The sequence below is a fragment of the Pezoporus occidentalis genome, unplaced genomic scaffold (genome assembly GCF_034315485.1).
Source record: "Pezoporus occidentalis ecotype Australia unplaced genomic scaffold, CSIRO_AGI_Poc_V1 ctg76, whole genome shotgun sequence".
NCBI classification, from domain to species: domain Eukaryota; kingdom Metazoa; phylum Chordata; class Aves; order Psittaciformes; family Psittacidae; genus Pezoporus; species Pezoporus occidentalis.
Window position 1 is genome coordinate 1941665 of NW_026916115.1, and position 104114 is coordinate 2045778.

Consider the following 104114-nt stretch of genomic DNA (forward strand, 5'->3'; position numbering starts at 1 on the left):
TACAAACAGGGACCTGCTAAGCACGAGAAACATGACCTGAGCTGCTCTGGGGAGGGAAATGCTGCCGCACAGATGGGAAAGATCAGCCCAGGTCACCCTGGAGCAGGGGAGCAGCTCCAGGTGGGTTTTCTGTCCCTTGGGTGCTGGGGGGCTGTCCAGGCTCAGGGTTAAAGGACAGTTCTTCACACACCTTTTGTCTTGAAAGGGTGTGGAAAACTAGTCAAGCACCTGCAGATGACTCATGACTGGCAAAAACTCATGGGAAAAAATATATCCTGATCAGTTAAGCACCAGCATGGAATAGCAGCAAAGCCCTGCACCCCACCTCCAACAGGTACCTCGGAAGAACACACAAAAAGTGCAGTGGTTAACAGCACAGAATATGCTCACTTTCTGCACACATGTAAGCTCCCAGTGTTCACACACACCCCTACCAGACCCCCACTGCATCCATCCCCGAAAGTCCCCAGTTACATCTCCAGGCACTCCCAGCCAGGAACGGGGATGCTGCCCACCCAGCAGGATCTTCTTCAGCTCCTCACCTCCCTCCCCCCCCCCGCCCCTCGCCGTTTTAGGCTGAAGGGAGCACAGAGGTAGCCTCTGCTGCCACCTAGCAGTGATCTGGCAGGGACACGGGGACAGCTCCTCCAGCCCGCTGCAGCTTGGTGACAGGCAGGGGAAGATGGGGGGGGTGTCTCCTCAGGACTTATCAACAGTTCTCACCTCCCTCCAGCCAAAAGAGGCCTCCTGCGGCGGAGAGGGTGGTGCTGGAAGCAAGCAGCCCAAGGCCAGACAGCTGTGAGCAATCTCAGCTCCATTTCAGTCACACCCTATGCAAGATAACTGAAGCAGGCCCCCAGCTTGAACATGGGACCACAGAAGTCAGGAACCTCTGAACCTCCTCGCAGGGTTGTACAGCCCCTGCTCAAGGCACAGCTCCTTACATCTCTGCTTCAGTCTCCTTCATTAGCTTTCTGCATGGTCATTTTCCAATGGGCCCCAGATTTCCTTTCTCTACTTGTTTTTGGCCCTTTCACATCCAAAACCACCCCTAAATGCTGAAATTAGAACAAAATAGTCTAGAATGGTTTGGGTTGGAAAAGAGCTTTAAAGATAAATCCAAACAATAAACTTCTTTTGCTGGTCTTTTATCCACTGCAATATTAATGTTAAACCCTATCTTGAGGTTTACTTGCTGGTCTGCAGTGAAGCATACCTCTGGCACATTTGCAGGTGGGTACAGAACGGCCCTTGAAACCCCTGAAGCCCTGAGGAACAGTCTGGGCACCAGCAAATCAGCTGAACACCAGCATGCGCAACCAGGGTACTTTTATTTTCACAGCTCTCCTTTGCATTAACAAACTCAAGCCCAAAAGGATTTCTTGCCACAGGCAAGGATCCACATAAACATGGCCAACATAAGCTTCCTTTCTCTGGATTCTTCAGAGATCTCATTCAGTATCGGTGACATGGGATTCCTGATGCTTCGTATAAGCGGCATCACAATTTAACAACAAATCAGAGCATTTTCTTCTTGCAAGTTAACAGCACCTCCATGGACTGAGGCGTGAGCTGGGATACAACCAGTTCTTCTAACAGCAAAGAGGGCATAGAGCATCCGCTATGCTAAAAACCAAAACCAGCTCTTCACACAATGTCAAACTGCTCCTGCACTGAAGGAGGGATGGACAAGTTGTCAGTTTCCCTCTCCTAAACTTAAAGGATATATAACAATGTGACACTTACATGTTCTCCTGAACCATTAAAGAGCAATAAACCAGCACAACAAAACCAAACTATTTTCCTAACAGTAAAAGCAACATTTATCACATGTACCAGGCACATATGGAAAGATGAAAGACTCCAAGTTCTTCCAAGCGATTAAACATTTCTGAACAAAGAAAGTAACAGCAAGGTCACAGAGAGGACCTCTGCTGCCCCCGGCAGCTGCTCCAGCATCTCCCCTCTTCTCACACCTTTTTTCTCAGGCTGGGGAGCCAGTGGAAGTAGTTACTGGAAGAGGCTAAGCGTGCAGCTGCCAACACTGCAGGTAGCGTGGTAGGAGGGAGGAAAAGTTTCCGGGATAGCCCCTGGTCAGGCAGCCCACTGTCAAAGCACAGGCTAACTGCAAGATTCCCAGGATGGTCTTTGCTCCTCATTTGCTCTTCATCTGCATAAGGAGGGACACAGAAAAGAAAGATGGTATTGACATTGGAAACTCTAAACTGAAGCTCCAGTTTAGACTGAAATATATTTTGCCTGGACCTTACCAGGTCATGGCAAGAGGACTTGCTACTGCCCACGTATTTGATGAGCCCAACACTGTATAATCCAAGAGTCTGTCACCCACTCCCCTCTCAGTGTTTCCCCCAGTTTCCCCAGAGGTGGGAAATCAGCTGTGAATTGAGTGCTCCTGCCTGGAGAACTGGGTCTCCACTCCAGACAGACAGCTCAGCTCCAAGGCACAAACAGGCACTGCCTTTAGTGAGTCATTAATCTACCTCATAAATTGGGCAAACTCTCATATGGGTGTTGTAAATTTCTTCATCATTTGGAAGATGGAAAAAGAACACCCAGACAGGGACCTTATAAGGGTTTAAAAAAACCCTTTTGTCCCTTACAGTTGAGAGATTGAGAGACTCAGTATGAAACAAACAGACCAAGGTATGAAGTGGAGAAACAAAGACTTCTGCAGGAAAGCAGCAGAAAGTCTAAAAAAGACAACAAAAAAAATCAGAGGGAGAAATAAACCTCAATTCATTTGTTCCCATTAAAAATTTAGGAATCCATTTTGCTACACAAAGGTCAAACCGATGCGTTGCACCCAGCCATTCATTACTTTCACATCTCCATCCTGCAGAAAGACCAACACTTTCATCTAGCAAAGAAGCAGCACCAGTCCTAAAATACCCAGTAGTGACTGCAAGACTCACAGCACAGTAACAGACTGCTCGGCTTTCCGCCGTGTTAACTTTAACTGACAAATCTATTCGTACTGTTATGGTTGTCCATAAATGGCATTGCCATAAGGAGAACAGAGGGATGCACAGCTTCACGAAGTTGGAGATTGTTGGAAAATCTTTCTATCTGATCAGGCTTATCTTGGCTTATTCCTCCTGGTTCCTTGGAGCACATATAGGAGGTGTAAGAGTCTTCCACTGACTTGAATAAGACAACAGGCATTGAGGACTCTTCAAGCCAATGAGGTGTCTGCAAATGTATATAAAAAACTCAGGAGAGGATGTGATTATGCATGCTTGGTTCATTAGCTGCCCTAATCTTTATTACCTCTCAAAGTCTGCAAATGGATGATTTGAAAAAACAAACCAAACAAACCCCAAAACCCACCCCAACAAAGACCCCTAGTTCCTCACAACCTTGGCTAAAAGGTAGCTTTTCATACACAGCAAGCTGAAGAGTGACAGATCATCACAAGATACAAATCACCATGTCTTAGCAAGAAATTAACATCTGTTTCACCTATCAGCAGCCCCACGCAGAACAAATGATGGCAATGACACAGGGAGTTTCTGCAAGCGAGTGGGAGCTGAGTCAGAAGAAATCCCTCTGCATTTTTGCTGAAGAATACAAATTAAAGTTTCAGGGATTGTCACACGTCTCAGCACTAGACAAGGACTAGAGCCAATGTCTGGTTTTGTTAACTCAGTACAGATGAGAAAAGTAGTGAAACTACAGACAAGCAGCAATTCACCTTGCCAACCACAGCTGTTCAAAACTAAGGTGCTTGCTGTACAGGGTTCTTCTGTTGCCAAGGCAGAAGAAAGGCATCCACCTTCAGAGGGGTGGATCACCGTTCAGAGGTGCTTCACCCATTGGTGAGAATGCACTCAGAGGATTAGCCCAGAACAACACATTTTTTTTTACACAAGCAGATTTAAGCAATTTAAATTGTCGCCCACAAGGCACTCCTGACAGACTTCTGAAGTATCCAGGAGACCTACAGTGGTTGGGTAGCAGAAATTCAGTGCCAAGAGAGAATAATTTGGGTAACAGGCATCAACAGAGTCCATTTAACCAACGACTCAGCTTGATACCTCCAGCCCACTGAAAACCTCTGCCTAACATGCAGAAAGAACAAGGTTAAAAGATAATAATTATCTCCTCTTGTTACCCATGCTATCCTTGTTGCAGTGCAGGCAGTGTCACTGACATTCCAAGGCAAAGCAGAAACAGACAGGGTGTAAGGGTGGACAATAAAAACATCTGCTCGCACTGGAAAAAGCTGGGATGGACATAATTAAAACAGGAAGCTGTTCAGTTTACAGAAGAGGCAAACCAGAGAGGATACCCTAGAAAGTGCTGTGAGGGGCAGGACGCAAGGCAGTACCTACTCTTCCTCCTGAATAACACAATTAAGAACACTACCACTGAAAAGGAAAACATGAGCAGTGAAAACTGAAAGGGAGAAAATGCCACTTGGTGATGTTGCCACAAAACCCTATGACCAAGAGATGAGCATGAATCAGAGAAACAAGGTCCTCCCATCTATCCTCATAAGCAGCTGACTGGTGCATTTTACTCCCCCTAATGGCTATAGGTAGGATTATTTTTTCCATTCCACTGTCTTCCTCAATATAAATTCTTGTCACTGCTTCTAAAGACTGTAACAGAGATCACAGCCAGGGACAGAAAATGTGCCCAGGACCTCTCCATTCCAGTTAGAAAGATAGAATCACAGAATAGTTAGGGTTGGAAAGGACCTTAATATCATCCAGTTCCAACCCCCTGCCATGGGCAGGGACACCTCACACTAAACCATGTCACCCAAGGCTCTGTCCAACCTGGCCTTGAACACTGCCAGGGATGGAGCATTCACAACTTCCCTGGGGAGCCCACTCCAGTGCCTCACCACCACAGTAAAGAACTTCCTCCTTATATCCAATCTAAATTTCCCCTGTTTAAGTTTTAACCTGTTACCTCTTGTCCTATCAATACAGTCCCTAATGAAGAATCCTTGCCCAGCATTCTTATAGCCCCTCTGTCAGATACTGGAAGGCTGCTATGAGGTCTCTACGCAGCCTTCTCTTCTCCAGGCTGAACAGCCCCAACTTTCTCAGCCTGTCTTCATATGGGAGGTGCTCCAGTCCCCTGATCATCCTCATGGCCCTTCTCTGGACTTGTTCCAACAGTTCCATGTCCTTTTTATGTTGAGGACACCAGAACTGCACACAATACTTCAAGTGAGGTCACATGAGAGCAGAGTAGAGGGGCAGGATCACCTCCTTCGACCTGCTGGTCACGCTCCTTTTGATGCGGCCCAGGACGCAGTTGGCTTTCTGGGCTGCAAGCCCACACTGCAGTCGGCTCATGTTCAGTTTCTCATTGACCAACACCCCTAAGTCCTTCTCCTCAGGGCTGCTCTGAATCTCTTCTCTGCCAAACCTGTAGCTGTGCCTGGGATTGCTCCGACCCAGGTGTAGGACCTTGCACTTGTCATGGTTAAACTTCATAAGGTTGGCATCAGCCCACCTCACAAGCACGTCGAGGTCCCTCTGGATGGCATTCCTTCCCTCCAGTGTATCAACCGAACCACACAGCTTGGTGTCATCAAGAAATTTGCTGAGGGCACACTCAATCCCACTGTCCATGTCAGCCATGAAGATGTTAAACAAGACCGGTCCCAACACCGATCCATGAGGGACACCACTCATTACTGGTCTCCAGCCAGACACTGAACCACTGAACACAACTCTTTGTGTGTGGCCATCCAGCCAGTTCTTTATCCACCGAGTGGCCCATCCATCAAATTGATGTCTCTCCAATTTAGAGACAAGGATGTCGTGTGGGACAGTGTCGAACGCTTTGCACAAGTCCAGGTAGATGACATCAACTGCTCTACCCCTGTCCATCAGTTCCACAGCCCTACCATAGAAGGCCACCAAATTGGTCAGGCAGGATTTCCCCTTAGTGAAGCCATGCTGGCTGTCACCAAACACCTTGTTGTTTTTTTGTGTGCCTTAGCATGCCTTCCAGGAGAATCTGCTCCAAGATTTTGCCAGGCAGAGAGGTGAGACTGACTGGTCTGTAGTTCCCCGGGTCATCCATTTTCCCTTTCTTGAAAATGGGGGTTTTATTTCCCCTTTTTCCAGTCATCAGGAAATTCACCTGTCTGCCACGATTTTTCAAATATGATGGACAGTGGCTTAGCAACTTTATTCACCAGCTCCTTCAGGACCTACAAATGGATTTCATCAGGTCCCATGGACTTGTGCGTGTTCAGGTTCTTAAGGTGGTCTCAAACCAGATGCTCTCCTACAGTGGGCCTACGGTCTTCATTCTCACGGTTCCTGTGTCTGCCTTCCAAGGTGATCCTATGCTTTGAAACTCACACAGTTTAGTACTTGCAGGGGACCCTACTGCTATCTACCCACCTGCCTCTATCTCACTGTACTTTAGCCCTGCACATGCTACCAGAATCTCTTCTCTCATTCTCTCAAGGTCCCTTTTCCCAGCTTGCTTTCTCTCATTCCCTTTCATGTAATAACCCTGACACTCTGATTCTTCCAGCTCTGCTCTAGACTGAGAGAACCAACTGAGAACTGACAGAACTGACTCTCCCCCTCACCCTTTTAGAAAGATTTTTGTCTCAGCCACTATCAACCTGTAGATGTGTAAGGAGCTGTGGTTATCCAAAACCATGTAGGCACATTCCCATTTCCAGCTCTGCAATGCTTTCTGCAGCTCAACAAACCTTGAGCAATACTGGCTCCTTGCTGAACCCAGAGCAGAGAATATTCTGCAAAACATCATGCTGCAGGCCCTTTTAGACTCATCATTAACCACTACTAAAGAAGCAACACCAGTGCCTCAAAGCACAGCCCAAACCACAACCTTCCCAAATCCACTCTCCTAAGGAGACATGAGCGATGCAGCCCCACAGTAACCCCCAGTTACTCCTAGCAACCTTCGAGACTGTTAATGGAGGGGAAGTAGAGCAATGAAGAAGGGCCAGGTTTGACCTATAAAGTGCTGAAACAGCCTTGCTCCCACAATACTTTCATGTGCTAGTGGAGCACTAGTGCATCAATAGCATCAGAAACAACAGCAAAGAAGAAAATGTATAGCTCTGAGTTCATGCTAACAGCCAGTCATAATTTGGCAGTCACTTAAAAAAAAGGAATACATGTTAAAGCAATCAAAGGGTTATTAAAATAATCTAAAACCAAGAATAACCCCTCTCAACAGCAACAGCTGTGAAAAACACCCTTACCTTAAACACTGCCACAAGATCTGTAGAAGTTTCACCTGTATCCTTCTGTGCAAGTTCAGTGTCTTGGTGTGTTGTTCCTGGGACACTCACTTCATACAAAAGTGGCTGCACATCATCCTGTGTCTCCTCATTATCAGACAGATGCCACTGCTAAGGAGTTGGACAAAGCAAGAAAAGGTAAAGCCAGTGTGGGTAGAAGAAAGCTGCATGCACTGGAGCAAATTACAGAACAATCAAGATCATACCACTAAAGAGTAACTGAGAGAGAAATGCAAAGGAGCTCATCTGTTCTACTCAGAAGTTTTAACATTTCTATGTGGAGAGCTTGGGCTACTTCTAAGGGGCAGAAATAACATGGAAGGACAGGAAGTTATGTGAACAAGAAATTAACTCTCACTTGAACTTTGCCATAGTAAAACTTATCACTTGGAAAGTACAGTTTTATTCAAGCAATGTTTTCTGCTTATTGCTTGCTGCCTTCCAAAAAATTTTACCACGGAGAAGTGTCCCAGCATAACAGAGCTGATACAACACAGTGTCCAGATGTTTTGCACTTAAGGAGGGTGGGAGGTAAAAAGAAAGTTGTTAATCCTGATGAGGCAAATCTAAGATCAGACAATGCAAAGGGAGTTTCCCACAGCTTAAGAGGAGTTACCAGAAAACACTAGCTAAGCAGTTAACAAGTGTCATATTAGACACATTTCATTCCAGTTCGAAATATTTTGAACTACTGAACTGCCACTGATGATCATGTTAATGATGCACCAAGGAAGAAAAGGAAACATTATGGAGAGCTAAACAGCAGACAAGGAAATGTTTAAGGTCCTACACAAAGGGAGATCTAGAGGACTGACTGCTATTTCTGGAAATGGATTCTAATAAGACCCTTGAAATCAGACATGACAAAACCACCTGAATGCATTTACATTCCTCTAGTCTTGAAATCACCAGCTATGTCTGACATTTACACAAATGGATCTTGCTATAGTTAACTAGTTAGGGTACTCTCTGTATTTTTCCATTAATGCCCCCCAAACACAATGAACTCAGATGTGCAGCCTATGTCATGTTAATTTCTTGCAAATACATATGTAAGACACTGGTTTGCGTCCTTCAGTTCAGATAATACAGCAACTGTGCAAGGCCATTAATATCTAAGATACATAGCTTTCATGGTTTCTCTAGAACAGAAACACAGTTGGCTAAAACAAAGCCTAGTTAAATGACTGCTTTACAAGTCACTAACATTACAGTAGCTTTTACTCTTATTTCAGAGAAATGTCGGAAAACAGCCATGGAGCAGGCCCACTGCTGAATGCTTCAAACAGCTGACATTTACTCAGAGGTGCTTTGGCCCCTGCAGTAAAATGTGTCATGAAAATACTACAATTTAAATAACACAGAAAAGTAGAGAGAGTCACCTGTAGCTAAGTGTTCCTGGCATTTCTAGCATTTAGTACTACATCTAGTATCTAGTACTACATTTGACTGCACTCAAGACCTGGGTTTTACTCCCTCCTTAAGCCCTCTGTTCACCAGTTTCTTCACCTGCTAAACACAAAAGGGCTTCTCTTTTAGCATGCTCTGAAATAAAAGGTGTAAAGTAGCACCAACATCTAGAGATCATTCACTTTTAGAGTTATCTTTTTAATAAAACTGTAGTTGTACGACCTTACCTACTGCATCAACCAGGACTGCAAATTGCTTCTTTCAAGTAAGTTTGGAATGAGTAAGACCCTTAATTGAAATAATATACCACTAATTCTTATGGTCTTTTTCTACATTTAAACAACACCCCAAGTTATTACACATCCTTTGCCAAACCCCAGAGATGCGAGAGGAAAATACACCACTTCTTAGCACTTTCATGTTTTGCACCGCTGGGGGCCAAGTCAAACTGATCTCAAGAATCTAGTACTGGAGTTCTCAGAGTCCATTCCCCCCCAACTGAAAAAATGTGGTGCATATGAGAGGTTGGTGAAATCACTGGCACACAGACTCCCTGAAGTCTGCAAAATGATCAGAGGACAAGCAACTAGAGATGTATTTATGGTCCACATGTAACTGTTTTTATATTATGGTTCTGCCTGCTTTTTATAAAAGCAAAACACCAACTCCACAAAAAAACTGCATGGGACTAAACGATACATGTCTACTGACCCCTGGAGCTGGTTTTACTGAGTGATAGCTACACCATAGCCAAACTCCCACCTGATCACACAGTTCATTCCCATCCAGCTTTGAAGTTGCTGTTGCGTTATCTGCATCTAGAGACTCCTGCTGCAAGCAAAGGTCTGGCTCCACCAGTTCAGCATTCTCCCAGTTCTCACGGGGCTGAACATACAAGGCCAAAGGATTCAGTTCCTTGAATCCCTAGTAGTAAACAAACAAACAAAAACCAATATAGTCAAGAAAAACATTTTGTAACTGTCACAAAGAATAAAAAAATCAGATTTCTAACAGGTTTTATGAAGAAGCATACCACCCACAAGTTAGCTCCAAATCCTTGCAGAAACTGTCTTCCTACAAATATCAGCTCCTCTCCTCTGAGCAACAAAATTACTCAGCAGTGGTCCACTCCCCCCAAAATCAGACATACACATGCAAAAACACAATCATAGCAATCCTGCCAAAACACACATTCTTTATCTGTTCATTAAAACAAAAAATAGAAGTACAGCAGACTCTAAAGCCTGACTTTCTGCTGAGATACAAAATTGTGGCAGTACCTTTTTAAGGGTTTTCATATCCACACAGTTCTTACTGAAACTGAGCTGAGAGATTTAGTGTGAGGTGTCCCTGCCCATGGCAGCGGGGTTGGAACTAGATGATCTTAAGGTCCTTTCCAACCCTAACTATTCTATGATTCTATGATTCAGACAACGACACAAATAGACCCAAATCATAAATGTTCTCACACTGGCTTACAACCTGTTGGTCCAAGGGACAATGTGCAATCTACGTGGTTACAGTGTCTAACATCGTACATTTCACTGGCAAAGTAAGAGACTTTTTAAACCAAGACCAGTTCCATAATTCAGCTTATTAATGTCAAAACCAGTCTTCAGTGCCTACAAGTAGAGGAGACCAAAATAATTTAACTATCTTGTTCCTCACTCAACTGCCTCTGCCACTATGTAGCACTACTTTAAGTTAGACAATAAAACTTAATTAACGTTCTCTGACTGACTGGATAAATCAGGGGCCTCAACTTATGGCTAACCAAACTGGCTGGAATTAACAATGGGTAGTGAAGTAACTAACACATCTCTTAACAACCTCTCAATTCCATCTCAGTTTGGCCTTATGCACAGAACATTTACAGCTATTTTACTTTTCCATTTATTTATATGAGAAGTGTGTCAATTCCAGGTGAATCTGCAATCCTAACAAGGTAATCAACTTAAAAAAAATAAAAACCTTCTAATCCACTGTTAGAAGACAGGGTAAAAATAATTAGTTCTATTAAATCAGAACATCACTGCTATACCATCAGATTCCACCTCAACCAAAACACAAGCTCTCATCATTGTTAGACACCATGGGATGCAGTCACAAAATGTTAAGTTACAAAAAAGCAGGGAATATCAGTCTTCTCTTCACAAAACTACTTGCTTCAAGCTAAAGATCTTCCCATTAGAGGCGCCCAACTGGTGTTTTTGTTTGTTTGGGTGCCTTCCAGCAGCACATGCCTCCCTCCTGACCTCAGAGGGGATGTTCTTTCCGCAGATGTCAGCATATCCTTTATCCTCCAAGACACAGTGGAAGTAGACATCCTCCTTAGTGGATGTGTCACACAGGAAAAGATGCAAAATGCCATTGACATATTCATCCACAATGCCCACAAGTAGCTTGGAATGACACAGGTTCTTGAACAGGAGAGTTGCTGCACTGGACCATGTACCCTAAAGAAGAAACAAGAATATAAAAATACTATAAACAGACCAATATCCACCACCTGAGACTTCCCCCTGAAGGCACTTGTCAAAAAGGCAGTTAAGCTAGGTCAGGCTAGGGACAAATATAGGAAAGTCAAGCAGACTGGCTTCCCAGCACTGAATACATCAAATTACCCCAAAGCCTTTAATGCTAGTTATGCTGGGAATGCCCTTTCACCCTAATACCTATTTCCAAATATGGTTTGAGGGCCAGTGATTTTATCACAATTGCTTAAAATAGATTTTTAGGTTTTGCTTTTTTTGTTTGTTTGGTTGTTGTTTTTTTTTTTTTTTAATTCCTGGGATCCTGTGATTATAAATGTTAGAAGTGTGGTTAAGTTTTCAAGAGGCTGCTAAGCCTCACTGCAATAAGCACTGTGATTCTTTAACCCTCAAAAAACCCAAAAGAAATAACTTTTAAAAGATAATATCTTTAAAAGACAGAAGCTTTCCTTCAGAGATTTTATTTCTCAGGCTTCTTGACCAAGGCTTCCCAGCACACAGGAATTTTCTTATGACCTCTATAATTCCTTGGGTATGCTGACTGCATCAAAGCAACTCACTTGAAGCTCTGTCACTGACAGAAATTTTAAAACAGAGGACTGGAGCTACCAAGGCTTCAGAAGGACCCTGGAGAATTACTGGCAGGGAAAGAAACAAGTTTCATAGAATCACAGAATGGTTTGGGTTGGAAGGGACCTTAAAGCTCATCTAGTTCCATCCACCCTGCCACAGGCAGGGACACCTTCCACTAGACCAGTGTACTCAAAATCTCATCCAAGTTCCTGGCCTTGAACATTTCCAGGGATGGGGCAGTCACAACTTCTCTGGGCAACCTGTGCCAGTGTCTCACCACCAGCTTAACAGTAGCTATCTGTTTCTGCAACAATATAAGGAAGAATATTCTGATCATAAAGAAAACAGACAGAGGAAGGCAGAGAGAGAAAGACACTTAAGCAGTCATATTCTGCTGAACTTAACAGCAGCAATTCTGCTGTAAACATCAACAGGACCTGAATTAACCTGCGTTTGCCCTCTATTTGAGGGCAACTTTTACTCGGTAGCTCTCATACGTGTCAAGAAACAAAACTGCCTGTGAACACATACCTCCACGGGTTTTACCCATGCCAAGGAACACGGGATGGCCTGAGCAGGGAGCTTCAAGTAGCACCACCTACAATACAAAGCAAAGCCATCACCATTACATCAAAGTCAGAGCAAAGCCAGGCAAAGAGAAGAACTTCCTCCTCTTCTAGGTTTTAAAATCAGCTTAGGAATACAGAGGTCCATATTGGATTTTGTACTTAAGACTAAAGCCCAGCAGCGGTTTTGGAAAACGCTTCATATCCAAGAATGGGACAGCAAAAACAGCAGTAACAATTGGTCCCCTATGCCTTCCCTTGCCCAAGCACCTTCCCATCAAACCCCCTTATGATTACCAAGTTAGGGACAGAGAACAATGATTTTTGAACCAAAGAATGCCTGTGGGCAGGCATAAATTGAAGCAAATCATAGGGAAGAAGGAAATGGGGAAAAGGTACTGAATTACAGAGGAAAACAAGTACCCCTGACACTGCAAATGTGTCCAACTTCAACTGATGTCCGTTCAGAAGGATGTTCACATCCATCCACGGAACCCAGGAAGGAAGATTAGGGAGCTTGTCCCGAAGTAACAGAAAGCAGCAAGAGGAAAGACTGAGGAGGGAAGACAGAAAGAGGAAAGGATTTAGCCCAAAGTCACAGTGAGGGAGGGATGGACAGGGCTTGTGAGCAAAGGACCTAGAGTTATCAGAAAAACAGGTCTTAAATAATGTTGCTTACATTAGCATGTAAGCAAGGAAATGCCTCAGAGACACAATTATGGAATAAAAGCCCAGATTTTTTTCTAGGCAATCCACATTCTGGGATGTCTTTCTGAAGAAAGACAAGCCAGTCAGCCTTACCTCAATACCTTTGAAGGCAGCAGAACAACTAACCCTGGGAACCATTACAGGGACATGAAGGACAAAGTGACTGGGAATGGCCAGTGTGGATTCACCAAGGGGAAGTAATGTTTAACCCACCTGACAACCTTCTATGATGAAATGACTGGCTTGGTAGGTGAGGGAAGAGAAGTGGGTATTACTTACCCTGATTTCTATCAGGCTTTTGACACCATGTCCTGTAAGATACTCATAGGAAAGCTAATGAAATCTGGGCTGGAGGAGCAGGCAGTGAGGTGGACTGAGAACTGGCTGAAGGGCCAGGTTCAGAGAGCAGTAATCAGTGGTACAAATCTGGAGGGCAGGAACTAGCAATGTTACCCTGGGGGTCATGACTGGGTCCAATACTGTTCAACATCTTCATTAATTATGTGGGTGATGGGCCAAGACTACCCTCAGCAAATCTGCAAGTAAAAACCATCTCAACATGATCCTGGGCAGCCCGCCCTATATGGCCCTGCTTGAGTGGGAAGGCTGGACAGGATGACCTCCAGAGATCTCTTCCAACCTCAACCATTCTGCAGTCCTGGATCATTCTACAGTTCTGTGATTTACTTACTTGAGGAATCTCAGCCAAGACTTTCGGACAACTTCGAGGTTTCCGTAATCAGGGTAGAACACCTCCACATCTTTGTCATTGATCACACGGTGGATGATAACACGGTACCACCATTTCGAGATCATTACACAGCAAAGCTGTCCAGGCTGTACTGAAGACTCAGGCATGATATAACGATCAGAAACAAGTTTATTTGAGTAACAGTGTCTGCAAAAGATCAGAATGAGAAACCATGCTTTGTAGAATGCAGGAGATGAATACAGAGAAATATACAGGGCTTCAGAAGAATCCAGATTTCTCAAAGTGCTCATGACATGAATTTTCAGGACTTGTTTTAATAGATCATTTACCTCTCAGTTCTGACACACTCAAACTGAAATGGCAATTAAAAATGCAAACCCAAACTTCTAACATTTTAACTGTATTCTTGGGTTCCAACAAGAAGTTAATTAATGAGGATTAATCAGAAGCTACATACAACTATTCTAGTCATTAATGACATTACTTTGACATGACAATGCTTCCCATGAACCAGGTCCCGGTGTACTGGCTCACATACACAGTACGTCTGCAGACTCTAATCACATTTACACGTGCCCCACAGACATCAAGCATTTGCTTTGGCACACAATTAACAGCACTGTTGTGGTGGAACAGAATTCTAAATGCATAATGTAGCTGACACAAAGGCACTGACAGGATTTTGCTTTCAAATATAGGTCGGACAAAGGCCTGTTACCTGTTGCTTTTGGTAAGTGTTGGAGATGGGAGTAAAAGCCTTAACTGAGTACATTAACCATAGCAGCACAGACAACAGAGAGGTGCAAAGGAACCTTAATGTTCCTTTCCAGGCTTTTGAAGTTTAGAACTGTCTAGGACACAGCCAAAATACAGTGAATTGCTATTAACCATATTTATTGCTTGCAAGTTAAAAGGAATGGGTAGGCATTAACAGCATATGTTTCAGTACAGCACTGGCATCTCTCTATTAAGTAATCAAGCCACCAGTGACCATAACCAACATCTGGGTGCCATTTTCCTTCAGTACAAGCACACACACGAGTAGCAGTACTGAATCAGGATAGCATGCTCGCACCTCATGTCAAACATCATATCCTGCAGTTTATCAGATGTTTCCTCGCTGCATACGTGAACGTAGAACTGGCCAGGAGAGACAATTACTTCCACAAAGACTCCCACCAAACACCTTCTCTCCAGTGGTGGTAAACTGCAAAGACTTCTGTCCTGCACAGCATCTGGGGGTATTTCTGGAGTCATTATCAATTTGTCTAGTAGGGACTGCTCCAAATACTGAGTCTACAAAGGAATAAAAGGAGGGTGGCACTCAAATGTCTTGTCATGCACTGAACACACATAATTGTCCTTTCCACTTCAAAAAAAAAAAAAAACCAAAACAAACAACAGTTCTGCTTTTCTGGGGAAGTTACCGAGTATCAGATAATCCCAACAAACTGCACAAACTGGGATTAAAACTTCCCCTGTGACAGAAGCATTAATTTTCACATTCTCCATCTTTCCTCCTTCTTTCTTCCCTCTAGTTTAAAGAGGGGCGCAACAAAAAAACCCTTGCTTGAATTCCTGCAAGGAATAAAAGAGAAGAATTGAAGTCATGTAACATATTTAGAAAAAAAGTATTGAATAGGTATTGCTAGAAAAGCAAAACCAACCAAGTATCTACACCAAAAAACCCCAACAAAAACCAACAACAAAACAACCCACAAACAAAACATGGCAGTTTGTTGGATTTTACCCCAAAGGTGCTATTCCTATGTTCCATGACCATGAAAGAGTACATGACTGAATTAGCAAAACTACCTGAAAACAATTCAAAAGTGACAAAAGGCACAAATGCATCCCACTTTCACACTAAAGCTATTTTCCAAGGATAAAAACAAACAAAAAAGAAAAACCAATCCTACAAATTCTGTTCTTTTCTCACTCTTGACAATTGTACCTGAATGAGCCATTAGCCCAGCTTACAATTCTGTGTTAATTCTTTTACTCCCGAAAACATTATTTCATTTGAACTAATGTGTGGATGGGAACCTTAATTAGACATCAGCTGCTTTCACTGCTTCAAAAGCTTTCTCTTGTGCAAAAAAACAGCACTCATCCAATGATCAGAAGTCAAAATTATTTCAATTTTACTCACCTTGAACATGTTACAAGTTACCACTGCATTATACACCAGGCAAGGTATGGTAAATCTGTCTTCCAGCACACACACCATTGCGTGTATGGCTACATTCAATCGCAAACAATGGGGTTTTGCAATACAAGTTCTTTCAACCATTTTTTGAAGAAGAAGCAGACGAGTTTTCTGCAGACTGAGCAAGGGCTAACATCCTTGAATTTGAGTTAAAAGTTTTGACTAAAACACTGACTTAAACAGTGAGTTAACATTTTTGAGTTAAAGAGCAAGTGAGGGAATCCTTGCCTGAGCAGCAGCATCATCTCTAGAAAATACCCTTACATTTCACCCCATCCAGAAAGGGACATTTTTTCTCCGAAAATGCTCTTCATATCAGACTGTTAAAAGCACACATGATCTTCATAACCTAGCTCATACACTGGTAGCAACAACACACATTTCTTTGAAAGATGTATTTAAAAACATGCTCACAAAAAAGGAACAAATTTGTAAAAAGATAAACCAACAGAACACACTGCAAAACTAGGCTTACAAGAGGCATGGCCCGTGAGATAAACTCCTTGCCTTGTGCTGGACTGGAAACTGCCAAGATTGGTGCAGATGACACATTCTGCACAGGGCAGCGAGAAAAAGATGCCAAGAGCAAGAGCAATATATACTTTACCCTTCTCAGGGCCAAGGAGATTGACTCAGCCCTTGTTCCTCATTTGACCCTTACAACACTTCCATTATCAGTCTCTCATGACTGGATATTTGGACACCTTGCAGCATGACAGGAATGAGGTCTCATCTTTCCCCCTCCACCTTGCAGCATCCCAACAAACAAGTGTTCACTGCATACCCAAAATAACACATTTCAACCTGCTTTCCTCCTTTTTTAGGGCATTTAAAAACAACAAACAAAAAACCTCCACAAAAACACACACCCAAAAAAACAAACAAACAAAACCACAAAAAAACAACCCAACAAAACCAAAACCTAGCAAACTTGGTGTTTCACGACAAATACTGGTTGGACAAACATCTTCCAAGACTGCTCCTGCTAGGATCCTTAAACCGGTTCCTTTGCAAAAAAATCTGAAGCTACCTGGACCATAACCCCCATTTTTTCACCCTGCCCACTATCAGACTTTGTTTGATCTTGGGCAATTCCCTAGACTTCCTTATTCTCTGGACTTCATCACACCAAACTAAAATTTCTTTAAAGGATCAGAACAGCCTGCCAAAAACCTCTATAAAGGGTATGCTTTATGAAGTGCCACACAAAGTCCAAGTCATAGTCCCAGACTCCTAGGTTCATTCATACACAAAACACCAAAGCAGGAAGAACACCTAGGACCCTTTCCTGACCTATGTGCTCCAACTGTACAGGTGCATACAGCCATAAGATGAGCTTGGCTGACAACGCTCATTATTTCCTTTACTTTCATTACCCTTCTTTTGACAGTAGGATGATTTTCCTCAAGAAAAAGAAGGCTTAAAGATACTTAAAGGGAAAAAATAGAGAGGACACAAACAAATTCCTCCAATGAGGTCTGGCAGTTCAGACCCTATGTACTGTTCCTTCTCCATCCCCTTCTAAACATATACTGCTATAAAAAAATCCACAAAACCAAAGCAAACAAACAAACAAACCACTCAAAGTTTCCCAAGTCCCATCAAATAGGAGAGTTGAGACTGCAGGAATTAAGGTCTCTGAGGGCCAAAGACTGTTGGTTAATATTCAAGGATCACCTACTGCAAGCATCCCAACTAGAAGGAAGTGCAGCAGGAGGGCCAGGAGACCTCTCTGGATAGATAAGGAGCTGCTGAGGAAAATGCAAAGGAAAAAAGAGGCTTATAAAAGCTAGAAGCAAGGACAGGCCACCTGCCTGGGTGTTGTCTGGGAAGCTAGGGACCAGGTTAGGAAAGCTAAGGCCCGGTTAGAATTAAACTTGGCTAGGGATGTTAACAGGGATTCTATAGGTATGTAGCAAATAAAAGACTAGGGACAACATGGGTCCTCTCCAGAAGCTATTGGGAGAACTGGCTACCCTGGATTTGGAGAAACCTGAGGTTCTTAATGACTTTGCCTCAGTCTTCACTGGCAAAGGCTCTGACCACACCACCCAACTCTTGGAAGGCAGACACAGGGACCATGAGAATGAAGACCGTAGACCCACTGTAGAAGAGCATCTGGTTTGAGACCATCTTAAGAACCTGAACATGCACAAGTCCATGGGACCTGATGAAATCTATCTGCGGGTGCTGAATGAGCTGGCAAATGAAGTTGCTAAAGGCACTGGCCATCATATTTGAAAGATCGTGGCAGACAGGTGAAGTTCCTGATGACTGGAAAAAGGGAAATATAACCCCCATTTTCAAGAAGGGGAAAATGGATGACCTGGGGAACTACAGACCAGTCAGTCTCACCTCTCTGCCTGGCAAAATCTTGGAGCAGATTCTCCTGGAAGGCATGCTAAGGCACATGAAAATCAACAAGGTGCTTGGTGACAGCCAGAATGGCTTCACTAAGGGGAAATCCTGCCTGACCAATTTGGTGGCCTTCTATGATAGGGCTGTGGAACTGATGGACAGGGGTAGAGCAGTTGATGTCATCTACCTGGACTTGTGCAAAGCGTTCGACACTGTCCCACACGACATCCTTGTCTCTAAATTGGAGAGACATCAATTTGATGGATGGACCACTCGGTGGATTAAGAACTGGCTGGATGGCCACACGCAAAGAGTTGTGGTCAGTGGTTCAGTGTCCAGCTGGAAACCAGTAATGAGTGGTGTCCCTCAGGGACTGGTGTCAGGACCGGTCTTGTTTAACATGTTCGTCGCTGACATGGACAGTGGGATTGAGTGCGCCCTCAGCAAGTTTCTTGATGACACCAAGCTGTGTGGTTCGGTTGATACACTGGAGGGAAGGAATGCCATCCAGGGGGACCTTGACGCGCTTGTGAGGTGGGCTGATGCCAACCTTATGAAGTTTAACCATGACAAGTGCAAGGTCCTACACCTGGGTCGGAGCAATCCCAGGCACAGCTACAGGTTGGTCAGAGAAGACATTCAGAGCAGCCCTGTAGAGAAGGACTTAGGGGTGCTGGGTAATGAGAAAATGAACATGAGCCAGGTAACGGGTTCAAACTTTAACAGGGGAAGTTTAGATTGGATATAAGGAAGAAGTTCTTTACTGTAAGAGTGGTGAGGCACTGCAATGGGTTGCCCAAAGAAGTTGTGAATGCTCCATCCCTGACGGTGTTCAAGACCAGGCTGGACAGAGCCTTGGGTGAGATGGTTTAGTGTGAGGTGTTCCTGCCCATAGCTGGGGGGTTGGAACTAGATTATCTTAAGGTCCTTTCCAACCCTAACTATTCTATGATTCCCCACCTCTGTCACACAGCTGCTTGACACTTAAGCCATACCTACTGCAGCACGGGAGATTCCACACAGCTAGTCTCAGAACAAAATTACTGAGGTCCAGTTACAATAAAGTACACCAAAAGGTATAACGACTATTATCATGGAGCAAGATGATGCTTAATTGACCCCAGATGATATACAACACGGATCTCAAGACCAGAAAGAGACCCAGTTTGTATGGCATATAAAGCTATATACCAGATCAGTATGAGTTTAGTCACCTCCAGGCTCATCCAAAACAGGTACAAAACTCTTTGGAAGCAGCAGCGCATCAACAATGCAAACTTAACAGAAACAAGAGCAGAAAAATAAAGAGTATCACTCCCTGGATTAAGACATGAAAGAACTACAGATCGCTTGTCCAGCCACTTACTTGTTTGAGGCCATCACCCAAATCTACTGCTTGTGTTTTCACTGGCTCTGACTTCTCTTCTGCTGCTAGATAACAGCTCTCTGTCTCACAGATGGGTTCCAAAGGAGACATCCTAACTGCAGTTGCTCCTGCAAAGATAATAATTTAGCTGTTATTCTTTGTTGGAGTGATGCAGTGCTCCGTATTAAGCAGAAAGAGAAGACAAATGAAAAGTCTGAAAGCACTGGTGCTGTTTCCCTCACCTCTGGTACCATTCACAGCCACCAGTCATGAGTATTCACTTCAGAGGCACCATTCACTATGCTAATACATCAAAAGAAAACAAAACACACTTGCTTATGTAGGCATACTAACGGTTAAATCACTTACTAGAATGATGCACAGACAGAACAGTTGAGAATTTGACAGGAACTATATGTGATTTTCTGCCTTCTCTCGTGCTGACGACATCTGCAGTCTCTTGTTTTGTGGAATATTGCAGCTGTGCCTTTCAAACTAGTGCTAAACTTTCACTCTGAAAAACTGCATTGGAAAGGCTTTATCAGCCTGCAGAGCAGACGTTCAGGAGATCCTTCTATGTTTGCTACCTGTTGCTTGGAATTACTAGAAATTCCAGTCCTACACACACAAGCAGAAAGTCCATAGTTTGAATGAGCTAAACATCCCTTCTTTCACCTCATACCAAAAAAAAGTGGTAACCTACAGAAAACTTCCAGTTGAGCTCTCTGCTACCAAAACAACTCCCCTGTGACAGCTGCTTCTGCAGTACCCCACAATCCTTCTGTGCTAAAACCTACGGGAACCAGGACTACAGCAACTGGAAATGCAGTAACGCCCTCTTGAAACACAGTTGCTTGGCGACAACGCTTGTGAGACACCACCACCTCATCTTGAAGAATCTCTTCCTGCGTCTCACCTTGTGGCATCTCTTCCCGGGTCTCACCCTGTGGCATCTCTTCCCACGTCTCACCGTGCGGCATCTCTTCCCACGTCTCACCCTGCGGCATCTCTTCCCACGTCTCACCCTGCGGCATCTCTTCCCACGTCTCACCCTGCGGCATCTCTTCCTTCTTTATCTCACTTGCCAGATGCTTCTCCAGGGTCAGCAAGGAACCTGCTTTTGTCTGCTCAACCACAATGATATCAGACACACTTTTCAGGACTTCAGACATGGAGAAAAATCCATATTGTGTGTACTCAAACACCCGGCCAAAGCGTCTAAAGAAGGCATTATGAAAGTCCAAGAGCAGAAGCGGTGAGGAACTCAGCAGATCCTGCAACTCAGCCTTCACCGTTGCTGGCAGGGTGGGAGCCTTGCCCCTCCGAGGGAAACTCTGTGGATTCTTATGGGAAGAAATAGCATCTGTCCTCACAGCAGCACTCTTCCGCTCCTTAGCACTTCTCCTCTGTCTAGCAACCAGTTTGGCAATTGCTTTGGTGGTCTCATCTGCAATGGCTACAACAGAAAGAAATAAACTATTAGACTACCAAAACAGCAAACCATTAAAAGCTCTACAAAGGCAAAACTCCTTTTCATTCCTAATCCCTCCACCTTTTCCAGAAGCAGGTGTCTCCTTCAAAAGCAATCACACTAAACTGTGGCTGATTTACAGCAGGGAAACCACTTTTCCTCTTGCTTTCAAAACTGGACTGAACCACTTTTAACAGACAACAGCCAAACTGCACCCTTATCCCTATAAACCTAGATCCAGGTAAGAGGGCAATCAAATCCTTAACAAAGGATCAGAAGAGGAGATCCAGCTGCTTGCAAGTTTTGGTGGGAAAACAGTAAATGGCTCATTGCTCCCCTCAGCCAGAATCACAGTAAACCCTCACAGCATTTGCCCAGGCAAGGTCTCCCTGGACTTACTATAGCAACCAACAATTTCCACCTACCACTTGTTTCCCAACAAAAAGGAAATGAAAATTAAAAACATTCTCTGATATAGACTAAACCTCCCATGGGGTCAGGTAGGGAAATGTGTCTGAGAGGCCTCATCCCTGGCTTTGGCTCCTGCTGTACTATGCATTTACAGGAACAGTGAAGCTTACCCATTCTAGTGTACCCATAAGAAACGTTACTGCAGTTTCTAAACTAAGTGCATAATGCAAAACGTACAAAAGTAACTGGAAGCTGCTGTGATTTTTCTGAGGAAGAAAAAGCAGACAGGAAGAAAAAGCAGATAAAAAATATACGAAAAAACATTAATGAAAATAAATAGACCTATAGGAGAAAAAAAAAATACAGAGATATGTGACTTAAAGCTAGCTTTAGGAATTCATCCTGCACATCCCTGCTTTGGAGCATCACTTCATACCAGTATGTGGTCCCAAATAATTCCTCCACCCATAAGGAAACAATATCTCACCTTTGAGGATAAAAGTGCCTTTCCCACAAGTATAGATTCTGACAACTTCAGGCATATCTGCCACCAGCTCCAAAGTGGACTGGAAACCCAGGTCATGTACAGGAAGTGGCTTGCCAATCATGGCCATGTACTCGTGCTCCAGCTGAGCTGGGGTTAAGCCCTCCTTGGCAGCCATTAGCAGCGATCTCACCTCCTTTTTCAGCAGCTCCATAAGCTGTCCCTTCTTTGACACGTCTGGCCTAAAGGGGAAACAAAAGCAAGCAGAAGACAAGTCAAACCACAGCAACAGCAGCACAGGCAAAAGACTTTTTATCACTTAGCATCTGAAAGCTGGGGAGGGGAGAACAGTACAAGCAGCCAGGGTCACCAACAAACACTACCTCCCTGTATTTCCTTGCTCACACCCCTGGAGCTGCCGCCCTCCAGCACCCTCGTACTCAAGCTGGCTCCTCCTGCACTCACTGCCTCCTCCCATGTGATTTCCCCTAAACCCGGGCCTGCAGATTCCCCCTCTGCTTCACAGGGTCGCTGTCCGACGGGACAACAGCGATTCCTGCAGCCCTAAAACACAACTCGAGAACCCCCAAGGCACAACGCCAACGCCAACGCCAACGCCAACGCCACACCGCCCGCACCCGCCGCCTCGCCCACCACACTCCTCTGCGCCTGCGCGCTCCTTTTCCCGCCCTTCCGGGGCGCGAGGGCGAGGCGGGTCCTCCCGTTTGCAGCGGGGCCGTGAGGGCGCCACCGGTGGAGTGGTCGGTGGCCGGGTGGCCTGTGCCCAGCGGCCCGCCGGGGGCTTGCACGGAGCTGCAGCCCCTGCTTTCTGAGTTTAAACGTCAGGTGTGTCTCCCTGCTGACAGGAAACGTTAGCACATTGCTAAAGAGCCACGCACAGAAAGGGAGCAGTCCCTTTAAGGTGGATACTTAAACCCCAACGCTATTAAGAGTGTTTTCTGGTCCCGTTTAAGAGGAAAAGGTACAGCAGAGACGCTGGGTGACTTTCCCAAGGCCAAAGAGCCTGGTAAACTGTCGTGCAGTATCTGAAGGTGGGCTATAGGGATGCTGGGGAGGGACTCATTAGGGACTGTAGTGACAGGACAAGGGGTAACGGGTTCAAACTTTAACAGGGGAAGTTTAGATTGGATATAAGGAAGAAGTTCTTTACTGTAAGAGTGGTGAGGCACTGGAATGGGTTGCCCAAAGAAGTTGTGAATGCTCCATCCCTGACGGAGTTCAAGACCAGGCTGGACAGAGCCTTGGGTGGCATGGTTTAGTGTGAGGTGTCCCTGCCCATGGCAGGGGGGTTGGAACTAGATGATCTTAAGGTCCTTTCCAACCCTAACTATTCTGATTCTATGCAGTGGCTGTTCCCTGAGGGCTCATGGTCATGTGAGAAACCCACTCAACCGTGCAGTTAATTTCCAAACAGGTATGCTTCAAAATGACAAGGGCCTGAGGCTGTGGCTTTCGGGATGGCAAAGGTTGCAAACCCGTTAGCACATGCTCTCAAAGTATTTCCCCTGTGTGGAGGTAGTGGCCAAAATCATTCCCTGGGGCTTGAGGAGTCGGGACCCACTGGTCCATTTAAACATCAGGCAAAACCAGAAAGCTGCAGGTGTGTAGGTGTCAAATATGTCAGAGTGCTTTTGCCAAGGAATCAACCAGAGTCCATGCTGCCCAGACAAAACCAGACCGGAGGTGCTGTTGACTGCTGCTGCTGAACATACCACCTGCCCTTTCAGTAGCTGAAGAGCATCTCCCCCTGTCCCATGTGGGCTGAGTGATAAGCACAAGGTGAAAAAGCTTTCTGCAGCATTTCCAGTGCAACTGCAGACACTGTGTAAATTTATTAATTACACTCCATTTCCACCCAACTTTTCTCTGCCGTTAGCCTTCTCCATCCATCGCTTCCCCGGTGACCTGCTGATGAGGCACGCAGCATTGACAGAGCAGGTGCTCTTGCCCTCCCTGCCTGCAATATCCTGACTCTGCACAGTCCACAGGTCTCCAATAAAGCAGGAATCCATGAAAAAACAAGAGCAGCACTTCCCTGGCCGGCTTCCTGTCTCCCTCCAGCTGCTCCTCCACACCAGAGACTGGGCAACCCTGAGCTCAGCACTGCCTGTTGACAGAGAAGTTATTGCCTTGTCTTGCTGCAGCATTATTATTTCTAGCCAGGTGCTGGTTTCTTTAATATGATAAGTGACTTTAAAACACTTTAAGAGTGTTTCTTCCAGAGTTTTCTACAGATGTCAACACAGACTGAGCATCATGAAAAGAAAAAGCTCCTATGCTTGCTCTGCCATGCTCTTGCTTTGGAAAGCCAGAAAGGCATTTAGACACAGGAATTTAGATTACACAGCTCTAACTCTTCAATGGATTCCATGCTTTGCACCCGTTCGGAAAAGTTCATGGTTGAAATAGGACCAGCTGATTTCCCTCCCTTCAATAATATGAGGTGACCCTACAGAGAGGGAGTTTGTTGCCAATGTCCCTCCATTGTACTAGCCAAAGGGTTTCTAGGGAACAGACCAGTGAGATGCTACTCACCTAACTGTTCTCTGCAACACCCCCTCCAAACACCCCTGAGTAAGCAACTGCTCTCACTAGTAAAGGTTTTTCGCCCTGCTGTTTATTGTTCTGGACCACCCCACCATTTGAGGTCTTTGCAGCTGCGCGTCTGACAATTACTTTTAGGTTGCTTTTCAACAGCTTTGCAGAAACCACCTACTAAAAATCATCTGAGTGCTTCTGATTGTAGTTTATTTTGAAAGGCAGGAAGATGCAAACAGAATGTCCTTCTGGAGTCCAGGGTCTAACTTTAAATCTCATCTCCACAGCTGTGTGTGAAGAGAGCAGAGCAGCTGGGAAACAGCTTGATCACTTCACTGTCCACTGTGTCTGACAAGCCTGTGATAAACTTGAAACAAGACTCCTTGATCTGACACTTTCCCATTCTCTCCTCCCCTGCCTGGTTTTCCTGCCTGAAGCAATAAATTCAAGCACAAATTCATCCCACTCTCACAGGCAGCTGCATGCTCCTCAGCACACATGAGGATGGATAAGAGGTCTCGGAGCAATTCCAGGGAGTCTCACAGGAGACGCAGAGAGTCCCCAGCTACACAGAGCAAACGAGAGAAGAGAGAGAGCAGCAGAGAAGCCAGCAAGCGAAGGGGAGACATAAAGCAGGAGAAACCGAAGGAGATCAAGAGCACCACAGGGACAGCTGGTAGGGTGCACACATCCACAGTGGTGGATGTGGATGATGTGGTATCTGATGAAGAAATGGAGGCAATGGCATTGCTGGACAGCGAGCAGCAAGAGGAAGGTATGTTTTATACAAGGGAAGGGGCTCTTTGACCATGTATGGGTCACTATGTGACTCTGCTGTCTGCATGGTGTCTTCACACCCACCTTGCACAGATTCTCAGGACAGCATATGGGAGATTCCAGCCAGCCTCTGCAGTCAGTTCTGCAGGCTGAGCAGCACTGTGTCACAAAGCAAATAACTTTGCAAAAAGCAGCTACATCCCCAGCATCCTTCATGCTTCAGCTCATTACTCCCCAGTTCTAGTCATGCTCTGTTCTCTCTCTTTTCCTGCTTGCTCTTCTTTAGGTGCAGAAAGTTAGCCTTAAGGCCAGTTCATAGTCAGAAGGACTGAGCTGCAGGGAGGAACTGTGCTTGAGGTGCATACTCATAGCTCCGTGTCTGGATAACCTTTAAGAGCAGCTACTCTCCAGGCTGTGTGTTTCTTAAGCAGATTCCCAGCTACTCTCCAGGCTGTGTGTTTCTTAAGCAGATTCCCAGCCTGCCATGGTTAGAGGGAGAATCGTGGGTTGTTTGGCAAGATGACTGGGCCTCTTTCAACCCACCATCACCACAGGAATGACAGATGTGTATTACAGAACCAGCATCACTTCCATGTGAAGCCACTATCTGCTTCCATGCCAGCGGCTCTGCTGCCGTAGAGTGACATAAAGGTTCAGACTTGCTCCTGTCTGTCTGGGAACTAAGTTTTTCACCTCTGTCTCTTTTCCGCCTCAATTACAGGAATTCTAGCTAGTGAGCAGTGCTGTGGAGCTCTAGTCATCACACAGGTTCTTGGAATGTGAACCTCCTTCAGGACCTGGTGGCTCTGCAGAGAGCTCCAAGGGCAAAAGGGCAGGGATGGAAGGGCTAGAAGGTATTTAAAATAGAAGGGGTGCAAGAATGCTAACTTTACTAATGGAAAACATGCTACACTCTCTGGGTGAGGTGCACCCAGAAGTTATCTATTTTCATGCCATATGTGCAGATTTTCCCTCGGGCAGGAGCACAACAAAGAGCAGCCAGAGCAAGATGACCCACACTCTCTTTGGGAAGATGTAGAAGGTAATATTCATCTGGGGCTGACCACCCCAGCCAGCTTTCAGCATCTTGATTTCACTGCTGTAGAGCACAGAGATTTCCGCAGCACCAGTGGCTTGGTCCTACTGCATTAGGGAGCTGGGTAAAACTAAAATCCTATTCTAAAACAACCTGAGATACTCTGATAGGGATGGGCACTTCAAGTTGTGCATGTTGAGAGCTACCTCTTATTTACAATATTTCTCTTTGCCATTAGCTTATCTTTCCAGATAAGCTTCTGAGATGCCGGCTCAGCCAGCAAGTTGCCCATTCCAAGCCTTGAACTCTGCTTGGTAGCAACAGGTCTTCAAGCCAAAGGCTTCTCTCATTGAGGTACCATGGGGAAGCATGGCTCAATATCTGCCAGTAAAGCAGAGACAAAATCTGTCAGTCCATCCTAGCAGTTCCTGTCCACCTGGGGCAGGGACTATTCTTTAACACAAGACCAGAGAAGGCCAAATGCTTCACATACAATGAGTCTAGGTAGAGGACAATAGTGAAGCTGAGCTGTGCAGGTACTTCTCAGGCAATCAGTATTTAGAGAGCAGTCCTCTCTTAACAGTGTCATGTTGAATTTCTCCCTAGGTGTAAAGTCTCCGGGTATGGGCATCTGCGAGTGGCTTCTGACCATCTTGTCTTTCCTGTTCATCATAATGACCTTCCCCATTTCTGTCTGGTTCTGCATGAAGGTGAGAACAGTCATGGGTCCTTTCTGGGTTTAGTATTTGGTGTCTGATGTGGATTGTAACTTACTGGTTCAGCATGTTTCAGACATGAGCATGAAGATTTTTTGGTGTAAGGCCCCACTTCTTCAACTCAGCCTACCTAGCCCACGGATTGCCGCATTGCAGCAGCAGGTTAAATAGGGTTTGAATTAAAAATTCTAAGAGAGATTGATCTCTCAGTTAATAGCATATTTTCTCCTCTTCCTCCCCTTTTCTCAGTATGGCTACTGGTAGACATATTTTGATTCCCACTTCTCAGGAAATTTCACATACATCTTGTTATCAACAAGAGTGTCAGCATTATAGCTCAGATCTTGTGCATGAGCACATACACACATGATTCCCTTGGAGGCAGACAACCAACACAGAAAATTTTAGCTCAGGGTATTCAAGTTTGGCCAGGCTACAAGGAAGCAGCAGAAGGCTGGCCTCATCCTGGGAAACCCTGGGCTGCTCTCACCAAATCTTTGGCTGTCATAGGGCTGCTTATATGTTGCTCTCACACAAGGTCAGCCAGCAGCTCTGGGCAGGTTCTCAGTTTAGGCTAAAGGGACTCAGCAACTCAGCTGATGCCACTAGCTCGTATCTGCTGAAATCCTCGCTTTGCAAGGCTTTCTCAGAAGACTTCTTATCATACTGTTGAGACCCCATTCCCTAGTCCTATGCCTTCTTCTCCAGCCTATCTTTTGTTTCCCTCTATAGGTAGTGCGGGAGTATGAGAGAGCCATTGTCTTCCGCCTTGGGCATCTCCTTCCTGGAAGAGCCAAAGGGCCTGGTAAGGTGTTTACTGAGCACCCCACAGCCACATTGCTCTGCTTCGTGCTCTGACAAAGCTCACATACTGGTGCCCTCCAAGCAGGCAGAGCTGGACAGGAGACGGGATGTCTTTGCTCCCTTCCTTTAAAGGGCTGGTATCTTCTAATGGCTTTTCTCATCACAGAAGCAGCCTCAGAATTTGAGCCTATGTATTGCTGTTCCTTTGTAGTTCTGCATGCCAAACCCTCCCCTGTTCTCCAAAGCAGGAGGGACAATTTCTGTGGTTCTGATGATCACCAGCTGCACTTCTTCCCACAGGCCTTTTCTTTTTCCTTCCCTGTCTGGACACATATCACAAGATAGACCTCCGCCTCAAAACACTAGAGATCCCCTTCCATCAGGTATTCCCTCTCATTTGGATCACTTTAACATTACACCTCAGGCTTCCAGCCTTTATTCCTGCATAGAAAAGTTTGAAAAAACTCCCATTCGGTTGGACATGCTTGGATACCCCAATAGGGAGTGGCTGGGCTAAAGATACTGGCCCATGGGCTTTCTACCCACCACACTGAGGAGTGCATGCAGCAGGGACTCAGACTAAGATCTTACAACAATGTAAAGATGGTACTCAGCTTATGTATAAGCCTGGGAGGAAGAAAGGGCTGAATGCTTGTTTCTAACCATTAAACCTGCAACCTCCCTAGCCACAGCCCGTCTTCTCCTTCTGGGGTGTATTGTCTGTGCTGCTGCATTGCCAGTGGGACGGGCCTTGTCTGGTGGCATCTCCTGGTTGAGCAAATCTTCTGGAGATACAATAACTGAGCACATACTTCAGGACACAGTCTATGTTCTCAGAACAGGAATGGACCAGGCAGCAGTGGGCAGGGAAACACAGCACAGGATGACAACCTACTTACAGTCCCTAGCTCAGCAGCTGTATTGAGGAGACAGGTGCAAAGATGCTTCTCAGGGAACTGAAGTCCAGAGGTTGTATAGTTTGTTCAAGGTCAGTCATCAGCAGAGGTGGAAACTACAAAGACTTAACCATCCAGCTACTCTTCATCATTCTTTTAATTGTGTGCTTTTATGTGCTACCTTAGAGTTGTCAGAACCAGCTCCATCTCTCTTAATGTCTTCTGCTTAGGTGGTGACCAAGGACATGGTTACCTTGGAGATAGATGCTGTCTGCTACTACCGGTTGGAAAATGCCTCTCTTCTCCTTACTACCCTGACCAGCATTTCCAGTGCCATCCAGCTGCTGGTGCAAACCACCACAAAGCGCCTCCTGGCACATCGAGCCTTCTCTGAACTTCTCCTAGAGAGGAAGAGCATTAGCCAGGAGATAAAGGTGCTTCCAGAGGGGGAGACAGCAGAGCAAGGGGTGAAATGAGGTTCCACAAAGCAGCTCAGGTGATCAGTCCCTCAAAATCACAAACACTGGTTTGCAGAAGGGTACAATAACAACATGTCTCTCCTTCACAGAAAAAATGGGTGATTTTTCTTCTGTTTGTTTTTTGACTTGGATCACTTTAGAGGAAGAACATACACTGTGGGCCCCACAGGCAGCCATGGTGAATAATGGAGCATGGAGGAACTACTTAGACAAGCTCCATCAGTGCTTTGTGATAGCCCGCCTTCATTCCTTACCCCAGAGAGGAAATTCTTACAAGAAATGTGACAGTGCCCCTGAGTCAGTTGCCATAAACCCAGCATACGTGGGCTTTCCAGGAGCAGTTCTCTGTGGCCATGACACAGGTACATGATGATACCAAGTCAGGAGCCGAATGCTTCCAAAGGAACTGAATTGATTGCACACTTGAACTAGTATGGACTGGTTAAACTGTGCTAAACCCCAGGGGCAAACACACATTGGAAGTGAGGGAAGTAGTTTTATTTCTGAGGGGCCTTACACAATAGCACAAAACCTTAATAAATCTGCCTTATGGTCCTGCATTTAACTGCCTTGAATTAATGTCCCTGCACTGTCTTACTTCCCTGTAAAAGGCCTAGGCCAGGGCTGGTGTTTCCCTCATGCTCTAAAAATATTCCTCTTCACAGGTGGCTTTGGATGCAGTCACAGGCTGCTGGGGGATCAAAGTGGAGAGAACAGAAATGTAAGTAGAAAATGCTGGCAGAGGGGACTTCCCTGGCCCTTTGCAAGTACCTCTCCTGCTGTGTTCACTGCTGCATGCCTCTTCCTCCTTTGTCTCTGTCTCTCTCCCTGTAGCTATTCTGGAGAAGATAGAGCCCCACCTCCCACCTTCCTATTTTCCCTGTACTTTTCAGCCTCTGCCTCATGTAAAACTTCTACATGTGAAGACTGCTTGCTCCAGCACTAACAGCCAGGGCAGGATCCTTAGCTGGGATCTCATCACCATTTCACTGCTGCTACAGGCAGAGTTTGCACCTAATTCTGCAGCAAGCACTAAACCCTCTGTGTCCCATTCTAGATCAAAGGCCGCAGGGAATTAGCACTTGTAGGGATGGGCTCATCATTCAAGAATCCCATGCAGAAAGGTGAGACTCACTCCTCCTGTAGAGGGCCATGGAAGAGAGAGACAATGGTGAATGAGTAAATCTGTGTATGAACGGAAGGAAAATCCTGTGCTTGTCTCCCAGTGGATTCTCTGCAGTCTCACAAGGAGTGATCTTAGACTTCAGGCAGCAGAGGCACAGAGAGGAGAGGTCTCTGCTGTCAAGTGATAATGCAAGTCTAATCATTAGAAAACTAGGCAGGAAAAGAAAGATAGGTATGGAGGTAGAAGGCTGAAGTGAGACACACAAAGGACACTGAGAGCAAAGAACATGAGTGAACTGCTCTGCAGAGACTGACTCATGAGCCCATTCCAAGCCTCAGATTGATCATCTAGTGCCGGCAGGAAAGTCTAGAGCCCAGCTAATCCCTGTCCTTCACTACCACAGCAACAACGTGCAACTGCCTGCTGAAATTCGCCAGTCCCTGGCTGTGGAAGCGGAGGCCCAAAGACAGGCCAAAGTGCGGGTATGCCAACTCTGAACACTTCCCATCTCTTTCCAAAGCATTCCTTGTTTATGATCCCTGGGAAATGCCACACAAGGATACAGCTCTGGAAAGATACGTTTTCTTTAATTCCTGTTCAAGAGCTGTGTCTAGCAAGGGGAGATGCAGCAAGAGTGTGGGCCAGCCCAGTGGAGTGCCAGATCTGGTACCTGGCTTACAGGTAGGACAGAAAGACATGCAAAGGAGGTCTGGGGTTATCACTGGGCCCATGGTGATCCCCATGGGGATCTTCTCCTCAGGGTTTCATTCTCCTCTATGAGCCCAGTGCAGGGCTGTCACCACTGTAACATACCCTGCACCTTGCTCAGTGAGTGCTGGTCTCCCTCTCTTGCTCTGCGCTACACGAGAGCCTGAATAAGGTTTGTGTCCAGCACCCCTCCCACAAGCCTAGGCTGGGGGCTGCCCTCTCCCATGCTGTTACAGCAAGAGTATGCTTAGTTGTGGGCCCTGGCAGGCCTAGTAAAAACAAGTTAGACATGAGCTCCCGAACTTTTGGGAGCATCAAGAGGTCTAATACATACTGTGATCTCCAGAGAACAGGAATGTTACAATCACTTTGGCCCTGGGAATTTCATGGTGGCAAACTCCCTCTGTAATGAGCAGTCCATGTTCCCTTACTCCCAGCCTCACAGAAATCTTTATTCTCCTGCTTGGTAGGTGATCGCTGCTGAGGGGGAAAAGGCTGCTTCGGAGTCACTGCGGATGGCAGCTGAGATTCTGTCCAGTGCCCCTGCTGCTGCTCAGCTCCGTTACCTCCATGCACTGCACACCCTTACTGCAGAGAAACCTACTGCTTTCATCTTGCCCTTGCCTTTGGAGGCCATGAATGTGGTCTCTCCAGCTACCCAGAGTCCTCTGACAGCGAGCAGCCTCCTTACAGGCACCACAAAGCTCCCAGAAAGCCCAAAAGACAAGGACTCACCCATGCTCTAAAAGCTGTTCCATGTCCCATGGTTGCTACACTGCCCCCAGTCAGTCCTGCCCAGAGAGGAGCTGAAGGCTGGCCTATTGGCAGGTCTGGAGGCAGGAGGGAGGGCAGCCCAGGCTGTAATACAAAGTGGATTGTACATGGAAGAAGCCTCTGCTTGTTTTGGGAAGGGAAAAATAGAGAGCACAAGGAGCAGGGGTGGCATGTGTGTGAGCAGGGGGTGGAGGGAAGAGGGGTGTCATCCCTTTCTCTTCACAGGGCCAGATGCACCTTGACACCTTAGGGCCTGGCCCCTAGGGTCTGATCCATCTTGCAAGACATGGACACCTTGGCAAGAAAGACAGACTTGGCCCTGTGTACTTAGTGCCCCAAACTGAACAGCCAGCCAGGCAGAGGTGGGAGCCCAGCAATTGGTGGGGGAACAGGCAGGGACTGCAGCACACCTGCAGGTTGTTGGGTGCTGCCAGCCTCGTGGTTCAGGAACGAAGGAATGAGCTGGGTCCCATGGTGTAGTCCTGGATACGGGATTTCAGTCACCACCCATGTGGACATACATACATACATACATACACCCACAGCCAACCAAGGTGTTTAGCCATAGTTTTAAAATAGAAGGAAAAGGCTGCCTTTATTTGCACTTCCCTGCAAGGCACGTCAGGGATGCAGAGAAAAGGCAGGCTGTACTGCCGCTCGCTTCCACTGGTGGGTGCGAAAGGACAAGTTCTGAGCCTGTGGGCATCTAAAACTTTTATAAGTGATCCATTTAATCAACTCTGACTGAGCTGACAAAGGAGAATCCAGCACCACTGAGGAAGAACCAGCTGAGAACCTAGAGAACAGCAATACTTTCGCATGGTGCAGCTGCCTTGGTAACCTACACACACAGGGAAGGAACAGAGAAAGTCCTCAATGTCCTATAAGCCTCAAAACACCTATACATCTTTCCTGACAAAAACTATTTGGAATGACCAGGAACCTACAGATCCCTTGCCAAAGATATGGAGCACTGTCAAATACCACTGCACTTTGTTTCTCTGATCCTGGCACTCTTTGGGTGGATGTCAGTTCTCCTCCTGCCCTTTTACTTGACCTGCAGCATCTCTCTTTGCCTCCCCTGCACAGCCATTCCCAGGACCAATGTTCTGCTGCTGGTGGCCTGTAGAGGCCAAGACAGGGGACTTCATGGCCCTTTTCTTAATTGCCCACACAGTTGTTGGCCATCATGCACATGCCTAGCAGGAGTTACCCAGCCAGTCACTCACTCTTGTATTTTTACCCATTTTTTCAGTCCCTCTGTCTCTTGGTAACACTCACACACATTGGCATATATAAGCAGTAATACTTGTGTTAAATGCAGCTATGTCATGAGGACTGGCTTAATACTGCTGTGGAGGACAAGGATCCCACTTCTATGAAGTTAAATACATATTCTGCATTTAAACTGCCCTTCAGCTACCTAGACACCCCTTCTCAACACTCTGTGCTCCCATAATACTCACTCTACAAGTATTTGCTGGCCTTTGTAACAGCAAGGACACTCAGGAACCAGTCCCCTTATGGGTGGCTGGGAAGTGGGAAAAATCCACCTGTGAACTTCTTGGTGATCTCATGAGCTTGTCTGGCTGCATTTCCAACTCTGTGTAAAATGATCCATCCAGGCCAAGATTCTCTGGCACATCAAGGACCAACACCTCTACAGATAACATCTCAAAGGAACAACACTTAGCCTGAGAAATGACTGTCAGGAGACACGCAGCACTACGTCAGGGCACACACATTTTGCATGCATATCTGCAGAAGTCAGGCATAGCTTTTTCAAACATGTAACTTTTCTGTAGCTAAAGACAAGATAAATTATAGCCAAGAGCATCCTCAGTTCCAAAGAGCATGTCTTGTTCCAGCAGTATCTTGTCTCTTACATATACAGCTGGCAGAAACTTCTTATTTTACCTTCAGGAGATATTACATTCCAAAAACTCGCAGAAGAAAAACATCATTTAAAAATGTACTTTGGGATTAGTGATATATGATGTTTCTAAAATGAAATCTACTCTGAGTTGGCAGGGGTTGTCTGAGTCAATGTGATTCCAGGCAGTTTCACTGCCTGCTCTTCCAAGCTGAGACTGGGTCAAATTGCATGCCGAACCAAGGCAGCAATGTTGGCCTTGCAGAGCCTTAGAACTGTACAGACTATCCCAGGTTGGGGACCAGAGGCAGAAGTCTGGGTGGCCACCTCACTAGGCAGTTTCGCCTGTTAAGGCTGTAGACAGGGGCCTCAGATGTCAAGCAGAAATCACAGAGAGATGGAGCATTTAAATGCCATCTCAGTGCACTGAGTGGGTGAGCTGGCATCATCTGAAGTCTGATTTTGTGACTGGCTACAGGCAGTTCTCCTGTGGCAGCAATTTGAGAAAGGCCTTCAGGATCATGCACAGCTTCAGGCTTTTTCATGCTTTCTGAAAAAAGGACAAAAATGTCAAGATGAAGATTCAAAGACACAAAAATTTGCGTCTGTACAATTTTTTGTACAATTCTGTGCAAAAACCAGTCAGCTGGTAACCGAATCATCTGAAACCTACAGGATGAAGGAGGTACCCATTATCAGATGGGTATCTGATACCTCCACACTAAGAAAAAGATAATCCTTGATATGAAAGAGGTGCAAATGACTTACTTGCATAATCCAACAGGGATGAGGCAGAATGAGATACAGCAACAAGAGACTGATGAACGCAAACAGAAGGCAAGCATAAAGCAAGGGGAGGGGAGGAGGGTGCATAAGGAGAGATGTGGGTAAGAGAAAGTCAAGGTAGCAATGGTATTACAAGGAAGATGAGCTATAAAGATATTAAAGCTTTGGGATGAGGTAGAGGACAAACAAAGCATATGTGGAAGTGGCAGAGCCAGCTAAAAGAACAGTGTAAATGCTGAGATGGGACTGAGGTACTGGGATACTAGGTAAGGAGTAACAGCAGTGGATTGGGGGTGAACCACTGCTATGAACAGGTACTATGAAACTACTGGGGCATTGCTATTCTTTAATGTTGTTCTTTTCCGGAGCCCTTGAACTGGCCAGAGGTAGAAGCTTTGAGACTTGAGCAGGCCTTGACTTCTGAGATGCCTTCTTGGAGACATTCTTCTGAAAGAAAAACAAACCAACAAACCAAAGTTATTAAAAATACCATGGAGTTAAAATGTGCCCAAGGGATCGCCTCCTTAACAACCAATTAGCCTCTCCTTCCACTTTGATGTCAGTCAATAGGATACACTGAAGGACTACGGGAAGATATTTTAATTCCCAATTTTTCCTCCTTCTCCACATCTTATATCCATGTGGATCTAGATGAGAAAGGGCACAAGGAAATGTTTTCATCCACAACAAACATGCAACCTAAGGAACTCACTGCCAAACTGTATGGGCAAGATAAGTATGTCAGCTGTGTTCAAACAGCTCTTGGAGACAGCAAGATTGTCCTGTGATAGAAGAAAAGGTCTGTGGCTTCTGAGAGTGAAGGGACCTGGAATATTATTTCTTTTCGACCCTAAAATCAGTGATCCTAAACAGACCTTCTTGACTGTAACAGGGAACACTCACAGGAAGATGAAGTCAATTATAGTGATCTCCTAGATACCGACACTGGTGTCCTATGTCAAGCAAAGTTACTTTCTCTCTAAACCAGACCACATTCAGCAGTTCTTTTTGCCATGATCTACAATCATGTTAAAAGTCTCCTTGCTTGGTTTGTGATAAAGAGTCTTAACAAAGCCCTAGGATGTGCCCAGGAGAAGACGGTCCTGCACTAAACAGGAGATGAATAAGGTGTCCTCAAAGATTGCTTCTCTCTCTGAGTCTGGAAAAGGGTTTGAAATACTGGTTCTCCTGATCTTGCCCTTCTTTGTGTGTTACTTCTGGGATGACTTTCACCTCTTTCTCCAACTCACCCTCTAGGTCTTAGATTCTCTGCAGAGCTGCTTCCAGCTTTTCTTCAAGACCTTCAGATCTCTCCTCTGCATTTTGAGCACGTATCTCTCTTTCTCTGAAACACAGAAGCAAAGGTAACGCTGAAATCTGAAATATAAGCAGCTGCTGGTAGCATACCTAAAAGAAAGATTTAGAAAGCTGAAACTTTCGGTGGGACTGTATAAAACACATATATGGTTTCAGAGAAGGGCATTGTTAACAGATCACTAAAGGAGTTCATGGCACATCTGTTTAAACCCTGCAAGCTGAATTAGTTTCAAAACTCAGTGTTTGCTAGCAAAGAGTGAGATGCTGATCTTCACTGTGCAAGGATAAATACAGAGCACAGTCAATTCTATTAGCAAAGCTGATGAGATGGAGTTATCCCAGGTAAATCAAGCTCACAGACAAAACAAGAAATATGAGGGAATGTAGTTCTGTCCTGCATTCAGCAGTAGCAGTCATTTTTCTCCTTCTTAGTAGCTGGTGCAGCGCTGTTTTGACTTTCTGCCTGGGAACAGAGCTGCTAACACTGATGTTTTAGTCTGACCGAGGACTTTCTGAGCCTCATGCTCTGCCAGGGAGGAGGAGAAGCCGGGAGGAAGCAGAGACAGGACACCTGACCCAAACTGACCAAAGAGGTATTCCATACCACAGCATGTCATGCCCAGGATGTAACTGAGAGTTACCCGGAAGGGCTAGGAGTGGGGTTGGAGGAGGTATCGGTCAGTGCTTGGTTGGGCTGGGGGGGGCAAGTTATTGGTCAGCTGGTGGTGAGGTGTTGTATTCTCTTCCCTTGTTATTTCCTTTATCATTGTTATTATTGGTGGTAGCAGTAGTGATTTGTGTTATACCTTAGTTACTAAACTGTTCTTATCTCAACCCGTGGGAGTTGCATTCTTTTTGATTCTTTCCGGGAGTAGGGGGAGGGAAAGAAGGGGGGGAGTGAGTGAACGAGCTGCCTGACTGGTTTTAAACCACGACAAGTTCAAAGTGCCCAAGCCTGCTTAAACATGGAAGAAGTCCTTACCAAACACAAACCTTGATGTGATTCTGCATGAAGACACTGGGGTGTCACTTTATTGTGTTCCCCATACTTAGGTACAAAATTGCATGTCTGTACTTGCCAAGCTCCTGGGCACTAAGCAGGCCCTGGAAGAGCTCAGCTGCATTCACACGACACCCTGCAAGTGCTAACAGGACCAGAAGTGTTAAGAAGTTTCACAGAAAACCATCCTGAGTACCTTTGCAATGTACCTCATGAGTACACAAAACAGAAAATCTCCACAGAAATGAAGGGGAGCCAATATAGAACTGTCGTGGTTTAAACGTTCGCTCACTTGCCCCCCCTTTTCTTGCCCTCCCCCTGCTTGCAATGAATGCAACTCCCACTAAGAACATAAGGTATAACACAAATCACTACTGCTACCACCAATGATAATAATGATAAAGGAAATAACAAGGGAAGAGAATACATCATCTCACCACCACAACCGATAATCGCCCCCCCCAGCCCGACCAAGTCTGACCGATACCTCCTCCAACCCTGCATCTCCCAGCCCTTCCGGCTAACTCCCAGTTACCTCCTGGGCATGACGTGCTGTGGTATGGAATAAGGTGTCCTGTCTCTGCTTCCTCCTGGCTCCCCCTCCTCCCTGGCAGAGCATGAGCCTCACAGAGTCCTTGGCCAAACCAAAACATCGCTTGTTATCAGCTCTGTTCCCGAGCTGAAAGTCAAAACACTGCACTACACCAGCTACCAAGGAGGAGAAAAATGACTGCTACTGCTGAACCCAGGACAGGGTCATATCTTCAGCTAACATAAAACATACTCAATCACCCAAGACAATCAAAATGGAAGGAAACCCAAAATTAAGCCAACAGATATTGGATAAAGCAGAACATTATCAGAGAGCAAAATAGGCACTTGCCTGGCATGAAACCCTTCCCCACTCATGCCTCCAGCAGAGTACTCACAGGAGTTGCGCTTGCAGATATTCCATCATTGCTAGGGCTTCAAACTTTTTCTGAGAAAAGGGACTTGATGGCATGGAGGCAGTCATCTCTCTCTGATTGGGAAAACCTTTTGTTAAGTGAATGCGGAAACAACAATGCTGCATTCTACCTGTAGCATGTGCCTGGTTTGGTGCTGGTGTGTCAGTGCACAGTCACAACACAGACAAGAGCTCTATATCAGCAAAACATGTAAAACCAGAGACTAGTTTAGGGACTGAACTGATCTTGGCATTAAAAATAGACTGAAATGATTTTCTGACTCAGACACGAAATTCTCACTGGCTCATAGTCTTGGGTTGCTGGTGCATTCCTTGGGTTACTGAGGTTGAAGGTGGCTGTAGCCTGGTTAGGAGCAAAAATCCCAACAAAACAATGTTTGAAGAACAGAAAGAGGCAGCTCTTCACATTGTCCAACAGGCATAAGTCAGCTTTCATCTTGAAAAGACAACTTGGGTTTTTCTGTAAAACTAACTGTTGAAAGGCTCTCACTCTAAGCTTTGGAAGGTAATTATGATTTCCAGGGGTTCATTTCTATAAAACAAATCAGAGTCCATAAAGACAGACTCCTGCACTGTCACTCTTAACTAGCTGATCACTTCTAAAGCCTGAAGGGCAAGGCACATTTAGCAATGCAGCATGCTTAAAGAGTGGCACCATCCAGTGACAGTTTGCTAGAGATCCACACTTCCAGTACCTCTAGGCTCTACTCTGGATGACTGACTAACTAAGGAATAACAGGCCCTATGACTTATGAAGAGCAACTTTACTGAAGAGCACTATCTCAAAGGCAAACGGAGGCCAAAACCAACTGGAACTCCTTAATTCCCAGTTGTTGTGGGATCTCCCTGAATCTCTGAACCCCCTTCAACTCCTCCCATGTGCTCAGCATCAAACCACTTTCACCATCCCAGTCTCAGCAGATAGTCCTGGATCATGAAGCCACGGCAGTAATGCATGGATGAGAAGGACAAATTGCAGCTGTGGTAACTGTTCTAATGATTAAAGTTGCTAGAGGAGAGGAATCTGAGAGAACACCGGCACCTTGCACTGCCCCAGGAAGTCTGATGCAAGTGTTAAATGGGGTCTCATAACAGAGTCTGAGTATACACCTAGAACCCAGCTCCAAATCTCTGCAGAAGGCTAAAAAACACTGGTGTGGTGGAGACTCCTACCCCTGTAACTGTAATGATGCCTGATTTCAGAGGCTTCAGGTGGATGCTGGAGTCATGCCCTAAATATCTGATCACGTCTGCAGTAGCTTCATTGTCCTCAATCAGAAAATCCATACCAGCACATGGATGCTGCTCAAGAGAGAAAAGGAACAAGAAATAGGAGATACCACTAGCCTCTTGGCATTCAAGGCCACTGTAAGGCCATGTTTCACATCACATACTCTGAGCAATAAATAAAAAGGCCCTGCTGTAAAGCAGCATATTGCTGCTACTACAGTCACCTGCATGATGGCTGTTTCCTCCTTTACTTTTAATGGTTTGTCCTTTGTTAGGGGTTTCGTTTTGCTGATGGCATTTTCAGATTCAGACTCTTCCTGAGTTGAAGAAATGACGGTGTCCTTAAGCTTAAGTTTCAATTGCAATTCCTGTAAGGCACCATAAGGATCAGGTTAATAGCCTGCTCTCTTTGGCCTAACCTAGGCAAAGGTAGCTGGTCTCTGTGCACATATTTAGACTGGGACTTCAACCACTGAGGAGGTCCTTAGCATGAATATGTTTCAGATCACAATGAGTATGCTAGTTACTGAATGCTTAGACCATGACAATTACACAGGCAGGACTCACTGTGGCATATCTGCTTTGTGGAGGCCATGGCAAGGAGAAAAAGAGGCAGCATGAGAGCTACAGCACTGGCTGTAGACTGGAAGTCAGGAACAATGTCATTCTGCTTGGGGGTGAAGTTCAGAATTGAAGCTAACAGATCATTCAAGACAATAAACCTAAATCAATTTTCTCATTATCTGAATCTAACCTGTTTTGCATGAAAGTAGACCAATGCCAGGCCAACCAGCTATAAAATACATCTAATTGTTATAGGCAGTCTCAGGCATCCATCTAACTACACAAGGAATTAAACTACAAGTTCAGCTTAATCTCCTGGGTAAGGCAACCACAAGAATTCCAGCCAAAGTCCACCCCAATAGGTGAAGGAAAAACTATCACACCCCACGGGGAGCTGGTCTACCCATGGGGTAAATTCCCCAACTCCACTGAAGCTCTGGTTTTGCCTTAGACCTGTGCTCACAAGCAGCACTGTGATTTTTAACCAATTTGCAGTCATAACACCTCATAGTTCTAGCTGCCACTTTGAGTGCATGCAGGTCTTCATGTGAAACCTTCCTGCAAATGGAACTGTAGCTGCTTTCTTAAGGAAAAGTTTTGAAGCAGACCTTCATTCAAATTGGTTCAACCTAGAACGGCAAATGCAGTCTATATATACCTCTGATCCAAAGAGATTTCTCAGTTCTTCTAAATCCAGAAAGGAGACTGGAGTGCCTTTGATCTCTGAAAGAAGATGACTACACACTTGAATCCAATTACAGTGCTCAGTCTGGGGAGACAACAGAAAATGATTATTCAGGGCTTATTGAGCAGGAAAAAAACCAACTTATCATATTCAGTCAATCAGTTAAGTAACTCCAGCTTTCTGTCTTTATTTATAGGAAGGGGACTACCTGGAACCTTCCATTCTCACCCTACAAGGAAGACACATTTCTCCAAGCTTTCAGACACGGCATATGTCACCAGCTAATCACTTCCACCAACTCATTCCTTCAACAAGCTCCTCCTCAGGCCAGCACAGAACATATGTCATAGACACTGCCCCAGCCTATGTGGAGAGAAATGAGTGTAAATCCCAGGGGTTAATTTTTCACTCATTAAAGTAATGCAGAACAGAAACACAAGTATTTTCAACCCCTGCAGGGAGGCTTCTTGCATTTCTTGAAACCTTCTGTTCAGGGTAGCCTCAGCCTTCAGGAAGGGTCTACTCTCACATTCCTAAAGCACAGGCAAAGCTAAGCTAAACACTGGTGATGATAATGGTAGCAATTAAGAGCTTTATATGCCAGTGTAGAATAAGGGGGAGTCAGGTATGTCAGTTGACTGCAAAAACTTTCAACTGCATCTCTATAAAGGCACCAAGCACCTCCAAGAACCTCTAAGCACCGCTCAAGTCTGGATGTGCATGGCTCTGACAAGCTTTGGACCAGAGGTGAATCTACTGCCACTCATACAGAATAAATCTCACAGGAGAGGCCTTACATACGCACCCTGAAACAGGGCAAGGAAAATATTGAAAGTGAACATGACCTGACCCAGTTTTATCTGCAGTCCAGGACTGCAAAGTCAGTAGGTAACTTGGGGAACCAGGGTAATCCATTGAAACAGCAGTCTTCCTCCTCCTTGAAACCTCACATATATTTTTATCTAGCTTTTACAAAGCAAATACAGTCTAATCTGGAAAACTATCTAGGTTTCCAGACCTAGATAGCTGGCAACACAGGCACCTTTTACCTTGATCTTATTCAGCTCCTCCAGCTCAAAATCAGCTTCTAAATCTTTCTCTGACCGTTTCTTTTGAACAATTTGACTGTCTCGCGACAGCAGCTGCAAAGATGTAGAACATTACCAGGCCTGCAGAAGTACCTTCAAATGCTTAGAATCATAGAATCATTTAGGTGGAAAAGATGATTCAGTCATGAGCCCATTGCTGTCAGCAAGGTACAGGAACTATCTGTAGAACTCTGCGCTACTAGAGAAGTCTGCAGAAGAGCAGTCCTCACCAGCTCCTCTCACACAGTGACCTCCCAGAAAGCTTCTCCATGCCAGTGCTTATTAACCCACACAGGATGTGTGAGCACAGATCCTGAATCAGGTGGAGGCATTGCTCCAAGTGATCTGTAGACTCACTGCCTGTAGTGGCCTCGTTCCTCCAAAGGTCATTCTCAGAAGGATGGGCAGAGCCCTCACTATCGCAGATGCTAGCATATTTTATAGCAGTACTAGGTATAAAACAGGCACTGCTGTTCTCTTTAGGTGTCTCTATCTTCTTAGACTCCCTACAAATTCTAGTGAGGCCCATTTACGACCTGGGAAAAGATCCAAGGACAAACAAATGGATGGGATCTGTCACCATGATCAGAACACTGAACATTTTTTCTTAAGAAAACTCTCTTAGGTGAAACTGAAAACCTCTGTTGATACCTGTCTACAGAATCAGCAAGTCTGCACATCTCTGCAACCAACTCTTCAGCTCCATGCTGCAGCTTACTAGCCCTCAGAGGCCTGGGCTCCTTGCCCATCCATCTCAGTACCGGACTCCTGCCACTGGGGACACTCACAGGACAAGTGTTCCGCTGTCATGTGTCTCAGCAAATCCACCAGCCACAGGGTCAGGTTTCTGTCCAGTTCAGTCACCTGCACAAAACATTAGAGCACATCTAAACCAGTGATAAATGACTGGTTTTGCCAAGTAGTCTGAAGCCACTGCATTTCACATACATGAATGCGCTAATTTAATTTGCAAACTGACCTAATGACAGAAACATTTATTTTTACCATTCTCCCATATTCATTCCCATTATAGACACATCTTTTTCTACTATGGATCTATTCTTCTCCCAGTTCTTGTTTAGGATCATATGCTGATTATTAGCCACGTAGCATGCTCTCATATCCAGAATTCAGTGACAAACCAAAAACTACACACCACACTTACAGAACATTAAAAAAATGCATATTGAGAGCCTCTAGTCTACAGTCATGGGAGAAATAAGCCCACAGAGAGCTCAGAGCCACAACCGCTCTCTGAACAGGAAATAACTTTGATTATTCCAAAGAAAATACTCACTAAAGATGGAACAATAAAATTGTTTTGGTGCACTATATAGGAGACCTTACAGCTATTTTTAGAGCAGTTCTCCCCTACTCCTTTGGCTGGAAGACAAAAGCCACAACTCAATTCAAACAAGGTAAGAAAGTGTCAAAAGAGAAACAAGCATTCCTTACAACTGTGCTCTGGCCAGATAGAAATTACAGGAAGGACTGAATGCTAGATATAGCACTCTTATCCCAGCAGTTTCAGGCTTGCACTTACTTTTTCATTTGCATGTGTGACATTCTTCTCAGTCTCATTATTCATGGACAGAACCCATTGCTGAATCATATGAAAAAAAACATTAGGTACCACCCTGAAAAAAAACAAATCCAGAAACAAAGTGACCTCTAGTGCACCAAACCCAAGGATCTCTTGTCTCAAAGACACCTTTTGCTTCCCAGCTTGAGGAAAACAATATATTATAGTACACCATAAGCTGGAAACATGACACACTTTTTTTTGTTAATGCTATAGTTGTGGGCAAACTTGCCATTTTCAAGTAAATCTCTTACATACACATTTCGCATGTGCTCTGCAAATGATGTACTTCTTGATGGTATTTACCAAAGGCAATGGAGGACCATGAAGAGGAATATGCCCCCACAAATCTGACTGCAGATGAATCACTTATTTTGTTTTTTCTTCAAATGTCAAGATTTCCAAACCAGGTGGCAGTGCTGACGGAGACAATGATGTTCCAGGAGTGATACCAAAGCCACCAACTGTTTCCACTCCACAGATAACTGTCAAATCAAAGCAAATGAAAGGCAGTCTCCAACCACTTTAACACTTCAGCTGATCATGTTTGGCCCACTAACAGTTTCCTGTGCCAGGGTCTCCATCCTGGCATCCAAAAAAGGACATCTCTCTTTTGAGTGTAGCACTGCATGCAAGGTCAGCCTAGGTACAATTAACACCTCTGTCCTTACGGAAAGTGTGATTTCTGATTGCTCTCAGCTTCATGCAACTGCCTGAAGCCCACACAATTCTTCACTGCATCCACCTGGCCCAGCCACGCAGGAATCTTCTGATAAAATGCACACAGCTCAGCTTTGTGCATGCCAGAGCCTTGCTTCAGCTTTTGCACCTTGAATAACCAATCTTCCATACTTTTCACCAAGGCTGTCAAAAACTTAGCTGTGCCTGCAGGGGAAGAAAATACAAACCTTTAATTATAATTCTTTCAGCCAACAAAACCGAAGCTGGATTCAAAGAGGGATGAACAGCCTATGTGGGAACTGGCTACACCTGGAACTAAAAATAAGCTGCTTAGTAAGCGCTGAATTCAAAGCAAGTTGAAAGAAACTGGGCTTGAATTAAAGCCCTTCTTGTCTTGGCAGATTTGGCTCTCTTGTTTCATAAAGGCTTAATATAACTGTTTTTAAAACAGCTTTGCAGTTACAATCCAATTTTTCAAAGATGCAGGGGATGCAGTATGCACAGATATGCAGAATGCCTGTACAAGGCAGTAAATTAATTTTCACCCACTCGTGGAACATACTGACAGATATTCTCTTTTTGTTGGGGAGTGTGTTTGAAATGTAACAATGATATCCATTGATATCATGGATATTGGATATCCTCTTGATATCTAATGTTTAAACTTTGCTTAAATCCTGGTGAGGTCCTGGCCTCCACAACATCTTGGAGCAAAGATGGCATGTTAAGCACATGGTGGTGATGAAAGGTGTTTTAATATTTCAGTGATTTTGACACATGGGTACAGCTGTGGGGTAAAACTGTTTAACTTCTCCTCTGAACTGGGAGAAGTGCAATGAAGCAGGTTTGGGATGTTCAAATGAGTAAGAAATGGAGGTGGTTATGCTCCTCAGGGTGGAACCTTTGAGAGCACATGATAGAGCTCCACAAGCAGGCATTAGGTGTTAACAAGCAGGAGGCCAAGGAGAAGTGGCAGGAATGATAGTGTAAATTTTCCTGCCATGCAGCATCATCTTAAGGGTTCAGAAGAGGTGGGTCCCAAGGGTACATAGGATCATAGAATCGTTAGGGTTGGAAAGGACCTTAAGATCATCAAGTTCCAACCCCCCTCTAATGGGCAGGGACACCTCACACTAAACCATGTCACCCAAGGTTCTGTCCAATCTGGCCTTGAACACTGCCAGGGATGGAGCATTCACAACTTCCTTGGACACCATTCCAGTGCCTCAGCACCCTTACAGTAAAGAACTTCCTCCTTATATCCAATCTAAACTTCCCCTGTTTAAGTTTTAACTCGTTACCTCTTGTCCTATCAATACAGTCCCTAATGAAGAGTCCCTCTCCAGCATCCCTATAGGCCCCCTTCAGATACTGGAAGGCTCCTATGAGGTCTCCATGCAGCCTTCTCTTCTCCAGGCTGAACAGACCCAACTTCCTCATCCTGTCTTCATACGGGAGGTGCTCCAGTCCCCTGATCATCCTCATGGCCCTTCTCTGGACTTGTTCCAACAGTTCCATGTCCTTTTTACGTTGAGGACACCAGAACTGCACACAATACTGCAAGTGAGGTCACATGAGAGCAGAGTAGAGGGGCAGGATCACCTCCTTCGACCTGCTGGTCACGCTCCTTTTGATGCAGCCCAGGATACGGTTGGTTTCTGGGCTGCAAGTGCACACTACCTGCTCACGTTCATTTTCTCATCGACCAGCACCCCCAAGTCCTTCTCCTCAGGGCTGCTCTGAATCTCTTCTCTGCCCAACCTGTAGCTGTGCCTGGGATTGCTCCAACCCAGGTGTAGGACCTTGCACTTGTCATGGTTAAACCATCAGCCCACCTCACAAGCGTGTCAAGGTCCCTCTGGATGGCATTCCTTCCCTCCAGGGTATCAACCGAACCACACAACTTGGTGTCATCGGCAAACTTGCTGAGGGCGCACTCAATCCCACTGTCCATGTCAGCCATGAAGATGTTAAACAAGACCGGTCCCAGCACCGATCCCTGAGGGACACCACTCATTACTGGTTTCCAGCTGGACACTGAACCACTGACCACAACTCTTTGTGTGTGGCCATCCAGCCAGTTCTTTATCCACCGAGTGGTCCACCTATCAAATTGATGTCTCTTCAATTTAGAGGCAATGATGAGGGAGAACAGTCACTTATGTGTGGTTTGGCTGTATTAGCCCTTACACAGTACTCTGGATCCTTATTAAATATTAGCTTGCTTTGGGAAGGCTGTCCGTGTCATTGCATTTATCTTATGAGCTTTATCAAGTCCACAGAAAAAGAAAAGACCAAACTGGAGCTCACTGGAGAGGCCACTCTTGTACCAAGTGCCAATTTCAGAGTCAAAACCATGTTATTTTCAAAAGAAGGTACACTGTGAAGGCTTTACGAAGTGAGCAAGGAAGACTGAATAAAAGCAAAGATATTAAACCAAACCTTATAAATTTCATATAAATTCTTTCTTATACCTCCTGTCTAACCAATCTCATATCTCGTTGTTCTCCCTCCATCTCTAATTTTTGTCATCAAATACCATTTGCCCTTTGTACTTCTGGCACATGCTGCTTGAGACCAGGTAATCAGATCTTAGAAGATAATAAACACTTCAGGTAACCAGGTGCCACTGCCTTACAGTACAAAATTACCATGATCTCAGTATTATATCTTACCTATTCTTTACAATGGCTTTCATTTTCACTGTTTCTTATCAAAGATGCAATATAATGTAAAAAGAAGGGGTACCGTGGATTTTCTACTGAAAGACCGTTACATTACAACACAAAATGAATCCAAACCATTCAAAATACACTGTCTTGTATGGAGCAAGATAATGCCTTTTCTGTAGTCCAGTTTCCAAAGCCTTTGTTAAAATCAGATAAAATCCCTTTTTCTGCACTTTACTGGCTGAAGCAATTTTGGATCAGACATCTGCATTGTGCTGCCTAGCAGTTTGTTCAGATCACAACTAACTTCTGACAATCTGCTGTTAAGTTTTTGTCATTCTGGTGAATGTCTAATTATGGCCCTGCTCCTTCCTCTTTCTCTCACTTTCTAATGAGAACTAATAAGAATATTTACTTTCTTTAGCTGTCTCATAGGATGGGCAGACTTATTCCACCTCAGATCATTTAGTAGGCTGAAATATAACATGTAGCAGAAGAATGTAGGGAAAATCACAGGAAAACCCTGAGTGTGAGAATAAGACGGCAGTATGAGAAGCAGCTTAGCAAATATGACTAGCAGTTCCTGACAGCACATTTTCAGTTTAGTTTTAGTCTGCTAAAAGGAAACAAAATTATTAGGAAAACATCAGAAGTGAAACAATTCTGAAAATCAGAATTGAGTCAAGGTCTTACAGAGGCAAAGGTTGAGAAGGTTAGTTGCAAATTACTCAACAACTGTTTGTTATCTTACACAAGACATGATAACTTTATATCAGCAAAGAAAACATTTATGTACATACTTTATTATCAGGATAACTCAAAATCTAGATTAAGATAACTTAGCATTAGTGATAAGGTGATAAAAATAGTATCACCCTCTGAGATAGTGTTTTACTTTACAGTAATGTTTTACTTTTTACAGTGATGTCTTACATTTTAAACATCCATCCTTTCCTTTAGCATTTCCCCCCCCATAAATTATCCATATAATCACAAACTGCCCATAATCCCTCTGAATATAACATATGACTTTCCTGTGTCATATCTGCATCGCATGTTCTTTGCACTGTATCACGTTTAAAATTTCAGATATTCTTTCTATGTGTGACTGTGAGTGAAGTTCCTTGGAGTCTGTCCCTTGAATGCTCTTGATTTGCAGCATATATCTATGGGTCAGACTTTAGCTCTGGAAAAGGCCAGTACAGATTATGTCAACTGGTCCTTTATTACTTCCTACTTTCTTGGCATACCCAAGGAAAGACTGAGCTATAAATTGGCCATTCCTTACCATTATTTCCATTTATCCTTATATTGTATTGCCTGTGAAGTTCGCATGCCCTTTGTTTTATTTCTTCCAGGGCAGTGTTCTGTAGAGGCAATGCTTCAGTTAAATCCTGGTGTCGATTTATCACCGTTTGTCCCAGCTTTGTCCAGTACTCCAGCAGGCCGGCAGTGCTCTTCAGGCTTTAAGTCTTTCTTAGGTGCACCTCCCCTGTGTACTGCTCTAGGTCTTCTTTTAGCATCTGAAAGGAAAGGAGAAACCTGCTGCACCCCCAAAAGCTGGACCACCCCTTGGCCACGAAAGAAAAGTTATGGAAATCAAGCACAAGAAGCGTGAGGAATCCATGAACATAAAGATGTCACAGTGAGTAGATTGTACAATGAATTGGAAACTTACTGGTGACAATTCTGAGCACTTCTACAGATCACCAGAGCTTTACCAGTCACCAGACCTGTTGGTCAGAGAACGCTCAAACACATGATTAAGTTTAACACACTGGCTGAATTATGGCATCGGTCAATTATAATTTCTCATGGGTAGACTCTTAGCTTAAGGTTCAGCACAAAAGATTTGAGCTGATATGTTTTCATTCACACTTGTGATGGGCCTAGATGCTCACTGGGGCTCAGCTCACACATGGTAATTTTTTGGGCAGATACCGCTTGATAATACATCCACCCCCCAAAATCTTACATTTATCAAGTTCTTGATTTCTGATAGGATTTCGTCTAATAGCTTTTCATTCATCTGAGAGGAGCTAAAGCAGAGGGAAAGAAGGAATGAGAACTGAGAGAAAAAATTCCTTTAGTAGCCAAGGTAAAACCAAGACTCAAGATAGATACTCAAAGTAAAAACCACAAGACCCTACTCAGCAAGGGATTTTTATTCTCTCACTCAAAGGAACACAAACACTGGGTGTCAGTTAAGAAAATATGTTACTTCCAGCAGAGATGAAAATCAAAATCAAGCATATATTGAAAATTCAGACATTATTAACTCTGTAATTGAAATCTATAAAGTGATGACTTTTGTTTATGCACACACTGTGCATATTTCTGCATTTTGTGCTTGCATTTGTGCTTTGTTATGTTTAACACATTACAATGAACTAACAAAAAGCCTGAAAAATACAATCACCTTAACACAGAAAAAGACTGTGTTTGAAACATCATGTGTCTCAGAGTCTCATATCTGTACATGAGAACTAAATGCTCTACTGAAGCAATAATGTTTGTGCAATTCAAATTAAAATGAACCAAACTAAATAAATAGAGGAATTCTGTTACAGCAATGACAGCTGCAGAAAGAACACTGGTTTGCAGCAGGAGGGTACAAGCCTTGCTCCACCAAATTCAACCACAAACTCACAGCACCGCTTTGGAGTTACTGTTAGGCACCTGATAATCAAAATAAATACATCAAGTAGAAGAGTAGAGCAGTGAGGGATGTGTAAATTGCAGATTGTACCAAATCTCACTACACCTGAGAATCAGTGCACACTTTGCACTGGTCCAGGGCAAAGGTTGAGAATGTCGACTGGTACCCCAGGTCCCTTTGGGCCACTCACGAGTCACTGCTATGGAAGCATTGAAGGTGCTTGTGGAAGCTGCTGCAGACAGTTTACAGTTTTCTCTGGGTGGACTCCTCAGAACGCTCTATTTCTGCTCCAATATGACCCTATCTCTCCCTGAACTGCTCTGTCTTTTCCTGCAAATCAGTCAGGTCTTCTGTGTCCTGCAGGCATTGCGCAAGAGGGTGGGGAAAGGGAGCGTTGTCATGGTTATCTTCATCTGAGTTGGAGGAATTCTCCCTTTGCCCTAGCTATTTTGAGTGATGTACATATCAGAGATCTGGGGAATATCCGTAATTCCACAGCACAGCCCTCACAAACCCTTTGAGATGGGACTAGGTGGCTCAGCATTGGGCATGCCAGAACTGAATGCTTGACTCCTTGTTGATTGCATACTACTGAGACACCATGCTGCCTCATACCTATGAGGCCAAAATCACACTAGCCTCAATCTGGTTTGCTTTTATGGAGAAGGAATGGGGAGAGAAGAAAGCCACAGTAAGAAAAAAGGGGGAAAAGGGGGGGAAAGAACTGAAGTAGAGAAAAGGGGACATGGAGTAATGAGAGAAAAGCAGAAAGAGTGAACTCAGTCAAATTTTAATGTTCATTTGAAACTAGACCAAGATTCGAAGGTTCAAATAACAGCCAAAATAACGAGTGCTTTATTGAGAACAGTAGAGCTACATAAAGCATGCATACACATGCCTTAAACAGGCACCCATCGCAGGCAGGTCCCTACCTTTGAGGTCAAGAGGTTTATGAAATGTTTGAGAACGCTGGTCAATGTTTTTCCACCAACATGGAGCTGGTGAACCAATGTGAGCTGGTTTCTGTCTATTATCTGGGGGAAGGGGAAAAGTTATTATTTGCCCTGTTTTCGTCTGAGAGGAGAGGCATCTGACAGTAACATGGGAGCTTTGCCATGGATAAAATGAAGCTGAAGCATTTGAGTCCACTTTCCTTACAGTTAAATCTCTGATCTCTCCGTCCCAAAAGTTCTGCTAACAGATTTTTAACTTGAATGGGATAAAGTAGGAGATCACAAACAAGGGACACACACACACAACAGAATCAACCAAGAACTTTGTGAGGAATTGTAAGGAATCTGGGTACAATATTCTAAATTATAGGAAAATAAGAAACTTTTAGTCAAACACATTGCAAATGGAAATACCCATCTCACAGAAGTTTTTCCTGCGCAGAACTTGGACAGCTGTACCAAAATGGCTGTGTAAGTCAACTGGTTTCAATTAAAATAAAACCACGTGTGAAGCAGAACAGACCGCAGGAAATGAGGTCAGGGCAGGTATGTGTTACTACCCAATCATATTAAATAAAGAGGTTCTTTGGGATGAAAACGAGAGTGCTAGCTGTGATGTTTTGTATCTTGCAGTGTACCACTGATTTCCTGCAGCTACCTTCTGAGCCAGGTCATACATGGCTGCGATCCAGGTGTCTCTCTCTTGAGCTAGCAATAGAGCCTGCTCTTCTAGTTGTCTTCTCTGTAACGTGTCTAACTCCTGATACTCTTCCAAAAGCCTGGAAGAGAAAGACAATGAAATACATGCACCTCTGTTTGTCATTCACATTTACTTCTTTCTCCAAAATCCGAAAGCTTTCCTTAGGCATTTCCTCTTCCTCCTCCCTTCCTCAGTCACCTCCCGCACAGACTGTAAGTTCACAGGTCCTTCTCCCCAGGCCCCTACAACACGTTTCTGTTGACATTCCCATGACAAGTTTCCGATCAGTATGAATACAGATCTCTCCTGGGACTAGACTAGCGGTTTTCTTCATGACACAAGATTCCTGTAAGTAAATCTGTTTGCCTGTTCATTCACCACAACTCTGATACCAACCACCTAAATATCTGATTTCTTAGGTATCTGAAGATGTCCACAGGCCCCTCAGAAATTCAGAGCTGCAGGCTCTTCTAGACTATGAAGAGCTCACTTGCTGTGAATGTGGGGTGAAGAAAAAGGAATGCCAGCACCTGAGCAACAAATGACTTAAAACTATAAATGTTTTGAAGAGCTTTCTAGTCCTTTGAGTTTAGGATTTATAGCAAAATAATGGCATTTGTCATAAACAGCCAAGCTCTCTTTCCCTGGAAGGAAACCAGTCACCACCTCTCCTTCCCAAAAACCTGAGAGTGATCCCAGCACACTGCAGAAATCTCCTGACCTCATCTTTAAACACAGCTTATTTTACGTTTGTGTTAGCCTCCTGCATGGCTGCATGTAGCTCCTCTTGAGCTTTTTCTGCTTCTTCAGTCACCTTGCGGTAATGTTCTCACACCTTCAGCTCACTGAAACAGTGGGTAATATTCTTAACACAATTTAAAGGTCTCTAATCTGGCAAATACAGACTGAGGAACCCTACACTATCATGCAGGGATCTCTTCTTCCAACACAATCATCTCACTGCTGGGGTGAAAGGCATCTCTTCCCACACACACTTCGTGCTCCAACAAACCCTTTCTGCAGTTCCACAACAACAGAACCTCCAGTGTGCTAAGGAGAGAAGGTGGTTTGACATTATTTGGCACTAAGAGTTCAGTGAGAGTGTGAGGAGGCTTAAGTGTAATCCCTGTAGCTCTGCTTCAAATCACAACACTGTCATTCTGTTCCTATGGGAGGAAGATTAGAAAATGGAACAAAGGCAACGGACTAAGCCTAGGGCACAGAGATAATTTCTTAGGACTGGGCAGGATTCAGACCTAGACAGCTGTCCAACAGATTCTTTGAAGTAGAGTAGTTCTGTAATATGTCTGTTGACCAACTGCTGCAACATCATTCTTTTGTAGAGAGTCTTCATCTGTTCAGGGATCCGCTCCAGGAGGCTCACATACCTCTGCCTGCAGTAAAATGAGTAAAAAAAGGTATTTACATGAGAGTGCATATCTCTTACACCGTCTGAAGACCCTTTCCTTTCACTGCACAGGAAGCTATCTAGAAGGCAATCTTCTGAATGTCAGGACTGGGGATTTTAAACACTCTGGAACAATTTAATTGCAAGTAGTGGTAATCTGAGCATGGGAAGCCTGGCCATGAGGGAGGTATCAGGTATGTGAAAACTTCCACTGAAGGTCGCACTGATAAGGTGCCCACATGGTAAATGTGGTGATGGTCCTGCCAACTTCAAGCTTCAGGTTACCCAACAGGTGTTTATTAGCCCCGGCTGTTAACCTGGCGGGGAAATCCTATTTGACTTCTGGCATGAGACCCTATGCCAGCTACACTGTGACAGGCTAGCTTTGCTGGGGAAGGACATTAGGAACAATCTGAAATAGCTAATGCTACCCCTGAGAAGACACTGCCATAAACCAAGAGGGGTATTAATGGTTGGATAAGGATGACCTGAGCTTTGATAGCAGCTGTCCTCTCCACACAGTCCACACTGACCTGCCAAATCAGCTCATGGAAAATGATGTTGTAGATGTTCTGCTCCGCCTTCAGCAGCTCCAGCATATTGTGCAGCTGGCAAAACAGGCGAGAAAAATCACAGCCTTGCAGACCCTGGCCAGCCTACTCCTTTAACAACAGATTAACACAGATCTCCCATTTCTTCTGAAGTAGGTTTCCCTTTGAGGACAAAACACTGCTAAAGGTAGAAAGGGGAAAGGATTGCATCTGCATGCAACCACAGGTTTATTTTCAAACATGTTATGCATAATGCTGACTACCCTCCCATCAACATTCATGGGACTTTCTTTGCTAATTCTAGCTGGAGTTCCTGCTGAGGCAATGCTCTACATTTTTCACAAATTCTTCTCCATCAGTGTGCAGGAATAACAGAAAGTAAGGCAAAGCAAGGTACAGATGTTCTTTGACATCTGCTTTTTAGGTCTATGAATGTTTCTGATGGCCCATTCTGAAAAACAGCAGCCTATCTCCCAGCTACTGCCTTCATTCCTTCATTTAATAACGTCAAATGCACTCCTTCCTGGCATTGTTGCCAGAAGTGTAACTTCCTACACTAGCAAGCTGACTGCTCTTTGTGGGTCAGACAAAGGTGAAGAGAAGTTCAAGATCAGGAGAGGAAATCCCTGGTTGTTACAGGACTATAGCACAGAAACTTCTGGCTTGGTCAGAAACTAGCTTCTTGCAGGCACCTTAAGCACAACAGTGATAAACACTAGGGATACAAGATGTTATTTTTTTGGGTACAAGAAAGTTATCTGGGTACAAAGCAAGTTATCCACCTGTGAAGATCCTGTTACTCTGATTAGCTTTTTCTGACATGCTGTCCATCAGATGCATCAGCTGGATGACCTCTAACCTCCCAGGAGGTCTCCTGACAGACCAGAAAGGGACACATCATTATTTTTTATATCTATCTATCTATCTATCTATCTGTCTGTCTGTCTGTCTGTCTGTCTATCTATCTATCTATCTCATATTATGATTTTTCCCAGGAAACTGAGTTAAAACAGTTGCTTGTTTTTTTTTTTCCCAACAACTGCATGCAGGGTGATACTTACAGGGATGGGAACAGACGTAGTTTCTTTTCATAATCTTCAAGAAGTGCTGAATATTTACAGAAACAAACACAATGTCAGAGCTCAATTAGAAAGTAATACTTTCTGTACTAACTAAGGGAACCGTGCTCTCTCCTTCAATCTCTTTGCCCCATAAACAAACTGATGAAGGGTGGAGAGGCAGAGAAGGGTCTACAAGGTTGCTCTTCAGTGGGAGCATCCAGAGTCTAATGAGAGAATTGGACTCCCTGCAGTTACCCACAAACTGGGAGCTCCTTCTTCTTGCCCCTAATGACAGAAATCCTGCGGGAACCTTCTCCTTTTATGGTTCTACTCTCATGTTACTTGACTAAGGGATCAGTGTAAACCATTTTTAAACAAAGTTACTAGTGGTGCCAGAAAAGCACCAGGTTTCCACATCGCACCCCACCAGAGGCTGATCAGAGGAGATCATCAAAATAGAAAGAAAATGCTCTGTTGCATTTTGTTGGCAAAGAAGCTGTGAGGATTTCACTCGTAGTCTTCGTATTTTAATTCCTGAACAATGAGAAAGAGCCTCCTTTAAATTTATGAAGTTGTTTGGAGAGATCAAGAGAAGTCCCAGCAGCCCTTTCTGGTAAGGCTTAGAAAACTGACAGCCTGAAAAACTGGGGGTGGGGAAAAGGGAGGGAAGGAAGAAAACTCCAGATCACAAACCAAAAAATCCCCAACCCCCACCCCTAGCAGATTCAAGATGTAGGTGTATAGATGCATAAAGTGAGAGTTAGAGCTACCTAGAGCCTACCTCAAGGGATCAAACCAGACTTCAGCTCCTACATTCATGTCTAACTACTGAAGCCCCCTGAAAAGCAGTACTAGCATCCAGGAAGTTCTCTGTTAGCCACCCCAGAGCAGCAGCGAGGGTCACTGTGCTCTGCAGTGTTAACTACAGCCTGGTTGTTAGCATGAGATTTGCACAACCACCGCTTTTATATTCTCCCCTTCCCAACAGCAAGAGGTGTATCTGGTCAGTGTCCTCAGCTTCTCATCACTGTATCCCCACACACTGAACAGCTGAGGACAAACCCTTGTAAACCAGAAATCACTCACTCATCAGAGCACTTCAAGGGCAAAACTCCTCTGTTCCTCACAATTTGAAATTCTTCAGGGATCAGACTACCTGTTAGGCTTGCTCTCTGGGGATGGAAAAGAGACAGAGCACAAAACATCAACCTGAAAGACGTGCACAAACTCCTGGTTCCTTCCCAAAGAACACACAGGTTTGGCTGCCAGGAAAGGGAAGTTCACATAGTGGCTTTTCATGCTGCTTTTCCCTTTCCTGCCCTACACATCCAGAGCCCAACAGATACGATCTACATCTGAAAGCAGATTGAAACAATTAACACCAAGCTGCAGTGGGGGAGCTGGGGGGCTGGAGCCACAAGGGGAGCCGATGTGTTTTAGGATCAGGGTAACACTGGGACACGTGTGAGGATCTCCCTTCCAACTAGACACACAGAAAAATAGCACTCACAGGAGTGAGTGGGACTGTACCACGGCTCCCTCTCCGGTCCTGATGACCCTCAGAAAAAGACCTTCTGACTTGCACTGCTTTCTTAGCTTGTTGGCCAGTCACAGTGTCACACAGGTAAGAGACATCCCTGAAACAGAGGGGAGGAGCTTGTTCACTGACCCATGCTGCAGGCAACCTGCTCTTCCCTTACTGCCAGCCTCAACCACAAGCAGGTTTGTTTGCTGGGCCTGGGGCCAGCCTTATGGTCAGGGCTCCTCCCTAGGCCAAAAAGACAGATGAGATCATGGTTTTTAGGCAGATTAACCTCACATTGCCTGTTGCTGGCCAAAGACCATTTCTCATATGTACTGTCAATACCCTATTGCATACATATTCAATGTTCAACAAGGAGCAAAACATTTTTCACTTCCCACCACCATTAAGTGTCATTTATTTACAAAGAAGTGTAAAGCTAATCCCTGCTAAGTCCACTGAAGCCAGAAGAGCCTCTTTTCTTAACCGTGGATCACAGAGCATCCTTGCGACCCTGGCATCCTTCAGAAGGATGGTTCCAAGAACTGCTCAGTTAGCAACTCTCATTTGTTATCCTCACATCTTTCCCTCAAATCTCTCTAGCCCAAACTCAGACAGGACAGCTGGTCATTCATCCAGCCCCATTAGGCACCACAGCCACCTATCATCAGAAAAGGCCAAGGAGAGACTTAGCTCTACATTCCCACCTGTAACTTCCTTCCATTGGCCTGGGCTCTTTCTCTCTTCTTGACTTACCCTCCAGCGCCTGTCAAACTGACAGGGTGGTCTGTCAGATGTCTGAACTTGCTCTGACAATTAGGATAATGCCAAAGCCAATCTGGTGTTTGCAGGCAGCCCTGCAGACAAGGCACATGTGGATGTCACTATTTCATGAGAAATGTACCAAGGAGTGGGACAGGTCAGGGTGGCTGACTGGTCTAAACAAATGCTGCATCATTATTTCTGTCCTGGGGCCAAAGGAACTGGTGTGGACAAAAATGCCTCAACAAGGGCTTCACAGGAGCACAAGGGTGCAGGCACGTTTGTTAAATCTGCATCAAATGGCATGGTCAGTGAAGTGATGCAGTATAAGATAGATTTATCCTACAAGGTTGGCAGACTTTCCAACTTTTGCCCAGGGAATGAACATGTGCACCCAGCGAAGAGACAATTCTGGACAGGAAAAGGCAGGAGATGGAAGCACACTCACCCTGAAGCCCATCGGGGGTTTGGTAGTTTGTGGGGACTGGAAGTACTTTGGGCTGTACAGAGAACTGCTGGCACAGGTCAGGCTTCAGAAAACTTCTGGAACAAAACAATGCTCCAGGGAAGAAGAAAGAGGCTTGATGTGGTCAAGCATCTTTGGGGTACCCCTCAACTTGCGCATCTCCGGAAAATAGCACAGGCATTTGAACAGCATTTATTCTGCTGGTGAAAGTAAAACTGATGATAAAATACATGGCTGAGAAAACCCATGACAAGATGTCTGCTCCCTTACACCAAACCAGCATCTAAAGCACAGGTAGCTTATCACATTTTTAGCAGCTGTTAATGTCTTTCATGAAGCCTAGAACAAGCTACCTTTTACATCCCATGACTGTGCCATGCTGCCAGGTACACAGACACCAAGGGACGCTGTGAACTAAAGTTTGCATGTTTCTGTAAAGCCACTTCCTTACTTGTGGCTTGCTAGCACTCAGCTTTCTACTCTAAAATACCAGCAATTCCATGTCTAAATTAAAACAAAAATGCAGAGAAGAGTCCTAGTATTGAAGGGAAACTGCAAGGATGGAGAGTCAGATGTTCAACCCCTGCAGCCTCCAGCCCTGCTCTACCTGAGGTCCTCACCTGCCCACGAGGCACGGCTCAGTTTCCTTGCACCAGCTTTTTGCCCAGGAACAGGCACTCCAGTTGTGGGCATGATGAATGTTTATTTTGTTTTAATGCCCAGCCAAGGAAAGTTGCAGGAGCGAATGATCTAGGAACAGAATTAAACCCACATTTGTACTTCACAGGGCTAACACGCTTTTTTTATCATTCATTGTGACCTCGCCCTACACCTGACACCAGGTATGTCAGTTCAGAAGCCCCCACTGCTTTGCTACACCCTCCATAGGGGTGCTTGCTTTTCCATCTACAAACTAAATTAAGAACAACTGCTTCTTTTATACATCTAAGTGGGCTAGAGATTTAATTGTATTTGTCTCCAGTTATTAACCTTACCACTTTTTCTTCTTAGCAGTATATTACTAATAAAAATAATATTTCTGTTAGTTTCATAACCTCCATAAATTCTCTTCTGAAGCCTCCCCTCCCCCGTCACTGGCCTTGTTCTTTATAAATGCTCTTGGCATTAAAACTCTTTGACCTCCTTATCAGCTATGTCTTGGCATATTGTGGTTTTAATTAGGGTAACTACATTGCTTTGCCTTCAGATACATGTTTGTGGGTGTAGGTGTAATCTTGCCAGGTAGCTTCTTGTTTTGTTGCATAAATGGGTTCTTGGAAAGAAAATACAAAAAAGTGCTAGAAACTTCTGACTGAACAAAACCTTTATTTGCACACACCCCCCCCCAACAGCTCTGTTTGGCAGCATGTATTATTCCCACCAGAAAGAAGATTAATGGCACTGTTCTGCAGCGCTACAGTTTAAGGACACAGACAAGACTTGGCTTTAGCACATGTGGTACGCAGCTGGAAAATATCACATTCAGTTCTTGGCACACAAACCCTTTTCAGGCCCAAAATAAGGCAGAAATCACTAACGCGATACACATTTGGCAGTTGCACCAATTTAACTGGGAGAGGTTAGGGACTCCAGAAGCTGTTAACTCCTTCCCCGTGCTCCTCTCCAGCACTTCCAAGGACACCCTTTCCTCTCACAGAGCCTCGATGGCCAATACGCAGCTTACAAACCCCCAGCTACCCTTCCCCGCTGTTTAGCTCTGACAGTTCCTGTTGCTTTAGGACCTGAAGAAGGACTTATGCGAATTTCTTCTTGCAAACGCAGCCAAAGCCGCCCGGCGCTCCAGGCCCCTCACCCAGCACCGGGTGCGCCACAGCACAGCTGTCTCACACCTCTCCCTCCTTGCCTTTGCAGCCCCAGACCCCTGAGGCAGGCTGGCTCCCCCCTCCCCAGAGCAGCAGAGGGGCCCCCGCCTGTACCGGCCAGCCCTCAGCCACCAGGCAGCTTGTCCCTGACTCCATCACCATGGACACACAGGGTGCTCCAGCCGGCTCTGGAACATGCTCTCCCCCTGGCCTTCCCTCCCTCCCCACAAGGCTCTGACCCACATCTCCCCAGGGCAGCCACAGTCCCAGAAGAGCAACCCCATCCCTCTTTTTCCACACTCCCCCCCCCCCCCCATTGCTCTCTTGCAACCCCCTCCCAACCCCACCAATTCAGAAGCCTCAGAGAAGAAACAAGCCAAGACAATTTTTTTTCCCTCCCGTAATAGCAAAATATATTTCAATTGCTGTAATACAGTAGATTATAAACAGCTCTTCTGCATGACAGAACTTGGTATACAGGTTGCATACATGGAACCACCGGTGCCGGGCACACAGCAGCACATGGTGGCTGCCTCCCCCCAGTCACCTCAGGGGAAGGGCAGCAATGGCTGCAAGCCCAGGGAGGAGAGATGAGGCTGACCTTGGCTGGCTCAGAGGTACAGTGGGGAGCCTGTTGATAACCCCGATGCCAGTGTGTGGGCTCGCTCACGCTGGACTGCTGACCTTCCAGGCCAGCTATGCTCAACTGAAGCTCCAACAGTTCAGTTTTCCTTTAGCAGTGGACTGATCCATGAAATCCATGCCATTCTGTAGTAACAAAATACATCAGGGATTCCCCCCACTCCCATGTGTTGTGGCACATGCCTTACTTGGACGGCTGTCACATAATAGCATACACTTCACAGCTCACATGCAGGACTGCTTCACTTCAGAAGGGTGGAAGCTAAACCCCCCAACAGAAACGACATAATACACACAAGGATTCTGCAGAGGTTCGGTTCTCCTGAGATCAAACTGTTTTAAAACCCAGATACATTTCACCATTTGATTTTCGGGATGTTATTGAACAAGGAGCTGTAGCTGCGCTGGCTGCCATTCCAAAGCTGGAGGCTTCCCACCTCGAAGCTGAGAAGTTACCATGGAAGCAAGCTGCACAGTTGTTGCATTGGAAAGAGCCACAGAAAAATGTATGTATTATTAAGAACCTGGAAAGGGCGGGTTCTGAACCCCAGCATCCTCATTATTGACCAGAACACCATACTGCTACCTCTGGCATTCAAAGGAAACTCAAACAAACATGGTATAATTGACTAATTAAACAAGCAATGTGCAAAAGACTTAGCACTTCCTCTTCAGTACTCTTGAGAAAAATGATGATGAACCCACATTCAAAAGCAATTAAAAAAATCCCCCCAAAACCAACAAAAACAACCACCCATGAAACTGAAATTAATCCCGATTGTTAATGTCGTGACAGCATGGTTGCCAGATGCCTTGATCTACAAGGCTAAAAATCTCAACCTGTCAAAAACTAAGGCTAGTTCCAACAGCTGAGCATTCCTTTCTAGTTGCCTTTTGCTTGCCAGACACTCAAGCCCTCAGGCTTCAAAGAGCAAGAACGCTGACACAGTAAATGCTGATATCCTTTATTAGGAATACGACAGTGCCAACTGCAAGGGAAACACCAGAACCTGGCACAAAGTGCCATCATCTGATCTCCTTCTGAGAACACCAAGACAGCAGCCAGACCTGACACAGGCATTGAGAGGCAAGTAAGTCCCTAATCCCTCACACCCAAACTGAGTGCAGTTACATCTTGCACGTTCGGGTTTTGAGCACCACAACTAAAATGTACAGAACTAAATTTAATTCTGCATTAAGGAGGTTACAAAGCTGCTTGGCCAAAGGGTGGTGCAGTTTGTCCTGTTTGTTGTTTTTTGTTCGTTTTTTTTTTTTTTTTTTCAAATAGAAACCTTAGGTGCTCCAGCACTTCTGTTCCTTCCTCCCACTAAAGTCACAGTGAAAGATTCAGGATTAAGTGATCAATTTAATTCTCAGGATTTTACGTAGTAATACTGCCAAGTTTGAGTATGCACATGAACCCCTTCCTCTGAAATTAACCCAACTGTTTCAACAAACAAGTTCTAGCAGGATGTTTTCCGAGGAGAGCCACATACACAAACACTGCATTTGGCAAATTTGACCTGACACAATGTTCTCACCATGCGTGAGTGGGATTCCTTCTTAGAGAAGACTAAAAACCTGGAAGAGTGTTACCTAGCTTTCATGAAATTACTTTTGGCTCAGGTTATTAAAAACAGAAACCCAAAAGACAGGCTTAAGTGGATCAGGATATAAACATTCCCAATACTGCTGGTATCAAATACCAAGGCTGTAGGTCAGTGAAGAAAAGCCATTAACAAAAAGTGCCAATAAAGAACATTTGAGTAACTCAAAAATCCCCGTGATCAAAGTTAAGGTACTTCCATCAGGTTACCATCTCTCTCCAATGAGGGGAGCTGCAGTTCCAGCAAAACTGGAGAGATACTATGCACTCAGATTCTAGTTCCCTTTTGTGTTTAGCATCTGTCAGAACAAGGAAACTGAAGGGACTCTGCCTAATTCATAGAAATTGAAACACCAAATTCATATAATGCTTCTGCTTTTATGTGTTTGTATGGGAGGATGTTCTCCATCTTCAGACAGAGGGTGGCAATAGCTGGAAAACTGATCTTTACCTGAAGCCTCCACTGGCACAGGAACAGACACGGACAGATGAAAAAGCAGCTCTGATCCCAGCCATAGCATCAACCCTCATCTCCCACTGGCAGCATCAGAAGCTGCTACAACATAAACTGGCAAAAGGCACTAAGGCGTGCTGGCATACTAGACTGGACGTAGCCATTTCACATGAAAATGCACTATGTACCTGTAAAGTTGATTGCATCTTCTTACAGTTGGGTTGTAGTATTTCAAATATCTTACTAAAGAAAACCTTAACAACTTGTACATCTGCCAAATTAAAGCAAAAGCTCTTTTACAAGTTAATTGTGTTAAAAGAATTGATTATCTGAAGCAAGAGAAAGGAAGAACTAGAAGAAAAACTATTCCCCAAGTTGCAAGGGCCTTCAGAAAACAAAAATGCTATTAAGTCAGTTGGGAACTAAATGAATACAGAGAAAACAGAAATTTTCAGCATAAAAGGTCAATAAAAGACTTCACACACTATGCCCTGCTTCTGAACCTGGTTCTCCAATGCAGCCACAAGTAAACTACAATTCCCTCTTTGCCCATTTTAAATCTGTAGGCAGCTAACATACACTGAACGCAGTTCAAAGCCATCCAGGAATACTTTGGCTATCTTCAGAGCAAGGAGGCAAATATACTGTTGCTCTGCCACTTGTTCACATCATAGCAGCAGACAGGATGATGAAGAATACAAGTTTTGTGGACATCCTGTTACAAAAAGGAAAAAAAAAATTTTGCAAAGGGATGGCTAATGTAGGTGGACGGATGCCAACAATGAGCTGTTAGCAAATCTGACTAGCCTATCTGCTGTCCAGAAGAGCAGCAACAGGGGGGCACCCCTGGATGAGTAGGATTCCAGTAGACACCTTTCAGCTCAATGTTTTACTGGCATGAAATGGCTCAAAATGAGACGGCACGTACTAGATACTGCCTAAAGCCTGTTGCAAACCAGGTCAACTGGTTTGCCTCAGCAATGGTTAAAAAAATTACAGTTTCTCCCCAATAATCAGGAGGCACAACTTCCCTTAGAAAAAACTGTAGTAAGTTAGGTCATTGGTCCAAACACTTGGAGGACAACTCTGATATTCTGTGACGACGTGGCCAGAGCACACCATTTTTACATCTTCATATGACATGACCATGAGCGCGGTTTTAAGTAGTCCAGGAATGTGGGCTGCAAAACATGGAGAGGCAGTAAGTTAGTCACAGGCCCACAGCACCAGTTGTGTGTGGTCCACTGAAGTCAAATTTCCCTATGGAAAAGATCAAATTGCATTTCTACACCCTGCAACCCTATTATTCTTATCCTCACTTAAACAGTGCATGGAAGTGTAGCTACAGCCAGAACTGGAGGTAAGGTGGGTGGCAGGCAAACATCAGGTAAATGCTGCATCTAGCAGTACATTGTCTCAAGAAGCCAGCCATTTATGATGGTAAACTCCTGGTTGAGGAAAAACAAACTTTTAAAATAGAGTTTGTGTGAGGATACTTTGGGTTAAAACTGCAATCAACTAGGACAGCAAGAAGTTTTACATTGAACAGAAAATGAGTTATAAGTCAGAGAAAGTAACACCAACTAAACCCCAAACTGACCATTTACAGGCAACCAATTCTCACTGCCACCCACTCTAAGCTGGGAGAGACACAACAGGCTCTGTTTTTTGTGAGCCTCCTAGAAAGGTTTCTACTGACCTCACTGGCCAACTGCTGCAGTTCCATTCACACAGCCTGAACTGCCTAGCGTACTCACAAGTACTGGCTTATGTCCTCAGAAATTAAACTGAGGAAAACAAACCCTCACTTTCAAGTAGTGAAATACTATCAGCATAGAAAGAGCACTAATGAAAGCACTTTTATTAGGCAGTTTCCAGAATAAATAACTGTAAACGATCTGACACAACACTGCCAGAAAGACTCTTGCCATTTAACTTCTGCTCTGTCCCCACAGCAAGAAGGAATAAGCCACTGGTGTGGTCAGTTACCCCATGGGAAAGATCAGTCACTCACATTTTCCACAGGGCAGTAGTGGCGAGCATACCACTCCTGACTATACAGGCAAATGATGACACCTTGGCCCAGGAAGAGGGAAGTCCACATGATCACATTCCAGATGGGGCCCTTCCGACGGTCATTAAGGATGAAGTTGAAGACCACTGGGAACAGACAAAAAGAGAAGCACTGTTCAGAAACAGACTAAGGATTAAAGAATCAAAGATCAACTGATTTCCTTGGATCTTTACCTCCCTTTATTTCATCTCTGGAGCAACAAGGCTCCTCCATGAGGTCAGTATACTGCAAGAAAATCCGATTATGCCTGGCAGTAGAGCAAATACTATGAGCTGATTTGACATTCACTTCCAGTAAGTTTGCCAATAAGCTATGCCTCTGGGGATCAATATCATTTGTATTATGCTGGTAACCAAGACATGCTGTCAGAGGTGTCTTAGGGTTTGAAAGCCCTGTAACTCATTCTAACTCAAAGCCTAAAATGAAATGCAAGACCTCTAATTTCTAAATGGACTCTCTTCCTCACCGTAGTAGCAAAGTCATACTTATCTTACACTGTAACTCTAAAGAGGGAGATTTCCTGCTGAGAATTCAACTAAGATGTGACAAAGAGGAAGCACTAAGGTACTGTCACTTGAACAGCTGTATTTCATATACAGTACTCTGCCTCTCCATCGACACCTTACTCATTTAAGTCTTCAGCTTGCAAACCCAGAGTGTGTGTGTGTGTGTGTGTGTGTGTGTGTAAATGTAGCTAACTGAGCTATTTTGCTGCAAAAATCCCTTCACAAAGTTTGGACTCAAAATTGGAACTCCTAGACAAGAAACAGTTCTATGTGTTAGTGCCTAGATAACTGTCATCATTATCACAAGGGCAAATCATGCTTGTTTAAAAAAAAGCAAACCACAAAACTCACAACCCACTCACATACACTCTCCTTGAAACTTACTTCCAAAACACATAAACAGGCAAAAGAGAACTGGATAGAAGAAGCCGAAGCAGATGCTCAGAACATATTCGTGCACAGCAGCTGATACTGTGAAGACAGATAGCATAGCTGCTGCTTTGAACTTCTTACCAAAAAACTGGAAGAGAGAGGAATACCAAATATTATATACACATGAAATGCTAAGTACTTTACAGAGAACTGTGGATTTTAGGTGTTGTTCTTCAGGCATATTTCTTATCTCCTGCATAAGTACTCATGTTGAGTCCACTCATGAAATATCTACCACAGCTCATCAAAAGAGTGCAATGTCAGTTCAGAATGCTGAGTCAATCCTCATGTTCCTGCATCTCAGACCCACATTCTGCAGACATTAAAGACTTGGAAATGAGCAATGGACCTCCAAAAGGCACAGTGGATAACCACAACAGCTGAGGCAAGATTTTTTTGCTTCTCAGCGGACAGTGATGCTGAATCTTGACAAATGTACTGTCTTCCTCAGTAGTTAAATATTTAATTAACAAAACAAAAGAACACATTTTCTTGTTACTCACCCAAAGGAAGTCCCTGTAGGCATAGTAATAGAGCCAGTCATGTACTACCACGTTCCAGGTTCGGTAGTAGTTTGCATAGGAAGTAGAATTCCACCAATCCTGAAAGCACAGTTAAAAGACTGTAAATGTCATTAAGCATAAGAAATTCTACAGGTGTTTTCTAGGATACCAAGTTGGAAAATATTGATCTGAATAATACCAAGCTAACATAACAAGATGTGCCATGAAATAATGCTTTCCATTACACTTCCAACATTCTGCTCTGTATATCAAAGTTTGATTTCATCTCAAACTGCAATGGCTAAGATGAGAAAGAATAAAAAGTGTGGACAGAGCTACTGGGTAGGATCGTTGGCTGGTTCTGTTTGCTCACAGAGCATGTTACCTTAAAAACAATTCAGACTGCCAAGTAGAAGTCAGATTGGTCTTACAGCACAGCAACAAATCTAAGTCCTAGCAGCACAAACCAAGTAAAACCCTGTGGATGCTTTGTTTGGTAAAAGTGTCTTTAATTTAATCATCCTTCCTTTTCAATAGTAAAAAGGATTTTAGAAGCTCTATAAACTGTGACTCCTCTTCTTACCTTGTAAAACATCCTATCTGCAAAGCGCAGCATCTCAGCAAACGCGTTGAGCCAACAGTGAAGGAACGCAAAGAAAACCAGGAAGAGAATCAGTACACCTAGAAACAAGGTAGGTCCAGATTGATTTTGTAGTGTTTTCCCTCCACCATAAGCAAGAGCATGTAATACAGTCAAGACTATTCCTATAAGTACTGACACAGATTAACTTTACACTACCTGCACAAAAAAGCAAAAGCATTACAGCCAGGGCTCCACAGAGCCTAGAATTTGACTATGAAGACAGTTAAATTTAAACCCAAGTTTTGGGGTTTGTTTTTTTTTTGTACTGCTGATTCTAAAGGTTAACACCATAATGCTGTCTTAAGTCTGTCCATAAGACCTCTTTTGCTGATCTCTTCCTGTCATGAATGCAGCTCTTATGAAGCACTTCCCCTCCCTTCTGCCTTTTCCATAAAGATAAAAGTCACATGTGAATCTAGGTCATACCTGGCAAAATGGAGTTGAAGATGCAGAGGACCAGCCCTCGAAGATTGAAGGTTTCTTGACTACTGTTGCGAAACTGAGGAATGCAGAGTCTCACAAAGATGTAGTAGGCATAAAAAAGTGAACCAAGCACCTGGAACAAAAAAGAAAATTTGATTCCATTAGAGAAATGCACAATTAACACATCACCACTTGACAACTCTGGGACAGGAACGGCATCTACCAAAACAAGTGGAAATAATTTATTTTACATTGCTGCCAAATTCCCTAAGGGTGCAGCCAGAAAGTAAGCCACAACCATCTCTGTAGCACATTAAAAGCCAGGAGCAGAATCAACTTCTCTTTACTACTACAGCAGCTCTAAATTTCTCCTAGTCTTACCAATTCAGAAGTTATGACACAGAAGATTTGTGTCAAGGCCAAAGAAGGTATCTTTGATCTAGGCCCTAGACAAGGGCAAGTAAAACAGATTTAACTACAGTAAGTATTTTTCAAATATTAAAGCTTACTTCTCTTTTATCCCAAAGGGGATGTTTACAGGCCAAATCACCGCAGGCCTTCTCTGGCTAATGAACCCATGTTTTGGATTAGGGTCAAAATGCAAGTCACTGCTTTAAGTGCTCTGACTGCTGTAAGACAGGTGTGTGCTTTGCCACCCTCTTTTGCCAAAGAGCAAGCAGCCAAAGGCTTTTTCATGCCTTTTAATTGTTTTGCTTTTTAAATGATGAATGCATTGTGTGAAAGTAAATGTCTCACATAAAGCCACTATACTTGGAAACACATCCACAAGAAGCTACTGAAGCTCACATCCAGAAATGTGAAGGTCAGGTGAACCTTAAGCTCAAATAAGCACTGAAGATTTGGACCCCAGGCCTCGTTATTTCAAAACTGGTCCAAATATCTGCCGACAGGTAGCTGTGCTAGTGCATTACAATACAGTATTAGTGTAAAGAAAGAGGGCCAGAACATGGATACTGCACTCCCCACATACATGTGGCTTTTGTTGTATGGAATGGACTCTAAAGGCTTGTTCAAAGCAATTACTTAGTTTTTTTTTTTCCCCTTTGACACAACCATTAATGCAGCACAATCACTGTTCCTTTTTTTAGTCACAAAAAAGTATTCTATTCTGGTAAGCCTCCACCAAGTAAACAATGATTTAATGCCAAAGGGAGAACTGCTGAGCAACACAGTTTAGATGATCTCCAAAAGTGCATTCTTCAGAAAGCTGCACTACTCACCTGTGCAAATTTGGTAGCTACATAGCCCCATCTTATTGTGGGATTCCTAGGAAAAAGAACATATGATATCACATCTAAATAGGAGCTCAAAGCAGGAAAGGCCTCCCTTTGGTTACTGATTTTTACTGACCTATACTCTGAGAAAAAATGGGGCTTGAATTCTAGAGTTCTTAATCTCCTGACATCCAAGAGACGACTGCCAAATTGCTGGTTCCCCCTTGCAACTACAGCAGGACAACTATGGCAATTCCATAAATGGAAAAGTATCTGGAGGGTAGCATTATGCAATTACGCAGGAGGTGGTAAGCTGCCCAATAGTCACGTAAAGGACTGCTGACTTGACAACTGTCAAAGTACAATCCAGCAAAGTACAGGAAAGTTTGGGAGTTCCCAGTTTTAAAGGCTTCAGCCTGCCTCCTCAAACTCAAGAGGCAGGGCTGCTTATTAGCACCACATAAAACAACACACAAGCTTACTGCAGGAACTGTGCATCACCAGATACTCTGTAGCACGCTCTTAATTTGTTTCATTTCAAGTGTACTTCCCAAAGAAATAAAACCAGAACTGTAAAGTCAAAATACTATTACGGTTAGAGCGAGTTTTCATGACCAAGTCCCGCCTTTGCCATATTACTGACTTAACTATATGTTTATGAAAGCTGTAACACATAAATTTAATCCATCACATCCAGGGATGCTTAATGTTGGCTTAAGGTTTTAGACTACTTTGATGTTCTATTGGTGTTGCTTACATTACCTGGGATAGTTGTCTCTGTAGATGAGGGTGGGAGCAAAGAGGAAGTACAGGTACTGAGAAATTCTGGGAATAGGTACTGTGCCTGGAAGGGGGAAATAAAAATTAAAAAAAGAACACTCTGCAATCTTTTTGCTTACTCATGATTCAGTTTCCAGTACTCTTTCACAACATAGAATCCTTACCACATCAGAAAACTTCAGCCTGGAACTAAAGGTATGGGATTTGCAGAAAATAAATCAAATCAAGATGACCTGCCAGGCAGAATTGCCATGAAGCATAGTTTACAAGTGAGGGTGACTAACAGTAGTGCAGTGCTAACACTTTGGTACCACATTTATTTCCCATAAAGATGAAGCTGTAAGGCCTGTATGAACATGTGGGTTCATGTTCTGCTCTGGCATGCCTTACTGAAAGAGCTTCTGTGCCTCTACAACTGCTGTCATTTCAACTAGACCACTGAACTGGAGGTGTGCAGGCAGCCTCTAAATACCTTTTACTCATAAAAGCAGAAATAAGGAATCATGTTGAAGAAAGACTTAAGATGCAGAGATGACTTAGACCTGAACAACAGTCTAGCTCATTGCCTAATATCAAATGAAAAGGTTTAGGCTGAAAATATGATGCAGAAGGCCAGCTTAGAGCCTCGTGACACCTCCATCCAAAGTCACCTATTCAAATCCTACCTCTCCAGTTCAGAAGGGGAGCTCAGAGCAATTGCAGGGAAACAAGAGCTGGTTATGCACTGCTATCAAAAAGAAGGACAGCAAGTTACTCACTGGACTTGTCCTTTACAGAACGTAGGACTCTGGGTACGTTTTCCCGGATGAATGAATGAGCCTTCATAACAAGACGAACCTGTAAGACCAAGAACATAGCAGTTTAACACTCTCACTTTCCAAACTTCTCAATAAAGACTGGATCAAACATTTAAAGCAACATCTTCAACATCTTTGTTTCTAATTTACCTCTTTTACAAGGAAAGTCTTGAAACTGACTCTTTGAAGTTAGATGCGTTCTACAGCAGTTACCACCATGCTGGAATAATGTGGCACCCTGCGTAAATAGTCCACAGCTGTCAAACAGGGTTTTTAATTTCACACTGAAGGACCAAAGGGAGGGCTAATCCAAAGTTAATTCTTCAAACCCATGTTCACCTCTGACCATCCTTATTGTAACCCCATGGTCTGACCAGTCTTCCACACTCTTGCACTCTTCCTCCCACTTCCCCCAAAAAAGAAAATTCCACTTTCAATAATGTTATGACTACAGGACAAAGTTCCTTCTTGGGAACAGAAAGGGAAACAGGAACCACTTGCTGACCACATACTCCCGCTTTTCTTTTTCTTAGTTTTTTCTTAAGAGGAATATCATAGCTTCCTTGTGAAGCTATGGTATAACAGTATCTTAAAGTTGGATTTAAGCAGTTAGAAATTCACAAGTCAACTAGAAATCAGTGGAATTTCAGCCTTAAAGTATGTCCAGCAAAAACTCACAACAAAATCTTAAACACAGGGTAAACAAAACAACCAAACAAACCAATTTTCCAAGTCAAAATTAAGTTCACCGTCCACTTTCTCATTAGGCTTGCTGCATGTAAGTCTGTTTTCAAGTCAAAGACAAACTCCATCTATAGCCCTGGCTTAGCTTAATGACTAAAAGTAATATTTGACTCCTTAGGAAAAAGGACACTTTCCATTTTGAAAACAAGGTTCGATACATCCAAAGAAACTGGGTAGGGACTTACCTGCTCCAATATTACAATGAAACGGGAAGCTGGAGGCAGGGCATATGATACAGCAATATAGGTTGGTCCCAGTCCGAGTCCAGCTGTTTGGAACAGTGTGAACAACATTCCATAGCAGAGAGAGCGGATTGCCCGATGAGAGGAACTGCAATAGCCTTGGGCCCACCAGACAAAAAGGTTGTATGGAACAGTAACTGTGGCACAGAACATGCACAGCCAAGTACAGAAGACGACTGGGAACTTTCCAAAAACAAAGACCAAGAGGTCAAATCCTAGGACTAGCCTAGAAAGCAGAAGGAAAGAGACAGTATTTGGTGTCCATTGTTTCATTAGAAATATTTCTACTCCCCTAAGAGGCCACAAAATGCAAAGCTTCCACACAATAACTGTTTGACAATGTAGACAGAAGTGACTGTGGGGATTTTCAGCTCAGAAACAGAGGGCAGTCTGTGGCAGATTTAAGTGACCAGCCACAGGCGCATCAGAAAGTGAAAGACGAAGGACTCATGCCATCAGTGCTGTTAGGCACAGCTTACCTTCAAATCCCACATGGCTTAAGCACATCTTTAAGATCAGCATGTACTTTAGAAGTATGCTCAAGCTCATCTCTAAGAACAAGCATGTGACTAAGCAATCCACCGCTGAACCAGGGTCCAAAAGAGCTTTTGAGGAACACTCCCAAGACATCATCGCTATTACACAAAGAATCAGTTCTTCACAGGGGTCTAACATCTAAACAGGCTTTTCCCCACCTCTATTGGCATGGAGATGTTTTAACACTCAGCACTTAAACCTAGTTTAATTTTGCTTTGTGAAATCTGTAGGCATTCCACATGGATCCAATTTAGAGGTTACCCAAAAGGCTTAAGGTCATTAGATGGTTAGTCCAAATATGTCCAACTGGTATGCACCAGGTACTTTGGCTAATTAACCAAGCTTAAAACTAAAGGATCTTCAACCTTACTGACTATCAAAGTCACCAGGGCCTGCTCCTACGCATAAACAGCTCCTCTTTTCTGACCTTAGTTTAGAACGCAGTATTAAGCACACCAACACAATTTATTTGTTCCCATGTGGAGGCTCACTTGCAAACCGTATTCAAATTATCAGATCTAGCAGAGAACACAGCAACAATTTTCTCACTATTTTAAGTAACCAGAGAATCTAGCCCTATTTGTTTTAGGGGTAAATATCTTTTCTCCCCCAATGTCCATACACTAAGTTAGGGTCAGCTAAATAATATTTAATGGTGCACAAGCCTGTTCTTATACCTAGAAAGAGGGACAACTATTAGAATGAAGATACAGGCCTGGTTTTGTACACTGAAGATCAGATAATCAACAAGATAAACATGTAATCGTAATTGTGTACATGGAATACAGCTTGCCAAGATATTGTTTAATGCAACAAGTGTGAGGAAACCAGTCTTTCATTCTTGTTTACAACTGGCTACCTGCAAAGCACAGTCTTAGCAGTCTGTGCCAATATCCTTGAGATTTTTCCCTAGAGAAAACAAAAAAGTTCTATTTTTATTTAATCGAAAGTACAGTGTTGCAGAACTGTCATTTTTAAGCAGAGGAAGGACTGCTGAAATATTAGGAGTTTTTCTAAACCCAGCACTCCTTCAAGCAATGCAAGCAGCTGAAAGCTACCACTTCAATAAAGATATTCAATTAAACCAGTCTATATTCAGTAATGACCCCCTCCTTTTGCTGGTCTTGGGATGAACTAAGCATGTTAGGCCAAATTGTGCTGGCCACAATTCTCATGGAATACCTGCAGGATATTCCTAATATCTAGCTTGAAATTACCATACACCCTGAACAACAAATTTCTGCATATATTCAAAGCATATCAAATTTAAAACTCTTCTTCCAACAGTATCTCAAGGAAGTATGCCCCCTTCTCTCTGCTCCACTCTGCAGTTTCATGTACCTCTGGAGCCCTGTAAGCAAGCATTTCCTAGCCCTGATCCCTGTCTTTCTGAAGCATTCTTACCTTCCTTCATCAATGAAGTCTACTAGAAGTGTGCTGAGGATGAAGACAATGAGAAGAGCGATGAACATGTGGTAGATCGTCCTGATGTGACTTACTTCAAACAGCTCACTAAGGGAGAAATTCAAATGCTGTAAGGCCATTCCCATAGCACATCACATCTCCAGTAGTTTAGCTTTCAGACTTCCACAGTGGGGTAAGATGACATCACTGCTATCCCAATTCAGGAGACTAAAGTTAATATAGAATTTGAACGCCAGTCTACACAGACACATCCTTGGATTATCCTTGGACAAAGGATAATTAGCCATTATCTCAGCAATACTGAGAGAACTGTAATTAACGTTTACTTTCAGGGAAGCCTGAAGGCAGTAGTAGACACATTTTAGAAACAGAGAAGCTTGAACAGATTAGTCCACATAAGTTTGAACATAACGGCAAAAGCGGTGGTGCGGACAGCCCCTCAAACTAAAGCCTAGTTAGTTTGCTATCTGGAGTATTTTCAAACAATTTGACTGAAAATGTGGAGTTAAGTTACTCACTCTAAAAGGGACCTCCTGGCAGTAAAGATCTTCCCGTGCTCTGGAGGGGCCCTCAAGGTCCTTGCAAACAAAGAGGAGAACATTTGAGACAAGAAAGGAAAGGAAATAAGAAAGCAAATAAGGCTTTCAGGCAACATTCTTATTATAGGAACACCTTAAAATTGACTTACCTGGCTTTGAGCAGTTCCTTGTCTGAACAGGAAGCTGGGAATAGGGAGGCTGAAGATGAGGAATCCAGGAGTGCCGATTTCGCCACCAAACTGTTCACAAATTGTGTGAAGTGACTGTCCACTTCCTTCATGAAAGCTGGCTTCAATTGCTGACAGTAAAAACAGAGCAGAAAAGTGGTTAACAATCTGGATGAATTTTTTTTTAAACATTCATATTTCTATTTACCCCAGAGCAGGACAAAGCAAGGCATCAAGAAAACATTCCTGCAGCATCTGCCAACAGCTGGAGCCAACTTGGACAGGATTGGGGCTTATCCTGTCCTGTTCACACACCTCAGGCCAAAGAACTTTGAATAATAACATGTCTCTTCTTCATCAGATGCAACACAGAAGCAAAGTAAACACACTGATCTTCATATATATATCTGGAGGGGCAAGTATTTCACATGTGGAGTGCCAAGAAGGTTGATACATGAGCCCCAGAAAACATTCCTCAGTTTTAACTAGTTACATCCTTAGCATACAAAACAAGATGATTTACTTACAAGCCCATTAAGTGTTACTGAGGGGAAAATTGACCTTCTTATGCTTGTGGCTAAGCAATCGCCATTGATTTGCTCACGTGATCTCAATGATGTGACTGTAGGAAGAAGGACCAAATTTACCCTGCCACTGCAACCACTGTTTGGATGAAAACTTTCATGTACCACTGAAATTACAGAATGCACAGAAAAATTTTAGGAGAGCAACGGACAGAGTAACATTGCTAAGTATTTAGACTGAGCAGTGAGAGACAAAAACCTGGTAGGCAGCAGGACTGAAGTTTAAGAATTCATGGGACCAGATATCCCAGCTAAATCTCCTACATTCCCTTTTCTTCAGACAGCTTTACATAGGTTATCATCTCTACTAACAGCCAGTTGTGACAATGTTGAACCATTCTTAGCCTATTCTTATTTTTCTTCTTTCATTTTAATAGACAAAAGTAACTTCTGAAGCATGTGGTTTACTAGAGGCCTTGACTTCTAAGGGTGCATCAAAAGCCAGAGACGCGCATCCTTCTCTACTATCTTTTTTGAAAAATGGGAGAGGGGAAAAAAAAAGGAAGAGATATAATTAGCTGAGGATAAAGCAGAGGCCACCCTGCTCGGAGCCTACTTGCTTCACCTGGTAAAAGAGTTTTTCTAGAAAACGAAAAACATTACTTAACTCTCCCAATAGTAAGTTATCTAGACAAGGGTTAATCTTCAAAAGGCAGACTGCAAAATGATATGATATTCTTACACCCCTTCATCTTGCCTAAAGATGAGCATGTGTAATTCAATCATGTATTTTCCTGTCTGAAATATAGTTAATCTGCTACTCAGTCCATTACAAACTTTCAAAGACCTGATCTCCCACACCCCAGGCAGAATTTTTAAAACTAGATCCATTTAGGAGAAACTTAAGTTCAGTTACTTATTTCTGCAGAAAGTGCTACACAGAGCTCTGGAAAGCTTTTTACTGCAATACGAATTCTCTTACTCTTTATATGCAGAAAGGATCCTGACATTTGCACAGTGGCTTAAGTGTGACTGAAAAAAAAAAAAAAAAAAAAAAGGTAGGCAAAACGTATTTCCTCTGTGAAAGAAAAAGGCAAATGTGCTCACCCTGCTGCAGCAAGAACTTTGGGAATCTAAACCCTCAAGATCTCTGGCACTTCAGAAGACAGTGATGTATAAGACTTCTGAGAATTCAGTTCCTTAATGCCAAGTTCTCAGACACCAAATGGCTTTCCCAATACTAGAGCATAGCGATGAAGCATGAACAAAAGCTAACCACTGAGTTTCTGAACCATAAGACTTTCAAGAATGCTTTGGCACATTCTCGAACCATCATCTTCAGCACAAGGGACTGGCAAGTTTCAAGACATTACTTCAAATCTATGCATACTGTGTTCTGTTTTTTTAATGCAAGTCACTACTAGCAACATTTGTCTGACCATCCTTTTGCCTGCAATTTTTCAACTGGCCTCCAGATTCAACGTCCAAGTTTTCCTACATGATAACTATCATTTCATCTCACCTTCCTAATGATTAGCTGCTTTAGGAATATGTCTGCTTCCCCAACCACCTTCAGAAGTCACAACTGCTACCTATTTCCTAATTGTTAGGGCTCAAAAGTAACAAAGCCAAGAAATTAATTTTCAAGGAGAGAGCCTGGAAGTTGTGCACACAAAGCTTGTTTTTCCCTCAAAAAGGCATTTGTGACACTTGAGCTCTTTCATCAGTGTTTATGTTTCAGTGCCTAACATTTATGCTAAAGAAAGATGGAGCTGCATTGTTTTTCTGCTTAAAAAGAACAGGTAAAGGTCTAAGAAAAGAAGGAAAAGACAGTTAACTGAAACTGGATCTGTTAGCTGCAGCAGGGATATGTTTGCCTCTCATACAGACCTCATATCACAGCTATGTTTTAAGGGGTCTGTTTCCATGATGGACACTTGTCATCCATGACAGATCCTTCACTTTCCAGGCATGCTTGGATTGATTTTATACAGTAGATCACCAAAAAAAAAAAAAAAAACCAGCCCAAAACCAAAGCTAAGCTAAAAAGCTCTCTTGAGCTTTTTAAACTTGCAGATTAACAAAATACATTAACAGATGATGTATTCTTACAAAATGCTACTGTCTAATGTGACAACAGCCAAGTAAGCAAGTTTAACTCTGGCAGGAGATACAGATACACATAAAACCAGAAGACCCTGAAGTCAAGATGCATCAGAACTTGATATTCCTCCTGTATCATAGTGGTTAGATCCAAAGAGATCTCTTGAAACAGAAGTCACAGTAGGAAAAGCAGATTAATATTTAACTTAATAAAAACATTTTTCCCCTATTTGGCAGCTGCCAGTATAGAATAAACAAGCTTCACCAGTGCTTATTGAAACAGAAGCTCTTAGGAGTTGGCTACTCTTTGGTATCATTTTTCTGGGAGGCAGAGGATTGTCTCTGCAAGAGATGTAGACTTGTTCCTTTAAAAACAGAAGGGAAAAAAAAAAGAACCACCTGAGTAGTTTGGAACTACAACCTGTAACAGAAGACAGCTGGTGCTCTCTGGCACAGCCTACTTTTACAGCATGCATGTACATCCCTACCAAAAAAGTCAAATAGAAATTTATGCTCCTCTTGGAAACCTAAAATTTCCATGTCAAACAAAGCACTATTCATTCCTACAGAACTTTGTTTTTTTCTTTTTTTTTAATTTAAGACTCTCCCCTTTTTTCAGCCTAATCTCCTCTCAGCAAGAGTTTAACAGAAATTACTTCCTTCAACTACATCTTCCCTTTAGTCAACACTCTGCTGAGAATGTCCCTTCCTAACACAGCTCTCCAGGGCTGATATCAACATGGGCATATGTTTAGATTGGGTATGCAGGGCATCATTTTTCATTAGATTAAATAAAATATAACAAGAGCATAGGGCCTACAGTAACTGTAAAACTGTACCACAAACTGCACAACTTATGCTATATTATCAACTATTACTTTCACCATTCAAAGGGCAACCTACTTGAGCAACTGTCAGAGTAACCACTGGTGCTCAATAAACCAAGTGCATTGCACCCAGCGACTACAGAAATGAAACTGAAGAAAACATGCTGCCCACCAGCCTTCACTACAACAGGGCACAGGTGGACACAGAAATGTGTAGAAAAGCCTCTTTGTAGCTTCTCCCAATGGACAGCACTTAACCAAGTTTCCTAAAGCATGCCTGAAGTCAGACAAAGAACTGGGCAGATCCATCTAGCTGTCACCATTAAGATTTAAACAAAAGAATCAGATCATTACAAAACCAAAAAGGGGACAAGTATCAGAAAATTGCTATGCCGTAAAAAGCAGAAGCCGGACAGTAATTGGTCACAAGTGAGAGAAAGTTGAGGGAAGTAATCCTGTACTTATAAAGAGAAAATTGCAAAAATTCCCCAGCATTTTACTTACTCTAACAGATTTCATAATTTTAAGTCACTGAAACAACATCCAGCCGTGACCAACTGACAGAACACACCACTCTCAACCCAGCAAATGGATGAACAAAGGACTAGATTTTCAAAACGGAGTGCAAATGCACCAAGGCATCCTGCGCATGAATAACACATAGCACCTACAAATCCCATTTAAATCAGTGGGAGTTGTCAGTGACCAGCACTTTGCAGAAGTAAGCATCTGTCTAGACCTCTGATACCCATCCTCTAAAAGGTTTGTAGTTAACCTTTGTTCAGTGGTTCACACAGCAAAAGGGCCAGATGCTTCAGGAATTTTGCAGTAGAAGGAGGTTTTTACTCAGTCTTACAGCTATTACTGTAGCATTGGGGCACCCTAAACAAGTTTGCAAGCTGCCAAACTCCATTTTGGAGTAACTTCAGTAATTAAACTGACACTGACACTGCTGGGGATTTCTTCCATCCTCTTTTCAGCGAAGAAAACATTACCTACAAACTAGAATGTCTCAAAGCTGGTGGACAGAAAAAAAATATTAAAAATTAGAAACAAGAGACAGTCCTGGAAGGAAAGGAAAAAAAAAAAGTCCAAGATCAAGCTGTCCCCTTGCACTCAACCAGTGTTTCCTGAAACTTATAAAGCAACATGTGCTTACGAGTCAGAGCTTTCTTGTGCAAGCATCTTTTGCCAACATAGTGATTTGCAGTGGCTGTTTTGTCTGCCGAGAAAAGATATGAGGCTTGCTCTATTATGTCCTCAGTAATAATCATTCAGAGAAGACAACACACAAAATAGAATTCAGAGCTGACTACCCCTTGAATGAGCTGAATTTTAGGAGTTTCAGCACAAAAAGCAGTACATCCTTTGCAGAAGATATCTGAATACACTTTAGCTCTGTTATAAACTATATACCACCTATAGAGGTGGGAAAAAAAAAGGAAAACATCTCAAAGGTTCAAGATATTTTTCTCTGTCTTATAAGTTCACTACTCCCTAAAATTCATATGAGGCTGGCACAATTAGATTACTTCATCTTATCATGGAATTCTCTGCAGTAAAATGAAGTAAGAGAACAGGACAATTTGCCCTGAAGAACATGTGTGCTACAAAACAATGGTTAACAAGGAGGGTGCAGTTCATTGTTAGCTGACTTCATTTAATTTGGGCATAAATCATCTTAACATAATCTAAGACGATGGCAGCTCACACAAGCAATATTACAAATGCCCAGCACTATTTAATTTTAGGTTATTGCTCACTGAAAAAAAAAGTGGGACCAAGGCTCAGGAAGGTCATCTCCATAGCTAGGGCAAGAGAAGCTGTGGGATACACGCTGTTTTTTATTCAATGGATAGCAGGACAGAGCATTTTAAAGACTAAATATGCAAGCAGGCTAGCTGATAATCACACCACCAAAAGTTCGCAGTAAGGGAAGTTCCATTTTATTTACAGGCCTCAAAGTTCATTCTTATCTTTGGGCTTCAACCTTCAGGGTCAAGTAAGACAACTGCATTTGATAATACTGTCCCACTTGTGCAAAGGAGAGGAGGAGGAAGGAAAGAGGGCTGTATAAAAGTCATGGCATTCAAGCTATGACTGAGTAGAGGTATCTGTGTTCCAGGACTAGTGACTCTCCAAAAGACATTCAGGGTCAATTATCCCGCTCCTCCCCACAAGCAAGCACTAAAGTGTATTTACCTCAGCTTCTGCTATTAGCTGCATTTTTCTTGTTATCACATGGTCAACATCAACCCGGCCTAAGGAAGAAAGCAAATATTTAACATTTGTATTTTCAGTGATGAGAGCTTCATGCCTGAAAACACAGAAAGCACAACACACTTAGTCACTGATTTTTCACTAGTTCTTCTGACTTCTAGTAAGGTTCCAGTAAGTTGAAAACAAAGCTGCAGGAAATTCATGAGCTATGACCAAATATTTTAAACAGCCATTTAGGATCACAGCACTGTAAGGCAGTCAACAGCTGATAACATGCCATATTTTCAAAAGCTTTATTTTCAGCAACTCTACAAATCTTCCCAAGGTCCCTAAACATGTTCAGCCTTGAAGCAGCAATAAAAACAATCCTTCAAAGGTCATATGCAAGTGTGTTGATCTTTTATCAGAGCTTTATCTTATGTATAGTGAAACAGACACAAGATTAAGTTGTCTGGAGGTCTCTACATTGCCAATGACAAGTTAGTCAACTACTGTAAAATACCACAATCAGCTTTGAAGACAGGCTAAATGGCAAGTTGGAAGGCTATCCTGTGTCCAAACCTGGCTATTCCCCCTCTTTCATCCCCCAGGAGAAGTGCTAGATATCAGTTTGACTGTATTCTTCAATATGTTTCATTACCTGAGCAAACAGCCAGGTCTAACCACACTACGAATATCATTTGATTCTTATCATTACTAATGCCGCTGGCTAATATGTAACTCCTTAGATAACCCCTTTCTTTTGCATAAAGAGCTATACAGATCTGAGATGCCTCTATTATACCAAGAGGAACAACATAAATGAATTAGACATTTCAGACTAGCTGAATTTCAAGACAAGGTTTGTCTAAAGTGGTGGTAGAGTGCTAGCAAGCAGCTGGCTTTTCACTTCAATAAGAACAACATGCAAGAAAAAGTTACTTAAAACAGTCTTGCATATGAAGGAAAAGTAAGATTAAGGCAGCACTGTCCACCCCCCTAAAATATTAGTCAGAGTGAAAAGACAGCAACAAATCTTGTCTTGTTAATGTCCTTTGTCAATTTTAGCTACAACAGTACCTTACACAGGAACAATGGCTAGCATTACAATTTGCAAGTTCAGTTTCTAAGTAGCACACTTCAAAAAAGAGGGTACTGAATTGCTTCCTTAGTAATACTCCAGGGAAGCATGAGCTAACAGATTTGCCACAGAGATGCTAATGTTGTGTTGTGCTGCTGTGTGACAAAACAGACTTTAGCAATATTAAGGCTCATAATACAGCCTCCTTGTCTTGTCCTCCTTGTATAAGCACAGCCTATGCACACAAAATGCAGCATGTTGTTTTCATAGGAACGAGTGCTCCTGTAATGCACACTAGTCTGAAGGTGCTCTTATGAACAACCAGTTGTAAGAAGTTTAGATAGACCTGCTTCAGAGATGACTCCAATTCCCACACTGGAAAAGAGTTAAATGAAACAAGAGACTTTGTCTCCAATAAAACTATGCTAGGCTGTTAGCATCAATTTCCTTGTCTATAAAAACTGCTACACAAGCTATAGACTTAAGAACAGACCAGCAAGAACAAGTTATTACTTAGAAGCCTTGCAATGCAACAACAAACAAGGAAACTGTTCAACACCATCAGTTTTTGGCTCCAAGCAAAGATACACTTTTACAAAAATAGGATCCCTGGTTGCTAACCATCTCACCTCCAAGTCAAAAAAAAAAACCACCCAAACCTCAGCGTTTAGGCTCATCATGCTGTTAAACTCAGATTGTGTATCTTTGTATCACTACAAAGTCCCCTGCCCCACTCAGCCTGTGCAGTTTGCTTGTCTCAAATGGATTCTTTCCCAGTTAACTAAAAAAAAAAAACAAAACAAAACCAAACACCAAACCAACCAGATTGTTGCACAAGCAGAACTCTATCCCCTTCATATCACCTCAATGGCTCTACTTCCTCACAGTCCCACTCCACAACTGTATTCACAACGCTCACCTCCCATTATTACTGTGCTAAGAACTACCTTGCACCACCTGCTAGAAAGCAGGCCAAACAGAGCCACTGAGCAGACAGCACAACTAACCTTTCCCTAAGGGAAAAAAAAAAAAGTATTTGTGTCTCTTATCCAGCTGCCAGTCTCCAAGACTATCAATTTTGCTTAAAGCTGTTCAACGCAGCCGAAGAGAACAGCTAATAAGGCTTAAGGGACTGCACTACTTTCTTTGTGAGCTAAGCTAAAAATTAATAACCACTGCTTTGACCATATATTTCCTGTCAGACCTTGCATTCAAAGCCTCAGTTACTGTAACAATCCAGGAGTGGGTCACTGGAAAGAAAACATCCTTTTTGACTTACAAAGCCTTATGGATGGACATAGTTTTACAGATACCTAAGGTACAGCTTTAAGTGTTGTACAGGAAATGACGCCAGCCTCTGACCTGCTGATATTGTAATTGCCAAATCACTTTATTCATGCACACACTAGTGTATATGCACAGACTAGACTAGACACATGGCATCCTTTGAAAGGATTTAAAAATCAAGATCTCCATGTCTTTAGTGTATGCATCTCAAAGTACAACCACAAGCTTACACCTGTAAGCTTATTGTTTTTTCCAGAACAAAGAGCCTCCTGTAAAAGAAAACCCAACACAACAACTCATTCTGCTGTGTTGCATCACCCTATAAACCCAAACTGCGTCACAAGGCAGATACCAGAGAACACATCATCTTCTTGAATCATTCATCTTCTATTGTGCAAGCTGCTACTTATGTTCTGTGAGGTTATTGTAGAATAGAATCACCACATGATTTTGAGTCTAAAAAGAATTGCACACTGCTATGAAGTCCAAATCTTCATTTTCCTTTGACACTGGCAATGAAGACTCTATCACTTTGGGCTTACAATATCAATACAAAAATGAACTCAAGACTGCACAGGACAAGCAAGCACATCTTAGCATTTAAAACAAGATGGGATATGCCTTAAGAAAACAGGAGATATAGTTAAAGTCATTAAGAAAAAAAAAAATCTCCTTTGAAGACTTGTATGAAATAGTAGCAAATATTACAGCAGACTGAAGCAGGGTTTGCTTTGAAATAGCTTTGCTCACAGAGAGAATTTTTAACTTAATGAGAGTTGTGATCCATTCCTATCAGCAAAGGCACTGATATTTAGCTGACCACTTCTGCTGGGCTTGTAGAAACTGATCCTTGCAGGATGTGACACCTCTGCACAGCCCAAATTCCAAGCAGGTTCAAAAGTTGGAAGAAAAAAAAAATTGAGCAATTTAAATGTAAGTTTTGTTTCCCTAGGAAACCAGACTAATAAACAATCACCTCAAGATTGAGAAAGCTTTTTACTGTTGAGACCTTGAGCAACTTGAGTTTCATAAAGGATTTTCAAACTACCTTTCTTAAAGGATCTTGCCGTCCCTTTTTCAACCTACTCCTGTGCATGTTATAGGTAAATGATATGCAAGATGACTAAAGAAGCATCCCATTCCTATGATCTGTTAGTGTTGCAGCTTGGGATTCAATAAAATCAGCCCCTACATGAAAAACTAGCCAGCACTCTACTAAGAAAGCTCTCAAAAATTAACTGTGTTAAAAAGAATTAATTTTATTTAACTTCTACAGTCTGCAATTACCACCAAGGGCACATGTGGGAATAAGTCATTTGAGTAAAACTGTGGCTTGTGTGCAGTTACAGTTCCAGGCTGTAGTGACTACACCAGCCATAGAAGCTGCCTGCAGCCCTGCATTCCAAGCCATTGCCACTCAAACTATTTCTGTGTTGTGACAATAACCTTATTATTGAGCAGTTAGAACAACCCAGGGAGACCACTGCTGTATAAATCCCTGCACTGCATTCAAGACAAAAAATACCTCTTTGCAGAAAAGCTAGGAAAAGCACATGACCGAACTTCAGTTTGCCGCATGTGCTTCAAAAAAACACCAGTTCTTTGAACATCCAAGCACACCACTCATGGTTCAGGAGCATTTCCCCCTAATGATGTCAGGATCTGTTTAGTTTCAGGATCTTCATGGAAAGTCACAGACACAAACTGTACCAATAGTGTCCTTCTCTAAAATGGTTTAAAAATATTATCTTCATTATTTCTTGATTGGACAACTTACTATTGAAGAGGTTAAAGCAACACAGGCAGAAGGATTTCATTACTGTCAGATGCCTGGACTCAAAGGCTCCCTCTCTAAAAACACTAAAGATGTTACCTTAAGGAAAGCAATGTTAAAGCCAACCTAGCACAAGGCTACTGTAAAGAGGGGAAGTCTTCTGTATCGGGTACAACATATTTTAATAATTTGATGCTAATAAGCCTTACTCTAACTTACAGTAATTTATGTGGCCATTCAGCAGATAGAGGCAAGTTACAACTGGATTGCATCCAGAACTCATCTGATCTGCTTGAGGAACACATAGGCCATAGGCAAGTGCACTGCAGTTGGGCAAGAAATTCAGTTTTAAAAGTCATTTCTGCAGGGACACGGGACCCAGAGAGCCTCTTCACTAGCAGAGGAAAACACTGCATTCTCTACATCATGCCACCATATCCACAGGCTCTTCACAGATATTGCTCAGTCTTCAAACACACAGGCTGCAAAACACGAGAGCCTAGAATCACCAGAATCCAGCTAATCTCAGACAAGACTGCTCTGTTTGATCCACCTCCTGGAAACACATCCAAAATACTCAATTCAAGCAGCTTAATCCCAATTTACTAATCTGTAAGAAACACCCTGTTGATAGAATGAATGAATGCTTACTGTCGTGAGTCAGACAGCAAACCCTAAAACCTTCCAAATTTCTCTCAGTGTCAGAGCTCCCTCCTCCTACATCTATCAGCAGGCACATACAATTCATGCAGTGTCATGAAGTTTGTGCTGAGACTGATCAATAGTAACCTCTTCAGTGGAAGATAATAAACCCTTTCGAAGATTAGCATTACCAAACAGGCTTACACCAAACAAAGATATGCCACATAGTTTGTTTGCTGATCAGTCTCCAGAGACACTTCTACACCCTTTCTGATTTCTGAGGAAGCAAGGGTAAACTCCAAAACCATCAGTTTACTGTTTTGAATGGTCTAATTTCAGTATTTTAGAGGCACTCAGATGTGTGCTTGAGAGTAACAGCTTTTCTAACCTTTCAATATCTGCCCATGCAGTTTCTATTATGTTAATTCAGGTAAGTTTTCCTGCAACTGGTACTGCCCAATATCAATATCCCCTTAAGCAGAACAGTTCCATATTTATTTATGTATCTCCACCTGAAAACATGCAAGACTAACCTTAAGGAAGCCCTTCTTTTGACGAGGGATTATTGCTGCCTAGATCACCTGCTGTCTCTATCCCAGGACCAAATTAGTTGTTTAATTATGATACTGGAGCCAGTTCAAGGAAGAGAAGTGATATATGAGACTGAAGTTCAGCTACTCTGTCAAAGTGAAATTATAGCCTGAATGTTTACAAGATACAAACATATCATGGGAGAGAAGGATTCTTCTGGCAATCTCAAAGCTGTCAATATTTCCACATTGCTATAAATTTGGAGGTACCGGAGTACAAACTATTCAGTCTTAGAACTCAGGCAATGAGTCAGTCTTCAGAAGCATTGGTGAGGGAAGAAAAAAAATAATCACCTAAACTATACAGATGGAATAATCAGAGCGAACATAGCTCTAAAGCCAACACACAGATTAAAATTATTCCTCTAAACAATTTCAGATCTGCCAATGCATTTGAGTTTTAATGAAAACAGGATTAATAGGCTAGAACTTTCTGTAGAAAGTTCACACAGTTCTGGAAGCAAGTCAGTTGGCCTTCGACACATTAACTGTTAAGTTAAAAAGCTGATTGTGTTTGCTTATCGGGGAGGATCAAGGGTTAGAAATCACATTAGCTATTTAGTTTTTCTTACAGAAATAATTACCACAAAGACAATACCATACTTACCTGCATATAGGACACTGTCTTGACCTGGCTGGAATCCCCTGACTGCTACTGCACCCATCTTCTCTAAAATTCTACATAACACCCAGTGGTGTGCTACATTATAAAAAAAGATGTTGCCAGACAGCAGATAATTAGCCTCATGCTGCCTTTGTACACATCAGGGCTAATGCCTTAGAAACAGCTATTCAGAAATTAATAACTAGGACAAAGGAAAGCAAGAAGTCAATGGTTACTTCTGAGAAATGCTTCCACCTCAGCTGTGTTTTCACAGAAAGGCCTACCTAGTTATGCAAGCATGTTGGACTACATGAAGAGGCCGCTATCTGGAACATGTGAACAGTTCAACTCTGTAAAGCTTCAACTTTTGTGTCACAGAGTCGCTGATCTAACCCCACTGTATAGGGCAACTCGGGACCAGAGGAATGCATCTTCCTCCCAGACCTATAATGGGGTCAGGCATCAGATTTGTGCCTCCTAGCTCCCTGTGGCATTTCTGTTGTCCCCATCACTGATCTGAGCAAAGAGTCTACAAAAACTAAAGTCTTTATGACACTTCTGCTGACTGGCAGCAACTCTGGAAGGTAAAAGGTACCTAGTCTTAACTAACCAGGATCCCTCCCTGCTGCCCCTCACTGCAGTTTGCACTGTATTAAAACACAATGCATTATTCAAAGCCAACTCAGCAGGCACACATACACACATGAAAGCTCAGTACACTTCCAAGAGATCTACCCCAGAATGTTTACTTGCTACACACACACAGTATTTCACCTGCAGTGACATTATGCCACGTCTCAGAGGTATTACAATGAAAGGCTTTTAAAGACAGGCACACCCACCTATAAAGTGCTAATTATCACAGCTATATTTATTCTTTACCAACAAGCTTGCAAGAACTCAAATTCATGCATAACAGTTAAGGTGTTTCCATACATAAAAAAGATAGAGGTCTGCTTCTAAACCCATCACAACTGTTTTCAAGTAGCCATCAACTACAGGCAATTTTCTAAGAACAGCATTAATGGCACAGTCCCATTTGATTCAATTAAAATGACCGTACCACCAACAGCTTAACACCCCAGTTCTCCAAGTAGTTTGTGGGATGGCTTTCTTTCCAACCTATTTTTTGCAAAAAGAAGTCCGACTTGTCCTAAACCTAAATTTGCTCCAACTCCTGTTTCAGTGGAAAGTACTGTGAAATAGTGACAATATTCAGAAGCATACCAGCAAGAATTCTCTCCTTGACCCACTGGCACCAGGGTTTTGGAACTTACACTCACATGGCACACTGTTAAACTAGTCAAGCTTTTTTGCTTATTCTGTCTTCCAAAGAGAAAGAAAACAAGCTGCAATTTCACCGCTAACCTCCTTATCACCGGGCTGGAATGTGGTAGAGCATAACCCAGGAATTAGAGACAGACACAGTGCCCACAGAGTCCACAGGCAAAACTGCTCATACTGCCACACAACTGTCCCTGCAGCTCAAGGGACAGGACATAGGCAGCAGAGATCCTTCCACAAAGCCAACTATAAGCCACATAACTTTTAAGGTAACCACAATACAAATGAACACAAACCCAACTGTTTATTGCTCTATTTTACGGCAGCCAAGGTTCAGCCCGGATAGACCAGAGCTGTTCTGATATTAACAGAACCCCACAGGAAGAGAGAATCATTCTTTGTGGCATCCTACCTCCATTTGTCTGTCAGGATGGAGATGCCAGGTTGGCACAGATGTTAAAGACACTTGTACTCAATCCTGAGGAAGCCACATACTTAATGCTTGTAAAGGAAGCAAGGTGAAGTACCCAGAAAAAGTATTCACCAAAAAAGTGTTTATCAGGATTATTCAGAATTGTTGTCAAGATGCATTTGCACCATTTACAGCATTAAAGCATCTCCTCCTCATCACACACAATTGTCCTGTAGCAGTTAATCACTTTCTTCACTCTAGATCCCTGAAAGCAGCACAAAAAAGAGAAAGTTTTACAGGATAGCACTCCCAACAACCTACACCTGCTGAAGATGTGCAGCTGGTATACAGGGAGCTCCACCTTGGCAGCCTTCCTATGAGCAGAAACATTGAACTGAAAGAACAAAGAGGCAAGAGCCCAGAGCTAGAAAGGACAACTTAGAGGAGACTGCATGGCAGAGACACAACTAACCCTAAGAGTCTCACCATTGCTTGAGTTCTGAAATGACCTCTCGCCCTCAGGTCTCCTCTGTGTTTCTTCATTCTCAGGGGTCTTGGAGGTTGTATTGGAGCCTGACGGGCGTTTTCGTACGCAGTCCTCACCTGCCATTGCACCTAGGTAGACAAGAAAAGGACAGCAGATAATTAATGACAAAAGAAACTAATTTACTCTTCACATTGTTCAAGAATAAATTTACATAGCCTTCTTGACACTAGACTTTCCTACCTCCATCATGAACTTAGCACAAGAGTATGGGAAGTTAAGCACACACTTGTATTAGTCACTTACTGTGGATCACACTTCCTCTCCCTTACTATAAGCAGTAAAGGAACAAAGCAACCAAACAAGCTTTCCCACCAAAGTATCTCCCCACAGATCCCCTCCCTCCCAGGCCTTTAAAGTAGTTAAAATGACTTAAGACTTCATGAAATCTTTAATAAGCCAAAGCACCTTTGCAAACGCTGATAGTCAGGTCAGACAAAAATTTGTCTTCCAAGAGATCTGGCAGGTTTGCTTTGCAGAATCACCCACATTATTTTGCCTGAGTCAAGCCCCTTCCTGACAAAGTCTTCAGTTCTTACTGAAAGAGGAGCTTCCTCAATAGATCCTTGTGCTCTGCTTGGCCAGACAATGGTTGTGTTGCAAAGCACAGAAAAGCAGGAAGAGAAAATCAGGTTTGAACTACAACAGATTCAATTACAAAGGTCACTGCTGGGGATAGGGTTGCTAGTAGTGAACACCTGAAGCACTACAGCCAGGCTGAAACCAAAATTTTAATTAATGAAAAGGGAAGAAAGAGATTCTAATATGGTGACAAATGGACATTCCAGCATACTCTCCAGGAAATTCAGCTCAAGAAGCTCTCAGATGTAGCTACAACCAGGGACACTTAAGTACTGGCTTCCAGAAACCCACACAGGCACGTATGTAACCAGTTTCAAACTAACACTTCTTTTTGATATATTTTATCTTGGCACAAACTCTGAGACGCGTGTTTTGCTGCCAGTGAACAGAATACATGTACCAGCACAGATGAGCTGTTAGAGACAGGAAAGGAAAATTCATGCACTTGCAGGAAAACTAAGACGGCAGAACAGAATTACTTAAGGATGGATTTCCTCAGAATAGGAGGCTGGCACTTCTGCAAAAGGGAAGTAAGACATGATCAGACGTTTTCAGAACTCTACTTCCTATGTTTGTCTCTCTAGTAGAACAGTCTCTCATTTTCCTTTCAGGCATCACGGCATATAGAGGAAAAACCCTTTTGCAACACCAAACAACAAATCACTAATTCAATCACCAACACCATTTCTGGCAGCATGGCCTCTCTTAGCTCCATCTCAAGAGATCACAGCCAGGACTACAAACTAAAACAAAGACCATAAAAATGGCAAACTTCCCAGCTGGCTTTGTACAACACCAGATAGCTATTGTACATATTATTGTACATACTATAGTATTTTACATAATGAAAAAAATACTTACATGAAAAACAAAGAACAAAGCAAGAATGTGATAAATCTTCCTGCAGTAACCATACTAACCAGTACAAAAAGGTAGCTGGCAGGACATACCCACTTCCTACCAGCTCCACACACAGTTATTGCTGAAATGCTCCTGCCTTTAAACATGCATCTGTCACCATCATGAAGACATTACTCTTTCCACTTCCTAGCCTTCCCACAATCACATTAGAGCAAAGGATTATTTTGCCCACCTGGGGCTTGCAACTACCTGGAGATGCTGGACAGGCAAGCATTTCAATCTTCCTGCTTTAACAGAAAAGAGATGCCCCAAATCCTAACAAAGGCTAAGAATGAATCACTCTGTCACACAATAGGGTCTACAGAAGAGTGAAGGGACAAATGAAGCTGCCTTATAAATTCATGCACTAAGAAGCTACTCCTTGGGCCACTAAGTGAGCCTCTCCACTGTCTCCTCCTCCAAGTTGTTGTGAGCCACATCTGTTCTTAAAGCTACAGGTTTTCCAGCTCTAACACACAGTCACAAGTTTAATTCTCAGTACACTGTTCATCACCTTCAAGAGGAGAAGGCACTCCCTTCTCTCCAGTGCACAGTTGTTAAGAGTATCTCACTAAAAGACTATCAGAAAGAAATCAGAAATAGTTTCAGGATGGGGGAAAGAAAAATCATGCCTTGGAGGGGGGGAATGTTCAAGCAATTAACTTAAAGAGGTACTAATTTCAGATTTTTCACATCAAAACAAGAACAGTTCTAGGGGAAATACGTGAAAACATTCTCCTGGTCTAGTCACCATATGATGAGAGGTGTAACATTACCTAAGCAACCATCAGCACATCAGTGCACACAGAGGGCATCAGACCTCCCCTCTAATCTCTGCTAGAACTAAATCAATCATGACACAATGCCAGGATAACTTCTAAACGTTTACTATCACCATCACAAAAAGAAACTGCCCCTCACCTTCCTTCACTAGTCCTTCCTTCCCCCACTCAGCACCTGCAGGACATGCAGGACCACAGATACATCCCATTACCAGATTTTCCAGCAGAAACTCCCTGATTTCATAGGCATGACTGCGTTACGGTACTCGTAAAAGGTCTCAGAAACCTTGAGTTTCTCCATCTCCCCTTTTGAAACATTGGTAATTATAAGCAGGCCTCAGGAGACAAGCTATAAGAAGTAAATCTTTGCATTTCAAAAGCACAGTTAGGGCACATCTTCTACCTCCAAAAGCGCTTACACTAATAACCATATCCCAAACACCATTCATATTTCCAAGGTTTTCCTTCTGCCCTCAGGGCATAACATCAACTAGCAGAGCCGGTGTGCTACATGCTCGGTACCAGCAGAGCTCTCTGCACACTGGGCTGGTACCACAGCAAAGTTAAGGTCATTCCACAGCCCATCGGCAACGTGCAAAACCAGAGGAACAGAAAAGAAAATATAAAGATTAAAAGCTCCAAACCCGCAGATAACAATGGAAGCTGCTTAAAGCACTGCCAAGACTCGGAGCACACCTGAGACCGTAAGTCAGCTACCTTCTCCACTAACATCCTGGAAACAAGCGCTGAAGAGTTATGCGGTGGTGCCCGCAGCCAGCAATCAGACCCACGCCCCCCCGACACCTCCCCTAAACCCCAGCCCTGAGGACGGCCCGCGGGGCGCTGCGCCCCTCCCCAAGCCGCACGGCCCTGCGAAAGCGCTCCGGACACAACCCCCTCCCAGTAGGAGCACCGCGCCGGCAGGACGCCGGTGCCGCTAGGGTCGGGTCGGGCCGGGCCTGAAGCCGGCAGGGGCGGCGGGCCGAGCGGCCAGGCTCCCGCGGGCCGGGCCGGTCCGGGGGCAGGGAACGGCCGCCCTCACCCCGCGGGAGCGTCACCTCAGGGGGACCGAGCCGCTGAACTCCCCGCAGCCGCTTCCCGCCTCCGCCACGCGCCCGCGCGCAGGGGCCTCTTCCCGGGGCTCGCACACGTCACCGCGCAGAGGGAGGGGGGAGCGGCGCCGCCGCCTATTGGCTGGTGAGCTTTTCCTGTCAGCCGCCGTGGCGGGGCGGGCAGTCCCTGCGCTCTGAGCCCGCCCGCCTGGGGTAAAAAGCGGGGCAGGGGGAGCGGTGCACCTTGGCCCCCGTGACGCGGACAGCCGCGGCCCCCCAGCCCGAGATCCCAGCACGTACGGGCAGGCTTGACCGTGCTCTGAGGACCCCCGTCCTCCCCACACACCGCCCGGCACAAGGACAAGTTACTGCAGGGAACTGGGAGGAGGACACAGCCGTCAAGGCTAGCAGACCTGTGGAAGAGCCAGCGGCTCGTCCGCAGAGGGAACAGCCCGGTTTTTCTCATCGAGCACTTCCCCCGGGGCTCGGTACAAACGCGCATTCCCCCCGTGAGGCTCTTTCAAACGGCTTTACGGGACTGAGGGAAATATTTGCGAAGGGAAGTAAAAATGGAGTGCCTGCCAAGTTAAATAGCAACCCCTGTCCCCCAAGAAGTGGGGCTTTGTGGCAGGGGGTGTTCACCTTCACGAGTTTTACCCTGGGAAGCATGAGCTGCAGCTCACCAGCAAGGGGGGAGCCGAGAAGGGGCCTGGCTGGAGAGGGGTGTCCTCCCAGTCCCAGCCTGTACTGCAGAGGGTCGGAACTGGGCAAAAGGCTGGGGTTTACACCCTCGCTTTCTCTGTTTCCCTGGTCAGACACAGCTCGTGACGGCTGGTGAGTCAGAGGAGCGCAGGAACACGTCACCGCTGAACAAACTCCAGTAACCTCTGAGTAGCTGCATCTCACCGTGTAAATGGGGAAGTTTTCCCAAAGTCAGAGCTGAGCCACTAATTTCCAAGTGCGTGTCTTCCCTTCCCTGCATGACTTCAGGGCTGCCCTGTGCACAATATGTACCCAGGTGCACCTGGAGCCGCTGTCCCAAACTAAAGGGCAAAGCTACAATGCAGTATTAAAACATTTCTATCACGTCACCTTATCAGACCCATTAATAAAACAAATTTGTTTTGACCAACAGACACCCGAGACAGACTCTTTTTAGATGTGTGACTGCTGGAACTAGTCTATATTAAATATTCTATGGGGACTCTGAGCAGAGCCACCAAATGAAAAAGTCTGATCTAGTTTGCAGTGTGTGTTTCACACTATTATCCCATCACCCATCTTTCTCCTGCTTGATCCTGCTTAATATTAAAGCTGTTAAAAAAAAAAAAACAAAAAAAAAATCTTATGATTGCTGAAACGTGACCAGCTGCATGATGATTGCACCAGGAATTTTCACATAACTTTACCCCTGTTCTGAAGATGTTGATTTGAACAGAATACTGCTGAAAGATACTCTCAGATCAAGCTATACATGATCACTGGTGCCTGCATGCTGAAAATGGTGTGCTGTTTACACTGAATTGTGTTGTGGTGCCACCATTGGCTCTGTGAGGAAGTGAAAAAGAAAAACAACAACAAAAACAACCCCCAAAACCCACACCCCCCCAAAAACAACACATCCAAAAGTTTCCTAAACTTCAACAAATTGTTGAAGAAACTATTTCATCAAATTAGTAAAATCCTAACTCTGGATGGTAAGATACATTTAATAGAATACATAAGATACATTTAATAGAAAGTAAAACGCATGTAACCTTCAGAGTTAGTCAGTTTGCTTTTCTTTTTACCTTTCTTTCCATCCTTTACACAGGAAACTGGAAGAAGGCATTGCTGCCTCTGCTACCTGCCACTCACTCCCATCATCTGCTGTGTCTTCACCAGTCCAAATTGCTGCACTGTTTCATCAGCTACATCATTTACTCTGCTTGTCACTACAGTGATTGCAATCTTGATTTTTTAGTGTTGTACTATTAATCTTATGGGTTGCATCGCCCAGTGATTGCCTAACCACAACCGTTCCTAAGGACTCCTGGCTGAATCAGCATGTGGTCTTTCCCATTTGTTGACATGGGAACCCCGGCACCCCAACTTTTTGCTTCAGCTTCACTTGCTCTCACCTACCCACAGTGCCAGGCAACTTGATTTCTGCAGCACTGCTTATTTCCCTGATTCCTTCCTTCCTCCCTTCCTTTCTTCCTTCCTCCCTCCCTCCCTTCCTTCCTGCCTCCCTCCCTCCCTTCCTTCCCTCCTTCCTTCCTTCCTTCCCTCCCTCCCTCCCTTCCTTTCCCTCCTTCCTTCCTCCCTGTCTTTCTCTATTCCACTACCCCTCCCCAAGTAGTCTGGTGCAATTTACAGCTCTCATGTGCACATTATGTACCATCACTTTGGTGATTGTAGACATTCTTGATGCACCTGAGCCTGCCTATCAGCTCCGGGGGAGCATAAAGAAAACCCTTTGCTGTTAATGCTTTTGTGATCCCCAGGGGGGACAGATATATCCCCACTACGATTGGGGGGTGGGGGGGTGTGTACAGCCGAGAGAGGCACTGGGGAGGCAGCCGCATGGCCTGTACCGGCCTGTGTTATGGAGAGGTGGGGATGGCAAGGGAAGCGAGACGGAGAGTTGAGGCTTTCACAACCCTACTAGAAAATCTGTGCCTGGTCTTGTTCTCTCCTGTCATTTTTTGCACTGCTGCAAAATAGATGTGATTATCTCTGCCTACTCTTAATTCTTAGTAACTCTAATTTATTTACTATTTTAAGAGTTTTGCTGTCAGTCAGTCAGGGAATAAGTAGCTGTGGCTGTTTCTGATGCTGGCGTTTATTGACCAGAATGGTTAATTCCTTTAAAACTTCTTTGTGGGATTTAAATTCAGTCACACAAGAGCCTTAATACTTTCACGTGTGTCTGTAAAGTGTGATGTATCCTATAATAAGCTGTATAAAAGTTATTTATTGTTTATAATTTCCCAATATGTACTCGCAATAGCAACATCCTAATGTATAAATGAAATAGCTCCCTCACGTGGTTAAAAACATTATTACATGTTTCACTTAGTGTTTCCTTAACCGGAAACAATAGAACTACAGTAATGTCAGATCTGTAATGTTAAGCCGGTTATAAATGAAGCAGTAAAATGAGCTTCAATTTCTGCATAACCAGAAAAAATGGTGTGGATGTACGACTGAAGCCAAAGCTCAGTTAGGCAAGTGCTGCAGTTAAATATATATATATAATTTTATATATATATACACATATAATTTCACATATATATAGAATTAAGAAACTGTAGAGGGTTTTAGCCTGATCTGGTAATGAATGATTGAATTTTGGCAGGAAAACCGAAAACTAGCTCCAGCAGATATCAGCAGATATTGTTGAGGATGCCTGAAGTGTTTACACATCATAAAGATTGCTTTTTAAAATCTCCAGTTCAAATTTTCACAGTTCCTGCTACCAGCATGTTAATATTTTGTATGTATTTGCCCTTGCTCCTCTTTACTTTGTCTGAGGCGCAGAATTTTCAAAATATTTGGTGAAACAGATTCAGCAAATTTCGGAGGAAAGACAGAGGCAGCAGGAATTAAAACTCCAGCGAGCAATTCCCCACTTCGAGTTACTTTCCAAGCAATCAAGTTTTGCAGGAAGATGAAGCAGTTGGAAAGAAATCTCTCCCGGCAGAGGGCAGCGGTATCCTTCCTCAAACATCACATCTCTTTTTGCCACAGAACTAAAATAATCGTTGACCAGGAGGTGCAACAGCCAACTTAATTGTGGTGATTCCATTGCTGAAAAGGGAAACTTGCATTATTTTTTGAGGAACAAATAACTTTTCCTTTCCCTAACACTCTGAAGTAATGGAATGAATCTTGCAGCTGGGCTGGTGTGATCGTTGGGGTTTTATTTAAGTTGAGGAAGTTATTTCTTCAGTATATTTAAAAAGAAGTAGATCCTTCTAATCTGTAAACATCAAATCATGAAAGATTGAATCTGTATAGGTATAACTATTGCCTAGCCCTGCTAAGCTGAACTGTGTTTCCTGTCTTTTCCTGCTCTTCTTCACCCTCTGCAACATCCCAGCTTTCTCTCTCTGTTAGGCTCAGAAATAATTTCACCTGGGTCCCAACCACATTATATATCATCATCATTACTTGGTGACACTACCTCAAACCAATCTTAGATTTATATTGCAGCATATTCTGCTGTTTATTAAAATTGCATGAAAATATTGACCTGGTCTCTGAAGTTATTTCAGCAGGAATGTACAGCATTAAATGGGCAGGCAGCCCTGGAAGAGTGACTTCAGAGAGGTAGTTCCAGAACAAACAGGTCTAGTTACTCATATTGACTCTCCCACATATAAGGGCTTTCTAAATATTTTTGTGGAAACTCAGCACTGGACTTGGCCAGCATCTCCTTCCTGTTCTTACAGTAGCAACTGTACATGTTCCTTGTGACTCCACAGATTGCCAGCTGTGCTATGCAGGCAGGTGGGACCCTTCTGTGTGGAGGTAAGACACAGCAGGTGGAAAAGGAGACATTTTACACCTAGTTTTATGACAACTCACTACTCTGTAGTAGTAATCTCTTCCTCTTCATATTTCATAAAAATGTGCATTTTTTCTCTCCCCCCCTAAGTAAATACAAAATAGTTTGCTGTTGTTCTCTCCACAGCTACTAAGGTGCTTAGGTGGAGAAAACTCTGCAAGCGTTTTCTACCATTTTGTTGACAGCACTACCTGATGATGGACATGGAAGAGAATTAGTGCTTATGGAATGACTGGTCCAGGGTGATTTCCAAAACAGTTGCTTGCAGTCTACAGATGTACAGTCCTACTTTGCAAAGGGCTTATGGGGACTAATAACTTTCTATGTGCAGTAATCAACTTTTTCACTTTTCTAATGTGGGAGACTTCTACAGCTTTCTCCACTCCCCACTTGTAGAAACAGAAGCATGTTCTTAAGGCAGGGATTTCATACACATGCTGTAATATATATATATTTGTAATCTTTTAGACTGTCTTCAAAATAACATTATGAGGCTGTGGGAAAACAATTGGATTTGAAAGGCATGTGGCAAAAAAGCAACATTGAGGTGCTATGTTGAGAACAGATCAGCCTCTTTCAGGGAGTATGAGACCCTTAGGGCCATCAAGGAGAGATCTTACAGAGAAATATCACATAGGTAGCAAATGTGCTTGCAAAAGACATAGTGAGCACCATGGAGAAATCTAGAGTATCAAAATGACAGCCAGAATCATAATGCCAGAAGTGTTTGATCATTGTAATGAAAAATCCCCAAAAATATGAAGACATGGGGAAAAATAATCCCCATCAAAACCAGGATGTATTTCTCAGAGGAGAAAAAATATCTTCATAAAGCCATGGAAGATTGACTCTCCATTGTAGATTAAGAAAGAAAAACACGTTTTCAGCTTTCAGTGTTGGACATTTCCGCTTTTCCACCTTTTTTTAATCTCTGTGAAGATAGATGACATCTTCTGAAAGTTAGTCCCAAGCAGGAGACATTTCTAAATCTGCCCAGCCAGCTTTTTGGCTGTTTCCATGGCAATGAGGCAGTGTGTCCTGCTGCTCTCCCTTCTGCAAGACCCTTTTCCAAGCTTGATATGGACTGACAATGCCATGCCTTTGCAGCTCCCCTGCAAAAAACTTCCCTCTTCTCTGTTAAGGCCATTCCCATCTGTTCCTTTCTGCCTCTCCCTGATTTTGCAAACACCTAGCCAGAGAGGGAATCCATCCATGTGTTCACTTCTTTGCCACAATGATTCAGGGCAAGGAGAGACCGTTGCTGGTTATACAAGCTGAGGGACTGGAGAGGGCAGGGGCTTCCAGCCTTCCTGTCTTGGAAAGAAGTTTTGGGTAACGGTGAAGGGAGAACACTGTAGGGGCCAGGAGCATGAACTAAGCAGAAAGAAAGAAAATCGAGATTTCTGTCTAGTCTCTCAAAAGATTCAGACTGAAACTTGGCACCTCTGGCCATAGCAACAACTAGAACAGTAAAGAATGTACAGGCTTGGTACAATGCAGTGCTTATTAAAAGACATGACAAGTCTTCCAAAACCCCAAATTCAGATAGATCTTTGTCACAGCCAAGTCTCTGGCAGCTTTCAAGAGCATTTCACTGAAAGTGAAAAAAAAAACCCAGAACCGCAAAGAGTTACAAAGCCAAAAGAGGAGTTTTGCTATCAGCTGAGGACTGGCAAAAATGGGATGTTATAATGGAACTACACTGGGAGGTGAAGCAATCTGCAGGGTTTGCTGCAGTTGATCTGTATTGCACTGAGTTGATGTGGTCATAAAAACATCTTTGTGCTTAGCACTATTCCGTTACTGGCCTAGTGCCTTGAGGCTTACATGCTTTGGAAATATGGATGAGGAGATGAAAACTTGAGCTTGTTTAAAGGATTTAAATCTGAAGATGGCAGGCCCAGGGGAGGGATTCTGAGTTCAGGCATGTAGGTCATGCAAGAGAGGTCTTGTCTTCACTAGCAAGTTAGTATGAAATATAGTAAAAGTGTTCCTGTTAGTGCAACCCTTGCCCACACAAAAAAATTCCCTCATTGCATAAAGTGGCTGCAGAAACATGAATTGACAAAACAACCAGAGAACAGGGTAAGCCCTGAGTGAATTCCCTTCATCCTTTACGACTGCCATTTCTCTACAGTAGGGACCCACAAGAGTACCATTGAAGCAAACAGCAGTGGTCACTCACCAGGTTTTTTCCACTTGTGCTTTCCTGACCGACTGCTTATTGCTTCCTATTTGTGAGCTAATTTTCACAGTTGCAAAAGGCTTCCAGTGTCCACAGCAACAATCGCCCACCTTCAGCGCATAAGTATTTGGTTTTTTGAAATTGCATCTCATAAGACCTCATTTTACTGTTCCCTGCTAATCAGACACCAAGTTATGGGAGAATCACTGGTGTGATGCTACTGTAGTCTGTGATTTTAGGAGAAAGGATCCAGGCTGAAAGATTTCTGGTGGCATTCCAAGTAAGCTGTCATGAGAAGAGAATCCAACGCGCAAGACCTCAGTGCTAAGGGAAAATCAGCGGGTTTCTTCTACTCAGAGGAAAGGTGTAGAACTATAAATGCTAACTCAGTAACTCCCCAGGAATGAGCATGTGCCATGCTGAGACTGAATGCATCATTAGCAAATCCCTGAGGCTGGATCTCTATTTCAGACTGCACAGTATAACAGTTCCAGGGAACATACAAACAGAGGATGCTGGTGATTTCACAGTTCCTGCTTCCCTGTGAGGCAGAAAATAGAAGTGCTCTAAAGCTCTTTCCTGGGACCACAGAAGTAATGTTTTTCAGGGCCATCAAAAGCAGACAAAGATAGGTGTGTTCTCTGCAAACTGGGAGAAAGGGAAACAGATTAATCTGCTGCCATGGCTGCTAAAGGAGACTCTCGGATAATCAGGCAAGTTTTGTGGAATGAAGCTATAGGACTGCTCCCTTGCAGAAGAAATGTTAGGGAGGGATGTGGTGTTGGTTCAGGTAGACGGAAATCTCAGAAGCACATACAATCCACAGTGGACTCATGCCTTATTAGTGCCTTCCCTAGCAGCACAGGTTAGTAATGTGTCTAGTATGTCTGCCCTTTATCACAAGCAACCCATGGGAAAAACTTCCAAGACTGATGACTCAAGGTAATTTTGTAGTGTGACTGCATCCTAAGAAAGAGTAGACAAAAAGGGAAAGGCAGACAGCCAGGCGGTCTCTAGCACACTGAGGTCAAATTCCCCTTTCTGTCACTCTGCGATATGAGAAAGTTGAAGACGACACAGAGGTAATAGACATACTCCTGTGTCTGCTGACACAGACAAGGCACCAGGCAGACTTAAACACACGCTCGTGTGAGCACAACGATATAATCTCTGACTATCAGAAAGAAGATGCTTGGGTTTCACTCCTAAATGTCTCAACTTCTCTGCATAGTTTGGATTGCACAGTAAATGCCTCAGCTGTATGAAATGTGCTGTTGGCTCTGGGGACATATTATTTCAGGTTGGCTGCAGCTGGGAGTATGTAGTATGACTTCAGGCCTCATTAGATGAACATTAGACAAGTTTTCTGCACAAAGATAAGGGGAAGAAAGATTTTATTAAGAAAACAAGGCTTATACAGTTGTCCTATGTGTGCAGGGAAGGGATTGTCTGTCTTCCCTAGCTGTCTTTTACCTCCCAATAACTTCAGAACCTGTTGGCCTATTTTATGCAAATCAGATGGAGAGACAGGCATTCCAGAAATATTCAGTTCCTATGACTTTTGTAACCAATTCAGCCTAGTTAGAGGACAGTCTTAGTTTATGCTCCAAATGGTGCATAAACCTGCAGGTGAACTCACTTTTTGCTAGAATAAGAATTTTAGTTTACAGGGATCACTGCAGCCCATCTAGTCCAGTCTCCTGCTCAAAGCACAGACAGCTTCAAAGTTAAATGAAGCTGCTCAGAGCCTCATTTTTAAAACTTCCAACTCTGGACCTCAACTTCACAGAAGAAATGTATCAAGTGCAACACCTTTGGCTCTGCCATTTCCCTCTCTTTTAAAGAGGGCTTAGAAGTAAAGTGATAGTAAAGCCTGCAAGAATCCCTGCACCAAGCAGCCCATAGGACTCCACTTAGGTTAAATACATGTAACCAGCAGCTAGTTACCTTATTTTGGCATTCTGTCTTAGTTAATGAGTACAAGTACAAAGGTCAGGCTCAGAGACACAAGGCTTTGTATGTCTCATTGTCTGATTTACTAGAAGCTACAAGGGAAGGAGCGCTGCTCTGTATGAGTGGGAACTACAGGCTACATATCCAGCCTGACAAGCTAATGAGAACAAGTCATTCATTAACAGAAGACTTGCTGCTAGGCAAACACACACAGCTGGTACGGGAGAAGAATTTGGATGTGAAATGAGACGGTTTAGCTGTTTTTTTATAAGACATTTCCTACTTCAGCAAATTTACAGTCTAAATAAAGACGACACAAAACACATTAAGAGCCTGATCAGGGGAAGACGTCGGCTTATATGTTTTCTGAAAGGTTTGGTAATGAGCAGAGAGGCTGAATTTGCAAAGAGAACAGAAATATTTGCATGTTTAACAGAAGGAACAAGTTAAAAATTTAAGCGAGATTTGATTACAAATGTATATGCTGCTCTCTTGGGTACCAGTCTATTCTGTGCGCATACACGTACATGTGTGTTCACAGAAACATTGTACAAAACCCTGATGCTTTCCCCTGCTTCAGTTGAACAATTACACTTTTATTTAAAGCAGTTTCATGCTACTGAGATTATTTTTTTTTTTTAAGAAATAACATTAAAGCTGGAAGCTGAAAAGCATGGATATTTAATACCATATAACTGTGTAAGGAAAGAACACAATGTTATTTGAAAGACAAAGTAATCACTTATAATTCTTGCATAATTAAATAAAAAAGCCTGCTAAGAAAGAATCTCCCAACTTTGTAAAATAAAACAATAACAATATTTTAGACCAAACTTTGACTTTTAAAAGTGATTAAATTATTTAGCACCGTTGCACAGAGTATTACACCATTTGTGGCCAGAGCACACAGGCATTTACCAAAGTGGCTCAGATCAAGGCTGGATCCCTGCCGTCCTAAATATATAATACAGAACACCAATCCTGCAAGAAGTTGTACCCTCAAGCTTCCTTACAAGATCAAAGACAAAATTCAGAAGTGTGTACAATTCAAAGCAATACCAGGAGTGCAATCAAAGAGATACTAATTATTGGCAATAACAAGGGCAACTTTGGAAGGTACAGTTTTCAGTATGATTTTTAAAGGGGAAGTAAAGTTGCACAGAACTCACTGGCTGGCAAAGTATTCCGAGCATAAGTGACAGTGTGAGGAGGCAAGAAGACAGAGGTGGAGGAGGTACAAGGGGAAACTAGCACATGAAGCAAAGAGCATGGAGAGGAAGCACTGCCAAGTCCAGAGTCTTTTCAAACCTAAATGATTCTGCGATTCTAATTCCAGCCTACTTCAGCTGCATGTCTTGGAAAATCAAGAATTTTTCTTTTTCGTTTTTTTTTTTCTTGGCTAATGAGCCTTTATTTTGTTTTGGACCATCATGGTGGTTATTCTAATTCAAGAACAGTAATCATCAGAGGAATCTAAGGTAAGATGGGGTTGGTCTCAGAGGCATCGATGGAGGTACCACAGTATAGTGTTGTGCTCTGAAGCATTTGCTATCCCATATCTAAATGTCAGCTCTCTGGCTGCAAACCTCTCAGAGAGAGAAAACAGAAAACATGGGAAGAAAATCTTCCATCTGCAAACAAGAGAACTCCCTCACTGTCCAATGAGCTATTAAGATTTCAAATGAGGAACCAAAAAAATTAGGCTTCTAAACATGAATTGAGGCAACCCTGGACCTCTGGTGGCAAAACATTCCTATTGACCCACCTGCAGAAAAATGCCTAAAAGCCTGAATCATCACCAGCACTGTCAAGGGACCTTATATTACCTCAGCAAATGTACTTTATCAGTGATCACACTGTGCAAGCTGAGTACTAATTTACAATTCCCAGCAGATGCAGAGACTTGTCATCATTTTTGTTTGGTGGAGGCAACATTTTCCATGGAAAAAGGCAAGGAAACAACATTCTTAGTGTTCATATTAGCATACCCTTCTACTTAAAGAGATGCTTGGAATGAGCAGTGCAGCTGTAGTACTTACAGAAATATATCAGACAGGAAATAAATAACAAAAGAAGTCCTATAATCTGCTTATTCTATGTCTCCCCACCTCTGGCTTTACTCTGATAAAGGCTGTGAAAAGGTTATGGGTTATACCATGAAGGGTATAGTTCTGCAAAATTTCAGCACAGTTTATGGGCTGTTGTTTACATTTAGCAGATACATACACAAGGGCCGGCCACATAGCCATGATCCACAAGCATGGTTAGTTATATAATGAATCTAATAAAAAAACACAGGACCAAATAAAAGAAGAATGGGGATGGCCAAGATGCTGCAGTTGTCTCTACACATGGACACACCCAGGTCCTTTCCTTCCTCTGCACAGAGACCTTCATGTACTTGCTCTCCTGGTAGGTGTCAATGTTTAGACTAGTAGCTGGCAGTGTCAGAATAGTGGTTTGAATTAGGATAATGCTGAAGCAGCATCGAAGAAATTAATAAAAGGTTGGTTGCTCTGAGGAAAGGGCTGAGTTGGGTGGTGGGATGCAGTGTTTGGGGGAGGGTATGTGTGTGGGGGGTTAATTTTAGCTATGGTGGAAGAAAGAACAGTTATTCTGAGAGGAAATATCATCTGTCAAGGGCTGCACGTGAACCCTTCTGTGCTGTTGGGCAAAATCTGTTAGAAAACCATACTTCTCCAGAAAACTTTTATGTTCATAGACTCTCATTGAACAGGCATGTCAGTACCCCAAGCTATCTTGCATGCACTGTACATAAATTCCAATTTAAATCATAGTCATGATTTCAAATAACTTGTAAGACAATACTGAAACACTACCTATTGTGCCATGAAAGATCTGTGCAGACGGTACATTTTAAGAGCTGTCAATCAGAGATTAAAGGGTGAGTGCTTGTACATGTTGCACCAAGAAACAACATTCTCATTTGAAATGGCTCAGCACTTACAAGCTTTCAGTGTATAACGTGGAGTAACTAACCTTGTGTCACAAAGCCTTTATCAGCTGAGATTTTAAAATATTTTTTTCTTTCTGTTTTTTTTTGTTTTGTTTTGTTTTGTTTTGTTTTGTTTTAATATCTTTTGCCAGAACCCTTCCATTTAGTCTAAGAGGTGGCTGCCTGGTTTTCAAGCAGGTGAAGTCCAGGGTGTTACAGGGATACTGAAGAGCAATGCCATGGCCATCTAGTGGACATTACACATGACCTTTGCAGGCATTCCAGCAGAGTTACAGCTGTCCTGAGCTTCACAACTTGTTCTGGTATTGCAATAAGAGAATAAAAATCATGCTGTGTTATGCACATGTATCCCTTATGCTTGAGAATTCACCAAATACCTCAATCAGTACTCTGTTGTTCAAGGCACTTAAATACCTCAACAAATACCATCCATGTCCTAAATACCAGCCAAATGTTCAACACAAATCTGTTTCTCTATGTAGCTTTGATACACAGAAGGTGTACGAGTTGGAAGAAGAGCAAAGATTAGCCCTAGAATTAATTTTCAAGCAACTGGTGGAGTACTGCTAGTTCATTTTTCCTAAGCTACAAACAAAAACTCCCAGTTGATTCAAAGCTTAGCTAGGTTTAGGAGTCTCCAATTTTTCCACAGGCTGCTTCTGGCACAGGGCCTGTATTTCAGGTGGATGACAGCAGCACGCTCATGACATATAATGCTGAGCATGTAAGCCTGCTCAGCCAGCAATCATTTGATTGTGTGATTTTGGAAGCACACTGTGGATGTGGAGCAATGCACTGTCAGTGCTTAGAAGAAGCTTCAAGGAATGGATATATGGTGAATATTTAAAGTCAGTTCAAAAGCATTCCTACAAATATCAATTTTCTTGTCAGGCACATCACTGTAACCTCAATGCTGCTTTTGTTCCTTGGTCCCTTTTATCCCTTACTTGAACAGCTCATGAGATGGCAGGTTGACTGGAAGCCCAAAATCACCAGGAGAACAGTAACTGTTACTGACACCTCATTAATGCATGGTGGCAGACCTCTTCAAAAGAAATTACTTTCTGAAAAACAACCTATTCCTGATCCTACAAGAGGCTGATAGCATCACAGCTGATAATAATAGGTAGCATTGATACAGAGTTTACCTCTTCAAAGAGCTGTGTAATCTTTTCACGATTAATAACCATGACACTCTGTGAAGTAAATACTTATTAGCTCCCACTTTAACAATACGGAATGCTGTGGCTCAGTGTCATCCATGACTCAGTAGCACAGAGTCATTTTAAGTTTGTGGAGTTTCTTGTTTATATCCCCACTGCTTTTCTAGCAGGCACTCTAGAAGACAGTCACCAACCAGATGCATACCCTGTTTATATGATACCATACAAACTATGTTGTTGGGAGGACCTAGCAGGGTACAGTCTGAGGGTATGGCTTGTTTAGCACACAACCAGCAATGGCTGAGCCACTAGTTTTGAAACTTTTTTTAATAGGATACAGCATGATCTTAAAATACTATGGTAACAAATGGTAACCATGCTGCAGCCCTCTTCCTCTTGTAACAGGCCTTTTTAGAAAACCCTTGCCTGACTCCACCCCCAGTAAAGACATTTCTCTGTGCCAGACAAGCTCCATGCAGTCAGACATTAATGTAACTCACAGCAAGCTGCTATATGTGCACACGCTGCTGGTAGAGAGAAGGAAGAATTTCATGAGATCTGAGGAATAAGAATAGTGTTTGAACCCAATTCCCCTTAGTGCACTTACGTATAATAGTCTCTTGACACTGTATCTTCTTTTAAATTGCTAATGGCCTTTCTCTGGATATTTCTTTAGGATCAGCAAGCAAAAGGCATTAGGAAAGAAAAATCATATTTGATTTTTAAAGTGGCAACTGCAAATGGTGTGAGGGAATTCCGTGTTTGTTGTCTCTCTACAGTCTTCAGAGAACATATATTTTGTTTACGAGGCAAACCATTTACAAATGCCAAACCCTGCAAATTCTAGCTGGAATGAGACCAGGAAATATCTCCACTGCAGTTTACCCATGTGGGCCAGTTCTGCCAGAGACTGTCCATCCTGCAGAGACAGCCTCTGCTCATATACACATAACCATTCATATACATGGTCCTGGACGTGGCAATGCATACCCTATGTTACAACTCAGATGTTCCCAGAAATAATTTGCTGTGTGTTTTTAGTCCAATAATTTAATGAGTTAAGGCATTTCCGGCTCCATGTGCTCCTCACTCCCATTTACTCCAGCCTGCGTCAGAGTACACACCAGCCAGCTGGACGAGCCACCCCTATTTTAGGCAGGGTGCAGTCTGAGTGCATGTGATAGTATGGATAGAATTTTGGTACCACCTCATGATCCTGAGAAGGTAAACTACAGCCTTAGAATTCCTGTAACTACAAATTTAATGAAGAAAGCTGACTTTCATGGAACTCGCAAACAAGCTTCTTCTCACCTTCCCAACCCAGGACAGCCACACAAAGGTTGGTCCAGCCATAGGCTGCAGTAGCTCCTTGGCTGGCTCTGGGTCTTACCAAGCCAGTTTGTCACTGTCATGTCAGTTCTCACTGATGTGGTGAGGGCATCTGAGATGAGCAACATGACAGCTCATCCACGATGAAGCAACATTGCCAAAGCACTGCTGAAATAGTAGCCAGCATGGTGACTGAAATACTTCTTAGTTCCTCTAAACTGCAACAAAGACCATTATCTTTCAGAATGAAACCTCTCCTTTCTGCTTTGAATTGGACCACCTTATGCTAACATTACAGAAGCGGAAAGGAAACAGTTTACCAAGTACAGAATAGAGTGTATGTTCAGCCACCCGATGACAAGATGCTGCTGTCAGCGACACACGGCCACTAATATGCCTGATGGTATTCACACACAGTGCCTTTCTCTTCCTCCACGCCCCTGGTCAGGAGAGCAGGTCCTGGATGAGAGGAGCTCATCCAGGGCCTGGTGAGCCATGGAGGAGATGTGTATGGCTCAGGACGGGCCCACCACTGCTCCCTTCTGCAGCCGGGTACGCGACCCTAGCATCGCACCTCACATCTGCTTGGGTTCGCAGGTGAACCAGCCTTGCTTTAGCTTGCAGGGAAAGCGTGTTTGTGGGGCCGGCACTCAGCTGCCCTGAGTGGGGCAACCTTCGGGCCACGGCCGCAGCACTCGGTCAGGTTGCCCGCGCCTCAAATCGTGGCCAAGAAGGAAGGTCCCTCCGAGGGCACAATGCGGGCAGTA

At 43.6% G+C, this 104114-nt stretch overlaps 4 protein-coding genes and 2 long non-coding RNA genes across 12 annotated transcripts; 3 read left to right on the top strand and 3 right to left on the bottom strand.

The window, feature by feature from the left end:
• Nucleotides 1-1312: 1312 nt before the first annotated feature.
• Nucleotides 1313-22201, bottom strand: TDRD5 (tudor domain containing 5). 7 transcript variants are annotated; one of them, XM_062602299.1, is made up of 11 exons: nucleotides 22034-22201; nucleotides 20635-21120; nucleotides 19665-19792; nucleotides 14918-15027; nucleotides 13711-13917; nucleotides 12277-12343; nucleotides 10936-11136; nucleotides 9443-9604; nucleotides 7232-7381; nucleotides 2997-3210; nucleotides 1313-2170 (listed from the first exon to the last, which is right to left on the bottom strand). In XM_062602299.1, the coding sequence occupies exons 1-11, from the start codon at nucleotides 22158-22160 to the stop codon at nucleotides 1971-1973; spliced, it is 2052 nt and encodes a 683-aa protein (XP_062458283.1). In that variant the 5' UTR covers nucleotides 22161-22201; the 3' UTR covers nucleotides 1313-1970. The 7 variants fall into 7 exon arrangements, with proteins under 7 accessions (XP_062458283.1, XP_062458282.1, XP_062458284.1 ...); XM_062602298.1 differs by having other exon boundaries at nucleotides 2997-3162; nucleotides 14807-15027; XM_062602303.1 differs by having other exon boundaries at nucleotides 2016-2170; nucleotides 3049-3210; nucleotides 14807-15027.
• Nucleotides 22202-25017: 2816 nt separating this feature from the next.
• NPHS2 (NPHS2 stomatin family member, podocin) lies at nucleotides 25018-32021 on the top strand. The gene is made up of 8 exons (XM_062602421.1): nucleotides 25018-25364; nucleotides 27009-27112; nucleotides 27851-27923; nucleotides 28223-28305; nucleotides 29049-29252; nucleotides 29963-30018; nucleotides 30827-30905; nucleotides 31602-32021. Exons 1-8 carry the CDS (start codon nucleotides 25088-25090, stop codon nucleotides 31875-31877), a joined length of 1152 nt encoding a protein of 383 aa, XP_062458405.1. The 5' UTR covers nucleotides 25018-25087; the 3' UTR covers nucleotides 31878-32021.
• A 2872-nt stretch (nucleotides 32022-34893) lies between these two features.
• Nucleotides 34894-56600, bottom strand: AXDND1 (axonemal dynein light chain domain containing 1). The gene is given in 28 exon segments (XM_062602423.1): nucleotides 34894-35013; nucleotides 35760-35909; nucleotides 37811-37902; nucleotides 39022-39150; nucleotides 39303-39446; nucleotides 40301-40411; nucleotides 41377-41450; nucleotides 41453-41469; nucleotides 42067-42158; nucleotides 42160-42279; nucleotides 42959-43052; nucleotides 43669-43882; nucleotides 47636-47870; nucleotides 48323-48386; nucleotides 49197-49363; nucleotides 49939-50040; nucleotides 50618-50738; nucleotides 51394-51504; nucleotides 51916-52053; nucleotides 52556-52582; nucleotides 52584-52675; nucleotides 53401-53431; nucleotides 53433-53492; nucleotides 53680-53737; nucleotides 54767-54851; nucleotides 55190-55316; nucleotides 55958-56058; nucleotides 56412-56600. Coding segments are annotated over 28 exon segments (3036 nt in total). The 5' UTR covers nucleotides 56589-56600; the 3' UTR covers nucleotides 34894-34910.
• A 3243-nt stretch (nucleotides 56601-59843) lies between these two features.
• SOAT1 (sterol O-acyltransferase 1) lies at nucleotides 59844-85967 on the bottom strand. Its single transcript, XM_062602354.1, has 15 exons — nucleotides 85815-85967; nucleotides 77658-77716; nucleotides 71984-72132; nucleotides 71814-71873; nucleotides 71275-71382; nucleotides 69277-69559; nucleotides 68309-68387; nucleotides 67533-67614; nucleotides 66777-66822; nucleotides 65539-65668; nucleotides 65053-65150; nucleotides 64470-64568; nucleotides 63919-64054; nucleotides 62969-63114; nucleotides 59844-62135 (listed from the first exon to the last, which is right to left on the bottom strand). The coding sequence occupies exons 1-15, from the start codon at nucleotides 85936-85938 to the stop codon at nucleotides 62079-62081; spliced, it is 1656 nt and encodes a 551-aa protein (XP_062458338.1). The 5' UTR covers nucleotides 85939-85967; the 3' UTR covers nucleotides 59844-62078.
• Nucleotides 85968-89223: 3256 nt separating this feature from the next.
• Nucleotides 89224-90772, top strand: LOC134155263 (uncharacterized). The gene is made up of 2 exons (XR_009961480.1): nucleotides 89224-89333; nucleotides 90004-90772. It is a non-coding gene; the product is annotated as an uncharacterized LOC134155263 (long non-coding RNA).
• A 771-nt stretch (nucleotides 90773-91543) lies between these two features.
• LOC134155229 (uncharacterized) lies at nucleotides 91544-101185 on the top strand. The gene is made up of 2 exons (XR_009961469.1): nucleotides 91544-92101; nucleotides 100987-101185. It is a non-coding gene; the product is annotated as an uncharacterized LOC134155229 (long non-coding RNA).
• The last annotated feature ends 2929 nt before the right edge of the window (nucleotides 101186-104114 follow it).

Excerpts from the sequence above, each read along its gene's own strand:
- TDRD5 (XM_062602298.1), bottom strand. The coding sequence starts at position 22,160 with ATGGCCATGATTGGCAAGCCACTTCCTGTACATGACCTGGGTTTCCAG. Across the intron at positions 19,793-20,634 it reads GTGGGAAGAGATGCCGCACG|GAGCAACTGCAGTTAGGATG; the intron begins GTGAGACGTGGG and ends TTATCTTTGCAG. Across the intron at positions 15,028-19,664 it reads TGGGTGATGGCCTCAAACAA|ACTCAGTATTTGGAGCAGTC; the intron begins GTAAGTGGCTGG and ends ATTCCTTTGTAG.
- NPHS2 (XM_062602421.1), top strand. The coding sequence starts at position 25,088 with ATGAGGATGGATAAGAGGTCTCGGAGCAATTCCAGGGAGTCTCACAGG. Across the intron at positions 27,924-28,222 it reads TGGAAGAGCCAAAGGGCCTG|GCCTTTTCTTTTTCCTTCCC; the intron begins GTAAGGTGTTTA and ends TTCTTCCCACAG. Across the intron at positions 30,019-30,826 it reads AAAGTGGAGAGAACAGAAAT|CAACAACGTGCAACTGCCTG; the intron begins GTAAGTAGAAAA and ends TCACTACCACAG.
- SOAT1 (XM_062602354.1), bottom strand. The coding sequence starts at position 85,938 with ATGGCAGGTGAGGACTGCGTACGAAAACGCCCGTCAGGCTCCAATACA. Across the intron at positions 77,717-85,814 it reads ATTTCAGAACTCAAGCAATG|GCCGGGTTGATGTTGACCAT; the intron begins GTGAGACTCTTA and ends TTTCTTCCTTAG. Across the intron at positions 72,133-77,657 it reads AGCTAATAGCAGAAGCTGAG|CAATTGAAGCCAGCTTTCAT; the intron begins GTAAATACACTT and ends TTTTACTGTCAG.